Source organism: Zootoca vivipara, chromosome Z2 (genome assembly GCF_965207765.1).
Source record: "Zootoca vivipara chromosome Z2, rZooViv2.hap1.1, whole genome shotgun sequence".
Classification (NCBI taxonomy): Eukaryota; Metazoa; Chordata; class Lepidosauria; order Squamata; family Lacertidae; genus Zootoca; species Zootoca vivipara.
Window position 1 is genome coordinate 12,711,746 of NC_142585.1, and position 111,281 is coordinate 12,823,026.

The window sequence follows — 111,281 nt, forward strand, 5'->3', positions numbered from 1 at the left end:
CTCCCATGGTGCTCTGGGTACACATGCATCCATACTTCTATCCCCTCGGCACCTGGCCCCAGGTCTGTGCCCTGTAGAGCAGTTGCAGCAGCAGCAATGGGACCACACCCTGCTCTCCAGCTTATGTACCCTTATCTGACAGGGCATGCGCATGCCATGGAAGTCATCCCTCTTCGAGTTCCTCCTGGTTCTAGGAGACAGCAGGACAGGTGGTGGGATGGCAGGGAGGCGACTGGCCAGTCCCTCACCTGAACAGTCTCTTCTGCCTCTTCTGCACCTCCCTCCATCTCAGACTTAGATCCTTCCTCGTCCCCCCATCCTGGCTCTGGCCTTGCAAACAGTGCCAGACCCGATAAATCACTGGGCCCTTCTCCTGGGTCAATCCCCTGGCCCCCTGCTTCCACCCCACACACTTCAGAGCCCTGCCAGTCCCTGACACTACCTGTGAGTAAATGGGGACCCACCCATCTATCGTCTGGCACATAACCATTTCCTTTGCTACCTGAATAACCCATGCTTAGTAGTAGTAGTAGTAGTAGTAGTAAAAGGTAAAGGTAACGGGACCCCTGACCATTAGGTCCAGTCGTGACCGACTCTGGGGTTGCGGCACTCATCTCGCATTATTGGCCGAGGGAGCCAGCGTATAGCTTCCAGGTCATGTGGCCAGCATGACAAAGCCGCTTCTGGCAAACCAGTGCAGCCCACGGAAACGCCGTTTACCTTCCCGCTGTAGCAGTTCCTATTTATCTACTTGCATTTTGACATGCTTTCGAACTCCTAGGTTGGCAGGAGCTGGGACCAAGCAACAGGAGCTCACCCCGTCACAGGGATTTGAACCGCCGACCTTCTGATCAGCAAGCCCTAGGCTCAGTGGTTTAACCACAGCGCCACCTGGGTCCCTAGTAGTAGTAGTAGTAGTAGTAAACAAATTAATTAATTAATTAAATAATAATAATAATAATAATAATAATACTTTAATAATTTTATTATTTATACCCCACCTATCTGGCTGGGTTTCCTCAGCCACTTTGTGTGGCTCCCAACAGAACACTAAAAATAGAATGAAACTTCAAACATTAAAAACTTCCTAGCTGCCCTGGACACAGAATTGAGCTGCACCTCCATGGACAGCTGAGTCTAAAATGACTCCCAGGCTGTGCACCTTGTCTTTCAGGGGCACAGTTACCCCATTCAGGACCAGGGAGTCCTCCACACCTGCCCGCCTCCTGTCCCCCCACAAACAGTACTTCTGTCTTGTCAGGATTCAACGTCAAGGCCATTCCCTTGTCAGGAAGCTTGCCTGCCTAGACCAGGAATTTGAATCCTTGCTTAGATTTTAGCACTTCCTGGATCCAAGAATTAGAAGGTTCTTAACATACAGCCTAACGCGCACAACGCCAGGCCCCCCCATAAGACCCTCTCAACACTATGCTAGTACTAACACACTGAACTGGGCCTGATAACCCACTGGCAGACAGGGCAGTACTTTCAGGTACTGGTACAAGGTCCCTCCCAATGGGCTGCCTCATTTAGCAGCCTAGCTCAGGGGTCAGCAACCTTCTTCAGCCGTGGTCCGGTCCACCAACCCTCAGACCATGTGGTAGGCCGGACTATTTTTTGGGGGGGGGGACCAATTACTATTCCCCACAAATACCCAGAGATGCATTTTAAATAAAAGCACACATTCTACTCATGTAAAAATACACTGATTCCCAGACCATCCGTGGGCCGGATTGAGAAGGTATTTGGGCCGCATCCAGCCCATGGGCCTTAAGTTGCCTACCGCTGGTCTAGCTAGAAGAAGCAACCTACACTAGTGACAGTCTCCTGGTTGTCTTCAAGGGCAGCCCCACATACAGCACATTACAGTTGTCCAGGCAAGAGGTCACCAGAGTATGAACAAATTTGGCCATGGTTTCTTACTCAATAATAGATGGAAAATCTTTGACTGTTCTGATTGGGAAGAGAAGCTAACTTTCAAGGATTATATAGATCATTTGTGAGGCCAGCTCAATAAAGCAGAGTGAGGCAGCAATGGGGCGGGGGCACAGGAAGGATATGTGCGCTACATGCTCTTGCAATGTGCCCCCTAAGCTAGCCTGCTGCGATTGCCAGTGTTGAAGTCAGATTCAATTGTCATCCTGGTCAGCTTTAGTACAAGGCCTGGGGAGCTTGTATTAAATGATTGGGAGCTAAAGTGATCTTTAGTGCCTAGAAAACGCTCTTTCTGCTATTTGGAGTGCAACAACCACCTTCTATTAATGTAGGAATTTGATGAGATGCAGAAAAAGGCAAGAGAGTGATTCCTCGTTCCCCTACCCCATTAAGATTTGGCATTGATTAGAACTTAGGCAACTGCTAAGTCTGTCACAGCCATACATATTTAGATCTGCCTGCCCCCCCCCCAAGTTCTAGACATTGTAATTTTAACTGTCACAGAGTCAGAGTTCCCAGCAACTTTAACAAACTATAGTTCTTGAAATTGTTTGCGGAAAGTAATGTGCTTAAAACGTGTGACCAGGAGAGACTCAGAAACAAGTTGATGGTTCTACCTCAGCAGCCTCCCCATCAGTTTGGTGACCTAGAGATGTTTTGACTGGAGCCGTCTGTGGCTGATGGCACTTGGAATCCTACAACATCTAGAAGTTGGGGAAGGTTGGCATTGTAGGCCCAGGTTGCAATGTAATGTCACTGACCTTCAGAGTTTGACAGCACTATAAGAAATTCGCTTACAGATCAATCCAGATGAATTGGATTCCTTAGGTTGGCTTGGAAGAAATCCCACCCCCAAGCTGCTTTAGAAAGCAGAGGTGTTTGTTGTTGGCTTGTGGGAGATCAAGCCAAGGCCTTTTGAATGATTTGTGGGTTCCTTTGCCAATACTGGCTTTGAATTCCAGAGAAGGGCAGCACATGCAGGTTGCCAGGAATCAACAAATGTAAATGAAAGAGCTGCATTTTGATTTCTAGCCAATAAATGAAGAGCATTTACTAAATGTTCAGAGGCTGCGTTGAAAAGCACCACTTGCCACAACCAGCTAAATGATTTCCAAAGTGCCCAGAAGTTAACGGGATCCAAATATAGGCTGAGCAAATTAAGAGATTTTGTCTGACGGGGTCAATCAGTGCCAGACTAATCCAAGGATGCCAGCAAACCATTAGCCTTGGCTTTTCATCCACGTCAGTTTAAACCAGGGGTGGGGACCCTCCAGCTCGTGGGCCAAATTCAGTCTGCCAGGGGTCCCAATTCACCCTGTGTGGCTGTTTTTCTCAAGCCACAGCTACTTGACATTATATGACATCAGGTGTCAGGCAGGGAAAGCCACCGGTGGAAAGGAACAAGCAGGAGCCTTGAAGTGTAGCTTCCATTTCTCCACCCATGTGTTAGGCTTGTGTTTGCTGCTTTTAAATCTTGCGCCCAACGCAAGTCATGCCAAGGTTGGCTGCGTGCTAGGGAAGCACCCACTCATTTTAAACCATAGTCATGGTTTGCAGGCAGACATGCAGCATGCTGGTGCACAAGGCAAAAACTGAGGGTGCTTCACTCACCAGACAAACCATGAGTGGCAAGATAAGAACATTGTTTACAGCTTGTGGTTTCTTTGGAGAGAAATAACTCATAAGCCCAAATTCAGGTGCAACACAGGCAGGTGCAGAGGAGAAAAGCACTGTGCGTTCAACTTCAAAACTTAAACTATGGTTACAACTAGTGTGCGAACCAGGCCTTATCTAAGCACATGAGAAATATGCTGATTTAGGACCAATCTGCGTATTGCAAACAAATGTAAGAAAGTCAGGCTGCAGTCACATGTGCCATCATGCAATGTGAAATCTGGAATACTTTCTGTCCCAAATGAAGTCTGTTTAGGCTATGCCAGAGTAAGGTTTGCCCCTGGTCATCTAAAATGTAAAGGTTTATTTTACTGGCAGTGAATTATTCAGCGTAGCTGTAAATCCCTTGAAAAAATTTCATTCAGCTGCTTACCAGGCATTACTTTAGAGAAACATATTTTACAGACACTTTTTAATGAAATAAGTATCTCCAAAATACAGATTATGATGATAGTCAGCATCCCCCAACCCTAATAAATTTTTGAGGACCACATTATTCGGGCTTTAACACAACCTTCCACTTCACTTCAGTTCCTAAATGAAGTGGAACTTAAGGGTAAATACAGTTCAATATGCTTGACTTGCGGGGGACTTCTTTTTGCATCATGTCTGGAAAGTAGTGAAAGTAGTGAAAATGCCTGCACTGCATTCCCTAACCCCCCCCCCCAGCATTAAGACAAGGCTATAGACTTCAAGAGATGCAGACTACAGCCTTTTTATTTCAAGTGCCATAAATCAAAGGGAATAGTGTTTCAGATTTCAAAAACAAAAACACCACAAGAACAAGCCAACAGAAAGCCAAACAGAAAGTACAAATTTGCTCCTCACCCCCAAAAGGCCTGGGGTGTTGTGTGCAAAGAGCAAAGTTTACACACAATTTAGCTATTCAAAGCTCTAAATAGGGGTATCTCTGCTTCCTGGATTTATTAAAACCCTTTACAATGACAGAAAATTAAACATTTAACCAATTACATCCCCTCTCTGCCAGAGAAATCATTACAAATCAGCTGGAGAGGAGTCTGATTTCCAGACACTTGTTTTTTGTAAGCAGCCCATAATTTTATTTTCCAGACTGGGTCAATAAAGAACAATCTCTGCGCGCACAGCTGAATTGATTTTACTGAGTCTCAATGGCCCTTGGTTTAAGGGTGTGTGTTTCTTAAAAACCCATCCAATGCACCAGTTATGGGTTGCTCTTTTTAAAAAGCACAGTATGGCCTCAAACTCTCAGGATAATCCAGCCAGAACAATTCAACACCTGTTGTTTCTCCTGATATATCCTTGGCAGTCATACACAAAGCGAAACAAGCCGATTGCATTTTTCCAAACTTCAATTACAAATCAGCTCTGAAAGCCTTCATCACCACCCCCTTTTTAACAGTTCTTGTGAGTGTGCTAATCATAAAAAATGATGGGATACACTTCTGTGGAAGCTCTTGTGTTGCATGAGAACATCATTTTAGATGCAAAACCCACATAAAACTTAACCTTGCAGCCCTTTTATGCTGCTGCAGACAACTTGACAATTTTCTCTTGGTGCTCTTGACTCTGCTCGCAACCCACTTCTTTCATTATAGACATAGATATTAAAAGTCATGCTAACTAATTGGCGTTTCTATCTGCTCCTCTCCATCCTGTATTGGTCATGAAGACAAAATTGTTTGGTTGAAATAGGGGGTGGATGACATATCAGGTAAAAGCTGGCTTCTTTTATCAAAAGGAGAGGCAGTTTATGTAAACGATGAGCATAACAGAACTCCAGCAAGGGACCCAGCTATACAGCTGCAAATATGATTTTTAAGTACAAATGTGACACTAGATGGTGATGGTGAGCTTATGGCAAATTCAATATATTTCCCAAAACCCTTAAAAAGCAAACAAATATTTGCACAGTGTTTTTTGGGGCCCTGTTTTTCATTGCTTTAGGTCTAGTCCTAGCTGCACCACTGCTTGGGCTGCAATATTCCTTAAAGCTTATGAAATAAAACAAAAACATATTAGGTGTCAAAGTGGACTGAAGAGGAGGAGGAGGAGGAGGAGGAGGAGGAGGAGGAGGAGGAGGAGGAGGAGGAGGAGGAGGAGGAGGATTTGATTTGATATCCCGCTTTATCACTACCTGAAGGAGTCTCAAAGCGGCTAACATTCTCCTTTCCCTTCCTCCCCCCACAACAAACACTCTGTGAGGTCAGTGGGGCTGAGAGACTTCAGAGAAGTGTGACTAGCCCAAGGTCACCCAGCAGCTGCATGTGGAGGAGCGGAGACACGAACCCCATTCACCAGATTACGAGTCCACCGCTCTTAACCACTACACCACACTGGCGGACAAAAGTATACGACAGTTAGAATTTCAGTACAGAACCACCTGAATAAGCAACACACACAATGATTTACGACCCATTGAGAAAACTATTGTTTATTTAGAAAAAAAGGTTACACTGGTAGAATTTCAGATAAAAAAATTGTTTTACTTTTCTTAGAAATGTCATTGTGAAACTTTTTTTTTTTTGACTAAAGTCCAGCGATACAAAGCTCCTGTAGCTGCAATATGAAAACCTAATTTTTAAATTTCTGTTTGGAATGAAGTATTTCCCAATTTCTAGAAACATTATGACAAACATATAAGGTGTAGCAAGGAACAATAAGTGAGGGGTTTTTTTTTTAACTGGTGAAATGCTGTGCACATAATATACAAATAATTCTTAAGCACCGCACAAAAACAATGCTCCCACTTGGTTCTAGTTATTGATATTAGAAACAATAAATAAAAACTGGATTTTAAATGAGGTAAATTCCAAAGGTTCAACAACTGTTTATTTGTTGGGTTTTCAAACACAGCAAATGTTTCAATTCCATCTGAAAAGGATTACTGAAATCAGGCAGTATTTGGGTAACCTAATGTGAAACTCTGTACACGTATAAACCTCATTTGCACGATGGCAACAATTTGCAGCACATTGTGCTAAAATATGGAACATGTAACACTTTCAGCCAGGTACTGAAAATAAATGTTTAAGAAGCTAACCAACAAAAATACAGTAATGTACAACTCAACAATCAAATCTTCAGCAATGGGAGGGAAATAAAGCAGAGAACTGAATAATTTAAGGAGATGCAGATGGGTCCTCTTCATTCACAATCTTCTGTGCAATCCATATTCCGGAAAATACATATATGGTCACACCTCAGTATCTTCTCATTTCAAGCTTGCCTAAAATAGAGAGAGCATCAGGACAATTAAATCTATTTCATAAAGGATCAGGAGCTGAAACTAACAGAACTAAAATTGCAAACAAGCAGAATGGCCTGAAGTTGCTCTCACTAAGATAAACAAAGCGCATGAAAAAGATGCCCAGTTGTTACAGTGGCATCCAGCCCAAGATGGATTAGCATGACTCATGACATGATCCTATACTTCCCATAGATGAACAGGAGAGAATTCTTACTAAGCCTTCTTTGAAGAGATGCAATGCTGCACAAAACTAAGCACCACGAGTCCCAGTGTGCAGTTACAGCCCTAGTATCAGCCCAAGAGCAAAAGTAGAAAGAGGAGTCTGTGGTAACTGAGGGGGGAAGTACTTGATACAAACAGAATCTAATTTAATATGAGAGCAACGCCATCCGTAACAAAAACTTTTTATATAGTAAGAGTGCAACTTTTATGCTAGAAGTGAAACGTGACAAGTGGTAAGATTGCCAGTGCCCTCCTGAATTCCTAAATTAGATAGATGGGTTAAGAATAAAACAAGTGAGATAGCTCCCTTCACCTCGTAAATGCCCAAAGCAACCATTGTATTGACACTTACATGGCAGCAACACTGACAGCTGAAGAAGCATGTTAAAACTTGACATCTGAACATGTTGACTTCTAATCAGAACTGGTCAAACTTTTGCCATTATTATTTCAAGTATTAGCATACATAATTCTATATTTTGATTGAAATGCAAATTCATGATATATAGTCATCTCAACATTTATCAGTGTCTCAATGACATTTCTTTAAGTCCTATCCCCATAAATACGCATGTGGCAATACAGGGTCATCCCATCTATGGGGTATTGTTGTTTAGTCGTGTCCGACTCTTTGTGACCCCATGGACCATAGCACGCCAGGCACTCCTGTCTTGCACTGCCTCCCGCAGTTTGGTCAAATTCATGTTCGTAGCTTCGAGAACACTGTCCAACCATCTCGTCCTCTGTCGTCCCCTTCTCCTAGTGCCCTCAATCTTTCCCAACATCAGGGTCTTTTCCAGGGAGTCTTCTCTTCTCATGAGGTGGCCAAAGTATTGGAGCCTCAGCTTCACGATCTGTCCTTCCAGTGAGTACTCAGGGCTGATTTCCTTCAGAATGGATAGGTTTGATCTTCTTGCAGTCCATGGGACTCCTCCAGCACCATAATTCAAAAGCATCAATTCTTCGGCGATCAGCCTTCTTTATGGTCCAGCTCTCACTTCCATACATCACTACTGGGAAAACCATAGCTTTAACTATACGGACCTTTGTAGGCAAGGTGATGTCTCTGCTTTTTAAGATGCTGTCTACGTTTGTCATTTCTTTTCTCCCAATCTATGGGGTAAGGTGAGACAATAACCTCAGGCAGCAAGATCCACAGGGGCAGCAGTTCTCTGCTGATGCTGCAGCCAGAGTGGCAGCTACAGCTGTGGAGTGCTCCTGGAGACCAGATCTGTTGCCTCCTCAGCATCCACTTGGCAAATAGGAGGCATTGCTGGTTTCCTCCCACCCCTAGGGAGGAAGTGGTGGGGGTTGCCCTCGGGGTTCACCTGTCCAGCATGTTTCATAGCAGGCCCCTTTCTTCCAAACAACAGCCTTTGATTCACGCTTCAACCATCAGATAAGGTTGCTTTGATCCCCCTCCCCTGTTCCATGGTGTAAATCTTTACTCCTTGCTTATTCCTGATGCAGATCTTCACTCCCCCATTGTTCCCTGGTGGGGGTGGGGTACCATTTTGTGGTTCGCCTCAGGTGCCAAAATGTATTGGGCTCGCCCTGCCACAGTATGGTCATTCCTATTGAAGGGATGACAGGTTAACTTGGCTACCTTAGTTGAATTTTTTATTAACTGAGCAACTTGAGGTTCTTTTTGAGAAAAAAAGACTTATGTTAATGAACCTAAAGCTAGAGTGACAAAACTTCAGTCTGCACAGCAGTTTTTGATGGTACAGAAAGCTTTCATTTAAAACAGGAGTGACAGGAAGAATCCATGGGTTCCTTTATGATTTTAGTCTTGACAGTTGAATAATAAAGGAGTTCTAGAAAAGCTCAGAAGCTAGAACAAATTAGCTGATGAAGCTCTATAGATCAACCTCTGAGACTACTAAGCTATAAGCAGTCAGGAATTTCATGCAGGTGGGTAAGCAAGCTGGAAGAGGAGCCGATTGCTCCATCCCTCCTCTGCCAGTCCACCTTATTTTTGTGCTAGCTGCAGAGAAAGTAAAGTCTCTTCCTCTACAAGAAGCCCAGAAATGTAGAAGACTGTCAAAGGAGGGAACAGATCACTCTGTACCTCTTCCATCAATCCACTTGGCAAGGCAGACTCTTTCCCATCTCCAGTGAAGAGAGAAGATGAAGAAGTTATTCTCACCTTGGTCAGAACATTGTTCATTATCTGTGTTTGTCAGAAGACTTGTGAGTAAATCAAAAGATTAAGGGAAATTTGGTTGTTTTAAATTTTTAGAAAACCAACATACACCAAGACTATTGACACAGTGAAAGGATATTGTTTCTTTTCTTCTTTTCCTCCAGTACTGTCCCGTTTCTCTTTTTTCTCTGTTTTCTCCTTATCATGTCTGGACTCCTACACAAAACAAGTTTAAAACAAGGAGAAATAATAACTTATACATACACATTTGATTCTTCTTTCATAGGAGTGGGAAAGGCCAGGATAGTGAAAGGAAAAAAAGAGCAAGGTATTTACTCTTCCTAAACAAAATTCCTGTTTGTTGTATTCTACTGCATACATTAAAATGAAAGCTTGCATTCACACATACAAACACTCATTAAAAAGCTACTAATCTCAACTGTATGTTCAATCCAATTATTATGAAGGACAAGCTTCACATGCTACCTAAAATCCACTGAACAAGACAATGATTTTGCTATTTTAAAAAACGAGGGGGAAGAGTCTGACTTACCTTTTTGCTACCAGAGCTTTTCTCCATCTTTTCAACTTTTATTGAGTCTCCTTTCTCTTTGCCTGAAGATTTTGATTTGGTTTTGTCCTTTTCCTTCTCATTGGAGTGAGGAGAATCAGAGGGACTTTCACTCTTACTATGTTTGGAAGAACCAGCTGGAAAGACAAAAGCTACATAAACCAGCTGGAAAGACAAAAGCTACATAAATAGAGCCACTCATAGCACTACCTAGGCATTATCAAAAAGAAAAAAGAAAAAGCAGGAGAGAACGTACTTGTTCCATTTTCCTCTTTGCGACGTTTGGTTGAATCCTGAGGCACTTCCCGATCACTATTTGAATGATCCTAGTCAGATACACAACATTAATAAATTTAACACACATAGATCTCCAAAACAATAGTTTAAATATTATGCTTAAAGAGAGCTGATTTGTTAAAAGCTGCTTCTTCCTTTGAAGTGCCTCCTTGCACCACAAATTGTAGTAATTTGCTCCCTGTTTTGTCTTAGTGAAACCAAGAAGCAGTCATTAAAAACTTGGCAGAAACCTGTCGTCGTATTTTAAGAACCACAGTTTAAAATTGTTATGTATAAGTCACAAACCCTTTTTCGATCTTTCCTTTCCTTTTCCTCTTTCTTCTCTCTCTCTCTGGATCTTTCCCTTGACTTGTCCAAATCTTTCTTGTCCACCTCTCTCTCTTTACTCTTGGACAGTGTTGGAGTTGAGTGGTTAATGTAGTGCTGTTAAATTAAGGCAACATTACCAAGAATTAAAGCTCATCTCTCAAGACAGTGCACTAAAATAATTCTCTTTTGCAGAAATCCAGAAATATTATTTATTTTTCATCTCTGGCAGTCTCTCTGCTTTTCCTTATGTACCAATCTGAAAAATTCCTTGGATATCTCGAATTCAAAGTAAAGCTGGAAAAAAACATTTTTACAATTTTATTTTTTTTACTCAGCATTGTAACTTACTACATACTGGAATCCTGAAATTTCAGTAACGGAAAGACAACAGACAAAAGTGGTGTTCAAGCATGCTTGCATTGTAGAACTCCAAACTTAATTGTGAATCCAGTCTATTTAAATAATGAGAAACATTAATGATGTAGACTACACTTGCTTCCTAAAAGATTTGTTATCAAGCTCATATCTAAAAGGTATATAAAATTGTATGCTACCGTTTGCCTTTATTGTCGGTGATTATATGAAATAACTAAGCTTCAGTGGCAAGAAATGGTGCATGAATATAATTTTTCATTCAAGTTCAGGGGTGGGTTAGCACAGAACTCATAAAATTACTTACAATAATATTGCATAGTGGCTAGTTCCCTAATTTAAAAATAACTGCACAAAGTACTTAGTAGAAAAATAGACCAAGCCTTGTTCCAAACTAGGTACGATGTTGAAGTTCTGTAGCTAGGATACATCAATTTTTTCAAAAATAAAATAAAAGCAGCCACACAACGGGGGCAGGTCAATCTGATCACATATTTAAATATGATCAGTTTTTCTCTGTTTAAACTGACTGGCTGGCATTTTCCCAGTTTATATTCCCTACATACCTATATGGTTTTTTCCCCTGCAGGGCAAATAGCTTCAGGTAATGAGGGAATTTAAGTCATAAAAAATACATGGAGAGTTATCAGATTTTCCATACCTGGCACCAGTCTCTCTCTCTCTCTCTCTCTCACACACACACACTTACTTCATGGCTGCTTTTAAACAAAAAAATTGTTTGATTTTGTTCAAGGATCTTCCATATCCACCTAGTTTAGTCTTCACATTCTGCATTTTCCCAACTTTTAGGTTTTTCTTGAAATAGCATTCCCCAAGGGAGCCATTCAAGAACAGAAATCTTTACCTGGGCCCACTATTTCTAACCATATGCAATTATTCCCCAGGAGAGCCTATTATTTCTGGCTTTTCTGAAGTACAAGAAAATCCCCAAATAAAAGATACTGGGGGCAAAGGGTTGCAAGTTTAATCTTGGATATATCCATAAGCAGATCAGTAAGTCTCCTCCCTCACCTGTCAAAGCAACTTTGCCCCTTCCTAATGAAACCATAAACCTTGCATGCATTATCATCTCATACTGACTGCCACACCTAAATCTGTGTACTCCCCATTCTTTCAAGAACCTAAGAGCAGCCCTGCTAGATCAGGTTGATGTTTCCTGGTTTCCCTAGAGGCCAGTCAGATGCTGCTCAGAAACCTGCAACCAGGACCAAGAGCAACAGACCTTTGCTATTGTTCCCCAGCAACTGGTATTAATTAATACAGCTATCCCCCAAGAACCTGTCTAATGCCTTTTTAAAGCCAGCAGCCATCACATCCTGCAGCAGGAAACTCCATAAACTCTTAACATGTTTCTGAAGTGTTGTGTCCTATTACTGTTGGGTGATGGGAAGAGGGAATGGCTTACTGGATGGAATATTTAGATTAAGAGGGAAGGTACAAAGTGGGAGGGAGGTCCAAATGAAATTTGTCTGTTAAAAACCAGTTAATGGGACTATCAGGAGGAGATGGAATTGCTGGGTTCAGCACTTACTAGCCATTCAGATTTACAGCTTCTAGGTGCTTCTGGGTCAGACAAATCTACCTGCATTCTTAATTTTTTAGGTTAGAGCACTGGCCAGGTCTGCTTTTCACCCAACCCCAAAGCAATCCTAGCTTTCTGATTCAGGAGATTGAAGACAACACAGAAGTTTCAGCTTGTGCACATAGATGGAACTGCCACTTGCACAAAGAGTAAATGCTGAGTTGCTTTAGAGGTAGTTATTTTTCCAACTAAAACCCAGTGAAAAATAGAATTAAAACAAAACCATTTCATTCAGCATAGCTGGCAGTTGAAGAAGAGCATAGGGGGAAAATGAATGTAACTGCAGCAATTTGGGACAGAAATGCTAACTGCTGCTTTCCTAGCAAGCAAAAAACTTCAGAAAAATATGGCACAAATATATTATAAAAGCTTAAGTGCAATCAAGGGGGATTTAATGAACTGATAGGAGGGAATAACCGCATCCAAATTGCTGAACCATTTCAAAGGTGCATGCGGTCTGCAACTCTTTTCACATAGCAGCTAGCCAGAAATATCTAGAAAGCACCTTGGTAAAAGACAAGCCCCCCCGGTTGCTCATATGCCACAGTGATATCAAAAAAATTTTGCCTTCAGGGAATACTTTCAATATTGATCAGACTATTGAAGAATGTCTACTACCCTGTTTCCCCTTTTTTAATACGTAGTCAGAAAGTAAGCCATGGCAGGGTTTTTAAGCATTTGAGAAATATAAGACATACCCCCAAAATAAGCCATACTTCCGCTCCGCGGAAACCAACCCCCACAGGCACCTCCACTCAGAGTCACTCCATGCAGCTGGCACTGCAGGAGCGCGATCAGCTCTGAAGTGGCGCTCCAAGAGCTCCGCTTAACAGCTGATCGTGCTCCCGCCTTGCTGGCTGCATCCCCGCGCTCCGCCTTCTCGTCCATCGCCGCCCTGCCGCTTCTGTGCTTGTCGCCACCGCTGGGCTCACTGCTTCTTCCTTGCCTGGCCTGGCCAAGGAGCTTGGAGCGCCCTGCAGCGGCAGGCGGAGCGCCTGAGCCAGCGGCCTCTGCCTGGCCCGGCCTAGGATGCCTGCTGCCCCGCCACCCGGAACCAGTGGCTGCTGCAGCGCCGAGCACTCAAGAGAACCGAGCAGCGCCCTGAGCCAGCGCCCTGAGCTGTAAAAACTGTACCGGTAATAAAAAAAATAAGACATCCCACCGAAAGTAAGCCACCCTGTGTTTTTTTGAGGAAAAAAAGTTATAAGACGGTGTCTTAAAAAAGGGGAAAGACGGTAGAGAATAGTTGTAGAGGATTTTAGCACATGTTCTAGGAGGACTGACCATGTGGGGGCCTGATGCCCTGCTTTAACTGAAAGTGTGACCTTGAACTAAACAATATGGAAGAAGCCCCAACAAGCTTTGTAGGGCTTCCTAGAATACAGTCCGAAAACCAGTGGGAATATTGCACTAAAGCAGCCCAGCATGTTGCGATAGCCAGGTTTGCACAATTTATACACGGCGTGCAAAGCATCTTGCGGTGCTAACACAGGCAGGATTTACACAGATATTCAAAAATGCTATAAAAAAACTCCTATATATCTATATATCCGGTGCTATTTTTTCCTTTAAAAAATGTTTAGAGGTACTCTCATTTTCCTACTCATATTGAAATACTGCCCCTCTATGAGGCCAAACTTCACAAAATGTTTAGGGGTATGTGTACCCCTGCATGCCCACAGAAAAAAGCACTGGCTATATCTAGAGCACAAATCCCCAAACTAAGGCCCAGGGCAGGCATCCCCAAACTGCGACCCTCCAGATGTTTTGGCCTACAACTCCCATGATCCTTAGCTAACAGGACCAGTGGTCAGGGAAGATGGGAATTGTAGTCCAAAACATCTGGAGGGCCGAAGTTTGGGGATGCCTGGCCCAGGGGCCGGATGCAGCCCAATCGCCTTCTAAATCCAGCCCGCAGATGGTCTGGGAATCAGCATGTTTTTACTTGAGTAGAATGTGTCCTTTTATTTAAAATGCATCTCTGGGTTATTTGTGGGGCATAGGAATTTGTTCATATATTTTTTCCAAGATATAGTCTGGCCCCCACAAGGTCTGAGGGACAGTGGACCGGCCTCCTGCTGAAAAAGTTTGCTGACCCCTGATATAGAGAAAGAAAAAGAGAGAGATCAATCCCAATGCAATTAACCATTGACTTTGGATCGCAGCGCTACAGCGCCATCTGGTGTCACATTTTTATAATGTATTCCATGTTAGAATTGTAAGCTGTGCAGCTGAGTCCACAGCTGAACCTGCAAAAACCATTGTTATTTATTTATTTTCTGTGAGTGATTGAAAGATTCAAACCTTTGCTGAAGAGTCCTTGAGTTCGCTGAGGTTGTCCTGTAGAAAATGAATGGAGATGACACATAAGGTCGCACAGTTCTCAGAAACTCAGGAACTTGGGGAAGCAGGGCCATACCCTTGAAACAAAAAACAGCTACTCCTTCTGGGAATAAATGAAGTATTAATACTTCTCATATGCACTTAAATAATAAGAACAACCTAGCTACAAAATAATGTGTTTGCCAATTAGTTTTTTTAAAACACCCAAACCCACATTATATCTTAATCTATTTTAAAAAAAAAAACTTAAAGTGCTGTATAAGTAATAGTTATGCAACTTGGTTGAGGTGGGGAGAGAAATTCTCTAACTTCCTGACTTAACATTAAACATGTGGCTAGCATTCCCCTAAATAGCTATAAATGCAGCTATTTAAATAGATGCATAGAAAACAATACTATTATAAATGAAAACTGCAATCTTTGCCACACATTTGCCTGGGACCAAGTTCCACTAATACCAATGGGACTTGCTCCCAAGCAAACACCCCAAGGATCAACACCCCAATTATCTATTATTACTCAAAAATTTAAATGAAATGGTACTACTCCATCCAGCTGCTCTACACCTCATGCCAACGTCTTAAGAGAAAGTTCTTTTAAATGTTGGCAAAATGGCAACACACCCACATAATCCAACCCAGTTTCTCTGATGACGCATCGGTAACTTACAGTTTTAAAGCTTCAACGTACTGCAAATTCAAAGATTCCATGAGCTTAGTTGGTTTAGAAATAAAATTATAAACATGGAGCAAGGAATTGCTACCCTGAGTCTTCAAGAAGGCTACAGCCATGGTTTTGTGCTGCACTCGACTGCTGGGGGTTTTCTCTTTGCTGGGTGGAAGGTTTTGGCTGCCGCATCTGGCTTAAGCGTAACGCAGAGCTCAACAGGGTGGGAACCCACTGGAATATAAAAAACCTCGCAGGAAAGGTGCAACAGAAGTTGCCTGCTCACTGAATATACACAACTACAGGAGAACTGATCACCAAGGAGACTTTAAAACGGGGCTCCTTTTCAAGGCTCCTCCTTGGAAGGCACACCGTGGTATGAAGCTCATCAAGAAGCCTGGTGAATTCAGAGGTATCGCATATCCCACAATCCTCCAGGAACTCTTCAGTGCTACAGATTCTTCAACATTAGTGCAGGAAAAATAGGCTCCTCTCTCTGCTTGCTGCAAGACACTCATTTGCTTGTAGCTACCACTGCACTCCAAAAATATATCTGACTGTTTAAAAACAGTGAGGCACTTTTTGGTTTTTTTTAAAAAAAATCTTGACACTTCCAAATTCTATTTACAACATTTGTGCTAGGTCCTTGAAGCTTTTAATTTCTTTTTCTAATTTTTTTTATAAAAAAATATTTTTAAAAATTTTAATATGAAAAAAAGAGTCCACCAGACCAAGAAAAATAACGCATTTCGTAATGCAATATAAAACCTCCAATGGCTCCAGTTGGCACAAAACTTGAAGGAAGTCGAACACTGGCATTCCAAACACCGAGAGCCTAAAATGGGCGCTGCCTTCCTCAGGCTATACTAACCTTTACTGTTGAGGAATGTGATGGAGAAGAATGGGTATCAACTTTGCGACGTTTTTGTTCTAGGAGAGAGAGACAGAGACAGAGAGAGAGAGGAATGAACTAATTTATTAAATCATTAAAATCACCATGAGTCAGGTCATCAGTGCTTGGAAATTCGCATCAGATATTCAAGACGGATTTATTATGGAGCTTTCCCATGAAAAACAAGTAATGGCTTAATCTGTTAACTGGTATGCAGCTTCCATTAAAAAAACCAAAACCAAAACCTTCTACCCTATTATGTGTTATAGTTAAGGAAACGGAAGACCACAAGGAAGGAGGTGAGCTTACCCCTTTCAGACTCTGATGCTTCTGATCGGGGAACAGGTGACTTCAAGGACCCAGCTACTGGAGCCTTCTCTCCTCCTCCTCTAATGTTTTCCTTGGATTTCACATCCTTGGTTACTTCTCTCTCTCTGGACGGCTCCTTCTCTTTCTCCTTTTCTGCAGCTGACTTTGACTCAGCATTGGTCACAATGATCTTGGATTTTTCATCCTTTGACGACTTCTCTTCTCTCTTGTTCTTTTCCTTCTCTTTATCAGACTTAGGTGTCTTTTCCTTGCTGTCTCTTGCTTTGTCTTCTTTGTTCACCCTTTCTTCCTTTGGTTTATCTTTCCCATCCTTCCCAAGTGTTTTGGCCTCAGGAGTGGCAGCTGGAGTTTTCTCTTTTTTCTCCTTATCTTTTTCCTTCCCGCATTTCTCTTTCTCTTCTTTTTCTTTTATAACTTTGCTACATGAAATAAAAAGGAAATCAGTACTAATAGGAAATACAATTTAATTATCCTTAATTTAAAACATCTCTCCCTATAGAGTGCAGAAACCCTTTTAAGTTCAGCTTTTCCTAAACATGTTAACGAGAGTTCCTCTCACTTTTTAAATTTAAGTGGTGAGTGGAAATGAATATTTTTTTCTGGAGCAGTGGTTGCTTCTGGTAGATAAGTGGGCTACCTGGCTAATCCCAAAGTAACTGGTGGTCTTGACTGCGCCAGAGATCAGCATTGAATCCTGTTACCTCCCTACATTAGAGGCCCATAAAGTGGCCTTACCCCATCCATACATGGCCTTATGGTCATGTGCATCAATGGGAAGTCTCCATTTCATCCCAAGCAAAATGGAAACATTATTTTAACCCCAGAATTCTGGGTTTTTTGAATATATACTCAAACCTCGGTTCCCGAATGGCTCCATTTTGGAATGTTTCGGCTCCCGAACACCGAAAACCCAGAATTAAATGCTCCGGTTTTCAAACGTTTTTCGGAACCTGAACATCCAACGCAGCTTTCTGCTTGAGTGCAGGAAGCTCTTGCAGTCAATCAGAAGCTGCGCCCCAGTTGCCGAACATTTCAGAAGCCAAACAGGCTTCCGGAACGGATTACATTTGACAACCGAGGTTTGACTGTATGGATCTTTTCCCAATGAAATTTGCATTCTAAAGAGAAAATGGTGGCAGTTACTCACCTGTTGGAAGCATTGCTCCCATTGCTCGTGGTCAGCTTTGGTGTTGCACTGGCAGCTTTATTAATCACTTTAACAGCACCCTGAGATTTCTCCTTTAATAATTTATCTGTTGAAATAAAAAAAGAAAGATACTGACAATGAATAAACCAATAGACTCACTCATGTATAAAGTCTTCAAAACAAATTATACTGTGCTTAATACCCAAGTAAATCGTATTTGTTTTACAGGGAAACATCAGTAAGTATTTGTCAGTAACGAAAAAGTTACATTGCGGATACCACTCAGATTAACCTCAGCAATTAGTATTCATACAATAGTTATATGCATAAAGAACTAATATGAACATTGATAGTACAATCCTATAAATGTCAAAAGTTAAGTCTCAATGAGCTCAACAGTGCTTGCTCTTGGGTAAGTTGGAGCTTAACTTTTTCACTACGCAAAAGGCAATTTTTTTAAAAAAAAAAATCAATTCAGCATTATTTAATGTATAGCACACATGCATCTTTCCCTTCCTGATAATACCAAGCTAAACAAGTAGTGGGGCAGGTTCAAACATGTATGTGCATAACTAAAGGACCAGAATTCTACTTGTGAAAGAGCATTAACTCACCCTATCTTAGTCATAAAGTGTTTCAACAGAGTAATTTCTCACACTTGCAGATCACCAGCAGTTTAGCAAATGATATAAGTATGCATGTGTGAACTGGCCCTTATCTGTTTTTGTTTTTAAACTAAGAAAACATCAGTGTGAATACCCACAATCTATACTACTACTTTTTTGGTAACTGACATACCAGTCTCCTCAGCTGTGCTTTCTTCCAGTTTAGCTGCATTTACTGTGAGGGAAGAAGTAAGCCCAGCTCCTCCGGGCCCATTTTGCACTGTTGTAGGTACTGCATTCTTGGTGGGTGGGTCCTTGTGGTGGAAATCATTTTCAGGGATCATGCAATGTTTTCTACTTTTCAACTGTCCAGAATAGCTGTAAGTCGCACAAAGTGTTAAATATGCACAACACACACAAAAAAAACAAACACAAGAAGTGGATAGCTGCTTGAAAAGATAAAGCAAATTATTTAACTGTAGGTTGTTTAACTTTGCCACCGAGTTAAATACAAACATTTGATTTTGTAGAATCGCATAACTCTCTTCAAATCAACTGTAACACCTTAATCCTTATTGAGATCCTCAAAACCTCTGCCACCAAAATATTTTCCCCTCGTTCTGAAAAGAATAACCAATCACTGACACTATGAATGAAATGCATTAGTGACTTAAAAGTTGTTTTTTTCTGGAACATAAAAAGGTTAGCATGTATAAGAATGTGGTACAAAATGCAAAATACATGAGGATTTAATCAAAAAAGTCGGAAAGTTCAATATGTACAGAATAACACTTTCTACCCTATCTTTATATTATACTTTTAATCAACTTGATCTTATCTGCGAACTTTGTTGAACCCTAGATGTACTAAGTATACGCAAAAGTTTTAAGGACAGGATTTTTGAGTTTAGTATGCCCAAGAAGATTCCTGACAAATAAGCCATCTACAATAAAAATCCAAAGTTACTCTGAAACCAACCCTTGCACAACAGAGACACCATCTTTCAAGGTAAGGCAAAGTCAACCTAAAGTAAAAAGCAGATCTAGAAAACACCCTCAGGAATGCTTTCCTTGTATTATTTACTCATGTTTTTAAATGAAGGATTTGTTACCCCAACGCTAATGCATATAGATCAGGTCTCTTCTCTTTCTCCTCTTGGCAGATCTTATGGACTCTTCTCTCCAAAGCCTGGCCCAAGTTCAAAACTTTGGGGTACCATGGCAGGATTTTGATCAGCACTATCAGGATATTTCTGATGTGTGTATATTCACCGGTTTCCAGGCAGTGTACAGATGCCTAGGAAAGGCAGAGACAGATGTTGCCAAGAGGCTTTCAGCAAAACTACAAAACCAACAAGCTTCACAGTGTCGTCAGGTTACCTTGGTTAACTTATAATGCCACTTGTGTACCACATGCCGAAAATTTTCATAATCTAGCTGGTCGGCTTTGTTCCCACCATCAAAACCAGTTGCCCGTAATATGGTGAGGAAGCCGGGATAGTTGCCACACTCCTGCATATACACAAAGAAGATATTTAAGCTTATTCAAGATGCATGTTAAGATGAAAGTGGTTTATACAAAGCTACTGAAATATGAGCCTACTAGGGGGGGGGGGCAGATATTGGTATGGCTAAGGCTAGACAGGGGAAGTAAATATCTCATGGATATATTGCTACTTAAAAAAACAACGACAAGTTTTCCCTAGGCTAGGATTTAAATGCAGGTCTTCTAGAGAAGCCACTAAACATAGTATAACACTTTACAAACAGGTATCTGTTTTTAGTTATGGTACAGTCCTTCCAAATGACACCAAACTCCTATTATCTGGGCCAGCAAAAGTTTCTACTTCTTTTGGGGGGGGGGGAAACACCTGCAACACTGATACTTATCTAAGTATGACAGGTTTTCAAGTGAACATTTTGAACATTTTACATACCTTTTCATATATGGCTCTATCACTATGCCACCGAGTTACAGTATCAAGCATGCAGCAGAGAAACCTGCCATATCGACTAGCTTCATTTTCAGTACAGCTGGCTACAGTATAGATTATATCAGAGAATACCTGCAAGAATTTTTTTTTGGAAGTGAAACATTACAATGCTATGAAACCAATTTTTTATACTTGAAACGCTGGATTTTATTCCAATAACTTGTTGAAAGAAATGAAAATGAAATCCCCAATCATCCTCCCTCCTCCAGTCAGGTTTTGTTTCCTGTGTTAGTGTAACCTGATGTCAAAAGGCCTTACTATTACAATGTTAGAGAACAATTATATAATAATTTTTTTTAACGCTGAAAAAATAACTTTCCTGATTTCATTAGTATCCTATGAAGCCAACAACTTTCTCAGTCTTTTAAAGCTCCCAAACCATTGAATAGCTTTCTGATCCAGAAAAATTTGGGATTCTTTTTTTCTCGCAACCACTTTTTCCAAAGGTTTCCATAATAGGTTTCATCTCTATTAGCTGAGGAATTGACATTATTACCCATACTCTAAGAGTTACATTTCGGAGAAATACATCTTTCAGCTAGTGTGTCTTTCCTTCCTTGACGGAAAGGGTTCGTCACTACTAAAAGAATCAGAATAATGAACAAGAGCTACTTACTCTGTCATAACAAAGAAGTGTTGAAAAGTTTGGTGTTTTCTGTTGATGCACCAGTTCCACAAAGCGAGCACAGTAAACAGCATCAATGGCAGAAAATATACACCGAGGAAATATACACAACTGCAGAAATTTTGTTATAGTCTCATTTTTGGTGGACTCTAATAAATAAAAAAGAGGTCATTATATCACCATCTAATCTTCAGTAGTAAATTTGACACATGCACCGTGCACAAAAAGGCATTTAAACTTACTGATAAAGGGAAGAAATAAAGTGGGAGTACTTGGGTGCACAATGTGTCCTTATTGAGATAGGTAGCCCTCAACCAGGTACAATGGTACCCCTACTTACGAATTTAATGCGTTCCAAACGCACATTCGTAAGTCGAAAAAATTGTAAGTCGAATCCCATAGGAATGCATTGGGAGAAAAAATTCGTAAGTCGAAGCAACCCTATCTAAAAAAAATCCTATCTAAACCGCATCCAAGATGGCGGACGGAGCTCCGTTCATAAGTAGAAACATTCGTAAGTAGAGTTATTCGTAAGTAGAGGTAACACTGTATCTATCTTCTCCCCAATTGAAATCCCCCCTCCCCAATCTTGAAAAACAGCTAAGAGATAAATGGGTGCCAGTGATAAGACAGTTAAGCCTAAACCTACTTACTGAAGACAGGTTGAAGTGTGCCGCAAAGAGGGATCTTATACCCATTTAACACAGAATGAGAGAATGTGCTATAGGAAGGGCAAAAGTTGCAAGGCTGGTACTCAATATCTTGGGCGTAATTATGATTGCATCGGCATTAGATCTGCAATTGCCCTAAGATCTGTTTACAAGTAAGAGAAACTGCCACCCAAAGTGCCAAAACTCTGCCAACTTTTGGGTCTGCATTCAAGTAATGAATTTTATATTCATTACAAAAAAGTAAGAATGAACAGTCACTCATTTACAAATATTTAACGAACCATTTACATAGATGCTGCAATTCTGTGTAAGTGGCTGGTGATGAAAAGGTCTATCCTACTTACTTGCAAGAAGCCAATTATCCTTTTCCAGCTTAAGTCTCTGCAGTACTCTTTGCACATGCTCTAGCTGTTTCTTTTCCTCTTCAAGAAGCTTGTCCTGAAGAGCTGTACAGCGTTCTTTTTCTTTTTTCTTTTTGTTTAGAGGCTATGAAAAAGAAACGGCGTGTTTAGATTTGATAGTGTGCATACCATCCTGCGGGTGGCGCTGTGGTCTAAATCACTGGACCTAGGGCTTGCCGATCAGAAGGTCGGATGTTTGAATCCCCGCGTTGGGGTGAGCTCCCATTGCGCAGTCCCAGCTCCTGCCAACCTAGCAGTTCAAAAGCACGTCAATGTGCAAGTAGATAAACAGATACCACTGCGGTGGGAAGGTAAACAGCGTTTCCATGCGCTGCTCTGGTTTCTCCAGAAGTGGCTTAGTCATGCTGGCCACATGACCTGGAAAAACTGTCTGTGGACAAACGCCAGTTCCCTCGGCCAGTAAAGCGAGTTGAGCGCCGCAACCCCAGAGTCGTTCGCAACTAGACTTAATTGTCAGGGGTCCTTTACCTTTACCTTATACTGTCCTGTAGTGCTATGTCTGACCACTTGGATAGATTCAAAACTGGTCTTTCATGAAGAGCTGGCTTATTAAGGTGTAAAACATGTTCCACAAACTATATCAACACAAATCACCAGGGTTTGATAGTCTCCTATGCAAGGTCCATTTAAATGGCTAGGAGCTGCACGGGACCAACATCTGCTGGGTTATGACCAACACTGGCACTCCTTGAAAACCTACATACCATATTACTCTGCCGTTATTCTACTGCTAACAGATCCTTGTAAAGCAATTCAATGCTATTGAAAAGCTAATACAGTCGTGCCTTGGTTGTCGAACGCCTTGCAACTCGAATGTTTTGGCTCCCAAACACTACAAACCGGGAAGTGAATGCTCCGGTTTGCAAATGTTTTTTTGGATTGAGTGCAGGAAGCTCCTGCAGCCAATTGGAAGACGTGTCTTGGTTTTAGAACGTTTTTGGATTCTGTTTGAGAACCAAGGTACGACTGTATAACCTTTTTCATCCATTCCTACAGTATATATCCTACCTTCGCATAAAAGAAAATTCAAAGAGGCTTATTGTTATCTAAGCAATAATAAAATAACAAATCCTTAAACAAATTACAGCCATCATGCAAGGAAAATCTCATTGGAAAACCCACTTGGGGTGGGGGAGCTGAGCAACAACAGATCAGATGTACCTCTCTTGGGAAGCTATTCCAGGCACTACAACTGAAAATAGTGCTAGTCTCCAGTCACTGTATAGCTCAATGGTGGAAAGGTCTAGAGTGGCCCCAGAATTGCAGTGCTCAGGCAGAATTGTATGGATTATTATTATTATTATTATTATGGGAGATGAGCAAGGTAACTAAAAACCTCAGAGCAGAAAATGCAATTGCTTTTTTTAAAAACCTATTATCCAATGCTGTCAATTGTTCTTGATCAAAGATTTTCATGAACTGATAAGATTCTTAAAAACGGCAAGCAAACATACATTTAAAATGATACATACCATTTCCGGATTGTCATCAATAGCTTTCATCTGGACTTTGAGTTTGTTGACTTCCCGTTCGTAGCTACTATGTGGCACAGCAAGGTCATACATTGTCAGTGACCAGAACGTAGCATAGAACTGTGGACTGATATCATCCCACACCTTTGGGATGTGCAGGGAGATCACAGAGTCATGAACAGGGGCCATCACAAGCTCACACGCTGTAATGTATTTGTGAACTTTCTGCTGCTGTTTGTTCCCTTTCTCAGCCTTTTTCAATTCATCATATTTTGACTAATAAAAAGAAGACACGAGCACTCAAATATCCATTTCTCAAATAGAAAACAAAATACCTTTTTTATTAACTCTATTAGATTTAAATACAAAACAAAGTCCAAGAAATTAAGTCAGCTAGATTTTAAACCCAGTCACTGAATGAAGAGTGCTTTCAATCTCAGCAAGGTCCCTTAGTGGAATGACAGGTTTAATTTTCAATACAACTGTGTTCTGGATATACAGACTGCAAGCTAACTGAACATGTGTACTTACTGAAATGTGATGTGCATACATAGGCCGTGAAAGGAAAAATGCAGCATCATGAGGGGTGTGGAAGTCATTACAGAGAACATCAATAGAAGGCACTCGCTTAATATAATCATCTGTGCTTAAATTGGATGCTAAAAATCCACCGAATTGTACCAGAGTATCATGGCACTGAATAGAAAAATAGAGAAGTATTAGATCAGACTTTTCAACGAGATATAAATATGTTAACTTTTTAAATATCAAGAAAATAGCTGGAAAATCACTTTTTGCAATAAACATACAATAATACTAATGAGAAATTGTTCCTCAGTACATAACAAACTATGTATTTCTTATTAATACTCAAGGCAACTTCAGATATGACAATACCATACAGTCAACTAAATCTGTAGTCTGTAGCAGTACAAGATCACACCTGAAACGGAACTTACAGAAGCTGTGCAGGCAAGTGGAATATTGTCAAACAATTTGACAGCATTATGGATGGTAAGGGATTGCCATGACTGAAGCTACTTAGTTTTCCATCTTTTAAACACAAATAAAACAAACATCTATACCACAAAATATAAATTCAGTTTTCTGAATGCAGTATACATGGCATTTCCATGGAGGTTTGTTTAAAACAAACACAAATGTGATCATTTTACTTGCCTGATCATAGAGCTTTCCCACCAACTTCAAATGTTTCTCCCCTCCTTCTTGAAATATCACTCCATTTCTCTGTTGAGCCATGAGAAGGCACAGTGGAAGGGCAAGATCATGGTCCAAAAGTGCATCTTTTAATCTCTGAGAAGATTTTTTAGTGTTTCTGATCTGCCCAAAATATCCACCCTGCCCAAAGAAGAAATGCAGTTAAGATACCTAAACTGAGAAAAACAGCAGAAGATGTAAATTAAGGTGTACAGCACCAAACCCTGTCAGTAAATAGCCTTCAGGAAACCTTGAGTTAGAAAGTTTCTTCCTCTCCAATTCCCTAGCATGCTTGGAATAATTTGACATTTCCTGGCTTGCAGTAGGATATGGGGATGAGAAGCTTTTTCAGGCTGAGGGTAACAAACCCTCTTGGGCAACCTTTGGGGGTCTACATGCCAGTATACGAAGGCCCTGCTTTCCAAACACAATGCATTCCAAGCAATTACATAACGAGCTGATGATTTCGAATATTTCTATTCGATCTCTCTCCCCACTCCCGCCATGGTTTCTTCCTAAAAGAAGACCAGCAGCCAACCAGCAAAAGTGAGACAAAGAAAAAAACTGCTTTGTTTCAATCTCTCTTCACACCTCCCTCTCTTCCATGGTTTCTGACCAAAAATGCACAAACAAGTCAAGTAGTGGGCAAAGTCTGGCTGCTTGGGTATCTCAATCAGCCATGCACTTGAGGCTTGGGCTTAATTCTTTATGTTTGGATAACTGATCTGCAGATGAGCATTCTGATAGCAGCACTTGCGTGTTCTGAAACTGGAAGGCCACGTTAACATGTGCTTCTCCTCCTTTCCTATGCTATACAATGGTCCAAATACCAATCTTAACCACCGTTGAGGCAAACAGGAAAGTTCACTGCTAGCCAGGATTTCACAACACATTTGAAGGCAGGCTTTGAATCCCTGGTTAGCAGCAACACCCTTGTTTATTGCTTTGGTAAGAAGCAAATGTTAAAACAGGTAACTGAACAATGCATTGTTTATTTGTGATTTTGTGTTGTTTTCTCTCTCTATGCCATATTTAAACCAGTCCATCGTTATACTGGTGACGGGCTACACATGCTCCAGGGTGGGTGAAGCATTGGACAGGCAGTTGGTGGGGCGAGCAAGGAAGCAAGGTGGCGGCCAAGCAAGCTGGGATTGCAGCTTTGGTTTGAAGTAGGAAAGTGAGCTGGGTTTGTGAACTGAATGACAGGAGCTGTGTGGGCAAGTGGAGTGGGCGAGTGAGATGGGCTTACAGCAGTAGCATGCTGTGGAGGTTTGGTGAGGTGTAAGGGGCAGAGGAGCTTTGTGGCGGTGGGCTGAGCCAAGTAAACAGGTACTTGAGCCCCAGTAAAGTAATAATTAATTTAATTTAAAACAAAGAGCTAACCATATTTAAAGATGGTACCAGTTAAGAATGCTTAAGGCCAGCAGTGAGAAATTTCTGTGTGACAGAAGAGGAATAATCCTGCTAAACATTCCTGTTTAACTGCTGCTAAGAATCTGAAGTGTTACATGTAGATCAGGCACGTGAACACGCTGCTCTAGATTGCTACGAAAATTATTTCCATAGTTGTTATTGTATTAATATACCTTTCAGAGGTATATCAATTATTCATCTACCTTAAAAAATAAATACAGTCGTACCTTGGTTTTCGAACATCTGAGTTATTGAACGTTTTGGTTCCCAAATGCTGCAAACCCAGAAGTGAGTGTTCTGGTTTGCAAACTATTTTTGGAAGCCGAACGTCAAATGGGGCTTCTGATTGGCGAAGCCGCGCTTTGGTTTCCAAACATTTTGGAAGTTGAACAGACTTCCGGAACGGATTCCGTTCGACTTCCAAGATACGACTGTACAGCAGGTGAAATGTCCTAAGCTACTATGTATGTATTTTTGGGACATCTATTTTTCTTTTCTTTCTAGCTTCAAACACACCTCTGCTTTCAGCTGCTCTCCACCAGTCATGGCCTCTAGCTGGTCCATTGTCATCTCTTCAGTGATTTCTATTCCAGCCATTTTTTGTACCACCTCTTTCAAAATAAGCAGGTCAAAGCTATGGAAAAGAATGAGAACAAAAATGGGCGAGGGGGCGGGGGGAAGAGAGAAAGAGTGAAACATAGGCAGGTAAAACCACTGCTCTTGAACTCTATTGAAAGTATTGTGAAAGGTCTAAGAGCCCATTACAATATCTTTCTGAAATTACTTGCACATGAAGCACAAACTACTTTGTCTCCAATCCAAGTGCATCAATGTCAAGGTGTTGTAACAGCAACATGAACAGCAGACTGTATGCATGAGCACTTCAATGCAGCTTTGTAATGTAGTAGGCACTCTCTGCAATTTCCCTGGGAGATGTGAATGTAACCTAGCTGTTCGGGTGCAAATTACCCAACTGTTTATGTCTTAGTATATTTTAAATCCAAGGATTTTCGTAAATCTTAAAGTTTGCAAAATTATATTAAACACAACTTATTAAAAATATATTAAAACACTCCAATGAGGGCAACAAAAACTACCAAACTGGAATATTTTTGAGATCTAAAGTAACCATGATCTACTTACCTTTTCCCAGCCTTTAGCTGGTTTGCCACATACTGAAGTAGACCAGCTAGTTCTATAGGGTATTTTCGAAAAACAGCACCACAGAAGCTAGCTAAACCTAAAATAGATGGGAGGAAAACGAACTTGAATTACTGTCATTGAAATATAAGCTTTCCTATGTCATGCACATTCAGTAACGTCATATCAATAGACTATTTCTCATGCATCAAAAGCAAGTTATCCTTAGAACCTGTTTTTCACACTTCTTGGTGTGCAAATGACGTTCCACCTGGTCCCTCCCTCCTGCCCCCTCTTCCTGTACTTAACGAATCATGTCTGCAACCATACGTTTCCTGGCTCCAATTTTTATTCAAGTGCAGTGAATTTACAGGCAAGTGGCTCCCAAGCTGTTGCCAACAACGGAGGTCCTTGGAGGCTCTCTCTTCTACATTCCTGCTCTTTCTGAATTGTATTAGGTGCTACTCAAGGCCTATGGAACTCCCAACCTAGAGACTTGTTGATTTTCAGACAGGAGGCTGAAGCACTATTTTTTCCCTGTAGTTATTTCAAAATTGTATTCCAGATGGCTCTGGAATACATTTGCTGTGTGGTTGGGTTTTTTAAAATGCTGTTCCCCCTTGATTTGTGTGTGCGTGCACACGTGCACACACACACACTTTAACAACCATTAGCCACAACATGGATTTTTTTAAAATAGAAAGGCAAGATACAAATGTTTTAATTAATGAATTAAACACGTTAGCAGATGCTAAGTAACAAGAGGACCGCAATTCTGATTTAAAATAAATAAATAAAACCCAAGTACTAACTTTGAAGCCAACTGGAGATTGTGGTGTCATCGTGTTTCATCCTCTCCTTCTCAGGATTAGCCAGTGCTTCAATTATGCAATCTTTGCTGAGGTTAAGGAGGAATTCTTCCCCAAACATAACAATTACATGATTAAGCATTTAATTATTTTGCTTTGTAAATTTAACAATATTTTGAGACACCTGACATACACTACTACCTGTGATATCATAGCAGAAACCTAAAATGATGAACACTTCAGGAATATCTCTCTGTGGTTCCAAAGTGTTTTTAGTTCTTGTTCCCTCATAAATTCCTTTTTCTCACACACCTTTAACCACAACTCAAACAGGATAAAGCAAAGAACCCTTAGGAGTATTTATCCCTCTTCTGTCAAAAGCTACAACTCCCTAAATATATGAGACATAGCCAAATGAGCAGTCAAATACGGCTTGGCTCTTAATTACATTAACAGCAGTTCATGAATCTGAATATTTAGAAATTTACAAAATATGATAAAGGATTACTACCATTGTGCTACAATGGCGGGACGGGTTTGTTTTTTTTTAAAAAAAAAAGGTTTCAATTATTCAATTCGTGCTAGGAGTAGGCCTGGGCAATATGGTGATAGATTGTTGAAAACCAGCTTTAAATTCACAAGTGATAACCCGTTCAAAGTATTTGCCCAGATGGTAAACCACTCAAAGCCAGAGGATGCTTTTGTCTCAGCACTCCCCTGCCTCCTGCAGAGGGCAGCAAACCACAGAGCAGGCACAGGCCAGGAACTTTCCTCTGGCTAGAAAGCAACTTGCTCAACTGAGCTGTTTAAGAAGCCCCCCTGTCCAACAAAGGTGCTTGCTCAGCTGAGGCAATGATTCTCATTAGAGCAGTAAAAAAAACTAGTGTAAGATATAACTATTGGGTAACTAGCAGTTCTAGAAAGTTAGCAAAAGGATACATGCCAAGACATCATAGTTCAATGAAGTGAGGTATTTCAGTGAGTCGACAACTGGGGTGATTAAATTATCATACTTCTGTATCTGAGACAAAATCTGAAAAAGAGCAAAAATGAGTTTCCCAAGTGTAAGAAGAAGCCAGAAGTCCTTAAAAAATCTTAAAGAAACTACTGCTATGGTTTTCAGTCTGAAGAAAAAACAAGTAAATAATGACACTTCATGCACACATCTGTATTACTTAGTTAATGTGTGCACTTTTCCCAACGTAATATATGAGAAAAGCCCTGCTGGATTAACCCAATAGCCCTTCTATTCCAGCTTCCTTTTCTCAAAGTGAGCAATTGGATGCCTAGGGGAATCTCACAGCAGAACCTAAGCACAACAGCACTCTCCTCACTTATAATTCCCCACAACTAGTATTCATGAGCATACAGCCTCCAAAAGTGGAAGCAGAGCAAAGCCATCGCAGCAAGTAGGCATTTACAGCCTCATCTGCCATGAATTTGTCCCACTCCCTTTTAAATTCATCCAGGTTGACAGCCATTGTTACATATTGTGGTAGTAAATATAATGTCTTTAAAGAAGCACCTTTTTACCTGGCCTGACAACACAGCTTTACTGGAATGCCTCAATTTCTAGCATTTTAAAGGAGGAAACCTATCCATTTTCTCCACACCATGCATAATACTATATACTTCAACCATGTCTCCCCCCGCCACATTTTCAAACACATTTTAAAATATTCAACTTGTTTTTCAGAATAAGGTAACTTGAATGGGGCTACTACAAAAGCAAAAGTAGTCAATACTTATCTTGCAACATACATAATCAAATAAAATGGTTGGGTTGCTGTGGCTCAGTTTTCCTATTTGTCTTCCAGATGGCTTTACGTTTTCCTTGGTTAAACGCCTACAAGAGTACATTCACATTTTAGTTCCTCTCTTTGCAGTCTTATATTCACATTTTTCTAGTCACAGCTTTAGATTAATCTATTTTCCTGTAAATGCAGATAAACCTTCCCAATTCCCCCAGAGAAAACTCATGTTACAGGCGACTTTCACATATGATTTCTGTATTCAGCTTGGAAGAGAGGATATAAAATACAAATAGGCAAACTGTAATGAATTAACGCTCTTGGGCAGAAAAGATTCAACCAGGGTGGATAAAAAGCAATGCTTTTTTTAAAAAAAATCATTTTTTTATTTAAATCGATTTTTTTGATTTAAATTGGATTTTTTAAAATAAAATGCTTTTTGAGGAAAATATATTACCATCCAAAGGTTGTTCCATCATGAAATAAAGATTAGTTTTTTAATTATGTAGAATAAGGTTGTATATGTTTAATTTTTTGGTTAAATAAATTCCATTAATCCATTCACAATGTCATGCTCTTCCAGAGGTTTTTGTAAGATTATTGGGCAGTTTCTCTGCCTACAAGATATTATCACAGATGCTTGGTTTACTTTTGCAGTTCTCAAAACTGAATTTGACTCAACAGAGATCACATGCCTCTTCTTCACAGCAAAAATGTTATAACATGAACAGAGTTGAGAAAAAGACCTTAATCCTATTGTTCTACAAACCTATGAATACCGAAACAATGAATAGAATTCTATTCAGTGAATAGAATAGAAACAATATTTTTCTGATTGTTTGGAGTGGGCAGTATTTAAGTTTTCCATGTGTAGGCTGGGCTGACAGTCTAAGTTTCTTAAAATATATATATATTGTTTTTGTTTAGCCAAATTAGTTAACAAACATGGATGTTTGTTTAAGCAAATAACATATGCTGTAATGTTATTGTTTCAGTTGAATAAATCTATTTAAATTGTTATTATTAAGGTAATGATGTAAAGTTGTCCAAATATGAATGATTAACCTATTAAACTGGGGATAAAAAACTAATATGAAAAGTTGTTATTCTAAAAATCTTCATCTACTTGCATATTAAAGTTATACCAGCAAGAATTAGTCTTTATGTAGAAAACTATGATTTAAATCAAGCCTTAGTGACTTGTGATTTAAATCGTGATTTAAATCAAGTTTGATTTAAATCAAATCCACCCTGGATTCAACAAGGTTGTAAAGCTAGTGTATATTCATTTTATCATTTAAGCTGGCATTATTTAAAATAGCCAAATTTTCTGACACACCTACTACTCCTATGGTAACCACCTGTACCCAGGGTCCTTGCCATCACATTTCCTTATGGGATGGGATAATTACGCTCTTCCATTCATGAAAAGGGAGCTGTGTTCGTGAAATGACCCGTTTCATGAATGTAATTCTCTTTCTGTAAATGGAAGCTTCTTCATGTACAGTAATTTATCTAACCATCTTATGAAACTGAAACTGATTTAACATTAAATTGTAGAAGTCTTGTCAGCTTTCTAAGTTAAGGCAATATTTTTTGTTAAATATAAATTACATTTTAGGAAGTTTCATTTAAACACGGTATTACTTGGTAATACAGTAGCAGGTAACATTTCAATCCAATACTTAGGGCTGCAATCCTAAGGATACTAACTGTGGGAGCCAGCTTCATGGAACCCGATGGGACTCACTGCCCTGCTACAATTTGTTCTATAGCCTCATCAACATTCCCCAGGAGGAAACAAGTTTCAACATAACTTACTTCATAATGTATTTGGCGCGGTCAATTGTCTGAGCTTTAACTCTCACCAGTAGTGGGTGACTATTGTATGTTTCATTCTTCCACTGTCCATAGAGGCGATACCTATAGGAAGTTCCAAGAAATCAATATATATATTTAATGCCTCTCTTAGATAATTTGATGAAGAAATTCAGATGCCATATAGTTTTTACAGGTAATTACTTACCGATACTGGTATGGAAATGTTTTAAACATCCCCCAGAGTTCCTCAGACATGCATGCGTTACAATCCATCAAAGAAAGAGAAGGAAGCAAAACCTGGTCGGTAATACTCAGCAAACAGCTGAATAATAACTCCTGAAGGAAAGGAAATGAGTTATCTTATTTGAAGGCAAAATCAAAGGGTAGACATTCTACAACTTTATGAAGCAAAGTCTATGGCTACTAGTGTTACATTTTTTAAAGGATTAAATTCTGTCAGTTTTCTGTTATGTATTTTTGAATTTAAAAGACAACATGGCTTTAAACCATTAAAATATAACAATATACAGAAGCTGCTGTACAGTACATTTCTATGCAACCTTCCCACTAGACTTGTGAAGGAAACAAAACCTTCCCACTAGACTTGTGAAGAAAGCAAAAATTAATGAAGTCACTGTGGCAACAGTGAGGTCATCTGGTTTTATTTTTAAAAAAACAGGTGTTAAGTGTCTACAGTCCCATTATTCCAAGGGAAAAGGTACACCAGTCTTACTAGGCACTACTAAATCAGAACACATTTGTCCTAGTTGACATCACCTGCTTTTTCTATTCAGGCAGCAGTATTTGACAGCTATGACATATGATGTACAATAGGAATAGACATTGGGGAAGAGCGGGGGGGCGTCAAGAAATGCTGGTGCATATACAGATGAAACTCGGAAAATTAGAATAACATTGAAAGGTGCATTTATTTCAGTAAAGCAACTTAAAAGATGAAACCAATACAGTGGTACCTCTACTTACAAATTTTTCTACTTACAAATGGAGCTCTGTCCGCCATCTTGGATGCGGTTTAGATAGGATTTTTTCTACTTATGAATTTTTAGATAGGGTTGCTTCGACTTACGAATTTTTTCTCCCAATGCATTCCTATGGGGTTTGACTTACAAATTTTTTCAACTTACAAATGTGTGTTCGGAACACATTAAATTCATAAGTAGAGGTACCACTGTATATGAGATAGATGCATGACATGCAAAGCAAGATATGTCAAGCCTTTGTTGTAATTGTAATTATTTGTCTTTAGGAGGATCAATTATAAATGGAATGTAATTAATGAAATGTAATAGCGATGTTTACTTTTGTTTATTTTTGTATTATTGTAACTATTTGTTTTATTACTGTGGAATTTCCAAAAGAAAGCATTTTTAAAAATTAAAACAAAAGTAAAAAATATTAAATTGCATTACTGAAATAAATGCACTTTTCAACGATATTCTAATTTTCCGAGTTTCACCTGTATAACATCCTCTCACTTCCCCTCACCCTGTTGGTGAACTGCTCTAATAACACAAGCTCTGAAAACTTTCTGCACTGAAATGAATGAACATTGTATGTGAACATCTCAAAGCACATTTGAGGCCAGGCAAGTGTTTGAGTCTTCAACAGTACACTTGAGCCCTGGAAGCTAGAGACGCTTTAGAAGCATTGTGCCTCTTGCTTACTTTGAAATATTAATATGCCACACTTCAGGGTGAAGCCTGTCTAAAGTATCTTACAATATTAAAAATGTTAATACAACAATTAAAGTATTATTATTATCATTATTATTATCATCATTATTATTATTATAGAAACAAAGAAGTAAAACATATTCAAAGCTTCTGTAACCTTCCTTGGCCTTCCAAGACAGCTAGAGTGGCATGCAACAGGATCAACACTGAGTTGCAGCTTTTATTATAGCTGTTCCACCTTTAAGCCACATTACATAAGACTATCCAGATATATGGTGGTCATTTCAGCCACACTTACAATCAAGATTGGAGGGGGGGGAATCAAGAATACATTTTAAAACTCCTCACCATTTTCTCTTTATCCTCTTGCTTGCCTGTATCTGCTTGGTGCTAAAAACAACAACGAACAATCAAATACTACTAAAATGCAATGGTTTCATATCAAAGACACAATCTTGAGCAAGTCAGGTTATTCCCCCTTCCCAAGTACAGGAATCAGCTGACTTAGAGCGAGGCCTGCAGCATTGGATTCATTGGTCCTCTGCTGCTGAAGAGAAAGTAGGGTACTGAATATGGTGAATAGTAAGTAAGGAGCTGCTCTCTTTACTGCTGAACACAGGAGGGGAATGTTGCTGCTCCAGCCACAACTGTCTGTAGCAGCTCTCCGGCGTGTGAACAACCACAAGTGTCTGGACGCTCTTGTAAGTATCTTTCCCTCCCTTTCGAAGCCAATAGCCAAGTTGGGCTTAATACTAAACCAGTTTAGAGTTACATAAATGGGCCTTGGGTTTGTGAATTCCCTCCTTCCCTCTGACAAGAGAGCAAGAAAATTAGAATCTCCTTTCTGTTTTCAATTAATCATTATAAATTAGCCTATGGTTATTTACTTTAAGTATGGTCTGTTGACACAAACTAGGATCAAACTGTAATTTAATACATGACTTCTTGTTGTTGTTAAAAATATAGTTTAAAATAACCAGAGCCTGCAGTTTTGACAAAACAAGCAAACTCTGATTACAGTAGTTTAATCCAGGAACAGATGCTTCCAATCTCCTTTTCGTGGAAGCACATCAAAGGAGAGGTTCATCTACTCTTAAACAATGGTTGGGCCAATGTGTGAACTGCAGCCTTGTCACCTTGAACTGTGCTTAACTTGTTTGCAATTGCACACTTCGGACATTTTACTATTTTGGGGGGGCGGGACCATTTCTCATCAGTATGCTGGATGCTTTCTGCAAAATATATTGTGCCAGGCAAGTGATATTTACAGAGACAAAATTTGACAAAAACTGACAAGGATTTAGATGTACAAGTGCTTATCCAAGTAGTTAACAGATGCTTAAAAACCTGCAAGTGTTAGAAGACAAATTTCACTGTACTTTTCATGGAAACTACTGTGAATATATTCAGCTGTTTAACAAGGAAATTATACAGGGCACTTTTCTGTAAGAAAAGGGTTATAATTTTCTCTCAATTGATTGGCAACAGTACATTATTTGTACACACAACTTCTTACAACATAATCCTAAAGAAAGACTCCAAAATCCAGATGGCATAAAAGCTTCATTTTGGTACCTGTTTATGTTTTTTTTAGTCTTGTCGGAAATAGCATTTTAAAACACTGGAAGTGTGCATTACTCACAAATTACATTAAGTGTTACAAGACTTACAGACATCTTGGTAGCAAACTTCCTGTATCCCAAACATCCACTGAAGTTTTTAGAGCAGAGTTGCCAACATTATACATTTCAGCATTACTAGAGGAGGGCCAGTCTGGGCCTCTGGTTAGTAAGGTCCCTTCTCCAAGCCCCCCCTTCCTTGCACATGGCAATTAAAAACTTCCAGTCATTTTCTTTGTAGCAAATCATAATTTGCTGTCCAAATCTGAAAAACCTGAACATGTATAGCTGCGTTTCAAACCCAAGCTCTGATATCCTCTCAATTTGGATTACTTCAATATGTTGTATATGAGGCCTTCTTTAAAATAGTATGGACACTTCAGCTCACAATCCTGCTGCCATACTCTGAACTAACTAGGACTGGGCATTAAAAAACACATTATGCTGAAGCTTAGTGATCTCCACCAGCTTCCATTCCATATCTGGGCTTGCCTTTATTTTTCAGGATCTTTGAGGTTTGATGCTAGAATAACCAAGCAATGAAGGGCTCTAAAGGACTTCAGGGCAGTTCAAAATCACCTCTTCCCGGATGTGCCAACTCAGATCCTGACGTCTTCTCCAGAGAACTTTTTAAAATCCTGTTTTAATTATTGCTATTTTACTCTACACTTCTTGTTTTTTAGGCTGCATCATTTTTTATTGTTACTTTCTATGCTACTGTCAAGTAATCTTTAGCTAGTTGAATTTTATCTTGTAAGTTTGCCAAGGAATCTTTCGTTATAAAATAGCATATAAAGTTTGTAAGTAATTGTTTCTTATTTGTGTTTAATAAGGAATCTATTCTCCTATCGTTATTCAACTTTCAGAACGCTAACACCATTCACTTTAAATAGGGACAAGATTAGGCTATCAACATTTTCCTTTTAAAATCTTTTCAGGAACTCTTTGGTCTCCCACACATGCATGCAAATATGTACAAAGCTACAAAATACACTTCTGTAGGGCACAGAAACAGTTTTTAGGAAATTTTGTTTATTAACTATAAGGTTACCAACCTCTTTCATAAATGCTTTTCCAAGACGCACTACTTTTGCAAACAATATGGGGTCATGAGAGAGATGTGGGCCAAGGTAACAAAGCATGTTGATCACTTCCTTTCTTAAATCTTCAAAACTTTCTACTTGCTTGGGTGCTCTTTTGTTTTGCAAAGGAAGAATTGGTGTCCCTCTGGCACCTTTGGGTACTCCAACTCTGTAAATAAGAGGCAGGTTTTACAGTTAGGAACAGTGGAAATCGCTGTTTACCGAGCCAGACCATTGGTCCATCTAGCTCAGTATTGCTGGCACTGATTGGTAGCAGCTCTCCAGGGTGTCAGACAGGGGATATTCAGTGATTCCAGGGATTGAACCTGGGTCCTTCTGCATGCAAAGTAGCTATGGCTCTTCCACAGTTTATACAATGCACTTTAAACATATCAAAGAACTTTCTTCTACAGTTTCTGTGCATTACTTGTAATTGCCACACCCGTGCACTTGTCAGATTTACTCCACATAATGCACAACCAACCCAAAAATAGAGGACCTGGTGAATATTAGGCAAAGGGATATACATTCAGATAACAACTTCTGCAAACAATTTCTATGTAGCACAAGAGGTGCAGGTATAGAACTAATTTTTTTAAAAAAACACCAGACCAAGCAAAAATATTGCAACAAAAAAATCATACTGTGAAAAAGCTTTTCTGCTGAGACCTTTTCAGCAACACTGCTATTGTTGCCTACTAAGGGACAGAGTGACTGTGCAGGATTTTCTTTCTTTCTTTTGGATCTCTTTCCATCCACCTGCCCCTTTTTTAGCTTTACACATTAGAATAGAAAGTTTGAAACTAGGCCCTAACACAGACAATGGCTACCTAGGTATTAGTACATTTGTTTTCATTTTCAGACTTGGCATCCCTAAACAACAAGCAGCCTCATTGGCCTCCTAGCTTTGGGCACCATGTGTGAGCTTTTAGTAAGTTCATAATCATTTTCTAACATCTCCGCAGATGAATCAAAGGTTAAGAGCTCATTTCAATCAATCACAGCCAGACTTATGCATGGTTAGCTTGTACAAATATTCTCAGTGCACATATCATCCATTCAATTTATTTACCTTCGGTAGAGAGGTTCAATCATCACATGAAGGAGCTGACAAAGAGCAACAGCAATAGGCTTGTGTGAAGTTGCATAAAATGGAGGCATCTGGTCCATAATGTTTTGTGCATGTTGCCAGTCACCAATTTTTAACATTGCTTCTAATAAGCCCAGTTTCTGGTTATCAGGTGGCTGAAAAGATAAGCAGGCATGCAAGGTTGTTTAGTGCAGAAAAAGGTTTTTATCCTCCCATGGTAAGAGGAAGAACTACCATACCAATCCTCCATCTTCCAACTACTGCTCTTCACTAACCCACACTTGCAGACTACCGCACTACTGTGAAATGTGCAAAACTTCAACCGAGCCCTTCAAGATATGCACAATAACCTGCCTCAGAAGGGAAGCAGAGCTAATATGCAACACAAAAGGAAAAGGAAACATAAGCGACTTTCTCCTCCAACACTGTAAAAACTTTGGTTACAGGTAGGTAGCCGTGTTGGTCTGGATCGAAGTAAAATAAAAAAAAATCCTTCAGTAGCACCTTAAAGACCAACTAAGTTTTTATTTTGGTATGAGCTTTCGTGTGCATGCACACTTCTTCAGATACAAACTTTGTAAGCCACAATTTTAAACAAAGACAGTGTAACAGAATAGTAAGTGTATGTGTATGACTGTAACTGTGCTTTTGTTTTGTTTTTAAGGGAGGGCATTCAATTTCGTTGTACTATTTAAAGTACAATGACAATAAAGTATCTATCTATATTTCTATGCACATTTGCATCTCTTACGTACATAGTAACTGGGGGGAAATATTAGGGCTCTCACTTGTTTAAAGGAAATCATAGTTGATTAATAGCATATGAAAAAGGAATGAGTTTTAATCAATTAAAACCGCAACCAGACTTCCAGCGAGACAAGATGGCGAGCATCATGGCCACACAGAGCTCCTGAGGACTGCCAGTGCCAACTGCGCTGCCTAGCTGGTCCCCACACCTGGGGGGGTGGCAGGTGTGCCCGGCTTGACAGCCAGGAAAGCCGTGTGGAACCCACAGCCCCTCACCCTGGCCTCGACCACGCAGGGACAAGGAGCACCCGGCCCAGCAGAGATAAGGGGCCTGGAGGCCTCCAGAATTGAGCAGAAAACAAAGCAAAGAGCAACAGGGAGCCCCATCCCCAGTCGAGCACCAGCCTATGAGCACCGCCTCTGAATATACAAATAAAAACATCCATATACATATATATCCCCATCAATTCTCAATTGTGTGTGTGTGTGTGTGTGTGTGTATTCATTCATATTCTTCTCTTATCTCATGCTATAACTTGAATCACCTCCACAATAGCAGATATTGTTTCTCTTCCTTTTCCTTCTTTTAATGACAATCCTGTTAGCCTTAAAAAATTTAATTCTTAATTCATGGTGTTTATATACGCATCACCTCGTATGTAAACACCATGAAACTACACATTGCTTTTCTACAAGAAGCATACAATCCACCCAAAGGAATCAAACTTCTGAGCGAATCCCACTCAACAATGGGTGGCACCTGACTCAGAAAAGGCCCGTTGAGTAACCATAATACTCAGTAGAAACCTAAATTTTAAAGCCACAACAGTGGTGAAAGACAAAAAAGGAAGATTCGTTTTTTCCTAAAGGGATATGTACTAGACAGCCAAACACAAAACAACTAGAATTCATCCAGAAAACACTAAACATAATTCCTCTCCTTCTCCGAAGGGGAAGCAATCCCCCTGGGCAGCCTTCCTCGGATTCCTACAAACTACTGAAAATGCTTTAAAAAAATCATAGGCCTGGGGAGAAAAAACCCAGGAGACTCCAGCCACACATTCTAATCTGGATGCCATGGCACAATGTCCAAACTGGAGAGCATTCTGCTCTCACAAGGCCTGATCCCCCTGGTAGAAACAACATTGGTAACATTAAAATCCCACACCACACCCCAGTAGAAGCTACCCTCAAAATAGGAGAGGAAGCACAAACTACCCCATCCCAACCACAAACCAACTAGCTTGAGAGCCTCTTGAAAACTCTAAAACTCCTTTAAGGACAATGATGTGGGCGACAAAACAACTCCCCCCCTCTGGGACACAATGAAAGCGGTCAACTGAGGAACCTGTATAAAGGAGAAGGCATCCCTTAAAAAACAAACCACTTCAAAAATTGGTAAATTAGAACAAGACATTATGACCCTCTCATCATACTACAATCAAACAGCCATAAAATTCCTTAAACTCATAGTACAAAATAGAAGGGACATTGACTCTCAAGAAATCAATAGAACAATGATTAACATTCCATACTCTAAACAACGCTTTTACGAATATGGAGGGAAGAACTCCAGACTATTAGCAAACAGATGCAGGATAAACTAACTGAAAACAAGAATACACTGTGTCACTAAAAAGGAGGTAATATAACATCCTCCACCAAAGAAATAACCTCAGAATTTCCTGAATTTTACACCAATTTATACACCACCCACAACCCACCTGAACAGGAAATTAGAAGATTCCTAAAAGGGCTGATCACGCCAACCTTTAACTGCAGAGGAACAATAATTCATGGAAAGCCCAATAACCCCAGAGGAAATAGAGATGGTACTCAAAAACCTGAAACCACACAAAGCCCCAGGCCAGATGGATATACAGCAGAATTCTACAAACAAAAAAAGATCGGTAACCCCGGATGCCTTACATGACTCACCAATTTAGTAACATCATAAAATAGTCTCTATCCCAAAACCACATAAAGGTAGTCTCAAAATACAGTGGTGCCTCGCTAGACGAATTTAATTCGTTCCACGGGTCTTTTCTTATAACAAAAAATTAGTCTAGCGAATCCCATAGGAATGCATTGATTATTTTTTTGCCCATAGGAACGTATTAATTGAATTTCAATGCATTCCTATGGGAAACCGCGATTCGCTAGACGAATTTTTCATTAAACGAATTTGTCTAGCGAGGCAACCGCCGCTCGAAAAATCCTTTCGTTAAGCGGAAATTTCATTAAGCAGGGCATTTGTTAAGCGAGGCACCACTGTAGAATCATACCACCCAATCTCATTGATAAGCCAAGACTACAAGATACTCACATCAATCTTGGCTAACCACCTAAAAATCTTCCTTACCAAACTTATCGCCCCGGACCAGGCAGGCTTTCTCCCTGGTTGCAACATAACAGACCCCATTAGGAAACACAGCAAAACAACCATACTTCCACTGATGATCGTGTCCCTAGACATCCTTAAGCCTTCGATTGCTTAGAATGGAAATATCTGCAGTATTAACTAACATGAAATTTGGCCCCAATTTCCTACAAACCCTCAAACATATTTACTCCCAAGCCTCAGCAAAATGCAGAATATGGACTCCAATACAATAGCAATCCAAAGAGCCACAAAACAAGGATACCCACTGTCTCCCTTCCTATTCATCTTGGCCCTGGAACCCTTAGCAATCCGACTCTGAGCAGGGTGTGGAAATAAAAGGTAAAACCTACAAACTAGGGTTCTTCGCAAACAACCTAATGGTCACATCACCAGACCCCATAAAACAGCAACCACCCTATCTAAAGAACTCGACACATTTGCAATGGTGTCAGACTATGATTAAACTTTGCAAAATCTGATGCTATGAGCTTCAACACCCCCCATACCCAAAAGGAATTCTCCAACATCACAAGGATAAAAAACGGCCGCACTCAATTCAGGTACCTAGGGGTTCCAATAACCAGAAACCTCAACAAACTATACCTCCACAATTACAAGCCACTGTGATAACAAATCAACATAAACTTGAGGAAATGTAACACCACCAACTTCACCCTCTCAGACAAAATAGCCATGTTCAAAATGATCACCCTCCCAAAACTAACCTATTTATTCCAAACCCTCCCAATCTGAATTCCCCCAACCCAACTCCAAAAGTGGAGTTCCCATTCCTATCACCATTAACCCTCCTGGCCTATCACCCACTATTCCAACAAGCAGTACAAAGCCTTCAGATAAAAACCTAGCATGCCAAGACTCTACACTGTCTAAAAGTCTTCAACAAAAGCAACAAACTCATACCAACACAAAAAAATGCAAGACAAACTAGGGGACATCCAAATACCTTGGCTAATACATCAACTACATGCTTTCTTAAACAATTCAGCAGTAAAATCAACAAGCACTAGGCCCTTGACCACCTTCACAAACCTTCTCCTGACAGCAGAGGGACATGATAAAGGGATGGCATCCACAATATACAAAATACTGCTCCAAAATCCCACAAACTCCTTGACACAATCAAAGAATAATTACAGGTAGGTAGCCGTGTTGGTCTGAGTCGAAGCAAAATAAAAAAATTCCTTCAGTAGCACCTTAAAGACCAACTAAGTTTTTATTTTGGTATGAGCTTTCGTGTGCATGCACACTTCTTCAGAAGAATTTTGAATTTTGAATTTTGAATTCTGAATTTTGAATTCAGAAGAATTTTGGTATGAGTGTGCATGCACACGAAAGCTCATACCAAAATATAAACTTAGTTGGTCTTTAAGGTGCTACTGAAGGAATTTTTTTATTTTGCTTCAAAGAATAATGTGAGCACGACATAGGCTATGAAATTAACCCCTTCCAATGGACTAGAATGTGGTCTAAACCTCCTTTTAAGTCCATATCAGCCAAAAGAAGGGAACTCACTCAAACTCATCTACAAGTGATACTTAACACCACAAAAACTGGTGCTGATACGCCCAGGAACCTCACCAAAATGCTGGAGAGGCCTCACCTCCACATGTGGTGGGAATGCCCTAAAATCCAACCTTTCAGGACAGCAGTCCTACAAGAGGTATGCAAAATAACTAAACAGGTATTAGAACTCACCCCAGAACTGGCCCTACTGAACATCTTTCAAGATCATAATGACCACTCACATTATACAGAGCTTATAACCCACCTACTCTCAGCAGCCAGAAGCCTCATAGTCAGACACTGGAGGGACCTGTCAGGATTAAACATGAACCAATGGTATCAAATTGTATGGGAAACAGCCTTACTAGAAATGCTAATCAATAAGCTGAAACTGACATGAGGACAAATAGAAAAGGATGCCTTCACCCCAGTACGGCTCCCCTTTATCACATACACAGCCCAACAAGACAACGACAAGAATCCACCGACAGCATACAAATCAATCTGGCATACCTGACCCAACACGTCCTTCCCCACTCAAAAATGCAAACAAATCCCACTGCAGCCAACCACACCCTTCCCCCCAATACCTCTCACTACCAAGGAAATGTAATATACGAATAGAAAGAGAACCTACCCAGTTGACACTGACACAAAACCCCACAGGCACACTATACAAAAGAATATACACCCCTCCTCTCCCCTCTCTTCTTCTCCAACCTTATACTGTACTCAACACTAAGCTCTAATAACAAATGTAACTGATCTGTAAGAAAGACTACAACCTGAAAAAAGAGGCAATGCATATATACTTTTGTAAACCAAGAAAATCTTTAATAAAAATATATTATTTATTTTTTTTAAAAAAGCTGCAGCTCTATGGTCACTGGGAGGATGTCTCCAAGTGTAGAGAGAAATTTGCCATCAGACAGAGAAATCTGACCTTGTGAAGCTGCTCCCTGCTGCTATGGAAACCTTCACATCACTTGCTTTACCACTGGGAGGTGATTTTAATGCTCGTAGGGCTGCAAACTGGGAGGCATTAAGTAAGGCTAAGTGGTGGGTTACTCCTGGCCACCAAAATTTGGATCTATCCCTCTATGTACAGAGGCGGTCAAAAGATAACAGAGTGAATGAAGCGGGTGTCCTTTTATACCAAATGATAATTCGTTTAAATTTAATCATTTTAAATGGTAACTGCCCTCCGGATATCCCCGGTGAATTCACCCACCTGAGCGCATTTACAAACAGTGCGCTAGATTATTTCATAGTTTCTAAAGACTTACTTTCAAATCCTTTTTATTTTAAAATAGAAAATGTCCAACTGAGTGACCACCTCCCGTTGGTTGCCAAACTTTCAATGGATTGGCACCCGGTTACACATCCCACACATATAGGATTAAATGCTGCAGCACAAGTGAGAGGAATAAAATGATCTCCAACTCAGGCCCAAAAATATATGGAACTCTTCCAAAAAGAGATAGTTCAATCTCACATTGCCTCAAATCTAGACTCATATGGACATGATAAAATCATTAATGCATTTTCTTTGTTTATGGAAGATCTCACATCCTTCTTCACAGTACCGGCCCACCGAGTTAACCGGACCCAATACAAGATTGGTGCTCCCTGGTTTAACTCGCAATGCAAACAAGCTAGACAGCACCTCTGCACTATCTACAATGAGTATAAATTCTCTGGCGCCCTAGTACTACCCCCGAATTATCAACAAGCCAAAACTGCATACAAGCAGGCTCAGAAAATAGCCAAGCGTAAGTGGCAGCAAAATCACTGACAAGCGCTAATAGTCGCCTCCAGATCCCAAAACTCACGACAATTCTGGCACCTCGTTAATAGAAGATCTAAAAAGTACCCCTTAACAGTCATCCCTGCCCCAGTTTGGAAACTATTTTTAAGGAAATATTTTGCGCTAACAGAAACCAAGACCTATACGTTTGATGATCTGTTTGAACACCTCCCTATTTGGCCTGCCACTGAGCCGGATGAAATTTTGGATTTAATCGCTAAACTTAAGATCTGTAAAGCCCCCAGGCCCGATCTGGTCCCGGCGGAAGCCATTAAACTCCATCCTGCTTGGTGGGCAAAAATCCTTGCTATTACTTTTGATGCCATCAACGCAACTGGACTTGTACCCAAAACATGGAAGGATGCAATTATAATTCCAATTTACAAAAAAGGTTCCCCAGCTGATCCGGGGAACTATAGAAACATCAGTCTTTTGTCAATAATTGGGAAAATATATGCACGCTTCCTGTTAACCAGACTTGTCCAATGGTCTGACGAAAAACAACTGATAGGCCCTGAACAAGCAGGATTTAGACCAAATCACTTAACTACCGACCATGTATTAGTTTTGTACCATCTAGCTCAAAAATATACTTTTCCAACTCGAGGCCAACTTTGCGCGGCCTTTATAGATCTCAAAGCCATGTTTGATAGTATTCCCAGAAGGCTACTTTGGGAAAAATTGGCACGCTGGGGAATTGATAGGAGGTTATTATGGCTAATGATTCAACTTCACGAAGGGTCGGCTGCCAGGGTGAGAATAACCCCTGCCGGTGACCTCATAAATTCTGTACCCATCAACAGAGGAGTCCGGCAAGGGTGTATCTTAGCCCCTCTTCTTTTCAATTTATTCATTAGCGATATGAGGGCACCCTTAGCTGAATCCCAAATAACCATCCACGCCCCCCGCCTTGCAAACTACCGCTGCCCACTATTACTTTACGCAGACGATGCAGTGCTCCTCTCTTTTTCGAGAATTGGCCTTAGGAGGGCACTTTGCTTCATATTGTAAATCCAATTTTCTCACCATAAACCAATCTAAATCCAAAGTTCTAATTTCTTCCAAAAGTCGAAAATCATATAAGTGGGAACTAGACGGGAAACCTATCAAACAGGTTTTTAAATTTCAATACCTAGGAGTTTATCTCCAACACAATATGGGTTGGAAAGCACATATTGCATATACCCTAAATAAGGCCAAAGCCCTTTCTTTCGCGCTTTTGCGCTTTTTCTTCTCTGACGGGGCTCTCCATGTTCCATCCGCCTTGAAGGTATTTAACAACAAAGTGATCGCGACAATGACCTATGCCGCCCCACTATAGGGGGGCCGCAGTAAATTTAAGGCCTTTGGAGGTAATCCAAAATCAATTCATGAGACGTCTATTAAAACTGCCTCAGTGTGTCAGTAATTCAGCCATTCGCTTAGAATTAAAAATCTCCTCTCTAGAAACTATTTTCTGGAGGCGTATTCTATGCTATTGGCTGTCTCTGTGGTACAGGCTTCCGAATCGTTATTTGATTCAATGGCTTTGGCGAGACGAGTTTCCTAGTCCCTGGGCAAAAACGATCCATACTAAAATTGTGTCCTATGGACTGTCCCCTTCGGACTTGTTGAAACTAGACCTTGTCACAGCTAAAAGAACCCTCAAGCAAAAACTAGAGGAGATGGACCTCCAGCAAAATGTCATAATGCGAAGTGGTACCTGTTCACCATCGAACCTCGGCATAGTGCCCTCCCCGCAGATTCCATCTTATTTGACATCCCTATCAGTCGAGGCCCATAGGTTATTAAGGCAAGATTTAATGTCTTTCCTTGCAATGTTGTGAATAATAGGTTCTCGAAAGGCCAGAGTTCAGTTCTGTGTGCATGTGACAACAGATCCATAGAATCCCTCCATCATATATTATTCTGTTGCCCCTTGCACATGGTCCCTCGGACCAGATTTTTATCCCCCTTAATATCTGAAACTTTGGATAAGACTTCGGAATCCCAGGTAACATATCTGTTACAGGATAATGAGCCAAGTAGATCACTCCTTGTAGCTAGATACCTGATTGCAGTTCTATCCTACAAGAGGAAAAATGGGTTACTTTATGATTATTGATTTTTTGCCCTAATGTTTGATTTATAGTGGTGACCAGATGATCTAAGTGATATTTTTTACCTTGTAATTGTAATTTTATAATATTTATAGGGATAGGATTTTTATGAATGGAATTGATTTTGTTTACTTTTGTTTTGTTTTGTTCTGTTGTACGATGTACATTGTTTTGTGTTGATATCTTGATATGGGCCTATGGCCGTAATAAAGTACTCTATCTCTATCTCACTTGCTTTACCAACATCAGAGCTTTAACCTCAACAGAAGTATAAAGAAGGCTTGGCTGAGGGCAGACAGGAAAAATGACCCCTGATATGGCCACAAAATGGAGGGAAACATACCAGCCCTGGAGCTGGTATATTTATTCTCTCTCCTACTGTTTCCAATGGGAGCAATATTGCTAAAGGAAAAATCAAAACCTTGGAAAGAGGATCAATACTGCCACTTTCTTCCCGCTTTTGCTCTGCTGCCACAAGCCCAGTAGTGTGTTTGGGGAAACTGGATTGTCCACCTTTGGTTCTCCCCGCCCTGCTGTTGCATTGCTCTGTAATGCTGCAAACACCCGCACACTGGTTTTGAAGACCATACAAAACTCTTTCCCCGCCTGCCCATCTACTCAGTATTGCCAACTATGTCTCACTGACAGCAGCTCTGTCTCAGGTCATTCCTTCCTCATTATCTACATGATCCTTTTAACTAGAAATTTGACTTTTGTCATTCTGCATGCAAAATATATGCTACACCACACTGTCTCTTTAGAAAGCATCTTTTTTTAAAAAAGATGAATATAGAAAGCAGATAAGATATAAATACTGAATTTGAACTGTTCATTCTAATCACAGAATTTGGGTTTAATGGGCACACAGCTTATCAGATTTGTCCAAGAGCTCTGAATTAGTTACAAGTGCTTTTGTTTTTCAGCAGCTGCATATTCCCCCCCCCAAAAAAACTCTCAGTAAAATAAATTTCTGTAACTGCAAAAAATGTGCTATTTAAGTTCTGCTCAACTGAGGTGTCTGGATATCTGTGCTAGATTTACAACTCTAAATATCCTTAGAACTTACTTTTTCTGTTTTCTCCTCTTCCTTTTCCTTTTCCTTCTCTTTCTCTTCAGTCTTTTCAGAAGATAATACAACCACTGTAAGCTTCCTCACAATTAGTTTGGCTTCTCCAATTTCTCGTTTATGTTCTTCAATAATAGTGTTGTCTGCTGGAAGGAGCTAAAGAGACAATTTGGAGATTCTTATAAAGATGTTTTACTTAATTGTGAATACAGATGCCTACTGTAATCTTCAGTAAAACTCCCTAAAAGAGATACTTGAAATACCGGAGCTGAAGATTACGAGATTAAGAACAAGTATTGTGCCTCTGGGCTACATCCTTACCCCTCCCGCCACAAGTGCCCATTTTCAAGTACATATATGGTTTATTAGTGTCAGTTCCTCATTATGTCTGAGCCAGAAACCAGTTTAAGCCAGAGTGGATTTAAAACAATGGTTTTTTAAAAAAGAAAAAGAAAAATAAATCAGATTTTTTTTTATTGATTTAGGGTGAGGCGGGGCAGATTGATGCAGAAAAATTCAATCTCATATTTTATTTAACAAAAATGAGTCAAGTAATAATTTTTTTGCTTTATGCATGGCATAACTAATCAGTATTATAATAGCAATCAAAATAAACCTTTAAAGTTGGAAGATAATGAAAATATAATGACTTGAGTTAAAAAAATGGGTTTTGTATCATTCTGCCTCACCTACGGGGCCCGTTGATACACTGGATGGGGCAGTTTGATACAAAGCGTAAATTGTATGAGAATGGTAATTATTTACAAATTTTAATGAAAAAAACCTTTTTATTGTGAGAGATCATAATCAGCCTTACAATTTGTTACTTAAAATCTAAATTACAAACCTAAGTGTTTCACAAATATCATAGACTTTATGGCAGGTTTTCTTAACAAAACATCAAAACTTTTATTAATCTTTCCTCAAACACCTACCCATTTAAAAAAAGCTTTGAAAAAACTTAAGTATAAGAACTCACATTAGGTAGTCAAAAACAGTAATTTAAACAAAATGCTTACATTTAGCGTCTATTGCACATTATATCCACTGAAGTCAATAGAAAAAGTATAAAGAGATGATGTTCGAGATGTGCCCTTAGAGAAATTTGTTTTTTGCAACTGCAAAACATCCTTGAAATCAATGCTTACCTTATCTTCTACAGTGGGGAAGACAAACATACAAGATCCTGGTTTTCCCCTGTGATCTGACACTGAGATAAACTTACCAATAAGCAACTACATGAACAGTCCAGAATGCAAATGTGCACAGAAATTAGCAATGAGATACTGGGGTTTTTTTTTTGTAAGCCACAAGTAACAATCTCAATAAAAATAATTCATATGAGAAGTTTTCACTTCAAGAAAAATTAATAACTTACGTGTACATAAAGGTCTTCCAAATCTATCAGATTGCTTTGCAAAAGTACTGCAGCAACTCTATACAAAGAAACAGGTGTCTCTCCATTTGGCTCCTAAAAGAAAAGAATAGCTTTAGAAAGGCAGTTCAGAGTGTTACAGAACATTAGAGGGTCCTCCATTTTAATACAAAGGTAAAGAGGGTGGAGGTTTAACACAGAAGGCATCTGCATGCAAGAACTTGCACCGTGGTGAATGAATCAGTTGTTATATTACCACTGCTTTTAAAAAAAAGTCTAAGTGCTTAATCTTCTGACAGTTCAATTTTCCTTAATTTGCTGTAATAACTTCTATAATATGAATTAGCCTAGTGTGACTGCAAAAAACAGATCCACTGGAGGGGGATCACAAGAGACGATGAACAGAACAAAGAGGATTATGTTCACCTCTCCCTATACCCACGTTTTTCATCTCCTCCGTAGAGCCAGTTATGGCGACAGCTGCCCCTCTGCTTGAGCCAGAAACTGTGAGCAACAGCTTCAGAGGCAAAATGGTGTGATGGAGATAAGGATCAGCCATCACAGAGACTTGTCAGGCTCAGAAGATAAACAACCTTCACCACGGGAGAAAGATGAGCTCATCTCCCAAGTACAAAGCACTCAAATCCTAGCAATGCCATCACTGGGGAGGGAGGAGTTTGCTTCATCTCCCTTTTGGCACTTCCAAACATATTGTGGGTTGGTGTGGGACTGTGATAAGAGAATGCACGGTATGTTGTCCTCTGTGCCAATTTCACATGGTTTGATGCTTAAAACTATTCAGCACTGATTTGCAATCTTAATGCAAAAGCACTCTGTTAAATATGTATTCAATTTATCTCAATGTACACATTTTCAAAACATTTTATCCTAAGGTAAACATTTTTAAATGTATTTCTGTGCTGTTTAAAGACAAGAACTGTATAAAACAATTTGAAGGAGTGGAAAACACAAAGGATATTTATAAGCTGATCTGCATAGCTCCTCATTAAGCAGCATGCACATTTAGCAGGGGTCAGCAAACTTTTTCAGCCGGTCCACTGTCCCTCAGAACTTGTGGGGGCCGGACTATATTTTGAAAAATAATAATGAATGAATTCCTATGCCCCACAAATAACCCAGAGATGCATTCTAAAGAACACATTCTACTCATGTAAAAACATGCTGATTCCCAGACCGTCCGCGGGCCGGATTTAGAAGGCGATTGGGCCACATCCGGCCCATGGGCCTTAGTTTGGGAACCCTGATTTAAAGCTATGAGGCTCATTAAAACCTTAGGTCCAAGTAAACATAAAAAGCTAGCCATGATTACCTTTTCACATTCAACTCAATTAAGCTTAAGTACAACTAACTGGATCCGACACAAAATTATTCAGACTAATGTTTCATATTAAGAAAATAAGCATCAGGTAACTGAAAAACACACTAATACCAATGAATTTTAGACTACCAATACCTGCATTACCTGATAAAACTTGAATTTGAATCCAAGGATATGGCAGAGTGTTTGAGGTTCACACATATACATATAAGATTCTATCAAAGGTACAAAGAATTCATCACATTCTGGCCTGCATTCATAGACTTCTAAAATAATATCCAACACTCTATTAGGATCGAGGTTGAAACACCCTACAAAAAAAAAAGATTTAAAAAGTTATCACTGCCTAAGGCAACTAAAACAACCCTTTTAGCTGTATCAGAAAATGTTTTCTATCAATTCTAAACAGAAATTTATTAACAGTCTTTCATAATTAGGCACATCAATATCAGTACATTTACAGGAATATGGAATTTGCCCTGTGTCTTTACAGGACTAGATATCAGAATTAAGGGTTGTTTCTGACTAACTTAAGTTACAGCGGGCCTATTTGGAATGTGACTTAGGTCATATACCTCCCTTAGAAACTATAGAGACATGGCTAAAATTTCAGTTGGGCTGAATGTTCAAAACCAGGCAACATTCAGTTTTGGGGGGCGGAAGTGTTTATAAATTAAAATTAGCATTGGGTTAAATCCAAGACATATCATATCCAGGAAAAATGTCAACATGCCAGTGTATTTGCCTTACCTATTAAAGATTTGATATTTTCTAAGATCAGTTCACTGGTGATATTGCCAGATAAATCTTGGCCGAGTTCAGCAATCAGTTTTGCATAGCCTTCATTCTCTTCTCTTAATAAATTGAATTTCTGTTGCTTATAACTACAGAAATAAGAATAAAGAACAAAGATAACATGTTTACATTTTTAAATTAAAGCCAGTACTTACAGTAATACTGAACTGATCATATCGGCATTTATTTCTCTAGGTTTTCATATTACGTTTCCTTAGATGTGAAACTTAATTCAATTTAAGAATTCGTTTATATGGTCTATTTAACCCAGGTATGGAGAACCTTTGGCCCTCCAGATGTTTGCTTAACTAAAACTATCATCATCTCTGGCCCTTGGCCATGCTTGCTAGGGCTGATGGGAGTTGTAGTTCAGCAACTTCTGAAGGGCATAAGGTTCCCACTCTTGATTTAACTCTACAGTGGTACCTCGGTTTATGAACACAATTGGTTCCGGAAGTCTGTTCATAAACTGAAGCCTTCATAAACTGAAGCGAACTTTCCCATTGAAAGTAATGGAAAGTGGATTAATTCATTCCAGACGGGTCCGCGGAGTACTCAACGTGACGCGTACTTAACCCGAAGCATGGGTGTAATTGGTTCCGGAAGTCTGTTCATAAACTGAAGCGTTCATAAACTGAAGCGAACTTTCTCATTGAAAGTAATGGAAAGTGAATTAATCCATTCCAGATGGGTCCGCAGCGTTCGTAAACCGAAAATTCGTAAACCGAGGTGTTCATAAAGCGAGGTTCCATTGTACTGCGTATAAGCTACATGCTGATACAAGCTGCTTAAGTGTTCTTAGTTTGCTTGAGTAGTGAAACAAACCAAATAACGGATGTCTCAGCAGCAATCCAAAAAAGAATTCATGGCTTGTTGGAGAGAAACAAACACTGGTTCAGACACAAAGTCTGCTGCTCCATGTTTTGTTTCACTGATTATAATAATAATGTAACAATAATATAAGAACAACAATGAAATAAAAGTGTTTAAGCTACATGCATCAACTTGTAGCTTCAGCCCAGCATGCTGAATGTGGTCGCTGAGAAAGGTTTTTAGCCTAAATGGTTCAAGACTTTGGCTAAAATGCAGCCAGAGAGACACATACAGTAGTACATCATGCTCAAGATGAAATATCTGAAATTTTCAGATACTGTATTTGAGGAACTGCATTTCCTGATCTCACAGTGCAAAAACCTGGTGCCCGTGTACGGTACAATATTATGAACACAGAACCATTTAACATTAATTCCAAAATAAAGAGTGAAACTTATCTTTGAAACAGGGCAAGGTATTCCTACAGTCATGAGATACTTCTGTGTCAAAGATGACAAAGGATTTAGATCCAAAGTTTTGTGTATGATGTTACATACATACATATTAATGCTTTTCACTCTCACACAGACACCACACAGAAAGCCACTACTTGAAGACTGGTGAACCTCTCTATACAGTATAAGCATTTAATAGATGCAAAATAATGCAGCTGGAAGAAGCCATTTGCAACTCCTATCTGCATACAGTATTTCAATGAGCCCCAGGTATGTACTGTACAAGTGGCTGTTTAGACTGCAGCCACAAGTTCTACAATCTGATAAGACAGGACATAAACATTTGGACGAACTTATTATTTTAAAAAGCTGTTGGAATACACTCAATTGGAACTTAGTTTTGTACTTACAAAAGTTTTGTCTTGATTTTCACAGATTTCTGATTAAACTGCTGAGACTGCTTGATCAGTCCTAATGATTCTAATGTTTCTGGGTCCAGACGTTCTTTTAGTATAGTATCTGAAACCAAGTACTGAGTGGAAAAAGAACACAATAGACATTATCTATTGCAGCATCTGACCTTTGGTTATCTTACAATGAAAACAAAAATAATTCAAATTAAAGACATGAAGATTCAAGCCTGGTGAAACTCATGTGACTGAACGTTTCTTGGTACAAAAAAGCCTTCCTAGCAAGAAAATGGGAGGTTTCTAGCCTAGATTTCTCTCTATAATATGGTACTTCCGAGAGAGAGAGACGACAGAAAAACATTCAGTCACTTGGAACCCCACCTACCGGTATAATCTAAAGAGGCACAGCTCAGACACAGGTTTAGCAGTGAACTGAGAGCTAAGCATAAGTTTCAAGGGGTGAAATTCTACATTTCACTTGTGCAGAACTGTATAAATTCCACAAGAGGGCAGCAAAATGAACTGGAGACTGTCATCTTTTCACAAATGGCCTGTCTCAGAAAAATGCATTAAATCTGGATAACGAAAATGTAGCTAAAATGTAGGGATCAGCAATCTAATTATACCCTGCATAGAAATTTTGACATCGCCACCTAAAACTCAACATTTTCCTTTTTTTAAAGCAAAAAATATACAGAAGCATAACTTACCAAACATGCTGACACCAACTGCATGAACTGATCCCTCTTGCTTTTTTCTTCTAAGCAACTAGTTTCTATATCTTAAAAAACAACACAAGATGAATTGGTATAATGTATCAACAATATTTGCCTGATTTCTGAGTCTTCTGTTCTGTGATTTTTCATTTCAGAAAATATCCTGAAAATATGCCTATCAAACAACTACCCCAGAATTTAGTGTTTCCGGAGTACTTGTTTGATAGGTATAATTTGGCTCACAGGAATAGTTGGCTATTCCAGTAATAAGGATTGATTTTAGAAGTTTCTTATTAAATACAGTAAATGTAAGATTAGCTCATTCCCCGAGCCTAAATTAGAATGCTATTTCCTGCAGCTTTATTTTAAATAAAGCCCAGAATTACTTAATAGTGCCATCTTGTGCATGCTTCTTGAGAAGAAAACTGCATTCAATAAGGCTTAGTCCTACATAAGTGTGCACAGGTTTGCCAACTGCAGTCTAATGCATAGCTGCCAAGTCTCCCGTTTTTCACAGGAAACCCCCGGATTTTAATCCGTTTCCCACTGTTATCCCGAATAGAAAAAAAATCCTGGAAATCCCCTGGATTTCCTACCTGCCAGGGAGGCTCCATTTCGGGTGCCGCTCTGCCCATATCTGGGCACCGGAAATCGGGCAGCGCCGGCACCGGAAGTTGCTTCTACGCATGTCGAGACATGCATAGAAGCGACTTCCAGCACCGCACTGCTGCTGATCCCGCATTTTTCAGTGGTAGACTTGGCAGCTATATCTAATGATACTAACACTCTTGTATATTCACAGATCTAATCACACAATTGTGACCAAGTCACAAATCTAATCATTATTTAGCTCAGGACCTGATAAGACAAATAATTTCAGACATGATTTACAACCTGCCTACATCTAGATTTGTATCATATTTTCTCTCCCCTGCAATGTTTTAACACAACTAGCAAACATTATGCCTATAAAGAGAATCTATCTGCGGTTAAAACAGAAACTGCCAAGGTTGCAAAAGTCTAAGACTATTTTATTTTTCATACACATGCCTTCCTTTTAATAATTTTAGTTTTTTCTCCTTCTTCATACAGTGGAACCTCGGTTTATGAACACCTCGGTTTATGAATTTTCGGTTTATGAATGCCGCGGACCCATCTGGAACGGATTAATTCATTTTCCATTACTTTCAATGGGAAAGTTCACTTCAGTTTATGAACGCTTCAGTTTATGAACAGACTTCCGGAACCAATTACACCCATGCTTCAGTTTATGAACGCTTCAGTTTAAGTACTCTACGGACCCATCTGGAACGGATTAATCCACTTTCCATTACTTTCAATGGGAAAGTTCGCTTCAGTTTATGAACGCTTCAGTTTAAGTACCCCGCGGACCGTCTGGAACAGATTAATCCACTTTCCATTACTTTCAATGGGAAAGTTCGCTTCAGTTTATGAACGCTTCAGTTTATGAACAGACTTCCGGAACCAATTGTGTTCATAAACCGAGGTACCACTGTATTTCTAATTTGTAACCATTTTTGGTAAGCAACATTTAATACATTAATTTGAATAAATTTGAAAACAGGAATAGGAAACAATTTCCCATGAACATGCTTTGAAAACCTATAAGGCATCAAAAAAACTGTAAATAATAATGACACCAAACTTAGCATATAACTAATTTCATTTATTTAAACCATGATTACTCAGATACTGTATAGAATACAATGTGTTCATTGCTGAATAATAACCAAGCTTTAGAAATCACTAACATAGAATGGTCCAAGATAGTCACATTAAATCTTAATAATTGTTTGGTTAGTGGATTATCATCCTCTAATTTTATGGTAGCTAGGAATTAATGCTTTTGGATAAGCATTTTATTCTATCAGCATAACCATATACAGTACTCAGAGGTTGCTGCAGAAACTTGCTTTACATGTACAGTGGTACCTCTGGTTACAAACGCTACAGGTTACAAACTCCGCTAACCCGGAAGTAGCTGCTCCTGGTTGCGAACTTTGCTCCAGGATATAAACAGAAATCGTGCGCACAGTGGGAGGCCCCATTAGCAAAAGCACGCCTCAGGATAAGAACGGTTTCAGTTTAAGAATGGACCTCTGGAACGAATAACCAGAGGTACCGTGTTTCTCATATTATAAGACATGTCTTATATTTATTTTTTCCTCAAAAAAACACACTATGGCTTATTTTCAAGGGATGTCTTATTTTTTTCCTCCTCCTCCTGCTGCGGCCGGCATTGCTGCTGCGCCTATCACTATGTCTTATTTTCGGGGTATGGCTTATATTCCTTGAATGCTTAAAAATCCTGCTATGGCTTATTTTATGGGTATGTCTTAAAATATGAGAAACAGGGTACCACTGTACAAGCAACAATGTAAGCTAAAATATATGTGATTTTTGGACTGCTTTTCTGTACAAAATACAGCAAATTTCTTTTCAATATCTGCTAAAACAAATTAAAGTATCGTGTTGTAAGAAACTGGTTAAAAAACACTCCGAACAACAAGAACTTGACACAAACAGTGCAATGTAAAGTTGTCCTGTTCAAATTTCCAGCCAGACCTGTTCTCTTTTAGGACACTTTTTGATTCTGCTTCTCTCCCTTATTGCCCTTTCGCTCATCAATAGACATGCAGCATTCCATAATCACTGATCATACTCGGTCCTCATTGGACTTGTGTGGGTGAGTTCTCCCCGCCCCACCCCATTTACTATACTCCCGCAAACCTTGATGTTTCTCCAAGCATAATGATAGTCCCTCTTGTATCTGAATGCCCCTGTTTTGGCTCCACAGTTATCAGCACTAAGCACCTGAGCTTGCTATTAGAAGTAGTGATTATTTCAAGAGAAGTTAACCTTATCCCTTCATGGTGACCTGGGTGCTACATACTAAATGTGACAGTGCTTCTGAAGGTAAAGGGGGGTGGGCTTACCTAAAATGCAAAATACATCTGCCAGAATGGAGGGCATGTCATCCCGAAATTCCTATTAAAAGAAAACAGCTTGGTGAGTACAGTATGTTTTAACTGTATACATCAGAGTGTCGCCCCAACAGCTAAGGAAAACTGATACAACTGTTAAGTCTCACATGCTTTTAGTTTTTATCCGAAGAGCAATGGCAAATTGCCTCTGCAATATAATCCAGAGGTCATCAGCTATAAGCTATTATAAAACAGACTATTTAAGAACAGTGACTACAGCAGTCTCAAGAAACACCATTTAAAGCACAAAGTGAAATCCTCTTCACTCTCAAACTCAAATGTAGGCCATGAAACTGGTTAAATTGTATGTTCTGAAATCCTACTGATTTCAGTGGAGAAGTTAAGTATGAACAAGTGTTCATCCCGTACACATCAATAGCACTTAAACATGTGCTGAATTAGCTTGGCTCAACTGTACCCTTAGTTGTGTTAGACCTGCGGTCAGCAAACTTTTTGGAGGGGGCTAGTTCACCATCCCCCAGACCTTGTGGCGGGCCAGACCACACACATGCAGCAGAGGGGGCCTCTCTCTCTTCCCCTCTCTCCCCAGCCCCTCCCCTCCCCCTGCCTACCTATGCTGCTGCTGTCGGCACTGCACTCTCCAAACCGCAGCTCTTGTGCCTGTCCTTGTAAGGGCTGCTTTTGGGCTGCTCGTCCCGCCGCCGCCAACAACAGCCTCTGCTGCTCGCAAGGGCAGGCACACGAGCCATGGTTGGCAGAGCACAGCGCAGCACCTCTCCCAACCGCGGCTCCTGTGCCTGCCCTTACGAGCAGCAGAAGCTCGCAGCGGCGGCGGCGGGAGAGGCCCGAAAGGGCTGTCTCCGGAGAGGCGCTGCCCAAAATGGTGCTCAGCCAGCTCACCCCAGCCCCCTTCCTCCACTACGCAGGCCAGGAAGAAGGGCAGGGAGAAGCCCGGGGGGGGGGGGAGAGGAAGCGTATGTGAGAGGGAGAAGGGGGGGAAATGGCACTGGGGGAGGAAATGGTTGCACCAGAAAAAAAGTTAATGGAAAAAAATTAACAACAGAATCGTCGATCCACGAAACGTCTGCAGACCAGATCCTGAGGGTAATTGGTCTGGATCCGGCTCGTGGCTCATAGTTTGCCAACTCGTTTTAGACTAAGAATACAGTCATACCTCTTCTTGCAAAAGCTTCACATTGCATTTTTTAAGTTAAGAACGCAGGTTTTGTCCTGCATGGTTCGCACATGCACAGAAGCGCCACTCTGGTTACGGACTTTTCAGGGTGCAAACAGCACCCCAGAACAGATCATGTCTGCAACCAGAGGTACCACTATAGTGACCACCTAATTAAAACACAGAAATGAAATTTTAATCATAAGCCACCTCATTTTTGTTCTGCTCCCCAAACCTTAAATAGTATAATTACATCAAAATGAATCAGAAACAGATTTTGTTATTAGTAGTCAGCCTGACATTCAAACCTCCTACTTAGAACATTCTGGCACAAAGAACAGAATTGTGGCAGAAAACCATTCTCCAACTTTCATTTGGAAATTTAAAACAGTGTTAAACTAAGAAGTTTTTGGTAATAGGTACCACAAAAGTATACTTACTATTGCATCATTAAAGACACTGGATGCTTGATCATGCTTTAGGTTTCCCTTGACAACATGGTATGCAAGCTCATATAAAGCCTGCTGGATACCTGCAAGACATGGGGGGGGGGAATTGTGCTGAATTATGTAATTTTAAACTCTCATGAGTGTATTTTATAGCATTCCTATACAATAATTTCACAGAATTCATTTTGTTATTTCCAATTACGTTCAAATGATGGCTGAATATTACCAAGATAGATTTCAATCCAATTCTTTTTCACTAAAACCTGTTTTTTGCCAAAAATGATTTCAAGACAGGTTTTTGATAAAAGGTGAAAAATGTCTAATATATAGGTATCAGAGCAGTGTGCTGTTGCACAGTTCCTATTGGTTTCAAGAAGGCTTGCAAAAGGGAATGTCCCAAGAGACTGTGCAAGAGCTCTGATCCAAAAATATACCAAATTTATATATTACACGCTCAATGATCTCTTTTCAAGTTTATCCGTTACTATTGCCATAAGAAAACATCGCTTAAACCAAAAAGTGCTAAGAACTGTGATCCGCTCACAGTACTAATGGATAAGTTTAATTTAACTCATTTTTAACCTTTTGCACCGTTACTTCATCCTCAAGAAACTTCTAGAGGAGTGAAGGAAGCTCCTCACACTTATTAGCTGTATCCTACTTCCTTCTACCATAGGCAGAAGCAAATTAAGTAGGCATATCTCAGGTTTATTTGAATATAAACCCACAGCACCACTGAGTGCCTCCTGAGTAAATTATAGGGACCAGGTATTGCTCCAAAATCCTGTCTTTTATTCATGATAAAGTTTGTCCTTTTTTAACAGTAGTCTGGGATGAGTGATCACTATCTCAGACTAGTCCAACGGCTGGCATACAACTATTGGGACTGTATATACTTTCTTCTTTGAATAAACTTTTCCATGCATATGTTAAAATGTTTTTAAGATGTTCATTTGAAAAGTAGCTAGCTATGTGGTGTGGAATGGCTGCTATACAAAAATCATGTTTAAAACTAGTTTGAAGGCACACAACTAGTTTTGAAAGTTTCTACAGTGAGGGGGGGGGAGTATTTGATCCCCTGCTAAATTTGCCCATTTGTCCTCTGACAAAGAAATGACCAGACCATAATTTTAATGGTACATTTATTGTAGCTGTGAGAGACAGAATAACAACAGGAAAACCCCCAGAAACCCAGAAGACAAAAGTCAGAGATTGATGTGCATTATAATGAGTGAAATAAGTATTTGATCCCTTTGCAAAAGATGACTTAGTACTTGGTGGCAAAACCCTTGTTGGCAATTACAGAGGCCAGACCTTTCTTGTAGGTGGCCATCAGGTTTGCACACATCTCAGGAGGTATTTTGTCCCACTCCTCTTTGCAGATCCTCTCCAAGTCAGTAAGATTTAGAGGATGACGTGTAGCAACTTGAACCTTCAGCTCCCTCCACAGACTTTCGATGGGATTAAAGTCTGGAGACTGGCTAGACCACTCCAGAACCTTAATGTGCTTCTTCTTGAGCCACTCATTTGTTGCCTTGGCTATGTGTTTTGGATCATTGTCATGCTGGGATACCCATCCTCAATCTATTTTCAATGCCCTGGCTGAGGGAAGGAGGTGCTCACCCAATATTTGACAATACATGGTCCCGTCCATCGTCCCTTCGATGCGGCGAAGGTGTCCTGCCCTCTTAGCAGAAAAACACCCCCAAAGCATAATATGTCCCCATCCATGTTTGACGGTGGGGATGGCGTTCTTGGGGTTGTAGGCAGCATTCCTCCTCCTCCAAACACGGCAAGTTAAGTTGATGCCAAAGAGCTTGATTTTGGTCTCATCTGACCACAACACTTTCACCCCGTTCTCCTCTGGGTCATTCAGATGTGCATTGGCAAACTGCAGAAGGGCCTGTACATGTGCTGTCTTGAGCAAGGTAGCCTGACATCTGGCTGGTTGATAGGGGATCAAATACTTATTTCACTCATTGTAATGCACATCAATCACTGACTTTTGTCTTCTGGGTTTCTGGGGGTTTTCCTGTTGTTATTCTGTCTCTCACAGCTACAATAAACCTACCATTAAAATTATGGTCTGGTCATTTCTTCATCAAGAGGGCAAACAGGCAAATTTAGCAGGCAATCAAATACTTTCCCCCCCTCACTGTAGATCCTGATCTCTATAACTAGAGATTACTTTCATTATTTTTTATTAAAAAGCCTTAAATGTATTTACTTACCTCTGAAAGTTGCATTTTCAGACAGATTACGACAAAGCTGCAAGCTAAAACGAAATGAAATGAAATTTTTAGCATCTTAGTTCCCAGAAAGTTTGCCTCCTGAAAATTTATTATTTTTGATTGTGTGGTAGAATACACAAGCTTTAAACAAACAAACTACACACATTTGTTGTTATTTATAATTCAAGCAGTATTCAGGACAACCTGAACACCATAATTCAATGGAGTTAGGAAGGGAAACGTTAGGTTCATTTCCCGCAACTGGCTCTAAGAACAGCTGACATTTCTTAACTCAACTTTTGTGTTTCCATAATATTCAAAATTTTGTGACTCAATAATACATTACACTGAAAGTTGATGCTAAAGATAGGATCACAGATAAACAAATACATTAATACCTTGGTCCTATAACCCACCCACCGAGGCAGCAACACCAATCAGTGGTGGAGGGGAGTTTTCAACCTGGCCCTTCTCCACATCTGCTTGGATTCCTGTTCTTGAGGAAGCTAGCCTTTTCCCACTTTTGGCTGTCAGAGATAGAACTTAACCTGCTTCTCCCACTGCTGACTTATTGACAGTCCACCTGGGCTCAATCTACCAGGGGAGTGGGGACTATATAAAGCCCTGGGCTGATGTGGGAACTGGCACCCCAGAAGGGGCTGAAACCAAATGGGAGTAATCCCCTTGGGGAGAGCAACTTTATGGGGAGAGCAAGGGCAAAGGCTACCTGTTTAACACCATCCTAATTGTTTTTACTTTTTCTTAATGTGTTTTGGTTTTGGAGGGAAGAAAAGGTGTGTGGGAGGAGAGGAGCTGGGGAGAGTAGGAGGAGCCCCAATCACAGGGGAAGCCTGATGTGGGTGGTGGGGCAGACACAGCACAGGCAGTTAGTGGCTGTGCTATGTGCCAGCACCCACACCCCACAACCTGGGGAATCGTGCTTGCCCTATCAGCCAGCCCTCAAGTCTGCAGCTGCTACTGTTGAATGCCAACATCGACTCTAAATAAAATCTCCCTCAACCATGATGTGATTGTGGACAATGAGACTGATCAGGTCTATATTACTGAGACCTAGGTAGGTGATAAAAGTGGAGTTGGCTTCACCCAGATATGCCCACTTAGGTACTCAGGGCAGACTTGAGGGTCAGGGAACATGAATTGTGGTGGTTCCAGTCCTACTTGGATGGGATGCTTGGGGTGTGTTGTTCAGGACCATGGAGCCTTCAAGGCAGGGGTGGTGGCCCTTAAGGTTCAATTTTATATTCTATGTTGTTTAACATCTACATGAAACTAGTCAGTAGGGTCTTCCCAGGTTTGGGACTACATGGTCACACAGCTCTGCTTCTCTTTTACATTTGCAGGTGTGGCAGTGGATATGCAGGACCACTGTCTTGCCTCAGTAATGGACTGGATGAGAGCCAATAAGCTGAAGCTCAATCCAGCACAGTTAGGGGGTGGTCCGCTAGATGAGATGGATAGAAGGTGGCCTGCTCTTGATGGGGTTAAACTGCCTCTGAAGGAGCAGTTATGTAGCCTAGGGCATTTCTGGATATTTTCCTGTCACTTGAGGCTCAGGTAGCCACAGTGGGATGGAGTGCATCAACTGTGCCTCTACCTGGAAAGTGAAAGCCTATGCTCTGCTTCAGTTCAGAAACTTAAGCTGGTAAAGAATGTGGTGGCCATATAACACCAATCCTGGTTTGACTACACCAGGCCCAATTCAAAGTGCTGGTTTTGACTTATAAAGTCTTAAATGTCTCAGGACTGCAATACCTACAAATACCACCCTCTCCCCATATGAACTGACCCAGACCCTATAATCATCTGAGCCCTTGTTCGTGCCCCCACCCCCAAAGGATTTCAGAGGGTGGCAACACGGGAACAGGCCTTTTTTTGTCTCCCTGTTTGTGGAATGCTCTTCCCAGGAATGTTTGCCTCGTGTCTTCATTGCACAGTTGGTTGCCAGGTGAAAACATTCCTCTTCAACAAAGACTTTGACTGCTAAAAAATCTATGGCCTTTTAAATGCTATTTATTATTACATTTTGTGTTTTTATGTTATAAACAATCCTGTCATCTTAGGATGAATGGTGGTATATATATTTAGTAGACACTAATGCTTATAGGACAGAAATAAAAGTTTCTCCATGTTCACAGTGTTTTGTTTTTTAAAAGGTATTATTCTCCAGCCTCTTGAATAAATGCCTGTTTATGAAGCATTCAGTACTTTCTGCATTTCTTTGACAACAGGTAGGTTTGTCACTGGGCACAAAGGCCTACCAGGAAAATTACAACAAATACGTCTTCAAGTAAAAAATTGCTTCCAGTAGCACCTTAGAGACCAAATAAGTTTGTCATTGGTATGAGCTTTCGTGTGCATGGACACTTCTTCAGATACACTGAAACAAAAGTCACCAGACCCTTATATATAGTGTGAGGGTGGGGAGGGGTATTACTCAGAAGGGTGGTGGGAATGGGTGATTGGCTGATAGGTGTGGTAGCTCATAACACAGCCATCAAATTTTTAAGAGACAGAAAAAGGGTTCAGGAGCAGATTTTGTTTGTACACTGATTTTGCTCAAGCAGCAAACTGAGTGAAAAATAAAACCAGTATATGTTTATACTCATATCTACTGCTGTGACAAACACTACAGTTTAATTCTACAGAGAAATACTAAAACTGATTGATGGTAAATCTTCCATAACAATTTCACATAACAATCATCCAGCCACTACATCTACACAGCTGCCATCCAGCTGCTTAATCAACTTAGCAAAGAGACTGGTTCAAAACATTCTAGAATATGAACCTTCAAATACAGTACAAATGTAACAGATTCCATCAATAGGAAGACCAATGGACCTTGACCAGTTTGTTTTTTAAAAAGCCTGCAATTTCTTTTTTACTCCTAACCATCTAAACAGTAAATGAGTACAGTGCCTTGACTTACGAATGACTCGACAACCGAATTTTTTGACTTGTGAATGGGGCAAATGGCCGCACGCTTACAAATTTCTTGACATCCGAACGGAAATCGCGGTGGTTTTAGATAGGGTTTTTTCGACTTATGAATTTTTAGATGGGGCTGCTTCGACTTACGAATTTTTCCATTTACAATGCATTCCTATGGGAAATCGCGTTTCCAATGGCGCTTTTCGACTTACAAATTTTTCGACCTACGAAGGTGCCTTCGGAACGGATTGAATTCGTAAGTCGAGGCACCACTGTACATGGAATTATGAAGAAAAGAAACAGCAAATGGGATCTGTAAATCATGAATGGTCTCTCACATCGCACTTAAATAATGTATTTTCTTCTTTACAGTCTTAAATATGTTAACATGTTCCCTCTCTTTCATTCTCTTTCTATCTGTATTTAAAAATCTGTTATTTAAATTCAGCTCAGTTACAAATGGAATGTGTATGAAAGTATATCTTTAAACAGCATTCATTTATGTCTATTAAGTGCATATGTAATATAATAGCCCTTCGTTATGCAATTCAGAAAAACCTTCAGCATTTAGGTCATGACATAGTAGTGACATAAATGGGCTTAGGTCATGCACTCCCTTCACCTTCCATGCTGTTAGGGGAAACGGTTTGGAAATTTTGGCTTCTGCATAACTCTGTTTTATCATTCTGTTTGAGCTGATAAACCAAGAAAAACATTAACATGACCTAAAACCTTGATTCAGATAAGAGTAACCAGTTTATCAATGTACATGAAGTAACAAATCATGTTTAAGCAAAAACAAACAAATGCTTCCAACCTCCTACTTCTACACACTTAGGAGAGAATGTGAGCTTGACGATCTCTGAGGCTTCTTCATGCCAAGCTTAACTATGGCTTAGTGTAACAGCCAGATGCAGCCTTATCCAAAGGCAATGTTAGCAAGGAAAACATTTTCATGAGTCAACAGTCCTAGTTTTTCTCACATCTTGAAGAAGTGAAATTTCAACTACCGTAAGGCAGATTTTTCAATACTGCAAGAATGGCTACAAAACATGTATTTAGCGTTCTAAGGGGGAAATGGCACTGTAATTGATAAGATTATCACTGTTAAAAAGCAACTGACTCACAAATATATTTCAGCCATAAGCCTCAAATGGTAATTCAACTTACATAAATGTGACTTATTCTCAAATCGCTGTACTTATGATTGGGGAGTAAACAACCACTGTCTGGCATTCTCAATAAATAATAATAATAATAATAATAAGAGTACTGAAAATAAAAGGAAGCCAAAAGTCACCACCAGAAAAGCCAAAAGAAAGCTACAAGGTATGAAGAGTAAACAAAATAATGTCTTAAAGTTCATTTAATACTCATTCATTTATTTTACTGTTTCCAGTGTACATAGGATGCAACAAAGGATACAGACCTCCAGTTAAAAGCAGGAAAGACAGGTCTGTTCATTTAAAACAATTGCTGAAGCAAAGTAAATATGATTTACATTACCAGTTTGCAGGCATGCATCTAGTCTACGAGAGACGCCTGATAAATATGAAATAATTACTGGATATGAGAGTGATTTTATTTTGCTCTTTGTTCCTTTTGAAAATTCTGTGCTTGATCTTTTCAACTCTTCATTCAAAGAGGAAATACTTGTGGTATCAGAATCAAAGGATTCACCCAATAAATTCTGGCAGCAATCCTTTAACAGTAATTCTTGAAAAATCCAACTAACAAGTTAGACGCAACTCCCTCATATGAATATTCATTGGGAATATCACCATCAACAGTAGATGATGCCAAATAAAATACCATTGGGCAACTCAGAATTTTTATACCACCACAAAACAACATAAGCAACCAAACCAGCCTAATGCTATTATCTGCTCATTTTTACTCCTGGAGTTTAGATTAAAAAGGTAAAGGATCCCTGGACAGTTAAGTCCAGTCGCAGACAGTTGCAGCGCTCATCTCGCTTTACAAGCTGAGGGAGCCGACATTTGTCTGCAGTTTTTTAGGGTCATGTGGCAAGCATGACTAAGCCGCTTCTGGCAAAACCAGAGTGGCGCATGGAAACGCCGTTTACCTTCTCGCCGGAGCGGCACCTATTTATCTACTTGCACTTTGACGTGCTTTCGAACTGCTAGGCAGGAACTGGGACTGAGCAACGGGAGCTCACTCCATTGCAGGGATTCGAACCACCGGCCTTCTGATCAGCAAGCCCAAGAGGCTCAGTGGTTTAGACCACAGCGCCACCCACATCTGAGTTTAGATTAAAACACAATTTTGTATAAACCTGCTCTGTTATATTTTTGTCAACGTTAACTAATCTTTTATGTTAAATATGCATTTTATGAAGCAACATTTCCTATTGTATGCACTAAATCTACTGCCAATCAATTTCATTGGTTGACCAAAAGTTATAGTGCTATGAAAACTAATTCTGTCTGACCATGGGCATGTTTGCATGCCCCATGGCTTACAGTGCAAGTCTGATTCAGTCCTTTTTTGTGCTTGGAAAATAAAACATGATCTGTTGCCGAAGTATGTTGTTAGCATACTGTTGTTGTTGTTGTTTAGTCGTTTAGTCGTGTCCGACTCTTCGTGACCCCATGGACCAGAGCACGCCAGGCACTCCTGTCTTCCACTGCCTCCCGCAGTTTGGTCAAACTCATGTTCGTAGCTTCGAGAACACTGTCCAACCATCTCGTCCTCTGTCATCCCCTTCTCCTAGTGCCCTCCATCTTTCCCAACATCAAGGTCTTTTCCAAGGATTCTTCTCTTCTCATGAGGTAGCCAAAGTATTGGAGCCTCAGCTTCACGATCTGTCCTTCCAGTGAGCACTCAGGGCTGATTTCCTTAAGAATGGATAGGTTTGATCTTCTTGCAGTTAGTTCAAGTAAGCCATAAACCACCATAGCTTAAGCCACATTCAAATGTGGTCACTGGCTATTTTATAAACTTCAACACATTTTCCCCATGTCATCTTTTTTTTAAAGGGCACAGACAGGCTTCATTACATGGTGTGTGTTTTTTGGTAATTCAATTATATAATGTTTACCAAATTACTTGTATCTACCAGACTTTCCCAATCTGATGCCTTCTGGGTATTTCGTACTACGATTATCAGCCCCAAACAGCATGCAAGATGTTTGTTGAGACTAATGAGAGATGTAATTCAAACATCTAGAGGGTACCAATGCAGGTAGCACTGCACTCTGGGGCTACCCTCAGAAAATACTTCTTTTAAAAATGGTGAGAAAAGCCTTTTCTTTGCAGAAACTATTATTCTTCCTCTTCAACCTTATTATTCTGTATGTTTGATCATTGCAGCTCATAGCTCAGGCAAGAACCAAAACTCAGTGATGGAGTACTTGCCTTGTGTACAAAAGGTCCCAGGTTCAATCCAGGTAGTGCTGGAAACTCGGAAACTCTGGAGAGCTACTGCTGGTCAAAGTAGATAATACTGAGCTAGATGGATCAATATTCTGACTTCATATAAGGCAACTTCCTAGGTTCCTATGTAATGCTTTTCACTCGTTTACCTGGGATAGACTTTAGGCTGATAAGCCTGTAATTTCCTATCTTCTCTTACCCCTTGCACGTTTTAGAAATTGTTGTAATATTAACACATGACTGACTGAACTTTAAGCTGGTCCTAGCAAAGAGTTTAGAATGTGATTTTTTTTCAACAAGGAATTTAAAGGCACAAAAATACAGTAAGCAGCAGAGCAGATAATGAGGGACCTTTGGGGAATAGCAGCAGTCATGTTTATGAACAGAGACTACAAAAACAAGATATTTTTAAAACAAATATAAAATTAGTTAGGAACTTCCATCATGCACAAAACACACATCTAAAGAACAGGTTTTGAACTCTATGAAGACAAGGGTTTCAGCTAACATTCATGCCTGACAACAGGTATTTCTGGGAAGAGGTGAACACAGTCTAACCTATGTGGTACACTTTGAAAATGGAAATCTGTGACCAAAAAATTAAGATGCTTTGCTCACAGCTGTATATTTGTATCAAACCCACATAGTGGGCTACTGAAGTATGAAAACTGTATGGATAATTGAACCAGCCCATCAAGATGTTGTGGCTAAGATTTTATGGACCTGGAAATTTCAGGAATAATAAATAAATAAATAAATAAATAAATAAATTATACCCCATTCATCTGGCTGGGTTTCCCCAGCCATTCTCCCAATCAAATGAGAACAGCTCTTGCCCCTGGATCTCAATTCTTCACTCCAGGAATTTTTGGGAAGGGTTGGGGAGAGGAAACAAGAGTTCCACCCTCACACAATACTACATTTAAGTTCAGGAATTTATTCTTCAAGCTTTTCAAGCTTCTTCACAAGCTGCATTTATTTACTGGCTTCACAAGAGGTTTGAATTGTTTTTTTATTAGAAGCCTTCTAAAATGATTTTACTTTTATACCCTGTCTGCTTATGCTGACAGGAACTCAATGTCTTCATTGTTAAAGAGCGGGCATCTGTTTGTGTATTAACTTTTATTTATTAAATAAATATATTACTTTTAGTTAATTGTGCATTCATTTATATATCCAATTGAATATATTGTGTATATTAAATATAATTAACTATATCGCAAGCACTTTAATTTACAATATGGAAATCAAATCCAGTGTGTGGCCGCATGTTCTGCATTAAAGTACTCTTGTGTCCCACTTAGGCTGAGAGGTTGGACCACACTAGCTCAAGCTATAGACTGCAATCCTAAATAAATTTAATTGGAATTAAATTTAATTGATGTCAGTATGATTTTGATTTGAATAAACATAATTGGGACTGGGCTATAAATTGTGGTCTGGGATACTGCATAGCTGCTCGATTTAAATTGAATTCAATTCATTTAAGGCATTTATACTGTATTCCGTTTAGCTGTTAGCATTTGTAAGTTGTTAACTGAAGTATCTGCTTTCTGCATAGTGACAGGTCTCGATCCACAAAGTCTTCAAATCCCACTGCAGCTAAACTGCAAAAAGGCAACTTTTATAGCATGATCTTACTAAGCACGTTTATTCAGAAGCAAGCCTGACTTCAATGGAACCCACTCTCTAGTGAGAGGGATTATGGTTGCAGTCCAACCCCATTACATCTTCAGCAAGCAGTCAGATTTTATTAGCAGAAGCCCCACACTAAGATGTACAAAACTGAAGACCACAAACCTCACTGGGGAAGGTACCAGAAGGCAGCCCCAAAGCAAGCTAAGATGGTGGGGGAAAGGCTTACACTTACAGCATCCAAGTTTCACGCTTCTCTAAAGATAGCTTTTTATTTAGATGGTTGAAAAAAATAAATTGTTGGACAAACGAACAATGCAACTGCAGGAAGGTCGGTGAAGCTATGGTGGGGAGTGGGGAATATTACCAAAAGGTGAGGGCTAGTTAAAATAACAATAATGACAGTAATAATAATAATAATAATAATAATAATAATAATAATAATAATAGTAATAGTAATAATAACGGGGAAGAGAAAAGAAGGAAGGAAGAGCCCAAGACACCTAACATTACACTGTTTTTGACAAACGCCAGCCTCGCGGTGAAACGGGAAAGGCGGCGATCGTAGGGGAGTGGGATGGCGGGGGGGATGGGACACTGAAGTATGGGAGTGGGATGGCGGGGGGGTGGGACCCCCGGGGGGGTCCCATCCCACTCCCCTACGATCGCCGCCTGTTTCGTATGCGCGCGGAAAGGGGCTCAAGGCGGTCTGATCTCCAAGCAGAGCGAGAGAAAGAAGGACCGAGATATAAAGGTCTGGGCCGGTGGGAGGATTAGCGCATGAAGAGATGGTGGCAGGATCGGCGCTAAAAGGAGCGAGGGAAGCCCGGAGTCACCTCAGGGCCTAGCGCTGGGAAGGGGCGGCGGAGATCCGATGGGGGGGGGATCGTACGCGCGGGAAAGGGGGGGGATCGTCCCCACAGCAGGAGCCGCCGATCTGAGGGCTTGGATGCGTGGGCCCAGGCCCTACATTGCCCGCCCTCGCCGCTCTTCTACCCGGCGCACAAGCTTGCTTGCTCCCCCCCCCCATGTCTTTTTTCCTCATTACCATCCCCCCACACACACACACTACACGGCTGCGCCTCCACACACCCCACACCCCCGGACTCACAATTCTGTCTTGCCCGATTTGTCCCAGTTCTTGATCCACTCGGCTGGGAGCGCCGCCGCCGTGGATCCCCCCGATGTCGATGGCACCGCCGAGGCCCCCGCTCCCGCCGCCATCTTCCTGGTGTAGCGCCGAAAGCCCGGATGCGAGAACAGCGGGCCCGAGGTCAGAGTGGACGGTGGGGGCAGCCGTGACGAGCATGACGGGAAAGTGGGCGGCGCAGAAGGAGAAGGAGGAGGAGAAGGAGAAGGAGGAGGATGACGACGAGGAGGACGGCGACGGCGGCGACGGCGACGACGACGGAGAGGAGGGGGAGGCAACTTTTGAAGGCTTGAAGACCTGGTCTTCCTTTGCGGCGTGGTGCCGTCTTGACCCGGGGGCGGCGCGGCCGCGGGCTTCCCCCGGGAAGAACGGAGACAGCCGGCGCAGGCGAGGCGGTTGACCATGGTTTCTCTTCAGCACAGCTGCAGACTGCTCGGGGCCGAGGCCTGCTATTTAAACATGTGCACGTGCGCCGGGTCATGTGATGGACTGTGACTTACCTGGGGGCGCCCCGCCCCCTTTTAATTTCATTTTGCACACCTGCGGTGCTGCTCTGGGCTTAACTCAGGCATCCCCAAACTGCGGCCCTCCAGATGTTTTGGCCTACAACTCCCATGATCCCTAGCTAACAGGACCAGTGGTCGGGGAAGATGGGAATTGTAGTCCAAAACATCTGGAGGGCCGAAGTCTGGGGATGCCTGGCTTAACTTGAGCCAAACCCACAAGATGTTTCTGAACGCTAAGCACAAAGTCTTATCTCCCCTCACCCTTTGCCCCACTCATTCCAGGCAAAGGATTGCGCTTTAACATTCCATGCTTTAACATTCCATGCTTTATTATTATCCCAAGCTTTCCCACGAAGATCTGCTTTTTAAAGCTGAAATGGAGCAAACATCAATTCAGATTTTCCACGGTTTTTCCATTTGCTCTGATTTTGTGTTAAAGAGTGGGTTTTCACATGGAAAGCTTTGGAACAAAAAACACTTCTCTGACACAGAGCTTTAAGAGCACAGGAGAGGTAAGTACTGTAAGGATAAGCCCCCAGTGGTAAACAGCGAGTTTTCCTCAGAGAAACAATGGAGCAAACAAGAAACCTCTCAGACTTGTCCCTGGGAAACATGGGGCAAGCAGAAGTGTGGACGAGCCCTGCTAGTCGTCATGGCTAGTCGTCATGGAGTTGTAGTCACAAGAATTTCAGGAGGGTACCATAGACTCAGCTGTACAGCTGCAAATGCAATGTTTTAACTGCGTTATAAGTGCATTATACAAATGTGACACTAGATGGCAATGGTGAGCTAATGGCAAATTCAATATATATATTTTTTTAAAACTTTTTAAAAAAGCATTTTCACAGTGTTTTTTGTGTGTGTCTAGATTTCACCCGTGTTGGCTATCCCAAGGTTCGGGAAAGGTGTTGGCACGTAGCCTTAATTTTATCTTACAACAACACAGTCATGTGGCACCTTGATTTGACTCACTTAGCTTGCTCGCTTTACACTTAACACCAGATACAAACAGACTATAGATACAGTGGTGCCTCGCTAGACGAATGCCCTGTAAGACAAATTTTCCGTTATACGAATAGGTTTTGCGATTGGAGGTTGCCTCGCAAAACGATGAGGTTTTTTATGGCTGCCGCTTCGTCTTGCGAAACATGGCCATAAAAACCTCCGATCGCAAAACCTAGCGAAAGGGGCATTCGTCTAGCAAAAGGGGAACCAGCTGTAGCAAGGAAAGAGGGCAAAGGAAGATCAGCTGAGAGGCGCTGACAGCTGTCAGCGCCTCTCAGCTGATCTTCCTTTGCCTTCTTCCTGCGCTGCAGCTGGTTCCCCTTTGTGTTCCGCTGGTCTCTGCCGGTGAGGGGCAACCAGCAGAGACCAGCGGAACACGAAGGGCTGTAGCGCAGGAAGAAGGGGGGGAGAAGTGGAGGAACGGATGCTCCCCCCACCACCACGCCATGGATACCTGGGAGCATATGACGGGGCATCGGAGAAGCGCTGCGCCTTTCTGAAGCCCTGTCCGATGTCGGCTTTGTGCCGGGCAGCGACGGGAGAAGCGGTTCCTCTGCTTCTCCGCAGCAGCCTGGCACACAGCTGCTGAAGCCAGGCGGCGGCTGCCGAGGGAAGCGAAACCGGCTTTGTGCCAGGCAGCAGCGGGAGAAGCAGAGGAACCGTTTCTCCTGCCGCCACCCGGCACAAAGCGGCAGCTGCTGCCGAGGGAAGCCGGCTTTGGCTTGGCGGGGGCGGGAAGAAGGGGAGGAATTCCTCCCCTTCTTCCCGCCGCGGCCAAGCCAGTCCCCAAGCCGAAGTGCAGCGCGACAGGGGCTTTTTGCCATTTGCCTTCCCCGAGCCAAGGCGAACGGCAAAAAGCCCCCTCCCGCGCCGCACTTCGGCTTAGGGACAGGCGGGATGTGGGGGAAACGCAGGAAAGATCCTGCGTTTCCCCCCCCCCATCCTGCCCAACACAGCGGGGGATCATAGGGGGTTTCTCAAGCCCCCTAGGATCCCCACTGTGTGACAGGTGGGATGGGGGGAGAAGCGCATGATCTTTCCTGCGTTTCCCCCACATCCCGCCCGACACAGCGGGGGATCGTAGCGAGCTTCTCAAGCCCCCTAGGATCCCCACTGTGTGACAGGTGGGATGGGGGGAAGCGCATGATCTTTCCTGCATTTCCCCCACATCCCGCCTGACACAGCAGGGGATCGTAGCGGGCTTCTCAAGCCCCCTTCGATCCCCGCTGTGTGACAGGCGGGATGTGGGGGAAGCGCAGGATCTTTCCTGTGTTTCCCCCCCATCCCACCCGACACAGCAGGGGATCGTAGGGGGCTTGAGAAGCTTCTCAAGCCCCCTAGGATCCCCACTGTGTGACAGGCGGGATGTGGGGGAAACGCAGGAAAGATCCTGCGCTTCCCCCCCATCCCGCCCGACACAGCGGGGGATTGTCCTGCTTGTCCCCCCCCCCGCCTGACAGATCCGGCATTTGGCTCTGTCTTGTGGGGGAAGGGAGAAGCGGAGCATTGGACCGGTCCTCCGCTTGTGCCTCCCCCCGCCCAACAGATCCGGCAACTCCGGGATCTGTGCTTTCTGTCGGGCGGGGGGGGAGAGGAACGAACGGGGAGAACGGGCTTCCTCTCCCCCTGCCACCGACAGCAAGGAGAGCTGCGGGGCTGTTGCCGCCTGTCTTCCTGCCTTCCAGGGAGCCAAGAGAGCAAGCGCCGTCACTGCCGCCAGTCCCCCGGAGCCCATAGGAACGCATTAATTAACTTTTAATGCGTTCCTATGGGAAACGGTGCCTTGCAAGACGAATTTTTCATTGGACGAATTGACCGTCGGAACGAATTGAATTCGTCTAGCAAGGCACCACTGTATATAAGGGTTTGCATGAAAGAGTGTAAACTTGTTGATTTGTGAAGTTCAATGGTTGTGTACACAGGTGCAAAGACTGCTCATAGAATGTAACATGTGAATGCCCCTTTTTCTTTATGACATTTAACAACTTTGATGTGCCTCTGCTTTGCCTTCTGTGCCAGCAGGGAAAGGCTACAATATTAATTCTACTGAATTTAATTTGACTTCTGGGTATATAGATTGCATGTGACCCACCCACTGTGGCACCCCAAGGTAAAACGTGAATACTCCTACAGAATACTCCTACAGAACTGGGGTCTTCCCTTAAACATTAAAATTACCGTATTTTTCTGTGTATAAGACTAGACTTTTCCCCTTAAAAATAATGTCCGAATTTTGGGGGCGTCTTATACATGGGGGCCATCTCCCCCATTTTCTTAAATCTGAGTCCCAAAAAATAGGGGGTGTCTTATAGATGGAAGAATATGGCAGTAAATGCTAAGGTTTGGGGTTATTTGTGATAGGAAGGGAGAATATAAGCTGCAAAGGAATTCCTGGGTAGCTTGGTCAAACTAGGGCCCCTAAGAGAACCATTGTGGGTCTTTAATAAGGCAACAGAACCAGGTGTGACCAGTGACTGGAGATTTGGAAGGTTGCCAGTGAACTGCTCTGGGGGAGGGCAAGGGGCTTCTGGGAAGAAGAAAGAGGAAGGCTTAAATCCATCTTGATGAGGGAGAAGGAATGACTGTCTGCAATGCTTTGGGTCATGCTATAACATCTGACCAAACTGCGGGAGGAAGTGCAAGTCAGGAGTGCCTGGCATGCTCTAGTCCAGGCATCCCCAAACTGCGGCCCTCCAGATGTTTTGGCCTACAACTCCCATGATCCCTAGCTAACAGGACCAGTGGTCGGGGAAGATGGGAATTGTAGTCCAAAACATCTGGAGGGCCAAAGTCTGGGGATTCCTGCTCTAGTCCATGGGGTCACGAATAGTTGGACACAACTATATGACTAAACAACAACAACATAACATCTGAACCCCCTTCACACAGACTGAGAGCGTAAATAGACAAATAAACCTTATTTCTTAAAACACTAGTGTCTCGACAGTGTCTTCTATTCTCCACACAGACCCTGGGGTGCTTGTGACCCCATGCGCTCTGGCCACTGCTTGGCAGAGAGAGGGAGCAGACACCCAGCTTTTGTAACAATACAAACAAACACACTCCAGAATGTAATCATTTGTTTCCATTTTTGTTGATTACAAACCAGTTAATCATTTGGAACATTAATGAGCCTTTGAAGATGTTTGCCAGAAGCAGAGAACAATCCAGCTGTCTTAAGCATATGAGCCAGTAGAGACACACGTCACATCCACATCATACATTTAAAGCACATTTTCTCTGGCTATATGAGATCTGGCAGGTGGTTGTTACAGGGCCTTTTCATTCAATTATGGCGGAGGTTTTCAACCTTTCTGGGTCCAAGGCTCCCTTGACCCCTTTTCAAACACCCTCCCTTGCAGAGTGTTCGCTCAGCTTCCTCTCTCCTTGGGAGTCCTCTGGGCAGCTGCTGCTGCTGCCCCTGGTCTTTGAGCTGCCCCACCGCAAGGAGAGGGGGTCTCTTCACACTGCCCCACAGCAGTGTTGGAAGGTTTTTTGACCAATATATGAATGTTGAAAGTAAAGAAAAATGTACATTCATTCATTCATTAATTTACCACTTAACATGGGCAAAGCTAGGGGGAGGAGGCAGGTGCCCCCCCATCAAGCAAATAAATAAAAATACTTAGTGTGCCCACTAAGATCTTGTGCATATATAATAAGAACAAACCCGCGTTTACAGGAAAATGTAAGCAACTCAGACGTGTCAAGGAAGCGTACAACAAAGGAGATAGCATGTTGTATAATCAAGCGAGGAATGCATTGAATAAATAGATTAAAGCGGCAAAACGAGCTTATGGTACAAAATTGCAGGCTCAATTTTCAAACAGTGACTCGGCTACTCTTTGGAAGAGCTTGCAGAATATCACTGGATATAAGAAAACATCTTCCTCAGCTCCGGAGAGTCATAAATTGGCAAATGACCTGAACCAGTTTTATAGCAGGTTTGAAAGTCAATTATTATCAACTAGTACCACTCAATTGGTGCCAGAGGCATCAATAGACACAACCACCTCTACCGGCTTTGAAGTCACTCTAGTGGTGATCTGTGAAAAAGATGTACAGTATGGTGCCTTTACAGAGACAGAAGGCCAGAAAAGTTCAGGCACAGATGGGGTGACTCCTCTTTGTTTGAAAGTGTGTGCAGTACAGTTGGCCCCAATCCTGGGTTAAACCACTGAGCCTAGGGCTTGCTGATCAGAAGGTCGGCGGTTCGAATCCCTGTGACGGGGTGAGCTCTCGTTGTTTGGTCCCAGCTCCTGCCAACCTAGCAGTTCGAAAGCACGTCAAAATGCAAGTAGATAAATAGGAACCGCTACAGCGGGAAGGTAAACAGTGTTTCCATGTGCTGCTCTGGTTTGCCACAAGCGGCTTTGTCATGCTGGCCACATGACCTGGAAGCTATACGCCGGCTCCCTCGGCCAATAATGAGAGATGAGCGCGCAACCCCAGAGTCGGTCACGACTGGACCTAATGGTCAGGGGTCCCTTTACCTTTACCTTACACAGATATTTAACTATTCAATGGAGCTGTGTTGGGTTCCTTCATGCTTTAAACATTCTGTTATCATTCCGGTACCTAATAAATCTGTTATTAGTGGGATGAATGATTACAGACCGGTTCTTACCTTCCAAGTCCTGGCCTGCAGAATCCGGGACCGGCAGCCGTGTGACACCGGACGTTGCGTCGACGTAACTTCTGGTGTTGCTTTGCCCTTCTATGGGCACCAAAAATGGTCGCCGTCGGCTTCGAAAGTCGCTTGTACGCATGTCAGGAAGTGCGTCAAAGCAACTTCCAGTGTCGCTCCGCCCATCTATGGGCACAAAAAATGGCCGCCGCCGGTTTTGAAGCCGGCGGCGGCCATTTTTGTGCCCATAGAATGGCAAATCGGGGTAAAAATGGCCGCCAGCAGGAGAAAATAATGGAGAAAAACGGGAGACGAAGTGATATGGGGGACTACCAGGAAAAGGTAAGTAAAATCGGCGTTTTCCCGGAGAAAACGGGGTACTTGGCAGCTATGGACCGGTTGCTCTAACATCTGTAGTAATGAAAGTCTTTGAAAGATTAGTGTTGGCCTATTCGAAGGATACTACTGACCTAGAGCTGGATCCTTTGCAATTTGCTTATCGAGCTAATAGGTCAGTAGATGATATGGTCAACATGGCAATGCATTACATCTTGCAACATCTGGACTCCCCAGGGGGTTACATGTCAGTTTTGTTTGTGGATTTTAGCTCAGCTTTCAATACCATTGTTGCATCCAAATTGGTTTCTAAATTACTCCAGCTTAATGTACCTACTTCTGTTTGTCAATTGATATACAGCTTTCTAACGGACAGGAGCCAGCAGGTGAAGCTGGGGGAAATTACATCAAGTAATAATACCATCAGTACAGGTGCTCCCCAGGGGTGTGTGCTTTCCCCACTGCTTTTTTCTCTATACACAAATGACTGCACCTCAGCGGATCCATCGGTTAAGATCTTGAAATTTGCAGATGATACTACAGTCATTGGGTTAATCCAGGAGGAGGATGAATCTGCATATAGGCGGGAAGTAGATCATCTTGTCTCATGGTGCAGCAGGAATAACTTGGTGCTAAATACCCAAAAGACAGTGGAAATGATAATTGAATTTAGAAGGCACCCTCCCATCTTGTTGCCAATCTCCTTTCTTGGTAACATGGTTGTAGTGGTAGAGTCCTTTAAGTTATTGGGCTCTATTATCTCTAAAAAATTGAATTGGTCAGATAACATCAATCAATCTATATAAAAAAATGTAAACTGGCCATGTCCGTTAGTATCCACATTTCGCCAAAACTGCTTGACCGATTGCGCTCAAATTTTGACACAATGCCGTATGTGAATATGAGAGCAAGCCTGTTGTGTATTAAAGTAATAGCACAGCCAAGTGTGTATTGTAATATAGAGTTTATTGTATTGTATTACAGAGTTTATTTGAATGTACAAGTTCCAGCAGGAACGTCTATCATTTGCTGGTTCAGAGTGCAGGATTTGGATCCGCTGCTGGATTGGTTTCTGCTGGAGGGAATCCTTGCCATTGGTTCCCGCCAAAATGTATATTTTCCCTGCTAGTTCTCTGTTACTATATAAGCCCCAGTTTTCCCCATTCCCTGTGTTCTGGCTCTTACCTGTTCTTTGAAGTAAAGAGATGTTGTACCATGCCACCTGAGCTGCACTGAGCTGAAATCACTGAAGACCCACTACACAACATTCTGGCGACGAAGGTGGGATCCGGCTTGCCGTGAATGGATGTCAGAGGTCGGCATCCGGAATCAGAAGAAGAAGAGGAAGAAGTCGTAGACGCTCCTGACTGAATACACCATGGCAGGAAGTAACATCATTGAGCCATTTAAATCGGTAACCGCAGAAGCCTGGGATTCCTATCTCCAACGTTTTGGTTTCGCTGCTGCAGCGCAAGGAATCACCAATGACGACAGGAAAAAGACAGTCTTCCTGAGTTGCTGTGGGGCTGAGGTTTTCGAGTTGGCCCGAGGCTTGGTGGCTCCTCTCACGCTAGAAACGGCGACGCTGAAGCACATAATGGACCAGCCCATGAGGCACTTTGTCCCAGCAGCAACCACGACAACACGCCGCATAGAGTTCCATAATAGGAGGCAGAAGGATGGTGAATCGGTCTCCATATTCCTTGCAGAGCTGAAGGTCCTGGTGAGGCCCTGTAATTTCGTGGCCCTCGAGGAAGCGCTGCTTGACCAGTTCATTGGAGGCCTGAGCAGCAGCAAAGCCCGATGTCGGATTGCCACAAGGGAAGAGGTGGATCTAGCAACGGCTGTGTGCGAGGCTATAGCCACTGAGACCACAGAGGGGGAGAAACAAAAAATCCCACAACGAAGTGCCAGGCCAGCAGCAGAGGCAGCTCACGCTTTGAGCAGTCCAGCCCGCCCCAGAGTCCATCCTGTGGAGTTGGATCCCTGAGGCTTGGTTCATCTGGAAAAAAAGAGAAAAAGCTAGAATGCCCTGGTTGCGGTGGGGCGCATGAACACCGGAACTGCCGATTTCGGAATGCCACGTGCTGAGCATGCAATAAAACGGGCCACATTGCTCGGGTATGCAGGTCGGCTACCAGAGGAACATTGGAATCCCCGCAACCATTCCGGCGACAGGCAATTTCATCAACGCACGTGTTGGGCGACTGCAACTACCTTACCGAGATAGAGGGCAATACCGTCCAGTTTCCTGCTCAGGGGAAAGCATCAATCCGGGTCAGCATCGAGGGCCACCCTTGCCAGATGGAGGTAGATTCCGGTTCGGGGTTTACAATCGTCTTGGACAAGACAGCGAGGTTTTTCTCAGGGGGTAAGTTTCCTCCATTGGAGCCTTTCCCCGTCACATTACAATCTTACTCTGCCGGCGAATACACATCCTTGGAATGTGTTTGTCAAAGTTAACTTTAAAGACAAAAGGGCCGTACTTAAGCTGGTGATCGCCAAAGGGAAGCGCACCACCCTCTTGGGAACAGACTGGTTTCCTGCTTTAGGGCTGGGCCTCTCTGGACTGAACGCAATAACAATAGCCCCAGGATCATTTAATAAACTTTATGGGGAGTTTGCATCATTATTTGATGGCAGTCTGGGGTGCTATAAAGGGCCTCCCATTGACTTCAAGTTGGACCAAGGGGTGGCTCCAGTTCGCCTCAAGCCAAGACACGTGCCATTCGCTTTGCAGCCCAAAATAGAGGCAGAACTTGACAAGCTAGTCCAGCAAGGGGTGTTGGCACCAGTTGACTCAACAAGATGGGAAACCCCAATAGTGACCCCACTAAAAGCAAATGGGGAAGTGCGCATCTGCGCAGATTATAAATGCACAATAAATAAGGCAATTCGGGAAAATTCCTACCCCATTCCAGTGGTGTCTCAACTGTTGGCAAAATTGGCTGGGGGCAAGGTATTTACAAAGATCAATTTCGCTCAGGCGTACCAGCAGCTACCTGTAACGCCACAAACAGCAGAAGCTCAAACTATTGTAACCCACAAAGGGGCATTTAAGGTGAACCGATTGCAATTTTGAGTAAGCGTGGCCCCAGGAATATTTCAGGGCATTATGGAGAGGTTATTAAGGGGGGTGCCTTGCGCCCTCGCATATTTTGATGATGTTTTAATATCGGGGAGGGACCCCCATGAGCTGGAAAGCCGCATCAGACTGGTACTCAAAAAGTTGCAGGAAGCTGGGCTCCATCTATAAAAGACGTGTGTCTGGCATTGGGGAAAGCCGCAACAAAAGGCTTTCAAAACCATTAGGGGAATGTTGTCTGCTGAGAGCGCGTTGGCCCATTATGATGAGACGAAACCCCTTGTACTTGCTTGCGACGCTTCTCAATATGGACTGGGAGCTGTGCTCAGCCACAGAGAGGCGGATGGGTCAGACAGACCCATTTCATTCTATTCAAGGACTCTTACTTCCACCAAGAGGAACTACGCGCAGGTCAACAAAGAGGCTTTGGGTGTGGTAGCAGGTGTAAAGAAATTCTACGACTATGTGTATGGACGATCGTTCTTAATTGAAACGGACCACAAGCCATTGCTGGGCCTGTTCTTCTTTTTTAAGTTTTAAAATAAGCTTTATTGAAGTTCATATTAAAATACACTTTCTTAAATTCATACATACCCAAGCAAAACAATAATATAAATAATAAAGAAATCATAACACACAAAATCATATATAATGAAATAATGTTGAAAGTATAACCTATAATGAAATAATAATGAAGATATAGCATAAAAATTAACCTCACACCACGTCAAACATAGGTTAGATTTAAATAAACAATACTCATAATCGTGGCGAAATCAGGTTAACAAAAGGAAAAGAAAAAAAGGGCAGAAAACAAAAGAAAATTACACTCAAATACTCATTAATTCCCATAATATAACCTAACATGGAAGAAAAAGAAAAAAGACGTAAAAGGGAGAAAAGAAATGTAAGAAAGGGAAAAAAAACAGAACCAAAGTATTTAAAATTAAGCTATAAAAAAACTTCCAATTGTCGACTTAACGCTTACTCATCCTTTTCCTCCTCTACTTATTTTCTCCTAATTCCCTAGAAATAATACCTCTTCTCCTTATCTTTAATAATTCACTCTCTTCATGCATTCTTTAAATTAAGCAAATCACCAACTCTGTTTTAATGCCTTCTTTTTTAAAATAATCTTCCACTAATTGCCATTCGTTTTGGGTCTTCTGTCTAGGTACGTTTCTAATTGCTGCCGTCATTTTGGCCAGATTCATATATTCCACCATTTTAATTTGCCATTCCTCCACCCCTGGCAATTCTTCACCCTTCCATTTTTGTGCTAGCAATACCCGGGCTGCCGCCCCACCATACAACAGAATATTCCTCTTATCTTTGGGCACGCTTTCTGGAATCATGCTTAGCAGGAATAGCTCAGGTGTTTTTGCGAAAGTTAATTTTAGCATACTTTTCATTTTTTCATATATTTTATTCCAGAAGTCCTGCACACCTTCACACCACCACCAGCAATGCATATATGTGCCTATTTTATTATGGCACTTCCAACATTTGTTCGATTCCAATTTATAAATTCTCCCTATTTTCTCCGGGGTTAAGTGCCATCTGTAGGCCATTTTCATTATGTTTTCTTTTATTGATGTACATGCTGTGAATCTTAAACTTTCGGACCACAATTTATCCCACTGTACACTGTAAATTGTTCTCCCTATGTCTTGTGCCCATTTAACCATACTACACTTAACCACTTCGTCTTTTAGGTTCCATTCTAACAAATATTTATATAAATTGGCCAGATGTTTATCTTCTTTATCAATTAGTATTTCTTGTAGTTTTGATTTTTTTCTCTTGGAAGCCGATTAATTTATGTTTTTGGAATATACTTTGCATTTGATTGTATTGGAGCCAGCTTGTGCAATCTTCTTTTACCTGATCAAATGTTTTTAAAACGTATTGCCCATCTTTGTTTTCAATCAACTCTTGGTATGTTATCCATCTGCCCTTCCTCGCTCCCCCCCTTCCCAGATGTTATCTCAGTTGGCGATAGCCACCAGGGAACCTTGGGTTCCAAGATCCTTTTGTTCTCCTCCCAAACCTTAAACAATGATTTTTTCACTACATGGTCTGTGAATTCTCTATATCTTTTCTCCTTTTCATTCATGAGATACTCATGCCATCCGTAAATATTTCTGAAGCCCTCAATATCCAATAGTTCTTTATCTTCCAAAATAATCCAATCTCTCACCCAACATAGATTTGCTGCTGCATAATATATTTTTAAATCAGGTACCCCCCACCCACCCCTTTCTTTACTATCTGTTAAGATTTTATATTGGATCCTGGGTTTTTTATTTCCCCATATAAATTTACTTAACTCCCTCCTCCACTCTTCAAATACCTCATTTTTCTCTATAATTGGCAACATCTGAAATAAAAACAAAAAAATTGGTAAAATTGACATTTTTATGGCCGCTATTCTTCCCATCATTGTTAAATTCAAATTACCCCATCTTTCCAAATCTCCTTTAATGTGCTTCCACATTCTCGAATAATTGTTTTCATATAAATTTACATTATTTGCCGAAACTACTATTCCCAAATATTTTACACTTTTAGCTATTTCCCACCCTGTATCTGTCTCCAATTTCTCCAATTCTTTCCCCCATATATTTTTAACAATCATTTTAGTTTTTTCTTTATTAATCTTGAATCCGGCTACTTCACCGTATTCTTTCAATTTCAATTTAAGATTAGGCCTGTTCAACCCCCACAAACAAACCCCTCAAATCCTGTCCCCTAGAATGCTCAGGTGGTCGATTTTTAAAAATGGGTTCCAATATAAGATATGCCATGAGAAAGGGAAATTGCTTTGTCACGCAAATGCCCTCAGCCGGCTTCCAATCCAGGGGGCTAGTGGTTGTGACCCGGCACCAGCCGAACAGGTCATGATGTTAGAGACATTGCCAGCCGCTCCTGTGACTGCGGAAGAAGTTGCGGCCAGGACTTGAAAGGACCCCACACTCTCCCGTGTCCTTGCCTGGGTAGGGAGGGGGTGGCCCAGTGGGGGCCAAGGAGAGATGTTCCGCCCATTTTTAATGCAGCAGCATGAGCTATCCCTTCATAAGGGGTGCGTACTCTGTGGGGACAGGGTAGTCATCCCTAACCCACTTAGGAACCGCATTCTATAAACCTTGCATATGGGGCACCCAGGGATGGTCAGAATGAAATCCCTGGCCCGCTGTTATATGTGGTGGCCAGGGATGGATAAGGAGATAGAAATGTGGGTACGCACGTGCAAGGCATGCCAATAGGTTCAACCTGAGGTTCCCAGGGCACCCATTCATTGGTAGGAACAGTCCAGAGCACCATGGAACCGTCTTCACATAGACTTTGCGGGGCCCTACCAAGGGAAAACGTTTTTGGTTGTGGTCGATGCATACTCAAAATGGTTGGAAGTAGCATTAGTCCCCAGTCCCACATCAGCAGCCGTTATCAAGGTATTAAGGCAGGTGTTTGCCATGCATGGTCTGCCAGGAACGTTGGTGTCAGACAATGGGGCAGCATTCGTGTCAAGTGAGTTCAGAGGTTTCCTCGCTGACAATTTCATACAAGGAGTGACCTCTGCCCCTTTTCATCCCTCGTCTAACGGTCAAGCAAAACGAATGGTGCGAACTGCAAAGGGTGCTATTTCCCGTCTACTGGAAGGTGACTGGGCAGCCCGAATAGCTCGTATGCTGTTCTTACAGCATGCCACACCATGCACAGCCACGGGAAAGTCACCAGCTGAGCTACTGTTAGGTCGCAGGCTAGTAACAGCCCTGGACTTTGTGCATCCAGATAGGATGCCCTCCCGTTCGGCACGGGAGCCACCACAAACCGAAGGAGACAGAACGAGATACCTTAATCCGGAGGGTCTCATTTGGGTAAGGAATTATGCCAGAGGTCCAACTTGGGTTCCGGGGGTCATTTTGCGGGCCAGCGGTCCCTTGTCATATTATGTCACATTGTCACAGGATCAGGTCTGGCGTAGGCATGTGGATCAGCTGAGGCGCAGGATACCCAGCAGGAGTGATGACGAGGGACCAAACACCCCCACATTAAATGAAGAGTTGCCGCCCTCGAGTCAGGTGGAGAAGCCTTCACTGATTAATGACCCACCAGGGCAGTCAGAAGGTAAGCTCCCCGCTGGGAATACGGAGCTGGCAGAAGATAATGAGTTGGGGGAGGCCTTTAGGAGGAACAGCTGTAGCCGATACTCCCAAGGAGACCCCTCAGCCTCAAACCCCTAGTGTCACAACACCTGAAGTGAGACAATCTAGTAGAAGTTGCAGGAAGCCACAGTCCCTGAATGACTTTGTGTGTAATTCTCAATAAGTATGGGGAGTGTTGTGTATGAAAGTAATAGCACAGCCAAGTATGTATTGTAATATAGAGTTTATTGTATTGTATCACAGAGTTTATTTGAATGTATCTTTTCCCTGCTTGTTCAACTGTTACTATATAAGCCCCAGTTTTCCCCATTCCCTGTGTTCTGGCTCTTACCTGTTCTTTGAAGTAAAGAGATGTTGTACCAGATCCACGCCTCCTGTTTCTTATTTGCACTGAGCTGAAACCACTGACTGCACCTCAGCTGATCCGTCGGTTAAGATCTTGAAATTTGCAGATGATACTACAGTCATTGGGCTCATCCAGGAGGAGGATGAACCTGCATATAGGAGGGAAGTAGATCGTCTTGTCTCATGGTGCAGCAGGAATAACTTGGTGCTAAATACCCAAAAGACAGTGGAAATGATAATTGAATTTAGAAGGCACCCTCCCATCTTGTTGCCAATCTCCTTTCTTGGTAACATGGTTGTAGTGGTAGAGTCCTTTAAGTTATTGGGCTCTATGATCTCTCAAAAATTGAATTGGTCAGATAACATCAATCAATCTATATATATAAAAATGTAAACTGGCCATGTCCGTTAGTATCCATGTTTCACCAAAACTGCTTGACCGATTGCGCTCAAATTTTAACACAATGCCGCATACGAATATGAGAGCAAGCCCATACCATTTTCTAAGACAGATATCACACGGCCTAGCCATTTACATACTAGGCCGAAGCCTTTACAGACTAGGCCAAATGGAGGTTCTGACTCGCCTTGGTGGGGGTTGGGGGGAGGAGGGGACGGGATAGGTCAGAACATGGGCCCAGTCACAGGGATGACCTGGGGGTGGGGGGAAGAGGGGGCATGATACATCATGGATCGACACAGGGTGGTGGCAGTCACAGGGATTAACCACGACAATGCGTGACAGGACCAGCTAGATATTCAATGCGAGCAGCAAAGAGGTGGCACAAACTGCTCCATAGCTTTTGATATTGCCTTGGCTGTCAAGCAGTTGCAACAAGTTAAATTCCCCAGCAACAGCCATTCCCACCAATCACAACCCAGAGGTCATCCAGACTGACCTGCCCCCAACAGCCCTGGGTCTTCTTGTTAACCCTTCCGCAACCCATGCTCTCCCCTATGGTGAGAACCTGCTTTGCGTGCCAAGGTACCAAGAAGACCCCCCCAATAACTCACACCAAACACCATAATTTTAGTTTAAGGTGTTTGGCATTAAATTTGGCCACAACTTTATTAAAATATAAATCAACTAGTGTCATTCAGCCCGTTTAATAAACGGGCGCTAGAACATTCAGCCTTTTTCGGCGGTGGCGGTGCGTGGGAGGGGCCGATTGGCCCCTCCCACTGCCGCCGCTTCGTCGGGGCGCTCTGCTGAGCCCAGCTGGCCAGTGGGCGCCCAGGAGAAGGCTGCGATTTGGCCTCTTTTGGCGGCGGCGGCGCATGGGGGGGGCGGCTGGCCCCTCCCACAGCCGCCACTTCGTCGGGGCGCTCCGCTGAGCCCAGCTGGCCGGCGGGCACGCAGGAGAAGGCCGCGATTCAGCCTTTTTTGGCGGCAGCAAAGGAAGCAGCCTCCTCATCGCGCAGTGAGGCACTTGTCCGGCCGGGAGCGGCGGTTGGCAGGGGGGTGGGGAGAGCATGTGTGTGCATGTGCGTGCAGTCTATGCATCCAATCCCTGTGTCCGTGGGGCACATGCGCAGTAGCGTGGACACAGCGACACAGGGAATACTGGACGCAGAGACACAGGGACTTTATTATATAGGATTGTGAGTGGTTGCTTAGTCATTGGTTCCCCAGCCATCTGTCCCCCGCCTGGGACAGATCTGACTCCCTCTAGCCTAGTAGGGGAGCCAGTAAGTAAGCATAGAATACTGAAATTTATTGGCCAAGTATCAACCATACAGGGCCGGCTCTAGGTAGAGTCCCGGTGGTGCGGGGCAGCAGGGCAGCAGGCAGGGCGCTGCGCGGCAAAGCCGCGTGGAAGCCATGCTGCGCCCTGTGAGGGCGGGGGCGCTGGAGTGATCTCCGCCCCTCAGCGCCAGGGCGTGCAATCTGCTCGAGACTGCCCTGCAACCATACTTGGAATTTTGCTTCGACTACATTGCAATGTAAAGAAAAAAAGTACCTCATACAACCACTATTCCCCTCACAATACAACAGCACACCGAAAAGACCCCATACCACCAACTGGCCTCCCTTCCGCCCACTACAGATTCAACAATTTGATGGCACAAGGAAAAAAGCTATTCCTGTGCCTAGACGTTTTTGTATATAGAGTCCTGTACCGACGTCCGGATGGGAGTAAATCAAACAAGTGATGACCAGGATGCGAAGGGTCTACAGTACAGCAATTCTCTCTGCTCTCTTCCTGACTCAAGCGGCATAAAGCAGGGGTCAGCAAACTTTTTCAGCAGGGGGGCCGGTCCACTGTCCCTCAGACCTTGTGGGGGGGCAGACTATATTTTGAAAAAAAAAATGAATTCTTATGCCCCACAAATAACCCAGAGATGCATTTTAAATAAAAGCACATTCTACTCATGTAAAAACATGCTGATTCCTGGACCGTCCGTGGGCCGGATTTAGAAGGTGATTGGGCTGCATCCGGCCCCCGGGCCTTAGTTTTGGGAAACTAACACCAAGTATGGTTGATACTTGGCCAATAAATTACAGTATTCTATTCTATTCTATTCGTGGGAGGGGAGGGGGAGTTCTGCCTGAGCATACATTTACTAATGTAAATGTAGGCTTGTCATATTTCAAAAACCAGGACGCCCCGAAAGTTGTTGAGCTTTTCTTAGACAATACATATTTTTAAAACGCAGCCATAATTATTTTATTGTCATTTCTTATGGCGACGTGCCTCCTTCCTTCACCCCCCCCCCTTTTCCATGGAAGTGCAGTCCGCAAACACGCCAATAAGCCAACATAGGCAAGCTGTTGATGATCCTGAAATCCTGCTCGATTTTGAGTCGCTGACTGTTACAAAAGAGCGCAGCGCAACGCCAGCCGAGGCAGGGGATGGGGACCTGACTACAATTCCCATCACCGCTGGTCCCTGGCGACGCAGCGCTGGGGGCTGACGGGAGCTGTAGTCCGTCCGCGGCCTCCGCCGCATTTCCCTGCGGCTACGCTTCCCGCCCTGGCAACTGAGTCCCGCCAGGTGCCGCTCTTCCGCGAGGCGCTTCGCCCGGCATCGCGGCTCCTCGCCGGGGCCGCTGAGTGGCGCTTTCCCCCGCGCCCGGCCGCTCTTCTGAGGAGACGAAGGGGAGCCGCCGCCATTTCCCCCGCCCCTCTCTGAAGTGGCTGACGGTTTCTCGAGTCACAGGAGCCGCTTGGCCTCGCGAGTCCAAAGGTAAGGGGCCAGGCATGGCTTTCCTCTGCGAAACGGGCGGGTTGAAGCGCCCGAGGTTAGGGTCAGTGGCTAAGCGAGGAAAGGTGGCGAACCCCTAATTTCTGGAGCGGGGCCGCCAAAGCCGCCCCTCTTTATATAATAAGCAAATGCAGAGGAGGTAGCCTTGGGGGAGGCTCAGGAGGGAGGAACGTGGCCCACCCTCTCACGATTTCAGCCCCACAAACCCCTTTCAATGGGATTGGCGTGGGTAGGGCCGGCCCACCCCATGAGGCAAGGTGAGTCGATTGCCTCAGGCAGCAGGATGCACAGGGGTTGGCAGAAGCCTATGTGGATCTTTGTTACCCACCTTCCCACCCCGCCCCCGATGCAGATCATTGCTTGCCTGGCAGGAAGGAGGGGCATTTTGTGGTTCGCCTCATGTGCCAATATGCCACGTACTGGCCCTGTGTGCAGGTGTCCCCACCCCCCTATTTGGACAGTTCCTTCCTTGGTTACCCCACAGATCTGTGGGACTGGGGGGGGGGGTGTAATTTCACTTTTGTACTCCTGCAGCCTTTAACCTGCTAGACTTGAGTGTGTGCATACAGGTGAAACTCAGAAAATTAGAATACTGTATCGTCGAAAAGTGCATTTATTTCAGTAATGCAACTTATTATTTCTTATTTTCCTTTTAATTTTTACAAATGCTTTCTTTTGGAAATTCCACAGTAATAAAACAAATAGTTACAATAATACAAAAATAAACATCACTATTTACATTTCATTAATTACATTCCATTTATAATTGACCCGCCTAACAACAAATAATTACAATTACAACAAATAAAGGCTTGGCATATCTTGCTTTGCATGTCATGCATCTATCTCATATATTGGTTTCACCTTTTAAATTGTGTTGCTGAAATAAATGCACTTTTCGACGATATTTTAATTTTCCGAGTTTCACCTGTATGTGGGGGGAGGAGGGTGTGCTATCACAAGTACACTTTCCTGGAAAAGGGTGTTATGAGAGCAGAGTACCTGCAGTAATCTCTGTTGTTGTTGTTGTTGTTGTTATTATTATTATTATTACTCCACAATCGCTTCCCTCAAGCTGAAGATGACAGGTAGCCATGCATGTCGTGTTTTCTTTGGCTTCTGCTTCTTAGGTTGCTTGCTCGGTTTTGACACGTGGAATAAAAGCTGTGCAGGATAAAAGCAAGATGTTTCCTTGTAGGAACCAAGGTGGTTGGGTGTGGCTGCTGGACAGACCTGTACACACAACAAACTCCTGATGCTGAGTTCTCCTTTGAATTCTCAACCCGAATCCTTTTCTTCCTATAATACAATAGGAATGTTGATTACCCTGAATGTAATTGCTCAGGTTTTTAAATAAGTTGTTTGAAAAGTGCAGCTTAGCTAATTTTTCTTCACCACTCAAATCTGTCAAAGCATGGTAAAAAATAACTTCCACTCCTTTGAAGAGGTGTGGGGAACCTGTGACCAACCACATTTTGTTGGCTCCAATCAGCATGGCCAGTGATCAGGAATGATAATGCTGGAGCATGGCATGCTACCACCACTCATCAGCTGATAGGTAGTAGGAGCATGCCTAGCTCCAGGAAGGAACATGTTTACAACATGTGGGGCTTTTTAGCTTAGGAGAAAAGGCAACTAAGAGGGCACACAATAGAAGTTATAGAATTATGCATGGTGCAAAAAAAGGCAGAAAAAGATTTTTCTCCTTGTCTCATAATACTAGGACCTGGGCCATCTGATGAAGCTTAATCGTAGAAGATTCAGGACAGACAGAAACATAGAATTGTAGAGTTGGAAGGGACAAAAAGGGTCATCTAGTCCAGTTCCCTGCAATGCTGGAATCTTTTGCCCAACATGAACCTGTGATTAGAGTCTCATGCTCTACTGACTGAGCTATCTGTGAACTTCTTCACACAGCTCTTAACCAGGAGTGGGGAACTCCTGACCTATGGCCCAGACTGGGCCTACAATACTGTTCCCCCCCCAAAGCACACCCATCTATGATGTCTGGTCCACTGTGGGGTGGGTAAATACGAGATTTAAAAGGAACAATCCAGTGCTTAAAATGAGCTGATAATTGTCTCTTTGCTTGGAGCAAAATGCAGTTCCGTGGTGAGAGTGCACCTTGCTCCAGCACCAGCAGCATTTTGTGAAAAGGAACTCCCTTATGTAGCTGATGCTTCCTCCCCCCCCCCCCCAGGGGTGAGAGAAAGAAGCACTTTGCCATCCCTATGCTATATGCTTCCGAAAAGTGGCTCTCAGGTCAAGTGCTTGGAAACTCTACACAAGGGATTTTGACAGATGAGCCAGACAACCCACCTGTCAATGAGGTGATGCCATATTGATGTCATGTGATTGAGAGGTGGGCTGCGATTTTGAATTGAGGCCTAAGATACTTGATTCTCGTGGCAATCAGTAACTGGGCATCCTACATCTTGACAACCATGTGAAAGAGTGAATAAAGCAGCTGAAATAATTGAGATTGCTGTTGGTACATATGATGTTAAATTTGATATATTGAGTGAAGGAGATAACTGGTTGTCTCTGGTAATGCCCACCAACTTCTTTAATATATGAGTACTGTTTAAAATCTCTCATCCGTAATATGTCCACCATGACAGAAACTTAATTTGCCGAGATATTATGCATACACAGCTGCAGAAAAGTAAAATGCATCAGTAAACAGTGGTACCTCGGTTTATGAACTTAATCCGTTCCAGAAGTCCATTCTTAAACCAAAGCTGTTACTAAACTGAGGCACGTTTTCCCTAATGAGGCTTCCTGCCGCCAGTGCCCTTCCACTGTTCGGCTTCCATTCGTAGACCGAGGTAAAGTTCGCTAACTGGAACACCTACTTCCGGTTCTGCGGAGTTCGTAAACTGAATAGTTCATTAACAGGGCTGTATTTGAAACACCATTGAAAAAGCCTGCATAGACGCAATTCCACCCCTTTTTGTGACATTTTCAGCTCAGTTCTGGGTTTGGCATGATGCACGCAGTCACACACATACAAGACACACCTAAAACAGTCACTGCCTGTAGTCTCAACTACTCACTGAACGTTAAGGATTCATTCCCCACTTTACATTCTGTTGGTATATGCCAGGCTTCCTCAACCTCGGCCCTCCAGATGTTTTGAGACTACAGTTCCCATCATCCCTGACCACTGGTCCTGCTAGCTAGGGATTGTGGGAGTTGTAGGCCAGAAACATCTGGAGGGCCAAGGTTCAGGAAGCCTGGTATATGCTGTTATCTGCCAGACATACCTTTCTGCATTCTGCATAAAACAAACAGGTTAGTCCTTAGGGAAGTGAATCTACTCACACAAATCAGACATCAGGAATGATACTTACCGTAGCTGCAAGCCCACCCCTTACAATCTGTAAAATAGAAGGTAATAATGGAGACGTTTATAGGTTTGTTTTAAGGATTACAGCTGGATCTGAGGTAGCCAGTGTGGTACCCTCCAGAAGTTGTTGCACTACAACTCTCATGATCCCTGGCTATTGACCATGATGGTAGCTGGTGTCAATGGGAGTTTGAGTCCAACATCTGGAGGTCATCATGTCTATTCTGAATGTGAAGCACTTTGAACGTTCGAAAACCCATATACTGTAAAAGTAAGTATTAAGTTTCATACCTTTAGATTTCTAAACTTAAATGTGTTATTATTTAGGAAAACACTCGAAAACCCCTTTCTTGAAGGAGGGATGACATGTAATGGACCAGATAACTGTGAAGCTCATGCCACTCCAGAGGATGATCCTGACCAAGATCTTGCTAAAGAATGCTCCAGACTACAAACATTTACCAATTTTCCAAGTCACTGTCCTGTCTCCTCCTCAACTCTAGCCCAAGCTGGTTTCTTCTACACTGGAGATGGAGACAAAGTAAAGTGTTTTAGTTGTCATGCAACCATTGAAGGATGGCAAAATGGGGACTCGGCAGTTGGAAGACATAGAACTGTTTCTCCAAACTGCAAGTTTATTAATGCCATTAAGATTCTGAAGAATGATACACATTCTGTTTTCCCAAACTGTTCACACAGAACTGAAATCAGCCTTGCAGCTGACTCTGCCCAGCCCCCTCCTGATCCATCCTCTGCTCTCTATGCAGATTATCTTTTGAGAAGTGGGCAAGTGGTAGATCTCTCTGGTTCTCTGTACCCCAGAAATCCTGCCATGTGTAGTGAAGAAGCCAGGCTGAGATCTTTTCACAACTGGCCCTCGCATACTCTTATCACTCCGAAAGAACTGGCCCATGCTGGGCTCTATTACACTGGCAATGGTGATGAAGTTGAATGTTTCTGCTGTGGAGGAAAACTGAAAAACTGGGAACCTTCTGATCGTGCTTGGTCAGAGCACAGACGCCACTTCCCTAGGTGTTTTTTTGTCCTCGGCCACGATGTGGGAAATGTTGGAAGTGTTCCAAATCAGTCTGGTGATACCAGCCTGGAAAGAAGTGACATACATAATGCTGACCTTCCCCAAAGTCCATCTATGGCAGATTATGAGAACCGAATCAAGACATTTGCAACATGGAGGTATTTGGTTAGCAAGGAGCAACTTGCCCAAGCAGGCTTTTATAGTCTAGGTAAGCTGAATACAGAGCTTCAAAGTTTGTATTGCTATCCCTCAAAGGGGAAAACTACATTATATGATTAGTAGTGCCTAACATGGTTTCAATGAGCTCTTAATAAAATTAGCAAAATGATGGAATTAAAAGCAGTGGCCTTTTTCAGTTCTCTTACTGTTTTTTAGAGCACCACATTTGACTAACTCTTGTTAACATGGTATCACTAGTGTGTAATTCTAAATTTGGTGCTTTTTAAATAATTCATACAACTGAGTCACTGTTGTTGTTTTTTGTGGTAAATCTTCAAATGGAATATTTGTTCAAGTGTATAATTATTATTATGTCCTTTGTATTGGAGAGGATATACTTTTCCTGTACTGTACTTGATTTAGTACAGATTCTTTTTCATCCAACTTACATAAAACTTACACCCCATCCCAAGAACTTGGGGTAGTTAAAAATATGTTAATGACAGAAATTTACAGTTGACCTGTTCTTAGAAACCAAAAGTCAATTTGAATGTAAAAGTCTTACGCTGCATAGGAGAGTTTAATAGGCTACCTTAAATGATGTGGTGGGACATAAATATGGACAAGCTGGTTTTCAGTGATGCACAGTTCATTTGTGCTGAACTTTGGTTCCACCCCAGAAAAATGTGAATACTGTATCTGTATGTTAATTTGTATAAATTCAGCCTTGTGTAGAGGAGAAAAGTGTTGCCTAAATAAAAATATAAATAAAATAGGGGGTTCTAAGAGAAAAGATAAGGAATGATAGATAAGTTTCCTTTTAAAATACAGTTTGTCTACCTCAACTTACCTGCTGCAATGGGTGCCTATGTGTCTTGGGCCACACATTAGTTCATCTGAGGCAGTTGGGAGGCATGATCAGCAGCACCCCATGTAAACTGAATGTGGACCCCAGACACTCCAGAGTCTGCAGCGCAAGCATGCTAGACAGATTAATGTGGAAAAGTTTCCCTGAAGGGGGAAAGGCCTGAAAACAGTTTATTTAATTAGGGCAAAACTTGCCCCCATTTTGGATCATTTTCTCCAGGACTGCTCACCTGGCACCTGGCATAATAAGCTTTCATTCCATTCAAAGAAATATTTGCAGAGGCTGATTTTATTAAGAGTTTATACATGGATATATTCTTACTTCTCCACAGGTAATGGTGATAACGTTGCATGCTTTCACTGCGGTGGTGGATTACAGGAGTGGAAGACAGATGAAGATCCTTGGGAGCAGCATGCAAAATGGTTTCCTGGGTGAGGCACTTCATTTCTCCCTATGTGTATTATCTGTTATCTGTACCAGTGTCTGTACATACATACTGTACATTGTATACTTATGTTAATAAGTACTCTTCACGTGGTTCCATTCCATTTTCAGAAGTTTCTACAAATGTAGATTACCTATTTGTAAAGTGGTCTGTGATGTTGGAATTTAAACCAGATGCTCTGTGACCTCCTTTGCAAGCTTCTTACTAATCTATTCTTTAATATTTCCCTCAACATTTTATTTTTGGGAGGGGTGTGGAGACATTCCAGACAGCAGCCTTGTAGGAAAGGGAGGCCATCTCAGAAAGAGTTGGTCTGTCTGTCAGCTCGGAGGCAAAGTTATGTGGGAGATGCAGTTGGGAGAAATTGGATCTCTGGGGCTTCTGAATCCTGGGCAAGTTTGGGTGATCGCTCTCTGCACCGTCCCTCTCCCTATGATGGAATGGAAACAGACCAACAGAGACCTCACTGCTTATGTTGGTAAATAGGATCTGTGAAGGATGCTCCCAAAGCCTCTTCTGTCTGAGGAAAGGTTGAGAAGAGAGCTTTACTGTTAGCAAACAAATTAAAAGATGGAAGGGCTGGGGCTTGTTTGTTTGTTGTTTCCAAATCAGTAACTCACTGCACCTGTCAATAATTTAAAGCAGTAATTTGGTTTTTAACTTCCAGGTAATCTGATCAGTGTACATTTTAAGGAATTATGTTCACTTCCACTTCCATAACATATTAAGAACCTTTTTTCATAGGCTACTATGTTCTTCCAGATACACTATATCTGTACTGTGTGACAGTTTTAGGTAATAACAATTTTATTTAGTTCAAATATTTTCCATCTAGGTGCAAATATCTGGTAGAAGAAAAGGGGCAAGACTTTGTGAATAACATTCATTTAACACCACAACAGGATTCTACAGTAAGTGTGTGTCTTCTCCACTCTCCTGCCCCCAGGAACCATGCTTTCTGGATACCTCCACTGAAAATCTATTTTAAGATAAATGTAATTTTGAACTATAAATTCACTGAACCAGTCAAATGAATAAAAGGGCTTTGGTTACTATCTTGCCTTCTTTCTCCAGCTGTCTATGTGTGAACAGATGGTGCTTCCATATATTGTTGTAAAGGTTAATTACTATAGTAGAGAATGCTGTGTTCAAGTTACTTTATATTACTATTATTATTATTTACTAGTTGATTTCTTTTGCCAAAAACAACTGAAAGTGATTTGCCACAAAAAAACAAATAAACAAAAATCCACATAGATAAATGAAAAGAAAAGAAAAACCCATCCCTATAAAAATGTAAAAATTAAAAATACTGTTTCATTGTGAGATTCTAGGGGTTCCAGGCACTTGCCCAGGGTTTGTGCTTCATTTGGGAATGAGGCAAAGTGGAGACTCTGGAGTCTTTAAGAACTGACAACACCTCCAACTTCCACCTCCATGTTCTCAGCTGCTGGTTCTGTTGCTGCTGCTTTTGGTGGTGGTTCCTGTCAGGCAGTGGCAGTGGAAGCATGATGATGATGATGATGGGGAAAACATGGAAAGTAAATGAGCATAAAACCCTATTTACAACTATTGGTCCAGAATACATGGTGTTCTCAGCAGAGTAATTAATTTGCTCAAATAAAAAAAAATGTGTTTGTATAAATCGCAGTACTACTTTAAAATTATTGTTTTTAGGGCTTCAATGTATTATGTGTGGGTGGGGGGGTTATTGTGTTTGTTATTGTGGTTTGTGGTTTGTGTTCTTGTGTTTTTGTATTGTATTTGTATTGTAAACCAACCTGTGATCTTTGGATGAAGGGTGGTACAGAAATTTAATAAATAATAATAATAGTAATAAACTGCTCTAGCACAAGATTTTACAGAACAACACCAGCAGTTGTTTTCTGTTTTGCTAACAGTTCATTACATCCATTCTAATGTCAGTGTTTCTGTTTAGATAGAAGAAGCAGAGAAGTTTTCACATTTTACAGGTATGAATGCAATTGTTTGTAACTGTCCTGCTCAGTTTGTAACTCAGTAAGCCTAACAACGGTCACCAGGTCTTCAGTAAACTAAACTTCCTGTATTTGTTTGTGTTCTTCCTCTCCTTGGATTTGTAAGGGAGATGGCAAAACCACAATCAACATTACCATAAAAATCTGATTTAAGCATAGAAAGATTATCCTCCTCGAAGAGAGACTTTACGTTTCTGCAATGGAGTCTTTTCTAGTCCCAAAGGAAATCTCAAATACTGTACAGTTTGCAGGCAAGGAACACTTGGGGAAGGGGGAGGGCAGGTAGAGGCAATGAATGAGTCTTGCGAAAGTTTAAGCAGAAGATAATAGAGAGGAGCCAGCTCCTGTGTGAGTTCCTGGGAATAACACATCTGGGGGGGGGAGCATAGAGCAGCCTCAGAATTTGAGTCTGAAAAGATGAATGAAATTGGGATGTGATGTTCACCCAGCAGAAGGAAAATTTAGCAGATAGCCTCACCCTGAACTTGAAAAGTCTTTCCAACAAAGGATTTGAACCTGAGTGTCCTCACATAACCAACAGCATAGTTCTTGGGCCAGCCTGACTCAACTAAGTGTCATGCCACAGGACTAGAGCTCAGCCAGTAGGGCACTCTGGGAGCTCTACATGCACTCCAGGAAACTCTATCATTCCGGTTTTAATCTTACATGTATCTGAACATTGGTAAATTTTACTGCAAACTATGTTTTCCATTAAGTATTTTAAAGTAATTCAGTATATCAGGACACCTTCTGTATTTTTATTTCAGTTAATTTCCTTGCTTTGATTATATTTTCATCTCCTGGTTTTGCAGATGAGGAACTTTTACAGAACCAGCTGGTACAGAATGCAATGCACATGGGTTTCAGCCTGGATGAAATTAGGAGCACTGTGGAAAGGAAATGCCATCTGTCCACAGAGGGCTACAGATCTATTGAGACATTGGTCACTGACTTAATCAGTGCCCAAAGAGAGAATAACCCTGGTGCATCCTGGGAAAGCACCTTGCAAAAAGGTGAGCACAGTATATCTCCAAAGCATATATGGGAGCTGAGAACAAGGAAAGTTGCTCTGGGTGGGATCTATTTTTGCTTGAGAGCAGAGCGTTTGCTCATGGATATATGCAGTGGGGTTTTGGTGACCAGAATTTTGGGCAGCAGCACCCTTCCAACATTTTATTACACATTACTCCATTGACTGACTGCTTTGACAGCCGTTTCCTATCTCTTTCTTGGGATGCTCTTGGCGTTCACTGATTTATCATTTTTAAAATACTTGTCCTGCTATACCATTTAACATTCCTTCTGATGTTGGTCTAGGAAGTTTAGAAGTTTGTTGGGGGTTTAATTTTAGATGCATTAATTTTGCTGCTATTACGCTTTTGCATTTTTTATTGTTAGACCTTCTGTATTACTTGAGGATTGCTTGATTTTATTGTATTTTTATTGAAATGATTTCATCAGTTCATTGTTTTTGATATATGTATAATATGTAACTGTTAGAGAATTATACATTTCTATTTTTTATTTTTTGCTGTTGTAAGCCACCTTAGTAGCCACCTTAGTATGGTTTAACTATGGAAAAATGACATACAAATTGGTGATCAGTTGAATAATTTCCCTAACTTTTTGGTAATCTTTGGATGATTTTCCTTTGTTTCTACAAACATGATGGTAAGCAAATATTTTTAACCCCTTTTGCTTTATAGTTTAAAACAAAATTTATTTATTTATTTAAAAAACATAAATTGGCAGGCGTACAAAACATTTTGTATGGCAAATTACTTTGCATAAATAGTCTCCAAAGAGTTAGGCTGGTAGTTTTATCCTCACAATGTGGGGGTAAATTAGTTGTTGCTTTGTTTATTCAATGTACCTTTCACCCAGTCTTCCAGAGAATTTTCGAGGTGGCTTCTAAACATAGAATCAAACAATAGCAAAGGCTGCAATCCTAATCCCATTTACCTGGGAGTAAGCCCCAGGCGGCGCTGTGGTTAAACCACTGAGCCTAGGGCTTGCTGATCAGAAGGTTGGCGGTTCGAATCCCTGTGACGGGGTGAGCTCCCGTTGCTTGGTCCCAGCTCCTGCCAACCTAGCAGTTCGAAAGCACGTCAAAATGCAAGTAGATAAATAGGAACCGCTACAGCGGGAAGGTAAACGGTGTTTCCATGTGCTGCTCTGGTTTGCCAGAAGCGGCTTTGTCATGCTGGCCACATGACCTGGAAGCTATACGCCGGCTCCCTCGGCCAATAATGAGAGATGAGCGCGCAACCCCAGAGTCGGTCACGACTGGACCTAATGGTCAGGGGTCCCTTTACCTTTACCTTACACAGATATTTAACTATTCAATGGAGCTGTGTTGGGTTCCTTCATGCTTTAAACATTCTGTTATCATTCCGGTACCTAATAAATCTGTTATTAGTGGGATGATGATTACAGACCGGTTCTTACCTTCCAAGTCCTGGCCTGCAGAATCCGGGACCGGCAGCCGTGTGACACCGGAAGTTGCGTCGACGTAACTTCCGGTGTTGCTTTGCCCTTCTATGGGCACCAAAAATGGTCGCCGTCGGCTTCGAAAGTCGCTTGTACGCATGTCAGGAAGTGCGTCAAAGCAACTTCCAGTGTCGCTCCGCCCAGTTGTCAGCTGTCTTTTTTTTAATCAATGATTGTCATATTTGTTTAAGGAGGGAAGACATTTCAAGAAATTTTTGTATCTTTCTGTTTCCTTCTTAGAACTCAGTGCTGAAGAGAAATTAAGAAGTTTGCAGGAAGAAAAGCTTTGCAAAATCTGTATGGATAAAACTATCTCAGTGGTCCTCATTCCTTGTGGACATCTTGTTGCTTGTAAGGACTGTGCTGAAGCAGTTGATAAATGCCCTTTGTGTTGCACAGTTATTACAAAAAGGCAGAAGGTATATATGTATTAATAAAAGCATCATACTATGCAACTGGAAAACTCTTACCATTACAAAAATAGATTGACTGTATATGCAATGTTAATATGTAAATGGTTTTAAAGAAAATTAAGTTTGAATTGAATGCACTTATTTACTCTCTGAATTATGTAGCTGCTAAATTGTGTGTACTTTTACTCACTTTAGTCCTGATGGCCTGACCCCGAGAGCCACAATGTATGTAGAGGCATCAGAAATCTGCCCTGAGATGGTATATAGGACAATATTTAGCTATGTCACCCACCACCATCTGCAGTCTGAAGGGATACAGCTCAAGCAGAAGCTTACTTCCCCAGTAAGAACTCGGTTAGAGTTGCCTTGAGGTTTAGCCAAAGTTTTGTCCTCATGAATGGCAAAGTGTTTGAAGAATGTTTCACACCAGGGCAGAGAGAATCGGTAGATCAACATTATTTTGTATCGCTTAGGATGCAGTGGCAAGTTGATTGCACTTCATGTGTCTTTGTCATAGAAATGGAAAGCACATTATATCTCTACAACATTCAGTTTTCATAATGCATGTACATAAATAATTTATGTTGTTGCTTTATGTCTAGACCTTCTAGGATGTTTGGGGAGTTTCAGAACAATAGCTTTTTGTTGGTGTTTTTAACTCTAATGATTCTTTAGTCTCCAGTTGAGAGTTGAATTGCTGGTGGGGAACCTCTCCTATATGTCAGAAGGTTTATTCCAGTGATTTGAAGGAAATGGTTGAAAATCAATCCTATTTTGTACAATTTGTATTTCAAAATATTTACATAGACTAGTGTTAAATGTCAGGTGGTTATGTTTCCCCTTCCAAAAGCTCACTTGTTATATTTGTTACTGGTGTCTCTTTCTTGTTGACTTTGCGAATGGATTTGTTGAATTTTGCCATTCTGTAGATCTATATATATCATGCTGCTTACTATCATGGTTAGATCTGCATGAACACTAACTAAAAATATGTGACACCTTCCATGCATAAATCTATACAATTTGGGCTTTTTCCATTAAACTGCAACATTACAGCTGCAGTTCTGCCTAAGTTCTATACAGTATTTGCAACTGCTGTTGACTTTATTGGGAGTTACAAAAGAGCATAGGATTGCAGTATTTGGGCTTGATTCAAAACACTGCTAGCTAGGACCATTCCCATGAGTTGCTAGAAAGAGCAGCATGGTGTCACAGATAAGTCTCTGAGCTCCAGGGCTGGCAGCAAGTTTTTGTAGTAGCTGTTGGGACACTGTGCCCTGCTGTTCTGTGGAACTGCATTGTGGAACAGGCTTTAAATGTATTTGCTAGTTGATCTGAAAACAATCCAAAGCATAAATACCTCCAAGATGTGCAGTAATCAAACAGGCTTTTGTATAGCGTTTGGTTTTCTACTCACTTTGGAATTATCTACAAGTCACATGTTTTGAATATGATTCACATTGGTTAAGCTCAGTCGACCTAATGCTGTTGTTCATTGTAGTTTGTGTAATAGCACACAGCCTATCAAGATTAATTAACACTGTGCAGCAGCACTGCTAGTTAAATTATACCCTTCATTGGTAATTTATCCATCCTGGTGGTTATATCTTTGTAGCTTTCATTCTTATCCATTTGTGTTTGCATCATAATGAGAATATGATCTGTCTCCAAAAGGGATATCCACAGCATTTATTCACCCTCTCCATTTATTTCACTTTGCTTTAAAATATATATTTTTTAATTTTATTGCAATTGATAGCAGCTTTAAACTATGTATATTTTGTGGAAAATATTGAAACACACTTATGCAAACAAATAGGTTTGGAATCTTAACTGTAAGTTTTGATTGTAAATATTGTTGATCTGTAACTATAAAATAATGGTTCACCACCATCTGGATTGAGTGGAGCAAATGTCAATGTCTTGACAGGTGATATATTTTTTTAAAAGTAGTATAATCATGTAATATAATCTTAGTACTATTTTGCAGTTCAACTCTGACGATTTTTAATAAAGTGATTTTATATTATAAATCGAAATTTATTTCTCACATTCATAAGGGACACCACAAATAAGTCTGACTCCTGTCTTTTCTCTTCCCCTTCTTATTCTTTGGATACAGTAGAGTTGAGAATATTTATAGTGCTTCAGCTAGAGTTAACCATCTCACTTCCCATCAAAGAATTCATACAGGGGAGAAACCACATCAGTGCTTGGAATGTGGAAGGAGCTTTAGCTTTAAGCAAAGTCTCACTAGGTGTGAAATAATTCATTATAGAAGGGAACTATAAAAGCAGTGATTGCTGGCAGTCACTGGATCAGAGACGGCTGTGCTACAAGGTGTGAATCTGCACCCATACGTGTCTTCAGCACTCTTGTATATCCCTAGACACACTCCTAACAGGTTTAGAGTCTTGCTGGAGTTAAAACATGCATCCACTATCAATATGTGTTTCTGTTCTTATCCTTATGCCCCATAAAGATGTTGCACACACCAGAGCAGGTATCTTCAGCCTTTTCAGACCCAGGACCCACTGTTAACCCAAACATGCATTTGTGGACCCATTTCTTAATCTTCTACCATATATTTGTATACTGGTAATGCTCCTCTTGCACTGCACCTTGATTATACCCTTGAATCAGATTGCGACCCACTGGTCACAACTAGTCCCAACCCACCTGTTGAAGACCACTGCCACAGAGGAATAAAGATTGGTTTATCATAATAAATGGAAGTGATAGAGTATACAGCTGCTGTTTTCAGGCAGCAAGCTTACAGTAAAAGTCGGTAGCAAATCGGGCAGCATGCCTGACCATGAGGGTAAAAAGAATCCCTGTTCTGTCCTAAAGAAAGGTGTGGAATGGGTATATCTGTCCTAAATAAAGCAGAACCTGTTAGGGATCAGAGGTCTGTACCTTTGGTCTGAGTTCTGCTTTTCCTCTCAATAGCCTCAACCTGCAAGACTACAGCATCCCTCTCAGCCCTTTGATCCCTGTCCAGCAAGACATGAAGCAGGGAATTCCACTGGAGCTTTGAACTACCCAACCATTGAGTATCAGGGATTTAAGTATTTTTTGGAGCCAACGTATCCTTATGGGAAAGGGATGAGTGAGGGTTGTAACAGCTTTATTTCTTAGTACCATTGTTTGTTTCCTACAAGTTCCTGTATGTTTACTATTTTGTCCATTTTACTAAGTTTGAAGTTGAAAGGAGATGACCCTGGTGAGAAATGACTGGTTGGTTATATTATATTTCTCCTGTTTCATGAGTTTACCTTTGGAGGAAGATTCTGTAGTCTGTGGAGAATGCCGTTCTTTCCCACAGGTGATAAATAAATTTTGCTGGTAACACAGGATTAGTGTACTGAGGTTTACATTAAGCTTTAGGAGGTCAGGATATTTACCCATATATTCCAGAACACATCACAAGTCATAATTTCTAGCATTGGTTCATGCCACAATAGCCATACCATTACTCAGAAATACGCCCCACTGAATTCAGTAGAGATTGCTTACATATTAGTATGTTGCACAGGACTTTTAACAAGTTACCCCATCTGTTTCTAGAGCGATGGGAATCCCCCCCCCAAGGACCCAGTTTATTCATTCCTACGACATATTTACAGCCATGGCAGGCACTGTAACTTTCCCAGCGATTTGACTTTACCCCCAAAGGTGCACTCCTCCATTGTCTCCTGAGATAGACTGATGCCAACCAGTGATAGTAAAAACGGCACAGCCCCAGCCCTTTCATTAAAAGCATTCAGGTTCCCAAAAGGCTGTTGGAACAAGAAAGTCTGCTGGCAGAAGGACAACAAGGAGGAGGTAAGTCCAGCTTTTCCAGGGAGGGAGTTCCAGAGTCTGGGAGCAACCACCGAGAAGGTCCTCTCCCACATCCCTATCAAGGGTGGCTGTGAAGGTGGCAGGACCAAGATACGGTCCTTCCCCCGATATCCCCAAACCCAAGCAGGTTCATATGAGGGAATATGGGCATTCAGATAGCTTGGACCCAAGCCAAATAGGGCTTCATAGCTCATAACCAGCACTTTGAATTATGCCTGGAAACAGACTGGTAGCCAGTAGAGTGATTATAGTAAGAAAGTTGAATGCTCCCTATAACCAGCCCCTTCTGGCTGCAGCTCTTTGAGCAAGTTGGAGTTTCTGTGGACTTTTCAAAGGTGGCTGTCACATAGAGCATGTTACAGGAATCAAGAGAGGATGTAGCCAAAGTGTGTGTCCCTGTCCATCTGCATAAGTCTTTAAAGGGTCGCTTGGCTATTGTTTGTTTCTGCTGTAAATCTTTATGTGTTCACTACCCTTTGATCTTTAGGCGCTAAACAAAAACATCCTTCTCTCAGGCCTGTTATTTTACCGTATATTGTAAACTACGCGGGTGGCACTGTGGGTTAAACCACTGAGCCTAGGGCTTGCCGATCAGAAGGTCAGCGGTTCGAATCCCCACGACAGGGTGAGCTCCGGTTGCTCGGTCCCTGCTCCTGCCAACCTAACAGTTCGATAGCACGACAAAGTGCAAGTAAATAGGTACTGCTCCAGCGAGAAGGTAAACGGCGTTTCTGTGCACTGCTCTTGTTCACCAGAAGCAGCTTTGTCATGCTGGCCACATGACCCGGAAGCTGTATGCCGGCTCCCTCGGCCAGTAAAGCGAGATGAGCGCCGCAACACCAGAGTGGTCCGCGACTGGACCTAATGGTCAGGGGTCCCTTTACCTTTAAATAAGCATAGATATCAGCCTTGTATTTGATGCTCTGCTGGGAGCAGAGGAGAGATACAGCACTCCATCTCCGCCAGCCTGCTCTCTATTATCTGCATGCAATTCTTCATCACCTGTAGCTATCATATTGGTGCTTAAATACAAGGTTTGTTTATTTGTTCATGGGTTACTATATCCTTTGACTGCACCTTCAGTCTGCCAGCCTTGATAATCAGCCAAGAAAAGTTCATATAAACTTTTGACTCCCCACCCCGCCTGTTCCTATGCGTGAATAGTAAAATGCCCTTGTTATAAATTTTAAAGAACATTCCATATGAACTTGACTTCCTTCCCCTCCCCCCCAGTGGACTGAAATGTGGAGTCAATATTAATATTTAGATTTTATGTACAGTCGGCTCTGCTTTGTAGCTCTGCTGTCATCAGCTCTTGCAATAGATTCTTATAATCTTCAAAGGCTTGGATTTCAGCTTTCATAGAAGCAGGCCTATTATTTTGCAGGCGCAGTTATATGGATTCAAAATCTCAGTGTTGCAGAAATGCTTTTGATGGGTTTGAAGCTTGTATGTTATGTAAAGTTAGCTGTCTTATTCACAGCTTGAAATTGCAGGGGACAGAAAAAGGACAAATTTCTCCTAATGAAGCTCTAATGCAGCATTCCAGTACCTTAAAAAAATCCTCTCTCTTTTTACCCAATTTATATTTATGAAATGAAATATATCCTTCCTACAAAAATGCATTGCTGTTGTTTTTCTAAGTACTTTCCAAACATCTGTACCAGCACTACAACATTTACAGCACAATCAAATGCATGTCTACTCAGAAGTAAATCCCACAATGTTCAGTGCAGTTTACAGCTGAAACAAAATAAAAATATTCCTTCCAGTAGCACCTTAGAGACCAACTAAGTTTGTCATAGATATGAGCTTTCATGTGCATGCACACTTCTTCAGATGAAACAGAAGTCACCAGACCCTTATATATAGTGAGAGGGTGGGGAAAGGTATTACTCAGAAGGGTGGTGGGAATGGGTGATTGGCTGATAGGTGTGGTAAACCTGTTGACGACTGTTAACGACTGCAATTGGTCTTACAGGAAAAAGCAATGGGTGAGATGGCTAAAAATAGCTTTATCGTGTATAATGAGATAAGAATCCAATTCTCTATTCCAGGGGTCAGCAAACTTTTTCAGCAGGGGGCCGGTCCACTGTTCCTCAGACCAGGGTCGTCTCAAGCAGGTTGGGCGCCATGGCACTGAGGCGCGGAGATCGCTCCCGCCCTCGCAGCGCACAGCACGGCTTCTGCGCAGCTTCGGCACGCAGCGCCCCATGCCGCCCTGGCACCCCGCGCCACCGGGACTATACCTAGAGCCGGGCCTGCCTCAGACCTTGTGGGGGGCCAGACTATATTTTGGGGGGAAAATATGAACAAATTCCTATGCCCCACAAAGAACCCAGAGATGCATTTTAAATAAAAGCACACATTCTACTCATGTAAAAACACCAGGCAGGCCCCACAAATAACCCAGAGATGCATTTTTAAGAAAAGGACACATTCTATGCATGTAAAAACATGCTGATTTCCGGACCATCCACGGGCCGGATTTAGAAGGTGATTGGGCCACATCCGGCCCCCGGGCCTTAGTTTTGGGACCCCTGCTCTATTCAGACCAGGTCTCTCCATGGTTTTAAGTCTGGTAATAAGTTGCAATTCAGCAACTTCTCTTCCCAGTCTATTTCTGTAATTCCTTTGTCAAAAGACAACTACTTTGAGATCTTGTATAGAATGTCCTGGGAGACTGAATTGTTCTCCTGCTGGTTTCTCTGTCTTGTGATTCCTGATGTCAGATTTATGTCCATTTATCCTTTGGCTTAGGGTTTGGCCTGTTTGTCCAATATAGAGAACTGAAGGGCATTTGATGGCATATTCAATGTTAGAAAATAAACAATTAAATAGTCCTGAGATGGTATGTTTGAAGTTGTTAGGGCCAGTAATGGTGTTGTCCGGGTGTATGTGGCAGCAAAGTTGGTGTCTGAGTTTATTGCAGGCTCTGGTACCAGCGTCCATGTTAAGTCTGGTGGTTGTTTTATTGTGGGTGAGGAGTTGGGTGGCTCTCTGTAGGCAATGAAAGGTCTTCCTCACAGAGCTTGAGAAAGAGAACTGTCATTGTCCAGGAGAGGCTGTAGATCTCTGATGATGCGTTGTACTGTTTTAACTTGGGAGCTGTATGTGATGACTAGTGGTGTTCTGTTATTTTCTTTTTTGGGTCTGTCTTGCAGCAGGTTCTCTCTAGGTATCTGTCTGGCTCTGTTGATCTGTTGTTTAACTTCATTGGGCGGATATTTTAGTTCTAAAAAGTTTTGCTGTAGATCTCTTAGGTGAGAGTCTCTGTCTGTAGAGTTGGAACAGATGCAGCTGTAACGTAGGGTCTGGCTATATACAATGGATTGTTTGGCATGTTTGGTATGGCAGCTAGAAGCATGTAGATATGTTTGTCGGTCAGTTGGTTTACGGTATAAGGTGGTGTCTATACGCCCATCCTGTATTTTTATAGTAATGTCCAAAAATGTATTTCTTGCATAGACTGGTTCATTGTTAGGTTGATGGTGGGCTGAAAGTCATTGAATGTCTAGTGGAAGGTGTCCAGGGCATGGCTGCCAGCTTACGGATTGGAAAATAAGGGATCAGCAGCCTCACCCAGAGGCACGGCACCGGAAATCGCTTCTGCGCATATCTGGACATGAGCAGAAGCAATTTCCGGTGTGCAGACATGGGCAGAGTGGCACCAGAAATCGGTTCTGCACATGCCCGGGCATGCGCAGAGGTGATTTCCGGCAGCACTCGGCAAGTGAGCGAGCAGCCAGCCGCTGAGCGAGGCGTTTTACCGGGCAGGGGCTGGCTGCTCGCTTGCGGGGGGGGGGGTGCTGAGTGAGGCCTCCCTGGCCAGCAGGGAGGGAGAGGAGCTGCTTTGAAACCCGGGAAATTTACGGGATATCTACAATCCGGGATAGCAGCGGGAAAGGATTGAAATAAGGGGTTTCCTGCGAAAAACGGGAGCGTTGACAGCTATGGTCCAGGGTCCATTGACCATGTGTCCAGATAATAAAAATATCGTCAATGTATCGCAGGTACAAGAGAGGTTTGAGCGGGTAGGGGTTTAGGAAACGTTATTCTAAATCTGCCATGAAGATGTTGGCATACTGTGGGGCCATGTGGGTGCCCATTGCTGTGGCGCTGATCTGGAGGAACAGGTCATCACCAAATTTGAAGTGGTTGTGGGTAAGGACAAAATGGCAGAGTTTGGTAGCAAAGTTCGCTGTGATTTTAGCTGAAATGGTATTCCTTATGGCTTGTGTGGGATGTTGGTATACAGAAATTCCACATCCATAGTGTCTAGTATAGTATTGTTAAGAAGATTGTTCAAAGATGGCATTTTCCTCAGAAAACCTGTGGTGTCACGTACGTAGCTGGGAGCACTGATGGCATATGGTTTCAGAACAGAGTCCATATAGTCGGAAACACCCACTGTAATAGCGCCAATACCTGAGATGATGGGACATCCTCGATTTCCTGGTTTGTGTATTTTAGGTAGAAGATAGAAAGTTCCTGGTTGAGGTTCCGCTGGTGTTGTTGTGAGGATCTGTTCTTGGATGTGTGGGGGTAGCTCCTTAACAATCTTGTTGAGTTCTTTTTTGTATTCTTGTGTGGGGGTCTGAGTCCAATTTTATGTAAAATGCGGTATTGGAAAGTTGTCTGTGAGCCTCCTGGATGTAATCAGTTTTGTTCATGATGACGACAGCTCCACCCTTGTCCACCTCTTTAATTATAATGTCTGGGTTGTTCCTGAGATTATCTATAGCTCTCCTTTCAGCATGGTTTAGATTTTGTTGTAAGCGATGGTGTTTTCTGGTCATATCCATTTGGATTCTGTGGCAGAAGCAATCAATGTACAGTTCTAGTGTGGTATTGTGTCCACCGGGAGGGGTCCATGTGGAGTCCCTTTTTGTGTAACATTTTTTCGGTGGTAGTTGGTGGTCAATGTTCTGTTCATTAATATGTTGGGAGGGTGGTAGTTGTTCCCCAGTAGGTTGAGAGGTGTTGTGTTCTACTTTGTCTTGTTCTTGTGTGTGTTGAAAGTACTCCTTCAGGCGTAAACGGCAGAAAAATGCTTCCAAGTCCCCGCAGAACTGAATCATGTGCAGGGATTTGGCAGGGTAGAATGATAGTCCACGTGAAAGGACTGATTCCTCAGCTGGGCTGAGCGTTTGCTATGAGAGATTGACAATATTGTTGATCTTCTTGTTTTGATTAGTAGCCTGTAGGTTGGAAAGGTTAGAGAGTTTTTTTTTGTTTTTCTGTTTTTTCAGTAACTCCAGTTGAGAGTGGTAAATGGTTTGTTTGTCCTTGTGGAACTCTTGCCAAGCTGGGTGATTCCTGATAGAGCTGTCCAGTACAGAGAGTTCCTCCTTTATTACCGGTAGCTTTTGTTTTTTAGAGTACAGAACGTCGATCAGATGTTTGAGCAGCTTCTTGGAGAAAGTGTGGCATAGTTTACTTGCATATTCAGTAGGATAAGTGGATTGTAGAGGGTTATTAATTCTAAGACCCTTAGGTATAATGTCCAGGTTCTTGCATTTACAGTAGTTAGAAAGAAGAGGTCTGTCTGTACCTGTGCAAGTTTCTTGGTGAGGTTGATGGACTTTAATTTCATGCAGCTCAATGTGGTGCCTTCCATAGTTCTAGTTACAGGTAGGTAGCCATGTTGGTCTGCCTTAGTCGAAACAAAATAAAAAAAATTCCTTCCAGTAGCACCTTAGAGACCAACTAACTTTGTCATTGGTATGAGCTTTTGTGTGCATGCACACTTCTTCAGATACACTGCAGGCAGGCAGAGATAAAAGCTGTTTGAAGGAATTTTGCAGTTTTTCTAAGTTTCTACAGTATGTGTAATAAGAGAGAAGTTTCCTGGCAGCTTATTCTCCTATTCCCAGTTTTCCCCTATAGTAAGAATGGTAAGTGTGTTTTAAATTGTACCCTCAGTTTGTCAGGGGCAATAGGTGATCCTAATGTGTAGAGACTCCAGGACATATGTATTCCTTAATAGGCAAATCAATGTGATGAAAGATTATCCAGTGATAGCAAGGGTTTTTTTTGGGGGGGGGCTGGGGGATCTAATGTAACAGAGTAGGTCTGTAAGTCAGAGGACCTCAGATCAGGTTAGATGCATTCATATTCAACCTTCCTCCAAGGAGTTCAGATAGTACCTAGTTCAATCCCTGCCTCTTCCCTTTTATCTTCACAATAGCCCTGTGAGGGACTGAATGATAGTGACTGGTTCAAGGTCTCATTGTGAACTTCTTGTCTGGCGCAGGGGTGGGGGTGGTTGAATCTGGATTTTCCTAGTCAATTGGAACCTGTTCCAACTCTAGCTTGCATCAGGCTGGCCAATGGTCATGGTTGATAGGAGTTGCAGTTCCAACACCACCTAGAGGACCACAGGCTCCTGACTGCCTCTGCAGCAATCTGCATAGTGCTGAAGAGGCAGCCTTGTGTATGGAGTCAGTATCTTGAATGACCACTGCAAAAGGCATTGGGTCCCTTTCCTCATTCAGTGGCACTCAGTGGTGAAGGTTCTCAGCTGGGTGCTGAAGTGCCTCTAGACGTAGGGCTGCTTCCAATCAGAAGGATGGTGGTAACTAGAACTCTTCAGTTTGCTGACACCAGCTTGCCACATAAATTGCACCTTGCCAGGCCATTCCTTTCTAGTGTTACTAGCAAGGATTAGAGCCCAAATGAGGACGAATATTGAATTGCTAAAGGGGCAAGGAGAACCATTGTGGATTCAGAACACAGGAAACACACAAACTGGGTGAAAGCTAGATATTTCATTAAATACCCCACAGAAAGCTACAAAGCACCAGCATCAATGGGTGTGATGCCCACAGCTGGAGCTTGCTGGTAAACAATGCTTTCTGGATAGCCCAGCCCGTGCAGAGCTTGTCTGAGACCCGGGGTGGCAGTCTTGTTAGAATAAAGTTATAAACTCAAACTAAAAAACAGCCGGCAAGCATAAGATGGCAAGGGAGTTCAGAGAAACCAGTTCATTGCAACATTTCCAACACAGTATATCTTACCTGTTTTAGAAACTCAAAAGTTAGTAATCACTAATCAATCGTACCCAACTACTGTGTAGCATTTGGTCACACCATTCATCGTCTCATCGACTAGTCATCCAAATAAAAGATTGAGTAGTTCAGGACTAGAAATAGAAGCACAAAGGGAACATTAGGAAGGTTGATGCACATACATTAGGCATTCAGTGGCTATTTCCCTGGGGTCACCCTGGCATAACATATACCGTAAGCATAAATATAAACTCAAGAAACCTACTTTCTAGATTTTTGTTCAGCAAAACACTCTATACGTAATGCCATTTTGGTCAGTAAGATCTGGGATGGAATGTTCGATGCTGAGAACAAGATCATTAAGGTGTTCATCACCCATGGTTGACTGAAGTGAGTTCACTTCCAATGCAAGTTAACTCCAGCGCCAGATATGTGGCTTTAATAGACTCTCAAGTCCATGAGATGCGCCACCACCTAATTTGATCTGATGCTACATGTTCAGGCCCTCCAAGTGTCCCTATTTTCCAGGGACAACCCCGGATTTACAGAAGCTGCCCCAGTTTCTGATTTGATCCTGGAATGTCCCACTTTTCCTTAGGACATCCCTTTTTTCATTGGAAAAATGTTGGAGGGTATGGAGTTATGCGACCCCCAAGCTAAGGAGATAAATAACTATACAACCTTTAGAAGACATCTGGGAAAGCTTTTAAATGTTTAATGTTTTATTATGTTTTTCTATATGTTGGAAGCTGCCTAGAGTGGCTTAGGAAACCAGGTTAGATGGGTGGTATATTATTATTATTACTTATTGAATAAAATCCTTACTTTCATTAGAGAAATGTTGGAGGATATGCATGCTACTATGCAGTAACAGAGGTCCAGGTTTTACTATTGAAGCCTTGTAGCGCATAAGGACAGGCATGAACGTTTTGCTCATTAAGTCCCTGGTTGGCTGGGAGGCATGGGGAGTTCTTGGCATGACAGCGTAAGCCTCCAAGGCCCAAGGCAAGTGTACTTGGCTGCCCCTCTTCTGCACAGGCTTGCTGAGTTCAGGGATTGTTTAGTCCATGGAAAATGAAAGTGTTTTAATTTTGCCAATTTTGCTCTGATAAGGACAATATTTTCTGACAAGGACGATATCAGATGTGGTTTCTTCCTATTTTAACACCCTGATGCTTGGAAGCCCCAACCTTGAGAGGCTTGAGGAGTTGCCAGGAATAGAAGGTTGTTTAGGCTAACTGATAAAGGGGGGAAACCTCATAGAATAATTTCCTCCCTTTATCTGGCGGCAGCAAGTTAATCAGGGAGGATGGGCTGAGTATAGCGGAATCCTGTGTTAGCTGGGGATTCCCTTCCCTCCACACCCAGAGTGGCTGGAAGTTGGTCATGACAATCTGCTTCCCATTTTGGCCTGGTTCAAGCTGCAATTCTCCCTCCTGGCAAACTGGAACAATGGTAACGTTGCTATAGTTGTAATACTGCTTTATAAATGGATATTGGCTTAAAGGTGATATAAAATGATTTAAAAACAACCAAAGTGGCTTTGTGTCTTGAAATTAAAAGACTATAGTAGAGGGTATCCTGGGCCCAAATTGTTAATTCATGAAAGAACCTTAAACCTGGTCTGGTAGTGTATGGGCAGTCAGCACAGTCTTAAGATAACTTGAACTTATTTCAGCTCAGATCCACCTTCTATATTAAACCAAAATAAATATTTAAAACAACCTATGCTCATTATTTTCACAATGAAAAAAGAGAAAAAAACCAAGAAATGACATAATCAAAGTGACACAAATATTGTGGAATTAAAAATGCAACTAGCCTTGCTCTCTGCATTTTATCTTATTGTTATAATTATGATCTTATAAGTAGCGACTGACCCAAAGTGAGCTTCAGGGCTGGGTGGGAAATTTGAACCCAGGTCTCCCTGGTCCTAGTGCAACACTTACGTACCCTAGTCACAATCATTATGAAAGTTCATCAACACACACAGCTGCCAGTTAATGTCAACAGCACTGAGCAAGATATGGTAGTGTCCTATGTTGCTATGTTGTATGTAGCAAGCATCAGTTATGCTACGGTATTTTATTATGGGTGCAAGGTGATTTATCTATCCAGAATATTAGCGCTTCCTCGCTATTTAAATATCAAGTAAGTGCAACAAGTGATCAAATTATCTGGTATTACCAGCTTAAAGCACTCAAAACACACAGTAGCTTTAATCACCCATGAATCATGTTAGGTCACAGTGTAATGACAGAGTAAGAGAGTTTCAAGGTGGAGTTGCTATATTCACATGCAACTTCCTTTGAACGGTGTGGAGTTTGCAAGCAATCGCCTTTGTTTTCAGCTGTTAGAGAAAGGTTCCCAAAGATAGCACAATTCAGCAATAACAGAATCAGACTCTACACGATAAAGAGAAAGCATCCTTATGCACTCATTTTCTTATGGGGGGAATAAACCCTTCAACTTGTGGGTCAGAACCCACTAGTGGGTTATGGCCTAATCCAATGTGGGTCACAACAGGAGCACTCCCCAAAATTTGGTCCCCAAATGCATGTTTGGATTTAAAGTTGGACTTGGGTCTGAAAAGGTTGAAGGTACCTGCTTTAAATGAAAGACAGAGTGACATAATGTTTAGTGTCAGACTAGGATTGGGAAGGAGACCCAAGTTCAAATCCCCTACTTTGCCATGAAATGAACTGAGTTACCCTTAGGCCAACAAGCAGCCTAACAGGCATCTAGGATTGTTGTGAGGATAGGAAGAAGCATGTGTATGTAAGCTAGAGCTCAAAGTAGGAAATCTGCAGATGGGAGGGAAAGAAGGAAGTCGTATAGCATAGCACAGCAGCGGCTGTGCAACCTGATCTTATTGGACTTCCCTCAATGTAAAGGTGTACAGAATTTGTGCAGCCTGATCTACTCAAGAAGCAAACTATACTGTTTAATGGGACTTATTAATAAGTATTTAGAAGCATTTATAAACTGCTTAATATTTGATAAATCTCTTAAGCAGTGTTCAGTACAAAAACAAATCATTATAAAATACATAAAAGCATATAAAAACAAGTAGAGCAGGAATTCAGGACACTCATTTGCCCCAGCGAAATGCATATTGAATCACTGCAAATGTACAACCTAATTTTCCCCAAGCATATATTATGCTGAAACAAGCCCTTCTATGTTCAATGGGATTTTCTTCCACAAAGCAAGTATCTAAGCGTTAGCCATGCATCTGCTCAGGACCAGTGTACAGTATTCTGCCTATTCAGAACACACCTGCAATCCTGTGTTCAGTTTTGGGTGCAGTAATTTAAGAGGGATATTATTGACGAGCTGAAACATGTGCAGAGGAGGGCAACTAAGATGATCAAGGGTCTGAAAACCAAGCCTTATGAGCAATGGTTGAGGGAGTTGGGATTTTTAGCCTGGTCAAGAGAAGACTGAGAGGAGATATTAAAGCGATCTTCAAATATCTCAAGGCCTGTCCCATGGAGGATGGGGCAAGCTTGTGTTCTGCTGCTCAGGAGGCTGGGACCTGAGCCAATGGGTCGGGTCGTTCCGACTAAACAACAGTAAGAACTTTCTGATGGAATCCGCTGCTGGACAGCGAACCGGCCTCCCGCAGGTGGTGGACTCTGCCTCATTGGAGGTTTCTAGCATTGCAGAGGTCCCTTCCAACTCCACAATTTTATGATTCTGTAAGTCCGGAGGAGCCCAACGGAGCTTTTCCCCAGCCTAATTTCGGGGTC

At 41.9% G+C, this 111,281-nt stretch overlaps 2 protein-coding genes across 5 annotated transcripts; one reads left to right on the forward strand and one right to left on the reverse strand.

The window, feature by feature from the left end:
• Nucleotides 1-5,995: 5,995 nt before the first annotated feature.
• On the reverse strand, nt 5,996-69,973 carry THOC2 (THO complex subunit 2). 4 transcript variants are annotated; one of them, XR_015948649.1, is made up of 39 exons: nt 68,605-69,973; nt 59,511-59,554; nt 57,271-57,362; nt 55,648-55,699; nt 52,685-52,755; nt 51,975-52,096; nt 50,252-50,385; nt 49,646-49,812; nt 48,166-48,258; nt 46,788-46,943; nt 37,144-37,316; nt 36,045-36,240; nt 33,719-33,760; nt 31,882-32,012; nt 31,677-31,778; nt 29,866-29,950; nt 29,044-29,137; nt 28,108-28,188; nt 27,299-27,395; nt 26,672-26,789; nt 24,704-24,883; nt 24,056-24,220; nt 23,525-23,800; nt 21,975-22,116; nt 20,951-21,108; nt 20,278-20,406; nt 19,721-19,852; nt 19,453-19,637; nt 18,535-18,719; nt 17,737-17,842; nt 16,569-17,008; nt 15,465-16,297; nt 14,663-14,698; nt 10,360-10,497; nt 10,034-10,103; nt 9,760-9,914; nt 9,346-9,422; nt 9,210-9,257; nt 5,996-6,817 (listed from the first exon to the last, which is right to left on the reverse strand). XR_015948649.1 is itself a non-coding variant. In XM_088664498.1 (39 exons), exons 1-38 carry the CDS (start codon nt 69,045-69,047, stop codon nt 9,230-9,232), a joined length of 5,169 nt encoding a protein of 1,722 aa, XP_088520624.1. In that variant the 5' UTR covers nt 69,048-69,973; the 3' UTR covers nt 5,996-6,817; nt 9,210-9,229. The 4 variants fall into 4 exon arrangements, 2 of the variants coding, with proteins under 2 accessions (XP_088520624.1, XP_034968330.1); XR_004692422.3 differs by having other exon boundaries at nt 15,371-16,297; XM_088664498.1 differs by having other exon boundaries at nt 9,760-9,929; nt 16,239-16,297.
• Nucleotides 69,974-85,596: 15,623 nt separating this feature from the next.
• On the forward strand, nt 85,597-98,709 carry XIAP (X-linked inhibitor of apoptosis). Its single transcript, XM_035113529.3, has 7 exons — nt 85,597-85,901; nt 89,596-90,512; nt 91,663-91,762; nt 92,612-92,687; nt 93,716-93,749; nt 94,586-94,786; nt 96,504-98,709. Exons 2-7 carry the CDS (start codon nt 89,630-89,632, stop codon nt 96,695-96,697), a joined length of 1,488 nt encoding a protein of 495 aa, XP_034969420.2. The 5' UTR covers nt 85,597-85,901; nt 89,596-89,629; the 3' UTR covers nt 96,698-98,709.
• The last annotated feature ends 12,572 nt before the right edge of the window (nt 98,710-111,281 follow it).

Bases quoted from the DNA above. Each gene is read 5' to 3' on its own strand.
- XIAP (XM_035113529.3), top strand. From the start codon at position 89,630: ATGACATGTAATGGACCAGATAACTGTGAAGCTCATGCCACTCCAGAG. The intron at 92,688-93,715 runs GTAAGTGTGTGT...GTTTCTGTTTAG, and splicing joins CACCACAACAGGATTCTACA to ATAGAAGAAGCAGAGAAGTT. The intron at 93,750-94,585 runs GTATGAATGCAA...CTGGTTTTGCAG, and splicing joins GAAGTTTTCACATTTTACAG to ATGAGGAACTTTTACAGAAC.
- THOC2 (XM_088664498.1), bottom strand. From the start codon at position 69,047: ATGGTCAACCGCCTCGCCTGCGCCGGCTGTCTCCGTTCTTCCCGGGGG. The intron at 28,189-29,043 runs GTATCCTTTTGC...ACCTCAGCAAAG, and splicing joins GAACTATGATGTCTTGGCAT to ATTGCATAATTGAAGCACTG. The intron at 9,930-10,033 runs GTACGTTCTCTC...TGGTTTATGTAG, and splicing joins CAAAGAGGAAAATGGAACAA to CTTTTGTCTTTCCAGCTGGT.